General features: G+C 36.4%; 8 protein-coding genes, 2 long non-coding RNA genes and 3 pseudogenes across 13 annotated transcripts; 3 read left to right on the plus strand and 10 right to left on the minus strand.

Annotated features, from left to right (window-relative positions):
- Positions 1 to 11,403: 11,403 nt before the first annotated feature.
- On the plus strand, positions 11,404 to 37,996 carry LOC114536089. 2 transcript variants are annotated; one of them, XM_028557440.1, is made up of 55 exons: positions 11,404 to 12,048; positions 12,511 to 12,743; positions 13,537 to 13,829; positions 14,318 to 14,454; positions 15,212 to 15,391; positions 15,851 to 16,042; positions 16,469 to 16,618; positions 17,351 to 17,551; positions 18,848 to 18,918; positions 19,607 to 19,813; positions 20,398 to 20,522; positions 20,818 to 20,959; positions 21,093 to 21,171; positions 21,380 to 21,463; positions 22,807 to 22,864; positions 23,041 to 23,149; positions 23,735 to 23,822; positions 24,177 to 24,232; positions 24,416 to 24,448; positions 24,785 to 24,850; positions 25,181 to 25,281; positions 25,562 to 25,601; positions 25,685 to 25,763; positions 26,018 to 26,122; positions 26,276 to 26,313; positions 26,819 to 26,897; positions 27,047 to 27,114; positions 27,353 to 27,473; positions 27,581 to 27,687; positions 28,223 to 28,322; positions 28,776 to 28,873; positions 29,028 to 29,141; positions 29,856 to 29,969; positions 30,404 to 30,497; positions 30,629 to 30,703; positions 31,019 to 31,071; positions 31,146 to 31,230; positions 31,544 to 31,678; positions 31,912 to 32,058; positions 32,291 to 32,389; positions 32,737 to 32,852; positions 32,929 to 33,067; positions 33,294 to 33,347; positions 33,648 to 33,728; positions 33,805 to 33,857; positions 33,958 to 34,092; positions 34,665 to 34,740; positions 34,944 to 35,004; positions 35,124 to 35,215; positions 35,564 to 35,611; positions 35,987 to 36,109; positions 36,292 to 36,369; positions 36,870 to 36,918; positions 37,043 to 37,141; positions 37,783 to 37,996. In XM_028557440.1, exons 1-55 carry the CDS (start codon positions 11,569 to 11,571, stop codon positions 37,917 to 37,919), a joined length of 6,177 nt encoding a protein of 2,058 aa, XP_028413241.1. In that variant the 5' UTR covers positions 11,404 to 11,568; the 3' UTR covers positions 37,920 to 37,996. The 2 variants fall into 2 exon arrangements, with proteins under 2 accessions (XP_028413241.1, XP_028413242.1); XM_028557441.1 differs by having other exon boundaries at positions 20,821 to 20,959.
- Positions 37,997 to 38,544: 548 nt separating this feature from the next.
- LOC114536076 (PWWP domain-containing protein 2A-like) lies at positions 38,545 to 43,097 on the minus strand. Of its 2 annotated transcripts, none has more exons than XM_028557429.1 (2): positions 42,638 to 43,097; positions 38,545 to 40,736 (listed from the first exon to the last, which is right to left on the minus strand). In XM_028557429.1, the coding sequence occupies exons 1-2, from the start codon at positions 42,778 to 42,780 to the stop codon at positions 39,629 to 39,631; spliced, it is 1,251 nt and encodes a 416-aa protein (XP_028413230.1). In that variant the 5' UTR covers positions 42,781 to 43,097; the 3' UTR covers positions 38,545 to 39,628. The 2 variants fall into 2 exon arrangements, with proteins under 2 accessions (XP_028413230.1, XP_028413231.1); XM_028557430.1 differs by having other exon boundaries at positions 42,961 to 43,094.
- Positions 43,098 to 43,257: 160 nt separating this feature from the next.
- LOC114536075 (O-phosphoseryl-tRNA(Sec) selenium transferase-like) lies at positions 43,258 to 52,648 on the plus strand. Of its 2 annotated transcripts, XM_028557428.1 has the most exons (13): positions 43,258 to 43,480; positions 44,706 to 44,793; positions 45,286 to 45,352; positions 45,464 to 45,582; positions 46,320 to 46,478; positions 47,024 to 47,177; positions 47,849 to 47,951; positions 48,795 to 48,924; positions 49,190 to 49,281; positions 50,039 to 50,132; positions 50,896 to 50,998; positions 51,164 to 51,327; positions 51,920 to 52,648. In XM_028557428.1, exons 1-13 carry the CDS (start codon positions 43,367 to 43,369, stop codon positions 51,928 to 51,930), a joined length of 1,398 nt encoding a protein of 465 aa, XP_028413229.1. In that variant the 5' UTR covers positions 43,258 to 43,366; the 3' UTR covers positions 51,931 to 52,648. The 2 variants fall into 2 exon arrangements, with proteins under 2 accessions (XP_028413229.1, XP_028413228.1); XM_028557427.1 differs by having other exon boundaries at positions 51,164 to 52,648.
- Positions 52,649 to 56,942: 4,294 nt separating this feature from the next.
- On the minus strand, positions 56,943 to 57,760 carry LOC114536118 (annotated as a pseudogene).
- A 577-nt stretch (positions 57,761 to 58,337) lies between these two features.
- On the minus strand, positions 58,338 to 64,968 carry LOC114536119 (annotated as a pseudogene).
- Positions 64,969 to 68,260: 3,292 nt separating this feature from the next.
- Positions 68,261 to 80,520, minus strand: LOC114536120 (ficolin-2-like). Its single transcript, XM_028557470.1, has 5 exons — positions 80,424 to 80,520; positions 80,075 to 80,298; positions 79,280 to 79,322; positions 78,595 to 78,972; positions 68,261 to 68,560 (listed from the first exon to the last, which is right to left on the minus strand). Exons 1-5 carry the CDS (start codon positions 80,518 to 80,520, stop codon positions 68,304 to 68,306), a joined length of 999 nt encoding a protein of 332 aa, XP_028413271.1. The 3' UTR covers positions 68,261 to 68,303.
- Positions 70,322 to 71,161, minus strand: LOC114536085. The gene is made up of 3 exons (XR_003688396.1): positions 70,891 to 71,161; positions 70,737 to 70,775; positions 70,322 to 70,339 (listed from the first exon to the last, which is right to left on the minus strand). It is a non-coding gene; the product is annotated as an uncharacterized LOC114536085 (long non-coding RNA).
- Positions 80,521 to 86,641: 6,121 nt separating the features above from the next.
- Positions 86,642 to 88,504, minus strand: LOC114536082 (annotated as a pseudogene).
- Positions 88,505 to 88,818: 314 nt separating this feature from the next.
- Positions 88,819 to 90,428, minus strand: LOC114536084. Its single transcript, XR_003688395.1, has 5 exons — positions 90,323 to 90,428; positions 89,891 to 89,962; positions 89,457 to 89,681; positions 89,335 to 89,373; positions 88,819 to 89,215 (listed from the first exon to the last, which is right to left on the minus strand). It is a non-coding gene; the product is annotated as an uncharacterized LOC114536084 (long non-coding RNA).
- A 148-nt stretch (positions 90,429 to 90,576) lies between these two features.
- LOC114536121 lies at positions 90,577 to 92,940 on the minus strand. The gene is made up of 6 exons (XM_028557471.1): positions 92,854 to 92,940; positions 92,006 to 92,093; positions 91,711 to 91,858; positions 91,480 to 91,601; positions 91,035 to 91,243; positions 90,577 to 90,781 (listed from the first exon to the last, which is right to left on the minus strand). Exons 1-6 carry the CDS (start codon positions 92,856 to 92,858, stop codon positions 90,577 to 90,579), a joined length of 777 nt encoding a protein of 258 aa, XP_028413272.1. The 5' UTR covers positions 92,859 to 92,940.
- A 6,060-nt stretch (positions 92,941 to 99,000) lies between these two features.
- Positions 99,001 to 121,881, minus strand: LOC114536122. Its single transcript, XM_028557472.1, has 14 exons — positions 121,857 to 121,881; positions 120,883 to 120,964; positions 120,428 to 120,575; positions 120,195 to 120,316; positions 119,872 to 120,080; positions 119,526 to 119,718; positions 119,281 to 119,375; positions 119,086 to 119,158; positions 118,714 to 118,938; positions 118,560 to 118,598; positions 118,263 to 118,397; positions 100,610 to 100,676; positions 100,126 to 100,524; positions 99,001 to 99,272 (listed from the first exon to the last, which is right to left on the minus strand). Exons 1-14 carry the CDS (start codon positions 121,859 to 121,861, stop codon positions 99,001 to 99,003), a joined length of 2,064 nt encoding a protein of 687 aa, XP_028413273.1. The 5' UTR covers positions 121,862 to 121,881.
- LOC114536083 lies at positions 109,087 to 110,002 on the plus strand. Its single transcript, XM_028557434.1, has 4 exons — positions 109,087 to 109,167; positions 109,273 to 109,341; positions 109,434 to 109,621; positions 109,737 to 110,002. Exons 1-4 carry the CDS (start codon positions 109,136 to 109,138, stop codon positions 109,943 to 109,945), a joined length of 498 nt encoding a protein of 165 aa, XP_028413235.1. The 5' UTR covers positions 109,087 to 109,135; the 3' UTR covers positions 109,946 to 110,002.
- Positions 121,882 to 126,815: 4,934 nt separating the features above from the next.
- On the minus strand, positions 126,816 to 132,286 carry LOC114536081 (fibrinogen gamma chain-like). The gene is made up of 11 exons (XM_028557433.1): positions 132,170 to 132,286; positions 131,731 to 131,939; positions 131,038 to 131,230; positions 130,709 to 130,803; positions 130,308 to 130,380; positions 129,919 to 130,143; positions 129,483 to 129,521; positions 129,211 to 129,345; positions 128,576 to 128,642; positions 128,103 to 128,504; positions 126,816 to 127,275 (listed from the first exon to the last, which is right to left on the minus strand). The coding sequence occupies exons 2-11, from the start codon at positions 131,925 to 131,927 to the stop codon at positions 127,019 to 127,021; spliced, it is 1,683 nt and encodes a 560-aa protein (XP_028413234.1). The 5' UTR covers positions 131,928 to 131,939; positions 132,170 to 132,286; the 3' UTR covers positions 126,816 to 127,018.
- Positions 132,287 to 144,179: the final 11,893 nt, after the last annotated feature.

A 144,179-nucleotide genomic window follows, 5' to 3' on the forward strand; every position in this document is an offset into this window, starting at 1 on the left:
CCCTATTGATGTGTAAAAATTTTTAATTAACGTTTGACTGTTCTCTATATTTAGTTAGTCCACAATGACTTTACGTCCACAACTATAGTTAGTCTACGATGTTTCTCTCGTAAAGATAACTTTTTTAGCTCGAAAAATTGTACTTAGCTGGCTATAATTCGACGAGATTGGTTCTTTTCTAAGTTAATAATCCAACACATGTTCATCAAACCTTCTGTATTCACACATTGAGAGTGATATATTTATTGTTGGTGAAACTAAACTTGACGCTACTTTTCCCACCTCACAAATTGCAATCCCCGGCTACAAAGTTATACGAAAGGACAGAAACAAACATGGGGGCGGCCTTGTTGTCTATTTGCGATCAAACATTATTTCAACCCGTCTGGTCCATCTTGAATCAACATCTGTAGAAACCATTATTATCAAAATCAGCTTAGACAAGAAGTCATATCTGTTAATCGCTGCCTACAGACCACCTGGTCTGTGTAAGTCAGTTTGGTCACCCGAAATTCAAAGAATTTTGGATGCCGTTACGATAGATTTTACTAACATATTACTCGTTGGTGATCTAAACTGTGATCTAATGAACCAAGATAACAATATAGGTTACGATGCCATGGACCTCAAAGATATTTGTGATATTTTTGACATGGACTGTATTATAAATGAACGAACCAGAATAACAAACACGACAAGTACTTTGCTTGATGTCATGCTTACAACATTTCCTCAAAATTTTATGGCATCGGGAACGATTGATACTCAATTAATCGATCATAAACTTATTTATTCTGTCATGAAGACCAAGCTTGCAAGACCAAAGCCAAAAATCATCAAATATCGTAGCTATAAATCTTTTGACGCAGCCAAATTTCGTGACGACATTGTGGCAATTCCCTTTCATATTACTGCAGTTTTTGATGATCCTGACGATGTTAATTGGGCATGGAATAAGCTATTGAATAATGTAATTGAACTTCATGCCCCGTTGAAACAATGCACTATTCGTGGTGATCAAGTACCATTTATGACAAAGGAACTCCGCAAATCAATTATGACACGTAATCGCCTGCATAGAAAATTTCTTAAATCAAAATCAACGGATGACTGGGAAAATTATCGCACTCAAAGAAACCAAACCGTCACGCTACGTCGTCGTTGTATTAAACAATATTTCAAGAATAAGGCTGAAGAGGGGACTAAGAATCCACGGGCATTTTGGTCAACATTTAAACCCTTTCTACATTCAAAAAAATCATATATCCGTACAGATTTCCACCTGAAGGAAAATAATACCGTTGTTACCAATAAGACTGTAATTGCAAATATTTTGAACCAGCACTTTGTTAATGTTGCCGCAGGATTTAATACATTGACTGCTCTGCATCGTGATTTACGACAACACCCAAGTGTGAAAGCTATATATGAACATTCATTTAGCAATTCTACATTCCAATTTAATACCATCAGTCCTAACGAAGTGAATAAAGTTATTAACGATCTTAAACCCTCCAAGGCCCTAGCTCATGATAATGTCCCAGTCAAAATATTAAAGTGTGGTGCTCCAGTGTTGGCGAAACCTTTATCGGGACTGTTAAATTATCTTATTAAAAACAACAGTTTCCCTGTTGCAATGAAATGTTCAGATGTCACTCCTATTCCTAAAAACTCAAAGGCGAATACTAAAGATCAAATACGCCCAATATCAATTCTACCCGTTGTTGGCAAAATTTATGAGAAATGTCTCAACTCTCAGCTATCAGCCCATTTTAAAGATCAAATGAGCAAATATCTTTCCGCTTTTCGCAAACATCACAGCTGTCAGACTGCATTGTTACACCTTATAGAGGATTGGAAACATGAACTGGACAATGGTTCAGTTGTTGGACTTATCGTGCTTGATTTAAGTAAAGCGTTTGATTCTTTGCCTCATGATTTATTAATTGCCAAACTTCGAGCTTATGGCTTTGATGAAGCAAGTCTGCAACTTATGAAATCATATTTGTCTGATCGTTACCAAAGAGTTGAGATTGATGATTGTTACTCAAATTGGGAACAGATCATAAACGGGGTTCCACAAGGATCAATACTGGGACCAATTCTCTTTAACATCTTTATAAACGACTTCTTTTATACCACTAAAAGAGCCAGTCCACATTCTTACGCAGACGATACCCAACTGTATCATTCAAGTAAGGATCCTCATATAGTGGTACATACACTTAATGAAGAGCTCACCAAAGCACATACTTGGTTTTCAAATAATGGTATGAAAGCTAACCCAGATAAATATCATGCAATGATGCTCGGTAATTCATCTAATTATGATAATTTTGAAGTAGACGATTACATTATCCCTGTAGAGGAAAACATCGATCTGCTTGGTATTTACTTAGATAATAAGCTAAAATTTGATAAGCATATATCTAATCTTTGTCGTAAGGTTAGCTCTCAACTTGCTGTTCTAAATCGATTCAAGAACTTAATATCAAGTGATGCTAAAATGAAGATCTACAATGCCTTCATACTCTCGCATCTCAACTATTGCAGCATTGTATGGAATCATTGTGGTGCCCGGAATCAACTAAAACTAGAGAGAATTAACAAGCGTGCTTTACGTTATGTCCTTAACGATAAGACTAGCGATTACGATTCACTGTTAAACGAAAGTAACACTGTTTCACTTAAACATCGTCGCATTCAAGATATGCTTATCTTGGTCTACAAGTCCTTAAATGAAGAAGCTCCTGCTTATGTACAAGAACTGTTGCAGAAGAGAACATACACATCTCTTCGTGGTGAACTTAAATTAAAAATACCTAAAGTTAGAACTACTAAGTACGGTTTAAATTCTTTTAGATACTGTGCACCAAAGTATTGGAATGAGTTATCTGACACTGAAAGAACAGCTATAAACCTAAACTCTTTCAAATCATTGATAAGGAAAAATATATATATGGTTTTAGATTGTCATTACTATAGATATGTATTCTTTTTTAATTTTTATTTGTATATAACTTTTCAATAATTCGGAGATACTAGCATACTTTTTGCTAATATAAATCCGAATTCAAATAAAGTTTCTATCTATCTATCTATCTATCTATCTATCTATCTATCTATCTATCTATCTATCTATCTATCTATATCTATCTATTGAGACGAAACAGTCTTAAAATCAGGAAAAAGGTTGACACAAAACAATAAATTTCATTATAAATTATCATTGTGTAAATTGTGGGGTAGTGTCGCAGCTCCTCGCCAGAATGATTTTCATTGCCTGAACTTCACAATACATTTCTGTTTCAACCAATAGCATAGCTTCGTTCTTTAGAAAGCATAGAAAAGCATTATCTAATTCGACGAAAGCTTCCGAGAACTGGGACAGTCCCATATTGTTTAATAAAGATTAGATGAATAATATATAAGACGGCGCGAAATTTACCTTTATTTTCACCGGCTTCGCCGATAATACGATATTTCAGCGACCTATTGTTGCAGCAGCTGGCGAACTTATTCTCCGGCGAAATTATGTTTACGATAATAACTTTATTCGTACTTTTGGTGAAAATTGGATGTATCATTTCACAGAACTGGTCGCCCAAGGTCTATAGCATCATTAGCACAGATGAGTTATCATAGAATGTTTTTGCAAAGTCTTAAACCAGATATGTTCTTATAGCCTTAAATCACTTTTTCTCTTCGTATTGTCTACTCTTATAGAAGGTTTGACTTTACGCCCAAGTAAAATGATATCAAATCATGGTCAACTCAGGGAATGTTCCAATAGAATGTTACGAACTCTGCCAAAAGCAACCGAAATGTGTTGGATTCAACTACAGAGTCAAGATCAATGTTGTGAACTGTCAACTGACTAACATCACAGGAAAGACAGATCACGTCATAATGAAGGGAGAAGGAGAATGGACACTAATAAAAGGTAAAAAAACTGTGTTAAAATTTCAGATCTGCAAAACTACTGCCTACAACGCTGGTATGGAAACAGCATATAGAAATTAATGAGGTTATTAATTTCTATATTAATTGCTATACTATATACTATACTAATTAATGCTTGTCCTATGTAAAGTTTCCAGCATGTTTGGCGCTCATATACAAACATTAAACCATACAACCATGCTTTGGTTATCATGTCAAATACTTTGACATGGATAACCACGTTGTTTTATTGGTCAAATGCTTGTCCTATGTAAAGTTTCCAGCATGTTTGGCGCTCATATACAAACATTAAACAATATAACCATGCTTTGGTTATGATGTCAAATATTTTTAAATGGATAACCACGCTGTTTTAATGGTCAAATGCTTGTCCAATGTTAAGTTTCCAGCATGTTTGGCGCTCATATACAAAACAATAAACAATATAACCATGCTTTGGTTATGATGTCAAATTTTTTGAAATGGATAACCACGCTGTTTTAATGGTCAAATGCTTGTCCAATGTAAAGTTTCCAGCATGTTTGGCGCTCATATACAAACATTAAACAATATAACCATGTTTTGGTTATGATGTCAAATATTTTGACATGGATAACCACGCTGTTTTAATGGTCAAATGCTTGTCCAATGTAAGTTTTCCAGCATGTTTGGCGCTCATATACAAAACATTAAACAATATAACCATGTTTTGGTTATGATGTCAAATATTTTGAAATGGATAACCACGCTGTTTTAATGGTCAAATGCTTCTCCAATGTAAAGTTTCCAGCATGTTTGGCGCTCATATACAAATATTAAACAATATAACCATGCTTTGGTTATGATGTCAAATTTTTTGAAACGGGATAACCAGGCTGTTTTAATGGTCAAATGCTTGTCCAATGTAAAGTTTCCAGCATGTTTGGCGCTCATATACAAATTATTAAACAATATAACCATGTTTTGGTTATGATGTCAAATATTTTGAAATGGATAACCACGCTGTTTTAATGGTCAAATGCTTGTCCAATGTAAAGTTTCCAGCATGTTTGACGCTCATATACAAACATTAAACACTATAACCATGCTTCGGTTATGATGTCAAATATTTTGAAATGGATAACCACGCTGTTTTAATGGTCAAATGCTTGTCCAATGTAAAGTTTCCAGCATGTTTGACGCTCATATACAAACATTAAACAATATAACCATGCTTGGTTATGCTGTCAAATATTTTGAAATGGATAACCACGCTGTTTTAATGGTCAAATGCTTGTCCAATGTAAAGTTTCCAGCATGTTTGACGCTCATATACAAACATTAAACAATATAACCATGCTTTGGTTATGCTGTCAAATATTTTGAAATGGATAACCACGCTATTTGAATAGTCAAATACTTGTCCAATGTAAAGGTTCCAGCATGTTTGGCGCTCATATACAAACATTAAACAATATAACCATGCTTTTGTTATGATGTCAAATATTTTGACATGGATGATCACGCTGTTTTAATGGTCAAACACTTGTCCTTTGGCCAAACATATATGTACTGAACATAACTAATTTCAATCCATTTGTAAACATAGCGGATTTATCAGGACAGATATCGTTGGCCGGAAATTAGAATACTCATTTCTTTGAATTGGTTATATACGTTGAAGAAGTAAAAGTTACGACAGTAGTCAAAATAAGACTCACTGCATATACTTGTAAGCAAAAAATACAAATATTATTGCTAAAAATATTGCTTGTAAATTTGAGCGAACTTGTCGTAATGTTGAATTTTATGATATTGCCCCCATCTAATACAGATCGCAGCCTTTCAAAATAGAATTCTTTCAACTTCACTCGAAACTGAGAAAAGGAATTACTATATATATAGCCTGCATAAATAGTATATTATTAGGTAAAGCATTCCAAGTATTTAAAATACGCATGAAGTAATAATCTCTAAAGCTATAGACGTTTTTGGAGTATAGTCAGAGTTGTCGTAAATAACGGCCCGAAGACGAGCCTTTACGAGCGCCTTGTAACTCTAGCACTGGGGCCGGTGTATTAAGCTCGTTTAGCTTAAACAAGGTAGATACGTCAAAATTAAATAACACTCTTACGTCTCTCTCGAATGAGTTAACTTGAATATTACGCACTGTCAGCACTGAATATGTAGTTGTAACCAGTATCTTTGTATTAAGGACAAACAATATTTAATTCCCTTGTTGAATAAAACGATAGACTTGCTTTTTATTTTGAACTTATCCGCTGTTTAAGCAAAACGAGCACGATACAACCGGCCCCAGAACGTTAAGTAACAGGATAGATCAGTAGTATATACATATATATAAGGCTATTTTGCGTTTAAAAAAGAGTATTATTAAATCTAAATATTCCAGCTTATAGCTAATAATAGATTATAAATTTACCTGAACAAGTCGTTCACGATAATTTGCCTCCAAATAAACATGAATTAGTTATTTAGTTGCTCAACTGACGTTGAACAGACTGTAGTGATAAATTATTATGGACTGGGCAGCCCACAATTGGCCACAATAGCCAAGATGGTATTTAATAAATGCTATATTATGCTATATATGTAAAGGGACTTAAGAGCAATACCGGACATTTTTAAACAAAGTCACGTTTTCTTCTCTTAAGCTGCATATACACACTTGAAAAAAGAGGCTTCAGGAGCCACCCCCCTACCTCTCCTAAAAAATCGTCATTTATTAAAATTCCCTTTTTATAACCATTAACGAGTACGAAAGTTTTTTATATGCTTGTAGCAACTACGAATGCGAGCAAAGAATTTGTTAAAACTTTCATAAAAAGACAAAACCTCGACGTAAAACTTCGAACTGTCCGAAGTTTGATAATTATAAAAGCCATCATATTAATATCCTAAGAGGGCGTTGTTTAGCTACAAGTCATTTGAGAAAATAAGGCTGTGCAGTATTCGTGTTATTCTTCGTCCAAAATTCTGGACGAAGCAAACAGCAAGGTTTAAGCGGTATCTATATATAATGCGCGGTTCGGAAAAACTGTAGTCGCGCGCATTAAATACCGGTTAAGTCTTTTTGCTTCGTCCAGAATTTTGGACGAAGAATAGCACGAATACTGCAATGCCTTATTTTCTCATTTCCCCCTCCCCGAGAGCAAGAGAAACGAAGATAAGAAACGAAAATAAGGCTCTGCTCGCAGGGTAGTAAAACACACGCCAGATAAACTTTGTAAAGCCTATCTTTATTGGATCAGGAACTGGTCCCTAACCGCTGCTAATCTTGTTGTTGTTGTTGTTGTTGTTGTTGTTGTTAGGGGGCGACGCTCTTTAAAAAAACCCTAAGGATCTATCATTACTTGTTTGATCGGAATTAAACTTGGCACAACTATTCTAAGCAATATTCCGCATCGATTGACGCGGAGTTCGAATTTTTACTTTTGACCGTTGAAGCAAGTTACAAGCAATTCTTGACTATATGTGCAGCAAATAATATATACATATAATTAATATTCAACCTACATATCATTAATATTCAGCCTATATATAAGTAAACGCAAACGATTAGAAATACATTGTCCTCTCTATTGTTGTAAATACAATGCAGTTCTAAAAAACTCGGTCACGCAGTTCCTGGTCCACTATACAGGGTGTATCAAAAAAAATGTCCCAGAATGTTTGCAGAATTGGGTAAATTTTTGTGTTCGTAGAGATAGTTAAGACTTATCTGGTATACCTAGGCCAAGTTTGGTTTTTCATTAACAAAATTAGGTTACCGGGGGGGTGGTTCCTTTCCACTGATATTGAGAGGGCTTGCGCGCGAAAATGTGAAGCTGAAATTGAGATATTATTTAGCTGTTTAAAAGTAGAAAAGCTTTTTAATAAACTGTCAACGTTTCAGGAAAAATAATGCATACTGGGAGCAACGCGCGACCTCTAAAGGTGACAAATATTTCATTGCGCGCAGTGGATTAAATGCATCGTTGATTTTAGCGTGACCGATCTCATGTAAGGCTGGGCAAATGAATAAATTAAAGCGAGAAACTGAACACAAAAACAAAGCGAATTATTCGTGATGTTAATCCTCAGCATGTTCACCATTTCATTCTAAGCAAACTGCTGATTGTCTGAGCATACTAAACACTGAACAGCGAACCATTTGTCTGTCCATTTGCCTAGATTTGCCGGTGGTAGCGTAGGCGATTTGCAAGAAAGAATTTCGAACGAAATGGATAATTTGAGGCAGGACAGACAAATGTGGTTCGCCGTTCAGTGTTTACCATGCTCAGACGAGCCGCAGTTTGCTTAGAAAGAAATGGTGGAAATGTTGAGGATTAACATCACGAATAAAAATCTTGTTATTAAATCGCTTCGTCTTTTTGTTAAGTTTCTCGCTTTAATTTATTCATTTGCACAGCCTTGCATGAGATCGGTCACGCGAAAATCAACGATGCATTTAATCCACTGCGCGCAATGAAATATATGTCACCTTTAGGGGTCGCGCGTTGCTCCCAGTATGCATTATTTCTCCGGAAACTTTGACAGTTTATTAAAAAGCTTTCCTACTTTTAGACAGCTAAATAATATCTCAATTTCAGCTTCACATTTTCGCGCGCAAGCCCTCTTAATATCAGTGGAAAGAAACCACCCCCCCGGTAGCATAATTTTGTTAATGAAAAACCAAACTTGGCCTAGGTATACCAGATAAGTCTTAACTATCTCTAGGAACACAAAAATTTGCCAAATTCTGCAAAATACCCTGAAAAACGAAAATTTTACATTTGGGACATTTTTTTGATACACCCTGTAGTACGATCGTACTTGTTTATATTAAGAAGAGTCAGTCTGAGTTTAACGCTTGATATATTGATATATTCATACAGACGTTGTCGTAAAGGTTGTCATCTACATAAAAATAAATATACGTAAATATCTTTTTCATGATTATACTGCATCCGTTAATTTTATGGGAAACCGAATAATTCATGTATACCGTATCATGCATGGTATATGAGTTATCTCGAGTAGCAAAACCAAAATAGCGAACAGTTTTTTTCAAGAGTGATAAAGAAGAAATCAAAACACATTTTCAAGTCGTGTTCCCAGAGATTAAATAATATTGTTCATGAAAACGGGCTTTTAACTTCAATTTAATATGTAAACATTCAACGAAAGATGGACTAAAATAAAATCAATAGCCGATCTAGATATTTTTTTTATAGATGTAACAGTAATCTCAGTAATATGGTACATACAGAAAGAGTACATTAAACATAAAGATAGTGAACTAAAAAACTTATTGCTTTTTGTTTATTTTAATGAAAGGAACCGCAAGTGACTCCCTTGGTGTGCACAACCAAATGCAGTTCACTACCAAGGATAGCGACAATGATGTTCGAGATAGTTTGAATTGTGCTACAGAGGTTCAAGGAGCTTGGTGGTACAAGCGCTGTTATCATTCCAACCTCAATGGCCTGTACCTGGGTTCAGGTCAGACACATAAGCGTGGGATAAAATGGAACAAGTGGCAGATTTATTCAATGAAAATGACGGAGATAAAAATTCGCCCAAGTCAGTTTTAATACATTCCTACACCACCATTAAAAACAAACATTAACTTGTTGTTTTCGAGAACGATATCAAACTGTAATGATGTAGAAATAAATATATATAACAATGTAATATTATATGGTGTTTGAAAACAAAGTTATTACCTCAAGAGGTCAAGAAGAGAAAAATAATTCAATTACAATTATGAAGGCATTGTAATCTGTAGCTCTCGGTGTCGGTATCGGTTATTGAAATATAACCAGCTGTATGTAACCATGCCGCTTGTAGGCTAGTTCTTACGTATAAAGTCAAACCAACAATACAATAATAATTGTGTTACCACGGGATGTCACTGTTGTGTTGGAATTTAGAAATGACTGAACGCGGCGCCTGTTTAGATAAATACAGTATAGTCCGAACGAGATCATATCAAGTCATAACCGGCCGTTAGGGATTGTCCGGATGGAATGGTACGAACTACGAACCCTGCCAAAAGGAACCGAAATGTGTTGGATTCAACTACATGCAGAGACACTGAGACAAGATCAATGTTGTGAACTGCCAACTGGAAAGAAAGATCACGTTGCAATACACGAAAGAAGGAGAATGGACACCAATGCATGGTGGGTGATAATTACTAATGAAAAAAACTCATAATATCACTTGTGCCATTTGCAATATCGTGAGCTGTCTAATATGCCATAACTTTTATTGTCGCAGCTATATCCAAAATTTGATATGCAAATAAATATAAGAAAAAAGGTAAATAAATGAAACCTTATTTACCGAGAGTAGGAAAACCACAACACAGACGATGAGCGTACACGCCATGGTTGACGATTGATAATAGAGGATGGTATGGTCAAAATTTTAATAAATTGTCTCATTCTCTGACTTCCTAACCCTCCCCACTATATGTGTATAACAGTATGTAGCATTATGGACGTGAAAAATTCGTTTTTTTGCTCTTGTTGTCAGATTATATAATAATAAATATACTATGCTATAAAAGTACAGACCTTGTTTCCGTGTTTATCTGAGCCCCGCCCGGGATACAACTTGTTGGGGGACACAACAGAAACAAGATATCTGCTATAATCGTTAAAAAACTTTCGGCGGGAAAACAGGTTTAAAAATAACCTAAAATTTGGTATATCTTCTATTGCATATTATATTATCTTTTCGTGATCATCTCTCAACGTAATTTCATGCGACATTTGAAGTTTGCTGACTAGACTAACCAGTCTTTTTCGATTAATTTTGATCTAATTAAAGGTCATTTGTAAGCCTAAGGCAGAATTTCCACTTGCAGAGAAATGGTTCGCTTGCGAAATATTTGCACATTTTTTGTCAAATGAAAACAGTCAACCTGAAATGATTTATTAAAATTCGATATAAATATGTAAATATTTCGCTAGCGAACCATTTCTCTACAAAAATCCACACCAAGGCTAAAACGAGCTAAGTAAAGCTGTAGAAAGGGAGAGTGGCGCTTTAGTGCGGGCATGGAAGTCATGAAGTCATATAATATGTCCATAATAATTCCCTATCATTCCATATCCATAATAAACATATATTGTACTATGTTTTTGGTGTATTTAAAAATTGTTACTGTAGCTTACACCCAAGGTTTTTTCATTGTCATAAAACTATGAATATTGTTTGCGGTTTTATCTGTATCTTTCTATTGTATCTTTGCAATATTTTACAGTTTTAAACCCTCTCGACGCTTTACTTCCCCAAAAAAAATATATCTTATTTACCTGAGGAGAAAATATTAAAATGCGCGTAAGACGACGATAGTACAATAGCCCTAATGAACGGCCATTGGGTAATTAATCCTGGGACACCGGTCTGGGATTGCGTAATCACGCACCGTAACTATGGCAACCACGAAGATTCAAACATGGCGGCCAATTTTGTGCATTTTGTACTGTATCTTGCTAATATCTTTATTTTGAAGGCATTTGACTCCTAACATTAAAGGATATATGAGTCCAAAATACACCTTAAGAAACGATTGTGCACCAGCGTTTATAGTGAGACAAAAGACAACAAGGCTTTTAAAAGTTATAAAAGAAAATGTCGTATCTTAAGTCAAAGACACGGCCTAAGAAATACGATAAGGTTTCAATAGAATTTAAGAAAGAGTACGAACGCTTATCTAAAAAGTCGAAAGTCGAATACGAATCCTTGGAAAAGAATGACAAAACGGAATTGCTACTTAGCGAGGGCCTTTCGGTTCAGAAATCTGTTCCGAAGCTAAAGGAATTTGCCCGTGCTAAACAAGGTAAAATAGATTATGTGGACCAAAATGAAAATGTATGTGTGAAAGACGACCAACCGGATACATTGGCTCGTAAGAAACCTCAAGCATCTACGAAAGGCAAGAAGGAGATTAGATTACAGAAGACGGAAGATTTAAAAACAAAACCCCGTCTACACGAGCAAGGAGTCGTGTCGATACGGCCGGATAATCCCGACCTTAAAGTTGTTATGCAGGGTAAGAAAATAGAGAAGAAATCTGAAGATAAAGAAGATGTTCAAACTGACGAAGGGAAGGTAATCACACTAAGCACAGTTGTGCATCAGTATGACACCCAGTAGATTTTGCATATACAGGGAAAAATTAGGAACGATTAAATGAGATGCCCCAGACAATCACACGTTTTATATCTCTCTTGCCAACATAACATACTATGTTATTTACCAGATCCTATAGGGAAATATTTCCCAAGGTCTCAGAAACAGGCCGAGGGACATGTTGAGACCAAGGGAAATATTTCCCGTAACATACTGACTGACTAAACTGGTAAATAATAGATTTATTTTTTTCTTGCGGTCCATTTGATTCATATTTTAGCGTTGGCTCTGTGCTTTTAAATCTTGTGCGGTCCGTACAGCCTCACACGAACTGCTCGCGTAGCTATGCAATTAGATTGCAGTAAACGCCAAAATATGAATTCGGACCGCAAGAAAAAAATATAAATCCTATATATCTCAACACATTAATACACTATTTAGCAAGGAAGCTACCAACTGGATTATGATGAGATGTTGCAGTTTTACAACTCAATGCCACCCTTTGATATTCCAACCACCAACCTTCCTGCAAAGTTTGCTATAACAGGATCTCAGAACACATCCATGCCAGTTTCTCTTGCTCAGAGAAATCCACCAGATGAGAGGGGTCTAAGTTCTGCCACCAGTAAAGGCACTCGATCATTAGTAGATGATGAACCATTTATCTTGCCATGGTAAGGATATTATTTATATCAATTCACCTTAAATTTAAATTTTCAAAAAGTTTAACATTATAAATTATAACCATATCACTTATATTAAGTAGTTTAGGACCTAGATTTCATTTTGTGCAAGTTCTCAGTTTAGACTTATATTTTTTCAACAAACAATGTATGTGATATATTTATGTATAATTATATTTTTGTATTGTAACCGATTACCGTAATTATTCGCCCCAGCCTTCATTGAATTTTTTGCATTTGCGATGAGGCATTTATTAGATGGTTGTATTAATTGCATTTACAATCAACCTCAAACAACTTTTAAGAATAGAAGTTACAGTATATGTCAATTAAATTATAATTATGTACGAAAATTGAACTGTTCACTGTCTTTTATTCATTGGCTAGACTAGTATGTATGTTTGAATGTCACTGATTTTACGACCATTAGTTTTGTAAAGAGCTAAGCAGCTAAGCTTAATGATGTCTAGCTAGGTTACCTAACACTGTCAAAGTTGCTGTACATAGTCACATTTCGCAATTTGTTTTAGTTAATCCAATGTTTTAAAAAAAACCTTTCTGAACACATGAATTTAATTAATAATTAGATTAGGATTCAGGTTAACCCTAATCATCCATAAACCTAATCTTAATCCGTAATCTCAAAGATTAAATTTGCGTAATTACTGAACATGGTTCCATAATTATCATAATTTCCGCGTTGCGTGAAATAGGAGCCTTGCAATTGGTGCAAGCCTTATTAACGCGTACACGTTTGAAAGTTGCGTTTGAATTATTTTTAAAGGTCCTCAGAAAGTAGTTCATCTGGTAGACGATCGTCTTGTCGGACAGCGTCGCGAGGTGATCGGGCGGAAGACCGGAGTGTGGAGGATGAGAAGTACAAACCCGTGTTCAAAGACGTTTTGTCGCGGCTGCAGTCAGGTGGTGAAGGTGAAAAGTTGAGCGTGTCTCAGCTGATTCAAATGAAACTGAAGCAGATTACAAGTGGAAACATTGACACGGTGGATCTGGACAAATCAAGTCACGCTTCTCATTTAGACGTGTCTGATAAGAACGAAGATCTAAAAGTGCATTCTGGTGAGTTAGGTCTCTAAAGTTGAATCGCAAGGTCTATGGATATTTTGTTTATAGATAAGGCTGTAGTACATCTAGTTATATATCACTATTTATTTATTATTATAGCCATATTATAGCTAGCTAATAAGCGCATCCCAGTTAACCCAACTAAAAAGACAATATTTCCCCCAAACATGTTTTCATTGTATCGGTTATAATTGTAGTAATATTGTAAAATACTTTAATATTACACTCTCTGACTGGTCTCAACATATTGAACTACATTACATATACGTTTAAAGATAAATTTAGGCCCTCTTTACATGGAGCAAGTTATCCCGGCTAGGCGAGGTAAAAAGCGCATCACATCAAATGCTTTAACTGATTTGTCTTTCATTATATGCAGTTTTCACCTCGCCTAGCCGGAATAACTCGCTCCATGTAAACAGGCCCTTTAAAGGGAGCAACTAATTTTTTTGCCATTAACTCTAATTAAATTTGTTGTTTAGAAATAGAGACGACAGACAAAGGAGCCCATGGTGGTGTGATCAGCGGTAAATCGTCTGTAATCGCCGATGAAAAAGAAGATTCAGAAATCCCTCGTGAAAATGAGGCAACTGCTGCACGTGAAAAAGGAATAGGCGAGGTATGTTGACGTAAAACGATAATAGCTCAACTAAATTCTTATCGAATGTCGTATAAAAGCTGCCTAAAAATATAATGCAAAAATTAAAGAAAAATATAGAAATATGTTAAGTAAATTGGCTACTGCATACTTATACGTGGTGTACCTACAGGCTAATTTACTTATTTCATGTCACCATGCAAACGTACAAGAATATTAGTAATATATATGTTATTGAAAAGTAGCGAATATTTATGAACTGTGAAATTATGACAAATACGCCTTAGCTCATTTCAATCACAAAGTAAAAAAAATACACCCTGTATATATCTACATCACAATCAACACATCATATACACTCTCTCATAGGTGTTTTGCTCGATACTTATGTGCACACGGCCGTCGTTTTCGAGCGTTTTCAAAATCGTTTTTATCTGGTTCTTCGCTTTGTAAATGGATGGTGTTTAAAATCATTTCGTCATGAAAATGAAAATGAAAATGAAAATGAAAATGAAAATGAAAATGAAAATGAAAATGAAAATGAAAATGAAAACGCTCGAAAACATTACTGTGTGCATATAGTAAGCATATCTAAAACAACCTGATTTTTGCCCGATATATTTTCATTCCATGGATTACGTTTCCTGTGTTTGCCTCATAGAAATAATAGATATTATGATATTATTTATATATTATGTCTACACGTCTATTATTTCTATGGTTTGCATATTTACTTTAAGGCCCAACCAACAGTTCACTTTGAACAATTAATTGTTAGGAGGGCGAAATTGAAGGCGAAACATTAAGCAAGGTACAGGTAAATCTTGAAGATGATTCATTTGTGCCTGAAGAAGCTGGAGAACCTGTGCGTGAAAAAGATGAAACAACGGATGAAGTCGAAGAAAGAAAAAAGACAGCGTCTGGTTTGGCTAAAGAATATCCTCCGCCTACCTTACAGGTTTGGAATTTAATGTGTTTTTAACGAATGGCTCCAGTGTATTTGCGATCAGTTTCGCTTTTTACAGCTACGCTTCACGAGTTGCCGAGTGATAAGCACAACTGATCTCATAATACACTGGATGTTGCAACGACCCATATGCCTATCACAAACGAAGTCAGAATCGGAGAACTTTCGTGCTTCATGCTTCAATTTGTATCAAGTTGTAGATCATAAATCTCGTGGCTAATAGCAACGCCCGTAATTTTGTTTATGGCATTCTTAAATGTTATATGTTGGGTTCTCGTATTTATTATAAGAATTCGTTTTCCGCCCTGGCAAGTCTCCAACTACGATAAAGAAATCCTTTCTTTAAACTTTAGGCTTTTTAACGCAACTGCATTTTCCTTAGGTTTTGATATGTGAAGTTTTAGGGCTATATCGTGTTCAGTTTTAATGCAAGTTTGCCATGCTTTCTAGGATTTGTTGCTTCCACTAAAGGTCACGGCTTCGGATATAGTCAGCATTTCAGGCAAGAAGGCCGAGTTTGTTGAAAGGCCAGGCGTTCAAAGTAAATATATTGTCTCAAGACCTGAGACAGCAGGAAATATTCAGCGTGAAGTCACTTTCCTGTCAACCTGGCAAGACAAAGAAAAAGCCACCTCAGTTAAGGTGGGGCTTTAGTTTTAGGAAAATGCATCTGTTTTGTCGTGCCTGGCTGAACAAGGAGGAATTTTGTTTTAAACGAATCGATATTTTTTTACATTATTCATGCAAAGCTAATCGGAATGCCTCAATTTTTAATACTTCATTAATCCTTCACTGATCATTCATAACTATTCACTCGTTTGCTTCTGTCAAGAAAAAGAGAAAATTGCACTTAAAACTCTCTGAAAAACTGCAAGCAAGAACCGGCTTACAACTGATTTACAACTGATTCACACTTAATAAGAATTAACAGGAAGGGTGACCTACTCCTTTTGCATATGACGTCATGAGTTGTCGATTGTAGAAACATTGACTGTGTGAAACGTCATCTTCCTAATTCCTATCATGCACCAATCGCTTCCTTTCATTTTATTTCATTCGTATCTCAAGGTCGATGAGAAGGCCGGAATCAATATCCATCATTTTTGCTCACAAACGAACAGCGTGGAGTTACCAGCTCACCTCACTCGGATATCCAGAGATATGCACACTGTGGATAAACACAGGGTCGTAGCTCACCGCTATAGACCGAATTCTCAGGTATAATAATATATACAGAGAATGTGTGACAGGTATAATAATATATACAGAGAATATACAGAGAATGTGAAACGCCATTCTAATGTCTTAAATATGAATCCAATGTGAGAATAGTCTCAATCTAACTGACTATTAACTAAACTCATTATTCTTTTCCTTAACTAATCCCCACTATAAATTGCGCCTAAGAGCAACTTCGTTCCCGGTGCCAATTTCCGTGTTTCCCTAAGGTAAACAGGGAACGAGGTTGGGATTTTGTATAGTTTTTATCGCTATGGTTTAAAAAACCGTTTTGGTTCCCATTACCTCTTGGTAACACCGGACACCATTTTGGTTCACATTACCTCTGAACGAACATAAACTAGATCTCTTGAGTCCTGTCTTGTCAGAGAAGCTGTAACCCGCATAAGCTATAGGCTAAATGATTAAACCTTCAACTGACGCTTTACCCAATTGAATTTTAATCCTAAGACCCCAAAGGGAGAATGGCAACAATCTTTGTTCTCTCATTTTAAGGAATTTTTAATTCAAATTTGCTTTGCGCATCGGTTTCCTCAGATGTGGAAACTGCTCAAAATTGTTATTCCAAATTTTCCCGGACATTATCTCTTTCTTGTTCATACGAAATTGATTTCCACTTTAAAATAATCATTTTGATATTTCAAAGATACGCATGATGATGTAAGGAGCCAAAATCTGGAACTGATCAAAAGTTATTTCATTGTTATTTAGGACCCGCTCCCTCGCGCGTTTCCTATATCCGACGCTGTTCCGGGCTGTTGTGAACACATAGAAACAGATGTAGACTGGACGCAGGCTGCTGGTGACTACGAGCTAAAAAGAAAACTATCAGACGTTGCTCGTGGTATCCTAAAGAATGCCGGACGTGATGAAGAAACTTTGGAAAATTTACAGAAAGTTGCCAAAGATCTCGTAAGCAAAGCCGCAGTACTACGTTCACGTACTATCTTTCTTCGTTCACGTACTATCTTTCTTTGTTCACGTACTATCTTTCTTTGTTCACGTACTATCTTTCTTTGTTCACGTACTATCTTTCTTGTTCACGTACTATCTTTCTTTGTTCACGTACTATCTTTCTTTGTTCACGTGCTATCTTTCTTTGTTCACGTACTATCTTTCTTTGTTCACGTGCTATCTTTCTTTGTTCACGTACTATCTTTCTTTGTTCACGTACTATCTTTCTTTGTTCACGTACTATCTTTCTTTGTTCACGTACTATCTTTCTTTGTTCACGTACAATCTTTCTTTGTTCACGTATTATCTTTCTTTGTTCACGTACTATCTTTCTTTGTTCACGTACTATCTTTCTTTGTTCACGTACTATCTTTCTTTGTTCACGTACTATCATCTTTCTTTGTTCACGTACTATCTTTCTTCGTTCACGTACTATCTTTCTTTGTTCACTTACTATCTTTCTTTGTTCACGTGCTATCTTTCTTTGTTCACGTGCTATCTTTCTTTGTTCACGTACAATCTTTCTTTGTTCACGTACAATCTTTCTTTGTTCACGTACTATCTTTCTTTGTTCACGTACTATCTTTCTTCGTTCACGTACTATCTTTCTTCGTTCACGTACAATCTTTCTTTGTTCACGTACTATCTTTCTTTGTTCACGTACTATCTTTTTTTGTTCACGTACAATCTTTCTTTGTTCACGTACAATCTTTCTTTGTTCACGTACTATCTTTCTTCGTTCACGTACTATCTTTCTTCGTTCACGTACAATCTTTCTTGGTTCACGTACAATCTTTCTTTGTTCACGTACTATCTTTCTTTGTTCACGTACTATCTTTCTTCGTTCACGTACTATCTTTTTTTGTTCACGTACTATCTTTCTTTGTTCACGTACTATCTTTCTTCGTTCACGTACAATCTTTCTTTGTTCACGTGCTATCTTTCTTTGTTCACGTGCTATCTTTCTTCGTTCACGTACTATCTTTCTTTGTTCACGTACTATCTTTCTTTGTTCACGTACTATCTTTCTTCGTTCACGTACTATCTTTCTTTGTTCACGTACTATCTTTCTTCGTTCACGTACTATCTTTCTTTGTTCACGTACTATCTTTCTTTGTTCACGTACTATCTTTCTTTGTTCACGTACTATCTTTCTTCGTTCACGTACTATCTTTCTTCGTTTACGTACTATCTTTCTTTCCTCATGTCAGTTCATACTAGTCCCCACATCATAATATTATACTGTTATTATAGTTTTCAGGCATTTCCGATGAACCTTTGACGGTCGAAGGAGTGAAAATCGTCGTTAAAGATGATTCGACAAGGTACTGTAGTGCATTTTATTCAGATTTGTATGCTTTGCATTCCGTGTTTATTTTTATATTTGAAAGCTTCAGCCGTGACTACGACTGTGAAATTCATCTTTTTCGCGCTAAAGTTGATGCTGTTTGCTTACGCCATCCGACGAAACTCTAGGTCGTTGACGTTTTAGCTACGAACTCGTACTAAGAATCTCCTCGACGAGGAGGTTTACACGATGACGTCATGACGTAACCACTTTGTATTTATTATACGAGGCTGAGGCCTAGTTTATACGTCACATTTTGGTCGCGTCGAATGCAATTCAAACAATAGATAATGAGATGATAATGAAGCTTAATGAGGTTTATCATCTCATTATCTATTGTTTGAATTGCATTCGACGCGACCAAAATGCGACGTATAACCTAGGCCTGACAATTCTGAGAGTCGTGTAGACACTACTGAGGCTTTCTTTTTATTTTCAACTTCTACCCTGCACCCGCCGTTACAAAGTTAAGATATGTTCACACGACCCAGTTTTGCCGAACTCAATTCACCTCTGATGGATTTTGACGTGCAATGTATATGTACAAAAATCAACTGCTTTCGCAATAACACACCAATACATGCCATACGTCAGAAGTAAATTGGATCTGACAAAATTGGATCGTGTAAACAGACACATAGACTGACTGAGTGATGTCTTTGAAGGTTTTACTGGACACCGGCACCACCTAAACTTCACCTTTCGCCGTCAACAATTCGTGATCAGATGTTTCCAGCCTATCAAGGCGCACCTGTGCTAAAGGCGAGCACGGAGACTGAGTACGAGACTGTCCAGGGGTCACCAGAGGATTCCGATGAAGACGAGGTCAGCTTTGATAAACTAGACCCTGAAGATGCTGAAGCCAGACAGAGGTGGGTTGATATTAATGATAGCGCAGACGAAAACTTCATCTTGAACGACATACTTGATTCCTGGCAGCTAATAGCTTTTTATATTGTTTGTTTCATATCAGAATTTTTATTTCTTTTTCATTACTGTATACTGTGTACGAAAGAGCGATCGTCCCTCTGCATGGGAGAACTTGTGTTTCTACCTTTGTGTTTGTTCGAATACAACCAAAAAGTGCAATTTTCAATGTACAGCTTATTCCCTTTGAAACTTGCACGAACATGTTCGCATGCACGAATTCACGTCTTCTTAGCTCTCTTGCAAGTAACGTTCTACGTTGCTTAATAGTAATTCCACTGCTCACAAGAATCACAAAGGCGATTATATCAGATGGATTTTTCACAACTATATACCGCTTGTGTCTCAATATTTGTATGTTTCCACTTACGTTTTCCTTAACCATGCAGCATCAAAATTCTTATCTGCTGAGTTCGTCTACAATATTTGACCAATAATCCGTCATTTTGCCCTCGGGTGAGATTCTTCCGTGAGGTGCAATATTGTACCCGATGAATGACGTAACTTGCTGCTATTTTTGTTGTCTTAGAGTTCTCCAACGTACCCATGGTTCTCTCTCAAACATCATGGATGATTTGTCCCGTAAACCAGTGAAATCACTGACTGGGGAGAATCCTCGTGCTTCCCATGTCGATGTCGTGGATAGAGGTAAAGGTAAGTTTTCTGGGAGTCCTCCTGACAATTCTAGTAAAACGAGAGCGGCATAAAATACTGTAAACGGTAATAATTCGTCTTTAATGTCTGCATCGACGCGGAAACGTTTGATATAGTTGGTGCAACATGACGTTTCTACTTGATAACTTGTGCCGGGAACGACAGGATGAAAAGGCAATAGAGGCACCCCTGCACCTCGTTGAATTAAACACAAACATTAAACTCAATATTCAGTAAATATAGGAAAACGGTACAGTTGCGTGTATGAAATATCTGTGATTCCCGTTCTTACCAGCAGAAGGTGTCGATGAAAAATTCTTATCCGTTTTGGATGTTCGTCGTCAAATGGCGAAAATCAAGGATTCTCTGAGGTGCTCTGTTGTGGGAAATACAGAACCTGATGACACGGAGCTGTTCTCGGGGGTAAAAACACAAAGGTTGGTAGGCCTGGCTTTTAACAGCTAAGAAGACTTTGGTTTTTAACTATATACCATTAGGTCGAACTGTGATTTTGTTTTTGTTTACAATCTTCGAAATCTGTGGTTACACAGACGTATTTTTTTTTGGTAGAAGACAACATTCACAACCTGATCTCAGTAATGAACTAAGTTTATGTTTTGACACTGGCTACAACGCTAGTATGCAAGAGGTAAGTTATGGTCGTTGCTGTGCAAAGTAACAATTACATGTTATACAGTATATATATTCTAAATCTCATAGTTTTGTAGTCTCATAGTTTTAATCTTCTCACAGCCTTTTACTTTCACTTTCATTTTGAGTGGCAATTGGATTTCAATGGTTTGGAAGTAATTTACAACAAAAAGACAACCTGACTTGTTTACACATTCTTTGTTTAGCTTGGAGAACAAATGAGTGCACTTGAAGCTATAAAAATGGAGAAGAGAATGCACCATCGAAGCGAGACCCCAATTTCTCCAAAGGTACAGAGTACATACGTAGTAGGTATTATCACAGTTAATAGAATATACATGGTTTGGAGACTAAATACAAGTACAATACAACTCATTAACTATGTTATTGTCCAGGTTTATGCAAAAATGGTTCCTTTCTCGTCACGTGTCTATTGTATTTTAGTCAAATTTACCAATGGCATTCGTCTTGCTAAGCTAATCGACCTTGACTTGAAAAATATGTCAATTAAAAGATTCCTATTTTTTTATCTGTGCAATACAATAAACATGCGAGGGGAAAGGAACAATTCTTGCATAAATCTACCTCAACATAGTGAATGAGTTGTATTGTAGTTCTATGTGGTCTCCAAACCATGTATGTTTTATTAACTGTGATATTATTATGTGCTTGTCTGGCTTGGCAGGTTTCAAATGATCCTCCACTATAGTGTCAACATATAAAGTCAGTAAGGCCTATTTTACACAGCTAAATTTCCTTTCACAAATCTTTTCTCCTGTTGCATGCAAAGAAGTGGACGAGTTGTTAATGTATATTGTTTTCAATGTTTTGTACTTGAGTACACTCACCTTTTTAGCATTCATATTTGTTCTTTGTCGCTTCTTCTAGACTCGTCAATTTAATTGGCATAATAGGGGTTTTAAACGAAGAAAAATAAGTTGCAACTTACTGTATATAAGACGCGACCTCGTCGTATAAACGATACAAAATGGCGTCTTAGATAAGACACTGTCGTCTTATGTAAGACAGGCTGGGCAGGCTGAGTGGACGAGTTGTTAATGTATATTGTTTTCAATGTTTTGTACTTGAGTACACTCACCTTTTTAGCATTCATATTTGTTCTTTGTCGCTTCTTCTAGGCTCGTCAATTTAATTGGCATAATAGGGGTTTTAAACGAGGAAAAATAAGTCGCAACTTACTGCATATAAGACGCGACCTCGTCGTATAAACGATACAAAATGGCGTCTTAGATAAGACACTGTCGTCTTATGTAAGACAGGCTGGGCAGGCTCGTATAAACGAACAGCTCGCGTCTTATGCAAGTTACGACTTATTTTCTCTCGTATAAATAGCCATAATATCACAGTACTACAGGTCCAAACCAAAGCAAGCACAAACATATAAATCTTGTCACTTTGCTCATTCTGTTTCATTTCAACCGACCTACAATATTGTGAAAGAAAGCTCACATAGAGTAGTTCCACATTTTAGGCAGGGAGAGCAATGGTAATGTTAATTTGAGAGAGCTGTATGGAATGGACAATATGTAGTTCTATTGTTGCTGTAATTGTTTTTCCTGCATTTCAAAGTCGCTACAGTGCATTGATCGATATAAAATTTTATCATTTTCAGATTGAAACTTATGGTGAAAAACAGGACTCGTTTGATCTCTCTTCGTCATTAAATGCTGGTAAGTAAAGTACGGAAGGCCCAAACCCTAAATTCGTATGCCAATGTAACTAAGTGCAAAGTTTTTTTACAAAATGTTTGGTGATAGAACTGGTTAAAGAAAAACCTAGGTTGAGAATATGATTCACAACACGAGGTGGATGGCCTGCAACTAAAGTAAATATATTAACTTTTCAGATTCATTTAAAGTTGAGACGGAACAGACAGACAAAATAGATATTGGAACAGAGACGGCGTCTGTTTTTACCTCATCGAGTAAAGCTGTTTTTTCTACGCCAAAACCTGGGTATATGATCATAACAAATATTCAGCTATATTTCGATTAGAATTTTCGTTAAAGCTCAGGGGCCGGTTGTTCAAAAATCGATTAGCTTAACCCTAGGTTAAAGCAAATCTTTACATACATTAAAACAAATCTTTACATTACAAATTGAATATCTTTTTTCATAAGTATTTTTTGGACTGATAGAAGTCATATTTTCTAAAATTTTAAACGAGCAGTGGTTCAGAAACACGTAAACTAAAACACTGGATTAAAATTTAATCCAGGGTTAGCTCTAACCTAGCTTTGAACAACTGTCCCCGGAATGACCAATATAGATAGACTTCAATTGCGCGTATTCCAGTCGTTTATAGAGGTCAATCTTTGACGGCGCCCGCCCACCATCTTTGTTCCTCGAAATCAACGTTGCGATTGACTTCAACCATCTGGAACAAATTGCTAAAATACAAAAGAATAGAGTCGCTTCGCGCGAAAAATATCGCTAGTGGAAAACTGGCTTAGAAAAGATGTGAGGTCACATGAGTAGGGAACAACCATGATAATAAAGGGTTTTTAACAGTACCAAAAATCTGTCTTTCTATTTTTCAGTAAAATTTCTCGCAAGCCTCAGTTGTCCTATGTCAGGCGAGGAAAGAAAGATGTTATGACTGAAAAAGAACGTCTTCGGAGAAAGAAAGTGAGGAGAGTTCTTTGCATGTGGATCTCGTAGATGGCCGGTAGCATATTGGCAGCATCATTTACATACCTATATCTTAGATTTTAATTTAGCACGAACAGTATGTAGCTTATTTGTGAATTGAACAATCCTTTGCTGCCCGCGTCGTTCACACAGTGCTGCTTTAGACCGAAGAAGTTTAACCCCCTGCAGCCGTTGCCCAACCCTGTTGTACCGCAAGTCATTGATGTATATCACTTGAGTCAGGAACAGTTTCTAGCTGTTTCCAGTTTACATGTTTTGTGTGCTCTTCTTTCGCGTAACGTTTTATTTGTTCGCCTGTGTGTTTACAGTATGCCACATGGTTTTCTGTAGATAATGAGGAGAAAAGTGCAGGCGATGTTAAGTGAACCACCTCGGGTTATTAAAAGGTATGAACGCAAGAAAACTCATCAAAGACACGCTCTAAAAACCTACTTGGCCTGGGAAAACATTCATTCCAATGATACTTGTGACGACCAAAAAGCGTCCGAGTAAATTGCTCTGAATGAATTGAAATTTAACGTGCACATTTCCAGCGCAGACGGCTGATGCTTTTTCTCTTTGTTTAATAGATCAAAATCATTGCAATTTTTATCCAATGAAAGGTAAGTTTATGGTTCTATGTGAACAGCAGCGTCGTTTTCAAGATGATTATCAGGTATTGAACAGAAATAAATGTGTATATAAATAAAGTTTTCGAAATATTTTCAAATAAAGATATCGGGTTTGCGGGTGAAGTGAAAATATTTTGTGATTTTTGTATTCAATGTATTTACCGAGAAAGCTTCTAATCCGTTCCAATAGCAAATCATCATTTGTATTTGCAGGACATCTCATTTCTCGGTTTACGTGTTCCTTATCACACTATGCACTAACATACACTGCTTGATTTTAAACTTCAAGAAGTCTTTAGGATAAACAAAGGTTTTACTTTTCTATAGAGGGCTGACTCGTTCACGAAGTCTTCCTTGTTTGTTCGATTATAAAGTTTTGGATAACGAAAACATGTAAGCATAATCTTGATGTCTTATCTCTCTCAGCAAACTATTTTTGCTTCAGGCATGTGTGGGTGATGTTTATCCCAAGTTATCATTCCAGCTGTATTAGAGTTCAGTGAATCTTATCTACTTACGTCATACCAGGCTCGTTCAAGTTAGCTAAATTTCCCCCACTCGTTCAGACTTATATTTTCAGCGGACAACTTACATAAAATTGAGAGCAGTGCGTAAAACGAAAAGTTTTTAAATTTTTATGCGAAGACCGCTGGAAAACTGAGCCCTCTGTACTGAGAGGAGGTTTGCCGAATATGAGCAACGTGTACGTTGACTTGTTTCTAGGACTGGTGATGATTTATTCTTCTGGGTTCAAGATGAGTATTGGTACAAATGGCTTGATGAGGTTTATCCACCAAGTTTGGCGACTCCAGATATTCTCAGAGGTAATTCAACACCTATCACTCATTACTTCATGTTTATGGGTCGCTCTATAGTTTCTGAAAAGATTCCAAGGTGTATCTAGGTAGTGGAGTTTTCCAGATCACGGTGCCACCGATTATTCCATGAAATAGACCTTTCTCAATGCGAAAGGGCTGATGTTACACGACGTTTGATTGGTCCATTAGTTTTTCAGAGCCAATCAAACTCCGTGTAATATCGCGTGACTTCATTATGAGAAAAGTCTTTTAAGTGCTTAAGTGATTTCTTCTGTATTTCGTGTAGACATAAAAAGCAGCTTATCTGACGTTGAAATACCAACCAGGTGCGTTTAATAAATAGCCTAATGTATTTAAGCAAAATTTCGCACTGATCTACATTTCATGGAGTGTTTTTAATTTCTTGTAGTGCCATTTCGCCCAATATTTTGGACGAAGTTGAAGTAATTGAACCACATGTTGATGAGTCAAGCAGACAGCTTTACGAGGTATATTGAGTCTCATATATATTCTTCATGTAGAATGACCGAATGATATCGAATCGATCTTTAAATGCGATTGTTGGAGGTTTTCTTAATCTCTATGGACAGATGATTCCATACAAAATGTTCTAAGGCAATAAAAAATAGAAAATAAGACATACACGTGTTACGTGAATCTTATAAAAATACCAGGCCTGATTACTCACCAACTCAATAATTATGGTCTATCCAATTAATAATCAAGTCTAATTCTTTCCCAGGACCTAAAGAAGGAGGTGGAAAAGATTTCTGATTTGATCGACGAGGCGGAGAAACAAGAAACGCTTGCCTTATATTTAGCAAGACGAGGGGCAATCTACCGAAAGGTTTGTTCTTTCCGCATTCCGACCAAAATCTTTGCATAAAGTTAGAAAAAATGCGATGTGTATCTACTAGGTAATACATATATAGGCTTAAGCTATATACCTAGCTATATAACCTTCCCCACGTCTGATAGTGAATCTTTGTTTCTACCGTAGCTGGGTCATGTTAAGAAAGCCTGGGAAGACCTTGAACGGTGAGTTTACATAACATGCATGCTTGTTTAATATACCATTACGGCGAGCAGGTACAAAAGGAGGACGCTTGTAGAGATTCGTTTGCAGTCACTCATTCTTGACATAATAAACTGACTAGATAGACTTATAAACTTTAAACATATAAATATAAACTTTGCGAGAATGCCTTTCGTAAACTTTTACACCAAAAACGAGGTCATGCAAATTTTTTTGAGATCACAAAATAGTAGGCCATTTTGAGACCCCATGAATACTGTAGCAATGGAAGTGGCATTCAATCAGCAAATTCCCATAAAAAACATCCAATTTAATGGTACTACAACTGGCTGAAAAATATAGCTATGTACGTAAACTTGCCATGCATTTTGCCTCTGCCTTAAATTTTTCGCTATTTGAGAATGATAGAAACATACCCACTATTGCGGTAGTCTAGCAGATAGTAATTGGGATTTCATGTCACTAAGTTTAATAAATTCTTTGTTTCTCATACGCTATGCTTCACAGCTCGATCGAATTAGAACCCCAACTTTTAACCAATCGTTGGCACCGACATCTATTGCATCTTTTGAACAATAACCCAAAGGTGAGATCAATGGTTATGCATGTTCCGTGAACTTTAAAATGTAGTGTCGATCGAAGTTGCAACTTGGGTTTTGCCGACAAACCTAATTACAGGTTCTTGAATTATGTGTTGAAGAAATATTGCTAACGACCTTCGTTTGCGTGTTTTAGAAAGCGTTGGAAGATTTAACTTACATAACGAAGAAAAACAGCAATATCGTGAAAGTATTTTTATCAAAGTGAGTGCTTTGATTTATTTATAGAACGAAAATGAACAAATCTCGGGCTCATGAGCTAATGTGAACATAAGGCAGGGTCATAACCATCCAACCAAAAGAGCACTACACCAATCTCACTTTTCTTATAGTCTTTGGCATTTAGCACTATGCATTGATGATAGGACGTGTTTTTTTTGCTTTACGCGTCAATTGATATACTCATAAAACGCAAGGTATTTGGTATGTCATGTACTTTTAGGGCGGAGATCTACAAGAAACAGGGTGACAGCACAATGGCGATCCTAAATTATTCTCAGGCCATCAAACTGAATCCTGGCGATGCTGACGTCTATTATAACAGAGCGGCGTTGTTTCTAGACGTACGAATAATTCACTCATTCAGTTATTTCCTTCTGCATGGACACACACTGTGTTCATGCAGAACATGATAGCGATTGGGGTTTTTGAATATTTTCATTCCTTGCAGAAAGGAGACGTTGTTCTTGCCTTGGAGGACTATAAGAAAGCATCTGAGCTACAACCCAGCAGAACAGATGCCATGTTTTACATTGGTAAATACAATTTCAACCAAAAGTAAGTTTCCTCCGAAAAGAATTTGGACATGCTTTAACTGCTTGAATTAAACACTGTTTCAAAATGTTTCACTTGGAAACTCAACTATCGAATGCAGGATTTTTTTTTAATTGTAAAATTTTGCTAAAATGTTAAGCATGGTTCAACCGCTTGTTGTACTTGTAAACACTATAAGAAACATGTTTGCACTCTTAAATAGCTACCAATAATCTGTTATCTGTACTGAAATGCGACTGGTCCGATCTCGCCATGTTTACCGTATAAAGGAAAGCCTCTAAGGGGCTGTTTACATGAGCCCGGTTACCCAAGATTCAACGAAGCGTGAGATGATTTTGAGGTATTGAACTGAGCAGATAACATGATCCTGGCAGTCGTATAATCACCACAACAATAGCATGTGCTTGTTTGGTGTCATCATAGATTCGTTGAATCTCGGGTAACCAGGCTCATGTAAACAGCGCCTTAGTTAAACATTTTTAGTTGTGGTTAAAATTCTTAATTTTTAGAATTATGTATAACTTTTTCCGTTTTCAAGTCATTGGCCGGCTGCAGTGAAGTGTTTTACAGCCATGCTAAAGCAAGATCCTTTAGATGCAAAAGCGTACTTGTTCCGGGGAAAGGCCTTTGCAAAACAGGTAAAAGTTCTATTGGTGTTGTATTCATGATGATAATAAATTAAATTAGAGAGATAATTATTGCACTACAAGTTTAGCTATAACAGTTGTTGCAAGTTGTAGAGCTATAAAGTAGCTTCTGCGCATGGTCGCGTGGCAACCAATCTTTGATTGGCTCATGCCCTTCCGGAAATTTCTTAGTCTTCCAATGGGATCTATCCATGAAGGGCGCTTTCTTTTCAGGTGCCAAAATGGTCAAATCGGTGATATTTTGAAACGAAAAAGAATATTTCGTCACGAAAATAGCGTTGAAACTGTATTTTCGGGCTAGGCAGATGTAAATAACGATACACTTGAATCCAAATTCTTGAATCACTCTAAAATTCAAGCAATCTGTCTGCACTAAAATACAACAGCAGGTCCAGTTTTTATCGTATATATAGATAGGAAAGCTTAAAACCTTGTTTATCGCAGGGAATTTTCAAGCCAGCCCTCAAAGACCTTTCGTCAGCTTTACATTTGGACCCAAGAAGTAGCGAGGCTTTCTTTCATCGTGGCTGTTTACTTCGCAAGTAAGCTAAGATGATTTTGCTCCATCGATTGTCTGTTGTTGTTGTTGTCGTTAATGCTGTTGTTGCTGTTGTTGTTGTTGTTGTTGTTGCTGTTGTTGTTGTTTTTGTTGTTGTTGTTGTCTTATCGTAAGTAAACCATATTTCTTGCTGTCAGGATCAACCCTCAAAAGGCTATTCAAGATTTAAGCGTATCGTTGTTATTGGACAGCAGCGTCGATAACGTGAATGCGTTTTTACATCGCGGAATTATTTACACAGACTTAAAACGGTAATAATTATTATTCATCCTCGTAGAAAAAATCATTGTTTACAGATGACTTCCTAAGCTATTTGTACGTCTAAATTATGTAATTGAATTTAGCAATTAGTCGCCGAAGGCGAGCGGTGAATACAAGCCAATTTTCACTTAATTACAAGCTAATTTTCATTTATAATTACTTCTTCAATTTCTCATTCCAAAAAAACACACACAAAAAAGCTATAGTCACCGACCAGTGACTATCACTTCAAAGACAGTAAAACTTGACCAATCAGAATGCAGGAAAATCAATAGTCACCTCGAAATTTATATTAATAGAGAGCTACACTAATAGAACATATGAGTTACATGATTGTTGATTTTTCATTCCTTTTTCACACACTGGACCAAATACCTTGGACGTTTTCAACAATCGCAAATATTTAACCACACAATCTCCATGATATATACACTGTTTTGATTTTATAATCTCGACAATTCAAAAAAATACTCTTATGTCTATAATACCCCGGGTTAAATGCGGTACTTATCATTAACCTAGCTTAATGCAAATAAACTATAACAAAGAACATGCTGTATGTAATTTAATCTTTTTGTGGGTTCGCCAGAGCTGAGAATTTAACAACAATATAAATGATATAATCTTAGTATTAATAATCAATTATCAATAGAATACAAAATCCTCTTTCTATTTCCAATTTATCTCTGTTTATCTTTGTTTAGATGGGACGAAGCCGTTTGTGATTTTGAGTTTGCATTACGACTGGACAAATGCATTGCCTGTGCGCATGTCAATATCGGGCTCATCATGATTACAAAACATGAGAGTTATGGCAGGTAAACTGATTATGATCACTGAACTCAAGAAAGACTGGAACGATTTATCCGTCGCCATTTTGAAGCCGAATCTAAGGCCGCCATAGCACGTCACGGGTCGAAAACACGTCGCCCCATTTTCTCTTGGTGAAAATCTAAATAGAATAAAGTCTGGAGAGTTTCAACCAGTGGCGTAACTGGAACGATAAATTGGGGGGGGGGGTAATATTCATATATCCAGTTCTGCCCTACGCATTTCTTTTGTAAGTGCAATAGCTTAAAATTGCAAGAATTCGACCGTAGGGGATTCCCTTCACCGATCACAATTGAAAAGAAAATCGAGCGAAAAATTTCTCTTCGATTGAAAAACTAGTGGATCGAAAACCGACTGTCTCAAATCACGGGATGTGCAACAATTTTTTTTTGTAATTCCCTTTTTTTATTTCTATTTTCAGAGCAATCAAACGGTTTTCAGCTGCAGTTCGTGTGGATCCCACCTACGTGCGAGGTTATGTTTGTCGCGCTGAGGCTTATGATAAACTTGGCCATGTATGTTTCTTTCTTTCTGATTATGATGTGGTTGGAGTCTCGATCCAACGTATGAGGAAAAGGGGGGGGGGTGGTTAACCTGGGTAGGGGTCCGCATTGCCCGACTCTTATGTTGATTCCATTCTTCGCAGCTGAAAGAAGCCATCGATGATTTCACTAGGGTGATTCACTTAAGACCAGTGGTTGCTGATCACCGCATGTCGAGGGTGAGTGCGCAATGAACTGTCTTTAGTGTGTTGCTTGTTAATGCAGTAGATATTTGTAGTCCATAGAGCTATGGATAGAGAACCATACCTGAGAACCAAACCCACTTTTAAACTGCGAAAAACCACTGGCGGAGTGACGGGTGGGTGGGTAAAAAGGCGCGCAAAACGCCTTCCTAAATTTGGCATTTAACCGTCATTTTTAGTCTGAAACTCCACGTCGAAACGTGGTTTGTTGCTCGCTTGTTTGTGTGACATCAGTTTGATACCAAATTTCAATCAATAAGCTTCACAACAGCTAAATTTTTGTTGTTTTAGGGCAAACTTCTTCTGAAGCAAAACAAATTAGAACTCGCAAGTTTCCACATCAGGTAAACTGACAGTTCTTGTTTCATTCATCAGTGATCGCGACGTATTTATTTTTAATATGCTCTTTTGTTAACAGGCAAGCAGCTGAATTGAGTCAAGGTCTTGGTGGTTCAGCGACACAGCAAGCTATTGTTCACGCCTTTTTGCGTGATTATGACAAGGTACAGAGCAGATGTACAATGAAATGTATACGACTTCAGCACATTTTGTAACAACCAGCATTACTTTGCGTTATTTTCTTCGATTAGATAACCTTAAATGTTTTGTATAAACTAGGCTTTAGAACCCATGCACTTATTCCACCACCTATATGCCTTAGTAAGACGTCTCCAGCGAATCTTTTAAATCTCAAGACGTACCTGTTCAAAGTTCTTACTACATTTACAGACCCCTAATTGTGTATTATACGAATAAACTTTTATTTTCCTAGAGATCAGTCACACAGTAACATAATCTCATTTATTTTCCTTTCAGGCGATAGATATTCTCACGCGAGCAACGAGGATCACTCCCACTACGACGATGCTCATATTACTTGGCAAGACGTGCATGAAAGCCAAGGAGTTTGAGAATGCCATCGCTAGTTTCAAGAGAGCCATTTATAGCCTGGTAAGAACAAAGTTTTTCTAATGTATTCACAGCGAATTGGTCCAGTTCTATCAAGAAGATTTACCAGCGCGATAGAAGGCGATGTTAGAGTTTGGTAGCAGTAAAAACTGTAAAAGGGCTCAACTAAGAGTTCTATAACAATAGACCCTGATCTTTAAATTGATATAATTATTTAGTATTGACTGTATACGTTTGAATTATATTAATCTGAAATTATACTGAAATATTTCTAGACGCCTTGGCATCCGCGTATCCAGATGCCATTAGAAGCAGCCACAGTTTACTTTATGATTGGAACATGCTATACAGAGCTGAACAATCCCACCAGTGCATTGGACGCTTTCAATAATGCCATTAAAGTCAATCCAGATTATGCCGAGGTCAGTAAGAATATAGATTAAAGATTTCCTCTCCACGTGACCTCGTGTACTTGTATATTATTATATCCTCTATCAACCAACTAACTAGCCTTCCTGGAAAATTTACTCACGCGGTTCACGCATATCACAGATGAGAACGGCTTATTTTCAAACGATTTGCCATTTTAAATATTTCTTGCTTCGGAACTAGTAGCTACATCTTATTTAAGCTACGATTTTTCTGTCTTTGCAGGCTTACTACAATCGTGGTCTCACCAAAATGAAGTTAAAACATGCAAAGAGTATTCACGATTTCAATAGAGCTCTGGCTATTAATCCGAAATTATTCCAGGTTTGTTTTTCTCGGCAAGTGCAAACCGCGGTTTGAAGAGCAATGTACGTTCGTGTTATGTATATAACAAAGTTTTGATGTCTCAAAATGTGTCCTCTCTATGGACTCACAAAACAAAGAAATCTGCTATATATGTCTTCTTGCAACACTCATGTCCAAAATGGGAAGATTGTTCTTCAAATGAAAAGGCAATTTCCAAAGCACTTGCAAAAATCCGCCTGAAAATCGCACATATTCTGCAACTTTGCATTTTTGTAATAACTCCATATTGTAAAAATACGCTCTATGTATGGATATTACAACACAGCTAAATCTATGTCAAACACTCCATGATCTTCTTTGTGCAGGCGTTTTTAAGTCGAGCGGCATATTACGGTACAAAAGGACGATTTTCAAAGGGAATCATGAACTGTAATGAGGCCATAAAACTTCAGCCAAGAAGTGTCCGCGCTTACTTGTACAGGTAAATATTCGTATAGACAATAGTCTGATACTATCGGGGTGCCATTTCAACCCATATTCTATTCTTAATGTTTCAGAGGTGCTTTGAAATTTCACATCTCAGCATATAAGCTGGCCGTTCGTGATTTAACCGAAGCCATCGCCATTGATTGTACATGTTTATTGGCTTACTTCAACCGAGCTGTTTGCTATCAAGCTATGAAATACTATCAGAAGGTGAGATAAGAAGAGAATATCTCTTTGGACACTCTAAAAAACTTTACTTAATCGTTAATATTAAATTTGGCTGATGCAAAGTTTTGAAGCCTGGCTCACACCAATCAAAAGCTTATAGAAATCAGAGGAAAGCAACTACAGTGTGAATATACTTCGATATAATATTTCGATAAAATAATTTCAAAATAATTTCAAATAAAATAATTACTTGCATTTCTATTTTCAGGCTTTGATTGACTACAGCACGGTATTGTTAAGTAGTGAGGAACTTGACGTTAAGGTAATGACCATATTTACAGGATTTTATCAACATCCATAATTTTATTAAAGTATTAGATAACCAACTATATTGATAAAGCATACCTACCACACCCTATATACCATGTCCTACAATACCCAACCATATCCTGTCATACCCTATGCCCCCCATACCTTTTCATACCCCACCGTACCCTATCATACCCACCATACCTACCATATCCCATCATACCCTATCCATATAAGAATCCTCACCTACTCTACCGTGGAAAGAAGTGATCTCGGGTTGCGTTGACTATGGATGTGTTTCTCATTGATTTAGGTTTTACAAAACAGGGGTCTTCTTTACCTGGATATAGACGATATGGACAATGCCCTGATGGACTTTTCTCAAGCTGCGAAAGTATGAATAATTTCTTCTTACTGTGTACTTTGTGGATATAATTGACCTAAAATTATAAGTTTATTTATTTACCCAGGTCTCACCGAACAACCCAAAAATTCTCCACACGCTTGGATTGTGTTATCACAAGTAAGACTCGCTTTTGTTGTGTCTTTATAAACTCTGCCATTTGTTTGAACGGACGCCCTTCTTTCCGTATACCCGCTCCCATACATTTTCATATGTTCAGGTTGAATCGTTTACAAGACTCCGTCAAGTCATACACAGAGGCGTTACGGTGTGATCCGTTCTTCAAAGAGGCTTACATTGGACGTGGGAATACTCTGATGGACTACGGTCACAATGTTGCAACCCGTTATGCAAGGTAGGGGCGCTGTATGTTGTCATTTGTTTTTTTCATCTATGTCATAGGAAGTGAGGGAGAGGCAGAAAGAGTAACCTAAGAAGGGACAATATTGGGTTGTAAGGGATAGGGAGAGGACATGAGGACAAGCAGCATGAGCAGTGTGGGGCAGGGAGCAACCTGAGAATGGGGTTGGCGTGGGCGTTGGGGACATTGAGGCAACTTGAGGAGCAGCGACATTTTTAGCCGGGGAAGGGGGTAGGCGGGATAGCGTGGGTGGTGGGGGGAAGAAGGGCAACCTAAGGTGGGCAGCATGGGCAGTGAGGGACAAAGGGAGAAACACAAGGAGAGGTATGTGCAGTTGCGGACTATCGTGGAGAGCTCAAGCGCTAGTGGTGGCAGGCGGGGAGGGGGGGGGGTAGCTTCGACAGACATTTACTAAGGGAAGTATCATTTTGTTGTTATTGGGAGCAAAATATAAGTATTTGTGTCAACATAAATCAGAACAGAGAGCATGGCTTGGTCTTCTCCAACTTGTTTGTTAAAACGCCCGTGACCGCTAACTGAAATTCTTCATCAAAATTCAATTTAAGGTTTGACTACTTAAAGGCATTGCACATCGATCCATTATGTTTGCCAGCTCGAGTAAATCTTGCCTATAATTTACAGGTGAGACACTCGTACTTCTATAATAGAACAATATCGTCCGTAGTTAGTAGTGGAAATTACACTGCGATGGAGGTTTTTTTAGGACCCTCCTCCCTTTTTTTCTTCTGGAGGAAAAGCTTTACAGGGTGTCACAACCCAATGTGCATGCGGGGTTCCAGAATTCGCGTCTTGAACTGATATGAAGATGGTTATATCATGATTAGGTTGAAGGGAAATTCCAGAAGGCGTGGGATCAATTCACTGCTGCACTCAATATTGATAAAAGTAAATATCGAATATATTAGTTGTTCACGTACCTTGCTTTTTTTCTATTTGGTCGAGTGTTTGACTTGCGGATGTCTTATTAAACCTCAAACTAATGATTCGTTGTTTTCATTCCTAAGATTTTCAGGCAGCTTTAGAAGGTCGGGCGATTGTCAATCTTCAAATGGCCAACACGTTCGCTGCCTTTGTTGACATGAACGACTGCTTGAAGGTAACTTAATGAATGAGTACTATAATTATTAAATGATGCAAACCATGCACTCTCCCTCGTGAGGATAACAATAGCTCTGGCCGACAAACTTTATACAGACGATTGTATATCAGCTGTTCCTATCACAAATTTTCGTTTATCACAGATCATATTTTACTGATTTTACCGTCACGTACTACCATGCATCCATCAATACAGTAATAGTTTTACGATTTAATATATAACACACATTCGGAAAAACCATGGCTCAGCGTGGCATTGCAAGCATGCAACTGTCTAAAAAATACAGAACCAAACGTCTCAAATTTTTTTTTGTATATATTATATTTTGTATGTATATTTTTTTAGATTTCAAAGACTGCAGAACTGTTAACTAATAGAGGCGTTGTTCAACAGGTTTGATGAATAGTTTTTACATTTAATTTGTTCTTTCAAAACTTCAAACTTTGGACTTCGCGATATAACGGAAGGGTTTCATAATGCCTTCTATTATGCTGTTAGATGTCGGGCAAATTGTCTATAAGAAAAAGTGTGTGTCACTATGTCAATGAGTGATTTGTGTTTTCTTAAGCATTCGTACAGAGCCAATTTTTAACGTTAACCAGTCTGTACGTAAACAATAATCCATCATCCCTTCTTAGGGTGTAAAATTTAATGATTTGAAAGGACCTCCTTAAATGGATCGGCTGTAAATGATAATTTCAGCTCTCTCATACTTCACTCACACAAATGACGAGCAGGTTATAATTGTTCACATATTTTCTATTCCAGTTCATGGGTGATACGGTAAACGCGATGCGAGATTATCAAGCCGCAATACGTTTGGAACCGTGTTATTCCTTGGCTTATTACAACGCGGCTAATCTCTACTTTAAACAAAGACAGTTTCAACAGGTAGAGTCTTCGCCAGGTTTTAATAATGACACGGGACAACTTCACATTGGAGAACTTAACGTGATCAGGACGGCAGCAGCTGACAATAAAAGAATATAGTAACTTATGAATCAGTTAGATGCCTTTCCTGTCTTTGTGGCATGTTTACTCTGTTCTGAGATATGCACTTGTCTTTTTTCTAGGCTTTATCCTACTATGAAAAGGCGTCGTCGTGGAATCCACAAGATGAAAGCGCCGTACTGAATGCTGCTATTACTAAGGTTGGTCACGTTGTTGTTACCATGTCCTAGGTGGTCTCGCGCTCATATTTTAGCCAATCAACGATCAACACGGTTGTTTCATCCATTTTGAAATTTAATCTATTACATCTTTTGTTACTCTTTATGAAACTATTCGAAATTTTGTGATTATGTTTAGTTATAAGAACAATAGCTCTCACAACAATTCAATTTGAAACCGAAAAAAGTATATCGCAAGAGATATCAAGTTGTTTCAACCGAGAAATTTATTTTGTATGATAACTAGCTCCAGTCCTTTCTCGCCATATTTGACAGCTGAGACCGGTTGTTCGAAAGGCGTTTAGCTTAAACGGTCTCTTATTAGGGGCAAATATTTCAAAAATAATTTAATTAACATCAAGCTCCTGTATCAAGCCCTTATGTGTATGGACTTTTTCCCTGGCGTCCTGGAAGACTAATAAAGGCGTATATATCAATGCTTTGCTATCTGTCTCTAAACGCTTACTTATACTTATTATTAGGTTTTACTAAAGCAGTTCGATTCAGCACTATGTGATTTCCAAAAAGCAAGTGAGTAGTAGACTTCAGCTGTTATACCATTAGATAAACATCTGATGCCTTGCAAAATGTATGCGGTACCTGTAATGGAAATGGAATCGTTGATAACATATAAACTGTTCATATTTTGTTTTAGTTGAATTAAGTCCATACTCAGCTCACATTTTTCTCAATCGTGGCAATCTGTATGCCTCACTTGGTCGGTATGAACAAGCAGAAAATGATTACACTCATGGTATGATTTTATGTATACATCTATAGCTTTATAAACAGGCTTTGACATATCTACAGAAAAATTACAATATAAATTTATATTTCTGATTTAAAAGTTTATTCACTTTAATTACTTTTTTATTGACTTTTTTTCCCATTTTGCCTAAACTTGTTTTTGGTTGCATATTTTAAATATGTCAAGGCATTTTAAAAAACTTCGAAATACATTATGTTATTAAATGATGGGATTCATTAGCCTTAAGTTACCAGTTTTCTTTTGTTTAAGTTTGACGTCATGTCCGATTTGACTTCATCTCCGGTAACTTTAAAGGCTAATAAATCCAGCAAGATGTATTGCAAAGTTTTTTAAAATACCTTAAACTTTTGATATATCCAAAATCCGCAACTATAGTATAGGCACTTTAAGCCAATTAGAAACTGAATTGGAGGGCCAGTGCCAGTTCTTTTCTATTGCATGTGATGATTTGTGAACCTGAGATGGGATAGCATGTGAACATTTGCCGACAAAAGCAATAAAAAGGGACTGGCACTGGTCATTGATTCGGCGTTAAATTGAAATTGTCATGAAATATCGTGGCGAATAACCGTCAATTGTCGTTCCAATCTAAATAGAGTTCACCTGTTTGCATTATCTCTCTGCAGCGTTAGAGCTCAGACCAGGTGATGCGCTGACCTACAAACGGCGTGCTGACGTGAGAGGAAAATTGTCCAGGCGAGAGGAAGCCATTGAAGATTACAAAATGGCGATCGTTATTCAAACTAGTGCAAAGCAAAGATAACCTTAATTTTAACCACTAAGATTTTTCTAAGAGTTGAACGACGTTTTTTAAAGCAAATTGTTAATATATATATATTGTGTATAGTATTTATTCATGTAATTTTAATATGTGCAGATTATAAATTATATGGTAGAGGTTTGATTTTGCGATAGCGTTTGGTCGTGACTTGAAGTTACAATCGTATTATAGTTGATGCGGATATTTTGAACCATGTAGTCGACAGGACGAGAAACCTTTTCTTTCCACCATTTTTAGGTAAATAGGTGTTTATAGGTAAATAGGTATCGAAAGATTACTAATGACAATTTTTTATAATATAAATTTTTTATAGCTACTTTGTCTTTGCAAATTACAACTTGGGTACTTCTAAAAACCGATTTCTAAACATATCCCCCGCAGTCATCAACCTTGATCTTTATGTTTTAGAACGGAAATCGAAGAAAAACGTGTTAGCTGAGCTCTATGCAGAAGAAAAATTACAATTGCCAACGCGCAAATTTTCCGTCCCCGTGTGGATATTTTGACAACAAGATGAATTCTCTCACGATATAATAAGTATAACCATTTATAGCCCAGATAGCTACATGGGCCTCAGTCGCTGAAACACGTAAATCCGTTTGCTGAATTTATCATTTTAATAGTCATAAATAACTACAACACAATTTACAATGAATGATATTTAAGGTTTAACAGGCAGGTATTGTAATTCTCCATTTCATATTTTATTTAAATCGGGTAATTTGTTGTACCCGCTTATTAAAAAATTTCAACTTCGCCTCAGAGGCGGTCACTCTATCGCATATGTAGGAACATACACAGATTTGACAACTATTCTACTTTATAATAATTCACAGCTTACGAAAACCCGCATGGCTAGTTACTACAAGGAATTGGCTGGTTAGCTAAGGCATGTTTCAGACGTCTAACTTTTTACGTTCCGAATCGAATGCAAACGAACTTAAAAACTTAGCGCATTAAATTAGGTTCCGGCACATTTTTTAGGAGAAACAATAACTACATCATGCTACACGCAAAATTCAAGATGCTTTTTTGAATCTATTTCAAGGTCATTCTCGAAGCTGGAACGACATACAAATGACTTAGTAATGGTACCTCAGAAACCTGATGAATTTGAAAGATGAATGTTTTATTCTCGGTGATGTCTTCTAGTGCTCTAGTATAAAGAACAGAAAAAGAAAAAAAAACGAGGTAAAACATGGTTTCCGTTTTGTCGTAATTGTCATGAACAAGTCTTTTCACCGATGGGAAATAGCCCGGATGTAGATTTTTCTTTATCTCTGTATTGAAATAATCAAATTGGCACACACATATAATGATATATGTATGTAGAAATATTCTATAACATCAGCCACCTTGACATCTTATACGACAATCACGAGTAAATGGAAACCAAGTTTAGGTAAACGACAAGGGTGGATGATTGTGTGGAACAGCACTACATCACTCGTGTATAACTACCGCTGTAACATAGACAATTAGGTTATTCGAAGTTGTGAATGACGAAGTGAAAAGCATGCAAAATAAAGCCAAACTTGTCTCACCTGTGTAAATCCTACCAAAAACTCTCTAAACCTTAACATTTTAATTTTTCTCTATGGAGTGAAATGAGGCCATTTCAACGGATATTGTCCTTCAAACACATACAACATACGAAGGCAAACCTTGTCTCTCCTGAGAAAAATTCCAAGTTAAACCGGTTGAACCTGTCCGTCAACAGACATAACCTGTAAGTCCTGTTGTGCCTCGCGTACGGCGCGTCTGTAAGCTCCGTGTTTCTGTTTCTTGAAGAGCTGTTTGAAATTCTCCTGAAATGTCACTAGGAAACTACACGATATTTCCGAGGTTGTTGTGGAACCGTACCAAGCCACCTTAACAAAGCCAGCTTCGCTCTCAGAGGCGTGACATAGAATACCCAGAATACGCCCCGGCCACCAGGGGTGACCGTGGACCTTACCCCATACAACATCTCCCACTCTCATCTCCTGGTTATGATTGCGGGGTTGCACCCCTCTATTAGCATAAGCCTTGTTGCCGTTGAAATGCTTGCCCCTAGAGTTCTCCTCTATCGTGTTTATACTCGGGGGTGTGCTGGGCCGCTTTGTGTAAACCTCGATCAGCGATTCCCCGTTTGGTAAAGAAAAGTACTCTTCATTCTGTTCGTTTGATCTACTCGGGATTTCCGATTCTTCAGTTTGATTTGACCGCTTTTTGCCTTTGAATCGAGTGTTGTGTTTATGAGTAGTTTTGTCTTGTGATGTTTCAGAGTTCTCATTTGATTTCACATCATTCTGTCCATTTAAATTGCCGTTCTTTTCCGAAAGAAGCGCTACGTAACTATTTGCAGATCCGGCTGTACGTCTGAGTTTCAATACGGGAAAGAGTGGAGATAAATTGGGTGCTAAAGATAATTTTGAGTCTATTGAATCTTCATCGTTTTTCGTCATCTTCGGCGAGGTCATTGAATTCGCACTTGTCCTTTTTCGTTTCACCGCCTTCAAAAGCGTCATTTGGGGTGATTTTAGAGGTTCTGAGGTTGGACTTGGGCTTTCCTCTCTTTTAGCCGCCTGTCGTTTTCGGGGAGTTAAAGTTTTGACCAAACCTCGGATTTTGTTCACGGGTGTGATGATTTCATCTGCGTCACGTTGATCTTGCGAAAGCATTCTTGAGCTGCGGGTGCTAACCCGAGATGCAGGCATCGGCAGTTCGTCTGACTCGCAGGTTACCGCCCGAGCTGCTGTCAGGCACAGGTTTGAGGGGCTGTCATCATCGTTGTTGATGGCTTTGGATACTGTGGCTCTGTATAAGTGAGAAATTATTAGAGTGGAATCTAGGTAGTGATGAGAGGGCAAGCAAGGATTTTGGGGAACAGGCAAGGATGTTGAGGAAGAGGCAAAGATGTTTGGGTACATGCAGGGATGATGTTGTGGAAAAAGGCAAGGCCAAGGATGCTGGCCGGGGGACAGCAAGGATGTTGGGGGACATGCAAAATGAAAAGTGGATGAGAATCCAAATGGAGAGGGATGGAGAAAGGGAATGGGGAAGAGTAAAAAGGCCTAAAAGGATCATGTATATCCTAGCTTTACTTTACTGCAGTAAAATTTACTAAAAAGCAAGAAACATACTGTATCATAACAATATAATGAATGAAGTTTATTATGAAACATTCTGATAAAACAGACATCTTGTAAACTCTAAAAGATGCAATTATTCAATTGGTGATAATTCAACACTATTATTTCACAATCATTCTTGACAATGGCAACTGCCAATTGCATGTTAAATGAAAGATGTTGACTAGAAAGTCATATATGAAAAGGACCCCATATAATTGACGATCTAAACTGGCAAAAATTGTCAGTCGTTCATACTTTGTATCAGAGCTGGTGCTACACTGATTGCAACCATAATTTTTCACAGCCTATATTATATTCCTTAATTTGGATTCCTTACATTTCTGAGTTTTAGAATATAGAATCAATTTTGATCTGTTAGTAGATATGCTACATATAGTCTTCTTATTTATTGTTAATCCATTTGAAGGCAATTTTTGTCTATAGCCATTACTTTGTTATTTATCTGAAATATTTCAGAGTAAATATCAACTATTGTTAGTGATTATTAATGTTAAAAGAAAGTAAAAACAACATAATTTACTTTCCATGTAGAATTATGTAATCCCCTTTGGAACATCAGGGCTGACAAGTATTCATTAATTGTGTAGCAACTTATTTGCAGGAATTCATAAATATCTCTGAATTGAAATATGATACAGCATACTGCAAAGCTATGATCATAAGGGTTTGCTTTATTTTAATTACTAGATTTTGTATTGTGTAACATTTAACATAATGTAATGATCATTGGCTTGAGTATAATTATAGAAAGGTATAGTCATGTCTAGAAAAGATATAAAGCATTATTTTGTACATCAGTTTCATAGCTAAATAAACTAGCCTTATTTCAATCCATCGACCAGCCAGTGCCATTTATATATAGATACAAGCATGATGCATGTATAAGCCAATACATTAATTCTGTCATGGCAATTTTATTTATAGGCTTTACCTAATCTACTAATGATAGATCATCCCATTTAATAACAAACATGCAAGTGTATACAACTGTCTTATACACAGTCATGCATGCAGCTGTTGGGAAATTTCATATTAATCACATAATGTATCAGCATTGTAAGATATACAGATAGTCATATGATATTTTGGTCTAGCTGTAATAAAAATATCAATGTATATTTTAGAAAGACAACATCTGAAAGTAAATAGGCTGAACTAAAAGAATAAAATGCCATGTTCATGCTGAAAATATCTGTATGACCATAAACATTGATGTGTGGCAAGCCATTACACAATATTTCATGATGTTGAATCAAATTGATTTGAATGAATTGTAAATTATTTTAATAGAATGTATGGGGTACTCTAGATGCAAGAAAAACCTGACACATAGTTGTAGTAGAGTGAACCTAATAAAATATGTTGTCTGGCATTGTTCACTAATGGTCAGCACAAGCTAGCCACATGCTTCCTACTCATATCTAAAATATTGACAAGCTTTGAATTTGTAAAAAAAGAGCCAGTCTTTTACAGGCTTCTCGGGCTAGCTATGTGTTGTGGTATATCACTACCTGACAACTTGAAGAGCACAGACATGGTTCAATAATCATGTACCATTATTACCTGGTCACAGTGTGGCTTGTTTCATGTAAGAGAACACCCCTGAATGTCTTTCCTTCTTCTTTGTATGAAACCAAAATACAGGTAGGAAATGCCTGTTCAACTAACACAGAGATCTCCTTTCCTCTTTCAACCTCTTTGGTCATGACTGGACACACTGTAGTTCTCTTCTTGAGATACACTAGACCACACTTTAAGTTGTCTTATTTATAATAATTGATCCTTCTAATATATTCAAATATCCACTAATTATATATGCCATATAAATAGAAAGCAATGGGCCTTTGGCAAGGTGGTTTAGCTATAAATTTCAAACAGGAACTCACAGAAGTTCAGCCCCTTCACACAAAGCAAAACAAGGGCGATCACAGCGTTTCCTGGCAATCAAAAATGACTTTTACTCTGTTAAACACAGTTCTACACAACAGCCAACACTAAACACCAGTTCTTGCTTTTGTGCTCCATCTGGCCACAGCACGCATGACAACGAAACTCTTTCTTTTAAAACGTGATAATTTTTAATTTAAATAAATTACCGAACATCTATAAACTACATAAAGAGGATCGCTAGTTATTTCGAAGTTAAAACTTCCGAAAAACCTGTTAAAACAGAATTACGTTTTTCTAGATCATCGATCGATGTGCAAATTCTCCCTACAGTGAGACAACAAAGCTTGGTCAATTGAAATTAAGTTTTAGGTAGCTTCTCAAAATGCGTTCAAGTTTTTGAAGATGAATGCCGAAAATTACAAATTGTGCGAAAAGCTTATTCCTCGTAGTTATGTCCGGCAAGGGGAGAACGCGAAAAAAAGCCAGGAAAAGAAGATTAGGACATTACTTGAACATGTAAGTTTTACGTATATATTGGCCATGTGGTGATTCATGCAGACAGTTTGTTCAGTATATAAAAGCGATTATGTCCATCCATATTTAAAAGGTAAAAATTTGCATAGCTGTTTAAGTATATCTTCATATTAGGAAACCGTAGAGCTAGTCATTTGTAATTAGATTGGATGCATCTCATAGACATATTTTCATTCAAATAGTGGACCTCCAAAGCTAATGAATGGGATCAGAGCATTAGGGAACTCAGTGGGAAGGTTGTGTATTTGGGAAGTTTGCTCTGTGGAATAACCATTCACAAACAAACCTGCAGGGCATCACCTGGTTGACAGAAATTAAAAGCTTAGATTCACTTGATTTTTGGTTGGGTATTTTTTATTAAATCAAGCAAGCAAGTTTTCTCATGATTTCACAGGACATCTTTTTTAAAATGATGAATTTGAATATATCAGTAGCATTGATAAGCCCTAGAAACTTCTCTGTATTATATACAACATAATATGCTCATTAATCCATCATAAATTCACTAGATCACAATTATGTTTCCAACTTCAAAAACGTTTGCTAAAATTCTAAATTATCATTATGCATGCAATCATTTGTTGGAATGTGTAAGCCTAAGGTGCCGCAAATCAAACCAACTAGAACACTAAGAGCAGGCAACTATCTAGAAGTATTAAATGTCTGCATACAATTTGAAAATATGAACTAGTGTGTATTTTTATTGTACACATATAACAACATTTGCTACATATCAAGGGACACAATCATGCACATCTTTACAAAAAGATGAGAGATTTTTAACACCTATAGTTTTACAATGTGATACTGATTTTCTAACTTGCAAAATAACATGAATGGATTCACTAGGATGTCTAGGGGGGACAACCCCCCACCCCCCCCCCCTAACCTAGTCCAGAGTGCAATTGGGTGTTAGTTTTGGGGATTATCTACGATAATGAGTGCCCAATTATAATTGTACTTAAAAATTTAGAGTCAATTTCATGCAGTTAGAGTTAACTTATCATCCCTTCCCCCATAAAATTTAGTCCCTGTGAAATATCTTGATAATTATATACTCACTAAGATGTTTATTTCCAGAGCCTTATAGAAGGTTGGGGTCCTCAGGAAAAAACCAATTTGAAAGAGACATGGCCCCAGGGCAAATTACCTCTTCCACCCATCCCTATTTCATTTTGTTCATGTTTCATCCTGATTTATTGCATAGCATAAGCTGCCAGAAGATGGATGGGATGAGTTGACCATTGATCTTCTGTTGAAAGAATTATCAATTATGGACAGCAACAATTTTCAAGGTTATTTTAAGATTTGTGTAACATTTAATCAATATACTGTTAATATATACTGTAGTTGACATGCAGATTATGTATGATCTTGAGTTGAGGCAATAATTGACACATTCATAGTCTGATTGGGAAGAAATGGTTCATCATGGACTCTACCCCACAATTGTCCATTATTGCCCACCCCCCATGGCCTAACTGCTTCAGACTATCCCGATATTTTTCTGGCCAAAGCTATATAATTATAATAAAGCAGTCTATTTTTGGACTAAGTTATTTCTCCAGCTCTGTCAACAGGTCAGGAATGATTGAGGAAACTTAATCAGGGACGCTGGAAGGATCACATTGTTAGTTGGGCAAAAACGAGATTTGAGGGCACTTATAGAGTGAAAATTAATAAAAACAAATGAAAATCCCCTCGTTGAACTTAATTCATCACGAATTACAAATCCTAGTTTGCCAAGAGAATTACTAATTTGCAAATGTATCTTTAAAAACAACCAGGTAATGTTGGTGCTGGTGAAAGAGAAGGACGAGTAGCAAGTAGTTTGGTGTCACGAAGACATTACGGGTACGACTCTTTCATAATTTATAAGACTTGATAAAGTGCTGATATAGCGCCATACAGGTTGAAAATATGTTATGAGTTATGATTAATTTTATGATCTTTCGTTTCCCTCAGTTTTAGTCATGGCGTGGGTCGTTCTGGTGACATCACCGCTGTTCAACCTAAGGCTGCAGGCTCATCTTTGATACTAAAATTGACTTCTGCGATGGCATTGGACGTTATTAAGTTGACAGGTACTCGTGCATATATTTATTTGACTACCTACAACAGTGGAAACAAAAAACGCATTTGTTCCAGTTCTGAAGCCACTGTGAAATTTGATGCCAAAATGGGCGAACGTCTTTGAGTGAATACTAGGACGCTTTCCTTTAAGTGACCAAACTGGTCAAAACGGTCATGTTATACATCGAAATAGAGTATTTCGTTAAGAATACAGTGATGAAAGTGCATTTTCCGAGCTAGGCAGATGTAAAAAACGATAAAATTGAATGCAGATTTCTTGAAACACTCTAAGATATCAGTAATCTATCTGTACTGAAATTTAAAAGGACTGGTTTGGCCAATTTTACTCTATAAAGGAAAGCACCCTTAGTTGACATAACTAGCTATAGCGATTCTGTAATTTGAAAGTAATTTGAAAGTGAAAGTGCCTGTTGAAATTTACACAAAATGGAATATGAATAATTTTGTCGTGAAGTTATCTTTGTCGATAATTTTGAAGTTTTTCTCTTTGGCACAAACAATGTATTACACTTTCTTTTGCATGTTGAGAATTTTTGGTTCACAGTTTATTGCTGTCGAAATCTCCCTTGTCGATATTTAACAGTCGCGCTTTATAATTTCAACGCGAGGAATTTTTCGGCGATGTTAAAAACTTGGGCGCCATATGTAGCTATTTCAAGCTGGATTAAAGCCGAATTGGAAAACAATGACGGTCATGCACTTTCTATCGTTTAATGATCGTTTTTAGGTGTCCGAAGCGCTACGTCATGTTTGGTTTTACCGGTAGCAACGGGTATGAGTATTGTGATGACGTTGTTGGCACTTCGTCCCATGAGACCAGGAGCGAAATACGTGCTGTGGCCAAGGATTGATCAAAAATCGTGTTTTAAGTCCATCGTTACCGCTGGTAGGTCATTTCGTGTGTGTTAATACTGTAAAAGTCACAAGGATATTTTTGCTGTAATATTCGCGGTTCTCTTCTTTCAAAAGATCTGATCGGGGAGATAAGTAACCGCGGTGTTACTTACACACACTTACACAGGGCACTTACACACTAAGTATTTATAACTATACACTCGTTTGGATCTTTTAAGAGAAGAACATCGCACCGGCAGCATAAATCTATAGTAAATTTCTTGGTTAGTGGTTACAGTACCTAAGTCGTTTCAGGAAAGTCCTGGGGCCGGTTGTATCAAGCCCGTTTAGCCCGTTAAACGGCGAAAAAGTCAAAATTAAATAACACTTTTACAACTCTCTTGAATGAGTGAACTTGAATATTATGCACTGAATATGTAGTTGTGAACAGTATCTTTGTATTAAACAAACAAACATTTAGTTTGCTTGTTGAATAAAACGACATAGTTGCTTTCAATTTTGAAATTAACCACCGTTTAAGCTAAACGGGCTTGACACAACCGGCTCCAGATGTTTTATATATTTCTATTACTTCAGGATTCACTCCAGTAGTAATTGAGAACGTTTTGGAAGGGGATGAACTACGGACGAATGTTTTGGAGATAGAAAATCAAATCGAGGAATTGGGTGCTGAAAATATTGTTTGCATTATGACAACCACAAGTTGCTTCGCTCCCAGAGTGCCTGACAGGTGAGAACAAGATTTTCTATTATTTTTATTTAGGTTGTTTCAACCTGCTCGGTACTTGATGTACGTAGCTATAGTAGCTATTCATTCAAATGGCAGGATTTATTGTCATTCTCGTAATGCTTACTGTATGTTGTTATGAATTGTTTCGCGCTAACACAGTTGCAAATTCCCTATACGTAAAATTTCCCTATACGTATACAGAATTCGTGAGAGACCCTTGTAAAATAGAGTCGGTTCCTCAATAGTAAAAATATGTAGTAGGTTAAACTAGGTTAGTGGGTAGGAAATATGAATTTGGGCTACCAAACCATAGCAGTGCCAGAAAATTAGATATAATTAATTAATTTCAGTTACTGAGTTGCTTTCTTAATGGGACTGAAATATTTCCGAATGAAATTTGAAAAGATTCTACGAAGTATTTTTCCGTTGCATAAATGAAGTTTAAGATTTTGGCCACTTCAAGTCTCCATTACTTATTTTGTTATAATGAACAGCCAGATGATGTCGTTATTCGTGAGACGATTTCCAAAAAAAAATATATTAAAACCAGCCTAAACACTACATGCGCCTGCATCATAATCCAATTTTGTCCGAGTGCGAAGTATAGAAAATATAATCACTATTTTTTCTCAATTAAATCATCCTAACCGCGTATTGGGTCTTTCCTGTAGACTGGAGGATGTTGCTAAGATATGCGAGGGCAAGAATATTCCTCATATTGTGAATAATGCTTATGGGGTCCAATCGACAAAGTGCATGCACCTAATACAAGAGGTCGGTGTTGTGTGTTTGTTTTCGATCTTCATCAAGCCAGATTAAAAAATTACACTCGGCCATCTTCACTGCATGATTGGGCTGCTAAACTATAGCTGAGATCGCTCCCGTGTTTTATACAAGGGAAAACATCTCCAAATACCCTCTCATAGTATAATAATGTTGTGAGAGCGATCGGTTAAGTAATGGCTTAGGGTTGGTGGTGATAAAATATAGGTAGTTAAGGTTTAGAGTCCCGTTTTCTTTTGATAGTTTTGAACAAGTAATAAGTTACGAATGCTCTGATGTGTACGAGCTCCTATTTGAACATCCGTAACTAATTCACTCGTTCACATCTATCAAAAGAAGAAAATCTCACATAAAATCGCAGCAAAAATGGCAAGTGAAAACTGTGTTTAACTATTTTGTTATTGACCTGGGGCCGGTTGTTCGAAAGGCGTTTAGCTTAAACGGTGGATAAGTTAAAAATAGAAAACCAAATTATCTATTTATTGAACAACTGAGTTGAAGTATTTCGATGTAAATAGTTCAATTGTCAATGGAAGTACATATTAAATGCGTAAGATGCAGGTTCAGTCATTCACAAGATCTATGAGAGTATTTTAAACTTTGGCTTATCCACCGTTTAAGCTAAACGCCTTTCGAACAACCGGCCCCTGTATGAATGGTCAATCAAAATTTATATTATTATTTTAGTGTTAAGTACGATTTACTTACCTGAAATGTAGTTAAGAGTTTTACAAGCGACCATGCATGCGTTATATACGTGTCATAATACCGCCTATAGGGTAATATCATGATACAAATATGTCGGAATATTTAGGTTTTTTCTTCTTTTTAAAGGCAGCAAGGGTGGGTCGTGTCGATGCCTTCATTCAAAGTTTAGACAAAAATTTCATGGTCCCTGTTGGTGGCGCTATCGTTGCTGGTTTTCAGGAGGCTTTTATCGATGAAATCGGGAAAACCTATCCGGGTGAGTTGAAGAGAATCAGTAATTCACCACATTTGCAAAAAAACAGCGAGGTTGCATTCTAATACCCTCTAGGACTTTAAATATTCAATTTACTTATTATTAGAAGTTCGCATCGTAGATTTTGCGGGATCGTTACATGAAAAATAATTAAATTTTGACTATTAACGATGAAATGATGGTAGACGTTAGGGCCGTTTTCCACTTGGTGGTATTTTGCGGTATATTCATTGGTGATAAACTAATTCAGTGTATCCATTTCGTTTAGGTCGGGCCTCCGCGTCACCGTGTTTAGATCTTTTCATAACATTATTAAGCCTTGGTTCAAAAGGATATAAGAAACTGATGTCGGAAAGAAAGGTAAGCTTGATTCGACCCTGCTCGTTTTTTTCCATCTATCAAAAGACGAAAATCGCGCCGAAAAACGGGTCTGCACACGAGCGTCGTTTTCAAAATAGTTTTTGCCAAGGAAAATGTTCTCAATATGTTTAATGATCTTCAACCTCTATTGTAAATTAATGGTGTTTGAAACCGTTTTTGCAACGAAAATAAAAACTCTCAAAAACATAGCCATCCAGGTTATCTCGAGCTCATATTTCCAATATAGCAATTTCAATATAACAATTTCATATAGCCAATCAGCGCTGTGAAGCGTTTTTGGAATAGAAATCCATTCTTCAGTATTTAATCATTACGAATAACAAAAATATACTGATATCTTTGGTTATTTTCTACGAAACTACTCGAAATTTTGTGATTATATTTCGTTATAAGAACTATTCTCTTACAAAAATTTGAAACCGAAATAAAGTATAATATATTGCAAGACAATATTAGGTTGTTTTAACAGAGAAATCGACTTTTATTTGACAACTAGTCCCAGTTTTTTCCCGCTATTTCAGATCACCCGGTTAGTAACCACACCATGCGTTGGTTATTTGGTGTAATTTACCACAGTTTGAATTTCTCATGTTTCTAAAGTTTTGCGAATCATGATGTCATTGATAGGTTCCTTAGTGGTAAATTTTGTTCCGCGTGCCGCGTATTCCCTCTGAGGTCCTGGTTCGAGATAGTAAAGCATAAAATCAACAGTAACGTGGTAACCCTCACTTTTAAGGACGTCTACAACTACTTGGCCGAAGGTCTTAAGAAATTAGCTGAAAAGCACGGGCAGAAGTTACTGAACACAAAACACAACCCTATATCATTAGGTAGGTGTTTTATGGTTACTGCTGCATAATATGTGGAAACAAGAGTGTTCTTAAATTCTTCTCAGTAAAAACAGTACCTAGGAGTAAACATGAACCAATCAAATGCGATATCGGATTAACCAATCACGACTGCTTTGAGGAACAGGAACCAATCAAATGCGATAACAGATTAACCAATCACAAGCGCAACATTAGTTAACCAAAGATAACGGTGGTGGTAGTGGCAGTGAAATCTGAACCCCCGTAAGGTCTTATGCGCTGAATCGAATGCAAATGATTTTAAAGATTTTAAAGATTTTAAAAACGTTTTTGATGGCAAGATCGCCAGAGCAAATATAGACGCATTTAGGCCAAATGCACGGTTTGTCAGATGAGTGAATTAGTTAATCCTTTGGTGCGAAAAATCATTATTGTAATAAGCATAAAAACAATTAACCTCTGAACTAAATTTTGATTTCATTTAGCGTTTAATGATCATTTTTAACCTGATCGTAAATGTTAGTTCAACTTAATTGAATTTCAAGTCCGTCTTCCCACCCAAAATTAAATGTAACATATCAAAATCTAAGTTAGAACTTTCTACATTAATTGAGGTTTATCCTATTTCGACAGCTTTTTTCATTCTCACGTTACACGAGACCAAAGGAGAAAGTTTTTTTGGGTTCCTGGGTTATATGCCCTATTGTTTGTATAAATTAACCGAAAATTTTGTTCTTTTTTACCATTATGCTTTATCACCGTTTATATTTCTTTCCACATTCAGCAATGTCACTCCAGGAAGTCGAAGGAGGTCTTCGTGCTACGGGTGATGACGGTATGACTCAGCTGGGGTCAATGTTATTTACAAGATGTGTTTCCGGTGCAAGGTAGATATTTTTCATGCTATCTCACCGCCGTAAATTGCAACCACGCGCTTAAATTAATTGTGTCAATAAGTTACCACTTGACTTGAGCCTATATGCTGGAGGCTTACGGGTTATTTTATTGCAACAAGAAGTTTTTTATATATATTTTGATCTCTTTTAAACAAGGGTTGTTCCTCCAAACGCGACGAAGGACATCAATGGTTTCAAATTTAACGGGTGGGGCGCACACACGAATAACTACCCATGCGCGTACATGACAGCTGCGGCTGCCCTGGGCATGAGTAAAGATGACGTGGACACATTCCTAAAGAGACTCGAGAAATGTTTGTGTAAGTATTTAAACCAAATTAATCCCCCTCTACCGATTGCGGAGACGAAGGAAGACGAGAGGAATGGCTTGCCAGAAAATTAGGATGGTTTTTGTACCGACAAATGGTATTGCTGTGGAATCCTAAACCCGCCTTTTTTACTGGCGTAAACACCGGCCAATATAGTAAATTATATGATGTGATGTGATGGACTAAGCTATCGAGGTCATAAGGTCCGTTTAAGGCCCTGTTACACGGTGCGAATTTGCCTGCAACTTGCAATGCAATGCTACTTTTAAGAGATGCAACCTTGGCAACTACGAAACTTTTGTGCTTATTTTGCACTCCGTTGGAGGATGTTTCTTATACTTACATTCTAATGACTCTTTACTATAATTTACATCTTTTAGCAGTAGAATTGCAATCATTTAACAGTAGAATAGTGCCCACATAGAATCGCACGTCTGGCACGTGTTAACGGCCCCACAGAACGTCGTCACCTTGCTCACGTCATTTGGTCCTCGCATCGATGAAAATTACCGCATATCGTTCGTTTCGTGTGCGAATGATATGTTCCAATTTTTTTTATATATTTTTATGTTTTGTTAATCAGCGCTTTATTAAAGTCGTACGAAGTCAAAAGATGTGATTTTTGAAGACATCAGAGGCTATCCACGGGTTAGTGCTAATTGAAATCGCTCTAAAATTGCCCTAGCTTGGCATAATCTAGATTAAACCTTGCTATCATTAAGGTGTAGTGTTTGTGTTTATTAATTGTGTCGCAACCACGCGTGAAGCCCGTTTTCCATAACGAGCAGATAAAAAGTAGAAAGCCATTCTACTTTTTCGTAGCGAATAAGGTGGCATAGTGAAAAACACAGGCCAAAAAACATCACTATCCAGTGGATAGCGTTACCACAACACAGTCTTCGTACAACCATGTTGTCCCAGAAATATATTTGGTCATGAAGGCTTGAATTTCCACAATCTGCTATGACGTAAAGACCTTTATGACGTGAGCAATGTCGAGGACAATTATATAGCCCTTGATAAAAACGCCTCTCGGCAACTAGTATCTGCTAGTAATGAAGAAGAAAGCTCTTCCTGGTAATCGTTTATGGATTGCGGCACCGGGAACTAGGCTCAAAGCCAGTGTTCTATCGTAGAATAGGATTGTTATATGTACAATAGTTACCCGTTTGAAAGATGAAATGAATTGCCGTGACAAAATCCTGTAGAGGATGATAGAGTACGAAAAAAACGACATTAAAACCAAAGGCCCGTCCAAATGGTACATGCATATCTCTTGGAAAAGTGCGTATTGCAAATTTCAAACCTCTATTTTTTAATATTTTGATATATGTAATTACATACATTTTATATTGTGCTAAATGAAATGCATTTAGCCGCAAATACTGTAAAGAATTGAAATTCCCAACTATGACACCGTTTCGTTAATGCATTTAATTTCTACTTTATACTAAATACCGATTCCACGGAATACATGGGTGCACTATGTTTCAACAAGTTCACTAATTCCCTATTTCCTATCATTAGAATCGGTGTTTTTGAAATATAGATTAGTGTCTGTAAACAGGTAAATCTCAATGAGAGTGCTTTTCATTCGGAAATCGATAAAAGCTTGGCATTGAGAATGAAAACTTTATGTTAGAAATAGCGATGCACTTGAATTAGCCATTTCCCAATTGAGAAGGGTATTGGGTCTAGTCGCGAAGCAACTATGGATTGTTTGGAGGGACAGGAAATATAAGACTGAAATCATTTGTCCCTCCAAACAGTCCATAGATGCTTTGCGGTTCGCGACCAGACCCAGTTATCTGCTCGATTGGGAAATGGCTAATACGAATAGTTATATAACTTGAAAGTTGAATTAAAAAGATTGTCTTAAAGTCTGTTTTTGTTATGAGCAGAAATGTGAAACACTGAATGTGCCGTTTTTGGCAATTTAGGCATATCAAAAGATTCTATTTAATGTTGGAATTTAAGATTTAAGACCGAAAATGCTAGAATAATTCCCGATAATTTTCCAAAATAGCAGGTGTTTTTGTAACTTTACCTTTTTGCCAGAGGCTTGAAACTCTTAGCTACGTTGAATAGAAATATGAAATATCCAAGTATATTTCAGCTCGAAACACGAAATCTAATCATTTTCACCACGCACAGGCAAATATACATATGCAGGCATGCTTGGCACTAGTTGTCATTCCAGTTGTTTTAGAGTTCACTGGGAACAGTGCTGGGAACAACCGCATAACCGACTATATGTGGGCGACAATATGAATTTAGAAATAAATGCCTCAATGCATGACAGCCATGCATTTGAGGAGTCCCAAACTTTAATTATTAGTTTACCAGAAAGGGAAAAGAAAGGTATAGGCAGTGACATGCGTCAATTATTCCGGGCCAAATTTTGAATTCAAGGAAACGAATTTAATCAGTCTGTAGACTTTCTTCGTCTTTGAGATGTAAATGAATATTAAATGTTAAAATGTAGATTTATTAAATTAAAATTACTTGTCTGTTATATGTGAAATTAAGCGTTTCCATAGCATTCGTCTTGGCAGACAAGACGTGTCGTCTTGTAAGATTATATTTATAGAAAAATGATTTTAAACAAGAACGAGGTTGATTTAATAAAACTCAATTTCGTATTAATGTCTTATTATTGTATAAATTTCCCTCGTTTAAATTATACCCAGAGCCAAACACTGGCAGCACAACCGTGAATATTTATAGCCAACTTACTAAATCGTAGCCATACCAGAAGCTGACAAAGGTCTGTCCATCGTGACTATAACGTCTTGATCGGTATTACGAGATTTTGGCGCCGAAAGAATTCGAGGCTTTTTGATAGCAGTTAACGGCGGTGTACTGGGACCCTCTTCTTCCTCGGGTAAGCTGTCTAAAGCTTGTATTATTGGTCTGGGCTTTCTGCTGCAAGTATTTTCGCTTGCCTTCGGGCTTGAAGTATGTTGAGGTTGCGTGGATTTTTCCAAAGTCGCTGTCTTCTTGTGTCCACTGTGTTTTATCGGATTAGGGAATTGGCTTGATGTATTTTCATTCTCCTGTTGTGTTTTCACCGAACTGCGAACTGGTTCTACGGGCTCTGCTCGCTTTGAAGCCCCGGGATCTTTTTCGTTGTCATAACTCTCGCGTTTTGTTCTTTGCGTGCCACTCGCCGTTTTAAAGTTATCGTTTTGAGATGAAATTGCAGGCAAGCTAGTTCGGCGCTCCTTCGTTACCCTGGCAACGCCGTTGTCTTTAGGAACAATTTTAGGAAGCCGCAAGACTTTTTCCAATTTATTCCCGCTGTCGCTGACTCCGAGGTCAAAACTGGCAGATTTCGGTGGAACTTTCGGCGAACTTCTCTTTTCCTGACGAAAAGCGACGCTGCCGGCGGTCTTCGGTGGAATCTGGAGCACGGATCGGTCATTTCTCTTAATCATTCTTCGTCTCTTGTAGTGATTTATAAATTCGCGATTGGTTTTCGCCACGAGTTGAATCGCTTGCAAATCTCGTCGCTCGTTCACGATTCCTCGCTGTTCCATTCGCATCGCGTCCAATTTCGCACTGATTTCCCTCTCCTCTCGCTTGATTTCAGCCAACCAAACGCGGTATTCTTTCACGAGTTGGTTTAACTCGTTTTCGTACTTAAATCTGACGTATTCATTGGAACTGTACATTCGTCCGACTATAGACTTCGACTGGATTATCAAGGATTCGGCGTAAAACGGGTCGTTGAGAGGCGAACGGGTATTTTTCGCGCCAATGTTGTTTTTCAAAGCGGTTAACATTTCCTCAAAGCTTGCCATTATGGCGCCGGTATTGAAGTGGTTCGGGATTTGATCGGCTGGTCAGATGCGACGCCAATTTGAGGACTGGGAAGTTTCATGACAACGTTTCGTATTTATTTGCGAGCAGTCAAATTAATTAATTGTGTTATAACGTCTTGTTTGCTTTGCGCTAAGCCCGCATACCAGCTCGTGTCAACACAACGATATTCACATTAAGTGCTTGGCAAACTAAAATGTTTACACGGCGTTTTGTTTGTTCACGTCCCAGCGAAATGACTCTGCAAGCGCACATGCAAATAAACAAACGGTTTAATCTAAAATCAACTGGTTGCTTTTAGTAGTTGAATTTTTGGGGGCGTTTTTTAACCTTGAATGTTTCATTAATTTTCAATGCGTTAATTTTATTCGTGCCCAGGCTACCAACACAACGACCGAGCAGTAATATAGGCAATGGTGACATCATCACTTACCTGGTATATAGTTTAAGCCTCGTACAAACAATACTAATCCTATATCAGCTTGGGTAATTCACACAAGTCAACGATTAAAACAAATATGCATGTTCAGGTACTTGGCGAAAACGTTTAGTAGCGGAAATCACTCCTGATGGTAACTATGCATTGACTAAGCGTATGGGCTGTTTGCCATAAAGTGGTTTACTTTGTATTTAATTTAGGTTAACTGTTGTAGAATTTTAGTCAAGTATAGAAACAATTTTAGAACTAAATAGCAGCGTGTTGCACTGATCTGGAATCCTGCTATAACTGACATTTCTATAAATTTTGGAAAAAAATTGCCATGACGTTGTTTGGTTTCCAATCATTTGTGATAAAACACTTAGATTGCAATAGACCTTTTTCATAATGACGTCAAACGCGGAAAGTCTGATGTTGCACGAAGTTTGATTGGCTCGATAGTTTTGTGGAGCCAATCAAATTTCGTGTAACATCATACTTTCCACGTTTGACGTCATTATAAGAAAGGTCTATTTAACAAGCAATCCAAAGCCCGTCCTTTAATTGATCATGTGAATAATTATTCTAAAATTCCACTACGATCTAACGGCCATGGCTATAGAGTATATAGGCTATAGACTTTATAAAGTCTCGTTTACGGCATCACACTCAATCTCTTCGCACAGCAACGGCTAAACTTATAGTACCAGTACAAATTTTATCTCTATTCATAGTCGGACAGAGAAGACCAGAGGAATCAATCGATAAATCAAAATTTATTTAAACACAGTAAAATTATCAGTTTATAAAGATGGTGCATATAACTAAATGATGCTGACTATAGGTAACTATAGGTTATATAGGTATTATAGGTATAACTATAGGTATAACTAAGTATAGGTTTTACTTTGAAATAATACGAAATTGATAATCAACTATTTAATAATAGTTAACGAGAACGCCATAATTATATATTATATATATATATATATATATATATATATATATATATATATATATATATATATATATATATATATATATCAATTCTTTAAAACTGTTGATTAAAACCATATATTTGAACAACCATTGTGTTCAGCACTACAAGAGCTAGTGATGGTGTACAACTGATGTGGTAATGCACTCGCGGTACAACAGCTTTACTTATAAGTAATAACGCTATTTTGAGAATGCACCCAGAAAAACGTCTTTTTGAAACATACTATTGTAAGAATAAATACATTTACTCATTTCAATACTAAAAGTTCATTTTACCCGGGCTCATGAGAACAGCCCCTTAGTGATAGTGCTCAAATTTGAGCTTTTATGCAAAGCAGTAAAATAAATAAGTTATTATACCGGGTTTTCATGCATTGTTCTGTTTACGATTCAAAAACACTACAAACGTAACGTTCTTGGAAGCCAATATGTTTTTCTCTCTTAAAGCTGGCCTTAATCTTAAAACTGGTTTGGACGAATTTTCATCTCCGTCTTTTTCAGTGAATAATCGTGCCAATAACTCCATACTATCCCAGTGCCATGCATGCATCACACCCGCATCTAGGTGCAGGCCATTGAGGTTGGAAGAATTACAGTCCTTGTACCACCAAGCTCCCCTCCATGTCTCAACACAATCACCACTCCAAACGTCATTGTCGCTATCCTTGGTTGAGAACTGCATTTGATTATGGATAGTAAGAGTGTCACCTGCGTCACCTTTTAAGAATATATAATAAAACACCTCAATGAAAAACAGTAAAAAATAGCTAAGTTTTTTTCAGTTCGCCATTTAATTCTGATATATGACGATGATTATGTATGCTTATAAATAGTGTAGATTTTTAGTTTTTAAAACATTCATTATCCACATAATTTACACTGAGAATCTATAGATCTTCCTTTACCTGAATAACTGCCAATATGCAATCTGTATTTGTCTGATTCATCAGCCACACTAAACTTTCCATATTTAGCGTAACGTTTAGCGCCCTTGAAATCCATCAAATCAACTCTTAGAAATTTTTGGCCAGATTTGGACAAACGATGTATTTTATCAGGACCCAGCCGGAACTCGCCGTTAAGATCACCAAAGCCTGCTTTATAGTCTGACCATCCAAGGTAGAAATATTGACTTCCCTCTTCTCGTCTTTGAAACACGGTCCAGCCTCCACCGTCGATGCTCATATTACATCTGACTTGGAACGATGAAAACTGATGTTGTTGGCAATTGAAACTATTTGACTGTTCCAGTCTTTAGAGAGAGTTAAATTTGCATGTATATGAATAGAAAATTCTTATGCACACTGAGCAGCAGTGTACTTCAACATATTCTATAAACGTAAGAGGGTGCACATTCATACATTCATGATATAAACAATCGGTTTACGAAGGAATCAGTAAAAAATCGTAAGATAGTTGGAATAAAAAGAACCGTCTAAGTTGTTACATAATTATTTTTACTGCAGAAAAAACACACCAAATCTTCAACATTATCCAACAAATGCATCCATAGATTCAATCGTTGATTTCATTTAAATGATTTTTACGTTTTACGTGCGTGTACGAATGTACAAAAAACGCGACAGCGGAGAGCAGCGCTTATTTGACGCTATGACGCCGTTCGTTAGAAATGACTGTTCCACACATGCATGGGCTGTTAGGGATTAAAAGGCTGTGAATTAGTTTTAAATAAATAATAACGTATGATAATGTTTGTGTAAGAGACTAAGGGGAGGAAGTGAGATAATTTTGATTTCAATTGTCATTCCTTGAGAATACCTGAAGTGTCATTTTTGCTCTTCTCGTCCTCGTTTCTTTCCTGAAAGAGAATGATTTTAGCAACTCTTCACTCGATCCAATTTTGTTTTATCCAATTAACCTCTGACGTATGGAATATAGTGGGTAATTAATAAAGGAGTACTGCGTTAGCTTCAGTGCTTTGCTGCTCATATACAAGACAATTAACAGACTATAAAAAAATCCATCACAAAGGGAATTGCATCTAACAAAATTGGATTTGTGTGAACAGCCCTTTGGAAATAATTGCATGAAGTACTCTGGAGTACGAATGACGAGTAAAACATGAAAGTTTAGCTAAACGTTCGTCGTCTGGATGAGCTTTTTTTGCTGCCCAAATTAAAGGTATAATTGTACGACTTTTCCCGGCGCAATATATTCTCTCCACACAAACTCTTTATAAACAATAACTTTGCAAATCTAAAATTTCTTTTACATACCGCTTTATTATCGTTCATTAGTATCCATTCCCCTTCTTCCGTTGTTTCAACGTGATTTCCCTTTCCAGTGATGTTAGTCAGTTGGCAGTTCACAACATTGATCTTGTCTCTGTAGTTGAATCCAACACATTTCGGTTCTTTTTGGCAGAGCTCGTAACATTCTTTCGGTAGAGTTCTTAAGTTGACGGTATGATTTGATATGATTTCTTCTTGAGGTAAAGACGGACCTCCTAAAAGTAGCAAAAATTGTTAAAGAAAGGAAATTTTCAAAGGAAAAAGTTCTCGACCACTACGAACCCGATTTTTTTTAACTAAGAAAAAGCAACCGAGGTAGTGCCTTTTCTAATAGTAATAAAAATCGCGGATGAACATTTCTGTGAAGAGATACGTGCAATTTTGATTATCAGTACGATCAAGTTTATTTTTTTAAACATGATTTCACGAGGTCGTCAACTAGCTGTGCTTTCTTCGACAAGCAGTCGCTGAAATGACGCTTACATCCAATCAACAAAGCAGGTTAAGCAGGTTATAAGTCAGCAGATCTGGGCGTAATTATGGTAGTTATGAATATATTTATACTCTATTCATTTTAATGAGCAAGCGCATGTGTGCAGTAATAATTTCTGGTTTGATGTCCTGCGGTAAAAGAAAAAAAAGACAAAATCACGAACGAGTAGCAGGAGAAGGCCGCAACATTTTTTTCTTCTGAACGCTGTAGCGCCCGCTGTGCATTACTGCAGTACACATGACGTGCGGAAAAATTTATTTTTGTTGCTTTTATATCAACGACTAGACGTTGAATATTTTATTATTTTTATTGCGATGTCATACTCTTGTTGAATAATGCACTTATCGACTAATGCACTTTTGACATTAAACCCGCCGCAAACAAGAGCTATCAGCTGTGCTAACGATTTCGCGAGGCGGTTAGCTCAGCCCGAAAACCATGAGTTAACAGCCACACGAGGTCTTTAGCTCAGTTAATAGCTCTCGTGTGCGGCGGGTTTAAACCGTACCTGTTGTAACGTACAAAAAATATCTGAATCAAAAATATGGGACAAACCATTTTGATTTTAAATCCTCCTTCTCAACCGCCTTTCTCTTTAGTCCTCATAATAGTCTCACTACACCACGTACTCCTACACTTTCAATAAAATAAAAATGAAGCTAATATATTATTTCTCTCTTGCGATAAAGTAATCATAACTCATAAATACTTAATTGAGTAATAAAGCTTATAGCTGTTGGTAAAATATAGATGATAAAAATAGTTTAGTTTGTAAAAAGCGAAGCGGAAAGTTATTTTGATTAGGTTGAGACGGACAAAAAGCGTTCCTTTCCGCGAGGGATTTGCCAGTGGCTGTTATTGCGAGTCCTGCCTATGACGTTTCTCAAAATTAGGCTCGCAGGTATATTTCATTACTTCATGACAGCGAGAACAAGTTCCGTGCATTATTTTTGATTCATTGATATGGACACAAGCAAATGAATTCTTACGTGTTTAAGCGCTGTCAAATCTTGCCCAATACGTATGCGTTTTCGAACAGCGCTGGCTAAATAAATACCCCACGAGTCTGTTAGCTCAGCAAGTTTAATCTCTCGTGTGCGGATAGTTTTCGTGAGGAATTGGTCTGGAGAGGCAAGGTTCTCTCGTGTGCGGGCGGGCTGAACTAACTGCCTCGCGAGGTCGTTAGCTCAGCTGATAGCTCTCGTGTGCGATGGGCTTTACTAGCATTTTAGACGCATATAAGCACAATCCACTGGCGAACCCTGTTATGCATGACATGTCGACCATTGGAAAAACACCATTATCGTGCTTGTTTATGAACTATGCACATCATCAAATAACTTTCCAAGTTAGAAAGCGCCGTTTTAAACCCCTCTTAGTTTAATTAGACTGAGTAAAACGTCGTCCTGAATGGATAATCGGTACTTCTATGCATTAGCTTTTTTGGTAATTATGATGTTAATAAATAGAGAGGTTAAGATACCCCGGTTCCGGTGTACGGGTACGGATAGACTTATTTTGTTCAATGAATTTCCATCAGTGTTTCTCTCTTTTACGGGTATCTTAACCTTTCTATTATCATAATAAATCTAATAAAACATTAATGAACTCAAGCAAGTAACGTTTTTGACAACACGTACGTTAACCGGAAGTAAAGTTTTTGTTTTTCACCAATCACAATCCTTGACCCAGTTTTTTGACATTGCTCATGCCGTGTTGTCTAAAACTTCACGTAAGCTCGACAAACGTTTATTTATTTGGCAAACGCTTTACACTGGTCGTAATCCGTCAAGACCAGTGTCTTAAAATGCCTAGTGATGTCACAAAAACGGCCTACATTCATGGATTATACCGCTTTCCTAATTCTTATATGGAATCGCAGGCTTCTATCAAAATAGCTGTCATTTTAAGAGCGGGCTAAATATCAAATCACTCAGTACATGATAGTATCAAATACGTCAATACGAGAATATTGCATAATGAAAACATTGAATTGTTGAAGTGCAGTTGTTGATAAGAACAAGTAAACTGCATTTTCCTTTTTTCTAACAAGCAATGCCAATGAGCCTAACGTCGATAACGCTGAATAAGATCGTGTGATTTATAAATAACTTCTTATTAATCGAGCGCGAGGTGTTTACCGTGAAATATCGGTTCGAAGTCTTTTTGAACAGACCGAACTCGAAGGGCGTAGTTTGTACAAAAAGATTGAGGCGTTTCTATACCCTCACGTGGTATACAAATTGAACAATCAAAACGTCAGTTTACAAAAAATGAATATTAAATATATTTATTGAAGGCTCAGACATTAAAAATCTCTACCGTCAAAACTACAAAATTTCATATGTTTCGATAGTAACCCGATACCCTAGCTTTTAACGGTGTCCAGGATTATTTGTACTCGGCTTAACCCTCCTGGTTAACGATCAGGTCACTATATCACACACTTAATGTATGCTCCCGAGGGAAATAATGAGTTTTGTTTTCCCGAGAGGCTTAATCAATCCCGGTTAAACGAGCTTATGTAAGCAGCTCCTTAGATTTCGTAGATGACTGAATGCATGGTAACATTAATTTTTTGACTGTGAGAACGAAGACCTCCGACTTGTTTTTCAACCACATGTTTTGATGGTTCATGTACTACAAAACTGTATTTTAGTCAAAAGTTTCAAACCTATTCATTTGGTTGGGGTACTGTCTTTCGTTAAAAGACTACTTTTAATACCTCAAAATTATTTTACAATTCTTTGAATATCAGATAACCGAGTTAATGTAAACATGTCTGAATTTTTGCATCCTTAGTAACTATTACTTACTTAGGTCTGTTATTATACCGTTATTATACCAATAATAGAGTATTTTTTGCGACTAGAATGATAGTAAACAATCACAAATTTATTTGCGTGCATTATTCTGTTTACAATTAAAAAATGTTCTTGGCTGATGTTTATATCACTGCTAAAGCTCGTCCTTTTTTTAGAACTGGCTTGGACGAATTTTCATCTCTGTCTTTTTCATAGAATAATAGTGCCAATAGAACCATCTTATTCCTCTGCCATCATTCTGACCTGCACCCAGATACAGGCCATTTAGGTTGGAACGATGACAGTTGTTGTACCACCAAGCTCCTTCGAAGCTCGTAGCACAATTATCACTCCTTGCATCATTGTCGCTATTCTTGGTCGAGAACTGCATTTGATTGTGATAAGCCAGAGAATCACCTGCGTCACCTTTTAAAAAATACAATAAACTCCTCAATAGAAAAAAATTTAAACCAAAAGTTAATATTATTTTTTTAAATTTTCCATGATGAAATGCAAAGTAGGGTAGTAGCGGTGAAGATATTGCCGTTAAATCGCATCGACGTACGTTCAATTCGACGAGGCAAACCAAAATTGCCTGCCTTTTCTTCAATTTTACCAGTTTGGTTTACTCCATCTCTAAATGGCTAATCTGCACGGTATCGATTGGATTGCGTTCATTCACCGTATGAAAACCTGCTGTATTTGTCAGTCTGGGGAACTCTAAATCATCTTGAAGGTCTGTAATTTTATCAACCGCTCGGTCAATTTTCTGACCATGCTGTTTTTAGTGGTCAAAGCGTTTTGTCAAATTGCTAGACATATTCATATGAAATAGAGAATCTTTTTAAGCCATTCTTAGTTATCCTTCGTTTCATTAACAAATATAAAGTTCAACTTTAACAAATCGTAATGACAAAATAAGTAATAATCATGCATTGTGCCCCAAAAGAACCACAGAGACTTATTTATCTTATGGTATAAAAAGCAAGTTAATTAATTTTTATGAATCGCTTGATTACCTGCTCGTTTTTTGGTCACGAAAATAATTAAAACGAATTATTAAAAATTAATATGGTCAATGCAAAAACTAGTGGTGGTGTTATTAGCTGTGAAAACCAGCGTACAACCATGAAATAATTATGATGTTTAAAATCTTCCTATGCGTTATATAAACTGCGTGATTTATAGTTCTTAAATGACTTGATATAAACAAATATTTTTGTTGAAATTAGCGTGATTCGTGTAATCGCTGCATACCTGCTATTATGTACGATTAAATGAAAATGTAAAAATCTATCCCAGGGTTTGATTTACCTGAATAACTGCCAATATTCAATTTGTATTTGTTTGATTCATCAGTCACACTAAACGTTCCATATTTAGCGTAACGTTCAGCGCCATTGAAATCCATCAAATCAACTCTTAAAACATTTTGGCCAGATTTCCACAAACGATGTATTTTATCAAGGCCCAACCAGAACTAGCCGTTAAGATCACCAAAGCCTGCTTTATAGTCTGACCATCCAAGGTAGAAATCTTGACTTCCATCTTGTCTTCTTTGGAACACGGTCCAACCACCCCCGTCTGTGCTCATATCACATCTGACTTGGAACGATCCCTGGTTGTCAGGATTGATGGTATAAACACCGTCTTTTCTCACTCCTAATACGTACAGATGGGCGCAGCTTCTGGCTAAAGAATTGTAAAATATCAAAGAATAAGATCGATGTGAGATATCCTCCTTAAAACTGGGGTTATTGGCAATTGACTGTTCCAGTCTTTAGAGAGAGTTAAATTAGCATGTATATGAATAGAAAATCCTTAGGCAAACTGAGCATCAGTGTACTTCAGCATATTCTATAAACGTAAGAGGGTTCGCATTCATACATTCATGATATAAACAATAGGTTTACGAAGGAATCAGTAGAAAATCGTAAGAGAGTTGGAATAAAAAGAACTTCTAAGTTACTATAAAACTGTTTTTATTGCTGAAAAAATCACCAAATCTTCAACATTATCGAACCCAATGCATTCATAGATTCAATCGTTGATTTCATTAAAATGATTTTTAAGTTTAACGTGCGTGTACGAATGTAGAAAGAACGCGACAGCGGAAAGCAGCGCTTATTTGACGCTATGACGTCGTTCGTTAGACATGACTGTTCCACACATGCATGGGCTGTTAGGAATTAAAAGGCTGTGAATTAGTTTTAAATAAATAATAACGTATGATAATGCATGCATAAGAGACTAAGGGGAGGAGGTGAGAAAGTTTTACTTCAATTGTCCTTCCTTGAGAATACCTGAAGTGTCATTTTTGCTCTTTTCGTCCTCGTTTCTTTCCTGAAAGAGAATGATTTTAGGGTCTGTTCACACGATCCAATTTTGTTGTATCCAATTAACCTTTTACGTATGCAATATAGTGGGTAATTGATAAAGCAGAACTGCGTTAGCTTCAGTGCTTTGCTGCCCATATACAAGACAATTAACAGACTATAAAAACATCCATCAGAAGGGAATATGATCCAACAAAATTCGATTTGTGTGAAGAGGCCTTTGGAAATGATGGCATGAACTGCGCTGGAGTACGTATGACGAGTAAAACATGAAAGTTTAGCTAAACGTTCGTTCTGGATGAGTTTTTTTTGCTGCCTAAAAGTTAAGGGTTTAATTTTACGACTTATCCGCTATATATTCTCTGCACACAAGCTCTTTATAAACAGTAACTTTGCCAATACATACCGCTTTATTATCGTTCATTAGTATCCATTCCCCTTCTTCCGTTGTTTCAAAGTGATTTCCCTTTCCAGTGATGTTAGTCAGTTGGCAGTTCACAACATTCATCTTGTCTCTGTAGTTGAATCCAACACATTTCGGTTCCTTTTGGCAGAGTTCGTAACACTCTATCGGGAGAATTCCGTAGTTGACGGTATGATTTGATATGATTTCTTCTGGACGTAAAGACGGACCTCCTAAAAGTAGCAAAAATGGTAAGGAAAAGGAAATATTCAAAGGAAAAAGTTCTCCAACACTTGGAACCCGATTCGTTTTAACTAGGAAAAAGCAACCGAGATATTACCGTTTCTAATAGTAATAAAAATCTCGGAAGAACATTTCTGTGAAGAGATACGTGAAATTTTGATTATCAGTAAGATCAAGCTTATTTCTTTAAACATGATTTCACGAGGTCGTCAACTAGCTGTACTTTCTTCGACAAGCAGTCGCTGAAATGACGCTTACATGCAATCAACAAAGCAGGTTATAAGTCAGCAGGTCTGGGCGTAATTATGCTAGTTATGAATATTTTATACTCTATTCATTTAATGAGCAAGCGCATGTGTGCAGTAAAATTTTCTGTTTTGATGTCTTGCGGGAAAAGAAACAAAATACAAAATCACGCACGAGTAGCAGGAGAAGGCTGCAACATTTTTTTCTTCTGAACGCTGTAGCGTCCGCTGTGCATTACTGCAGTACACATGACGTGCGGAAAATTTTATTCTGTTACTTTTATATATCAACGACTAGACGTTGAATATTTTATCATTTTTAATGGATGTCATACTCGTTGTTGAATAATGCACTTATCGACTAATGCACTTTTGACATTAAGCCCGCCGCAAACAAGAGCTATCAGCTGTGCTAACGATTTTGCGAGGCAGTTAGCTCAGCCCGAAAAACATGAGCTAACAGCCACAGAAAGTCTTTAGCCTGGGACAAACCATTTTGATCTTAAATCCTCCTTCTCAACCGCCTTTCTCTGTAGTCCACATAATAGTCTCACTACACCACGTACTCCTACACTTTCAATAATATAAAAAACTAAACTAATATATTATTTCTTTCTTGCGTTAAAGTGATCGTAACTCATAAATACTTAATTGAGTAGTTAAAGCGTATAGTTGTTGGCAAAATATATATGATAAAAATAGTTTAGTTTCTCAAAAGCGAAGCCGAAAGTTATTTTGACTAGGTTGAAAAGGACAAAAAAATTTTTTTCCGTGAGGGATTTGGCTGATTCTTATTGTGAGTGCTGCCTATGACGTTTCTCGAAATTAGGCTCGCAGGTATATTTCATTACTTCATGACAACCAAGAACAAGTTCCGTGCATTATTTTTCATTCATCAATATGGACACAAACAAATGATTTCTTATGTGTTTAAGCGCTATGAAATCTTGCGCAATACGTATGCGTTTTCGAACAGCGCTGGCTGATAGCAATCAGGCAAACTCTTAAAAGCCCGCCGCACACGAGAGCTATCAACTGAGCTAAATAAATACCTCACGAGGCTGTTAGCTCAGCAAGTTTTTCTCGTGTGCGGGGTTTTAAATCTCTTTTAGTTGAATTAGACTGAGTAAAACGTCGTTCTGAATGGATAATCTGTACTTCTACGCATTAGCTTTTTGGTAATTATGATGGTAATAATTATCATAATAGATATAATAAAACATTAATGAACTCAAGGAAGTAACGTTTTTGACAACACGCACGTTGACCGGAAGTAAAGTTTTTGTTTCTCACCAATCACAATCCTTGACCCAGTCTTTTGATATTGCTCATGCCGTTCGTGTTGTCTAAAACTTCACGCAAGCTCGAGAAACGTCAGGACCAGTGTCTTAAAATACCCAGCGATGTCACAAAAACGGGCTACATTCATGGAGTATACCGCTTTCGTAATTCCTATGTGGAATCACAGGCTCGTATCAAAAATGGCTGCCATTTAAGGAGTGGGCTAAATATGAAATCACTCAGTGCATGATAATATCAAATGCGTCAATACGAAAATTCTGCATAGTGAAAACATTGAATTGTTCAACAAAATGCAGTTGTTGCTAAGAGCAAGTAAACTGCATTTTCCTTTTGTCTAACAAGCAATGCCAATGAGCCTAACGTCGATAACGCTGAATAAGATCGTGTGATTTATAAATAACTCCTTATTGATCGAGCGCGAGGTCTTTACCTAGAAATATCGGTTCGAAGTCTTTTTGAACAGACCAAGCTCGAAGGGCGTAGTTTGTACAAAAAGATTGAGGCGATTCTATACCCTCACGTGGTATACAAAATGATCAATCAAAACGTCAGTTTACAAAAAATGAATATCAAATTTATTTATTGAGGGCTCAGACATTAAAAATCTCTACCGTCACAACTGCAAAATTTTACCTGTTTTGATACATCCTCGTCCCTGCCCTGGGGACGAAGATTGTTTCGATAGTATCCCGGTACCCTAGCTGTTAACGGTGTCCAGGATTATTTGTACTCGGCTTAACCCTCCTGGTTAATGATGAGGTCACTATAAATATTGCTTATTATTCTAAATACGATAGAAACTCCCGTTTATACGTGAACTTAATGTCACTAGTAAAAAAATGTTATTACCACAGCTATAATATTAGCATAATGAAAAGCTTAAAAACTATCTATAATATTTATTGTTTTACAAAGATTCCTCGCGGGAGTGAATCGTCTCGCTATGGTCTATGATTATAATATTCATCAATTGATCTTTTGAAATACGTTGCTGAGGGCCTGTTTATATGTGTCCGGTTAGCGAAGCGTAAGATGATTTTAAGGTATTGAAATAAGTCTATATTAAATCAAACAAGCTTTTTTGAATCTCGGTTAAACGGGCTTATGTAAGCAGCCCCTTAGATTTCGTAGATGCCTGCATGGTAATATTTTTGACTGTGAGAAGAAAGACCTCCGACTTGTTTTTCAAGCACATCTTTTGAAGGTTCAGCTACTACAAAACTTTATTTTAGTCAAAAGTTTCAAACGTATTCATTTGGTTAAGTTTTATGATCCCGGATATACGAGTTAAAAGCAGGCGTGAAATGACTTTGAGGTATTGAAATAAGTAAATAACATGATCTCTGGCAGTCACTTAAACTTCCCGAAATTAGAATGTTACTGCTTTTATAAGCACTACTTACTCAAAGTTAGCACAAGTAAACAGGTCTGAATTTTTGCATCCTTATTCCTTAGTAACTATCACTGGCTTAGTTCTGTTATTATACCGTTATTATACCAATTGAGTATTTTTTGCGACTAGAATGATAGTAAACGATCACAAATTTATTTGCATGCATTTTTCTGTTCACAATTATAGAAAAATCAACACACTTTATGTTCTTGGTAGTAAATATGTTTATGATGTCCCTGCTAAAGCTCGTCCTTTTCTTAGAACTGGTTTGGACGAATTTTCATCTCTGTCTTTTTCCTGGGATAAGAGTGCCAACTCTTCCATCTTATTCCGCTGTTACTGGTCTGACCTGCACCCAGGTACAAGCCATTGAGGTTAGAATAATAACAGCTGTGGTGCCACCAAGCTCCTTTGAATCTCGTAGCACAATTCTCATAACTTCGAGCATCATTGTCGCTATCCTTGGTAGTGAACTGCATTTGATTGTGATAAGCAAGGGAATCACCTGCGTCACCTTTTAAGAAATACAATAAAACTCCTCAATAGAAAAAAGAATCAAAAGGTAATATTACTTTTTTAAATTTTGCATGATGAAATGCAAAGTAGGCAGTAGCGGTTGAGTCATTGCCGTTAAATATCATCGACGTAGGTTGAATTCGACGAGGCAAACCAAAATTGCCTGCATGCATTTCCTGCAATTTTACCAGTTTGGTTTACTCCATCTCTAAACCGCTAATCTGCACGGTATCGATTGGATTGCGTTCATTCACGCGTATGAAAACCTGCTTCATTTGTCAATCGGGGGAACTCTAAATCATCTTGAAGGTCTGTAATTTTATCAACCGCTCGGTAAATTTTCTGGCCATGTTTTTTTTGGTGGTTAAAGCGTTTTGTCAAATTGCTAGACATATTTATATGAAATAGAGAATTTTTTTAAGCCATTCTTAGTTATCCTTCGTTTCATTAACAAATAATTATAAAGTTCAACTTTTTCAAATCGTAATGACAAAATGTGTAATAATCTTGCACTGTGCCCCAAAAGTAGCACAGAGACTTATCCATCTTATGGTATAGAATGCAAGATAATTGATTTTTATGAATCGCTTGATTACCTGCACGAAAATAATTAAAATGAATTATTAAAAAAAATTAAAATGCATAAAAATTAATATGCTCAATGCAAAAACTAGTGGTGGTGTTATATTAGCTGTGAAAACCAGAGTACAACTATGAAATATGTTTAAAATCTTCCTACATGCGTTATATAAACTGCGTGGTTTATATTTTTTACCCAACTTGACATAAACAAATATTTTTGTTGAAATTAAATTGTCGCTGCGTACCTTTTGGTATATACGAATACCGCAAGTTTCGAAAAGTTACAATCTAACCCAGGGTTTAATTTACCTGAGTAACTGCCAATATTCAATCTGTATTTGTCTGATTCATCAGCAACACTAAACGTTCCATATTTAGCGTGACGTTCAGCGCCATTGAAATCCATCAAATCAACTCTTAGAACATTTTGGCCAGATTTGGATAAACGACGTATTTTATCAAGGCCCAACCAGAACTCGCCGTAATGATCACCAAAGCCTGCTTTATAGTCTGACCATTTAAGGTAGAAATCTTTACTTCCATCTTGTCTTCTTTGAAACACGGTCCAGCCTCCTCTGTCTGTGTTCATATCACAATAGACTCGGAACGATCCCAGACCATCAGGATTTATTGTATAAACACCATCCTGTCTCATGCCACATTTATAATAATGGGCAACTGGCTGCGTGAGTTTGAATACAAGCTTCTAGAGAATTAATTAACAGTATGCCAATATAATATATTTTTATCTATGGGAACGACGGAAAGGAACATATAAAATTTAGTATAAGTCGAACCTTTAATTCCAAGAATCTGATTCAATGCGACCAAATGATCCGTAAGATTCGCAACGGCGGCGTTAAGTTGGTTAAGCTAAGAATGAAACCTGATAACTCAATTGTGAATAACGAAAAATACGAACTAAAACTTTATAATGGATAGGATTGCTGTTTCAGATAAGGTCTTAACGACTAGGCCGTAATTTCGGAGTATATATTGATCAAGTATTAAAATTATGGAATTAAAAATATAAAAATTGATCCTACGAGTTATAATTGCACCTTTTTCTCTTCCGCAATGACATTCCAGCTTTTCCTTGATCGTAGATAAAGTTTTTGATTGTCCTTTCGGAACGTTAAGATTCCTGGAGCCGCTGGATTTTATTGATGGTTGCATTGTCAGGAACAACTACAATCTAAGAAAAAAATTGAAAGAAAATGTGACATCAAAAATTCTTTCATTAATGGAAAATAAGTGCATGGTGACATCAATAAGTAAATTAGCTTGTAGGTACACCACGTAAGTATTTATTACTGTAATGCTTTTCTTATTGCACTGATGAAGGCCTGGGTTAACGGACCGAAAACTTTGCATAATAAATACTTGCGTAGTGTACCTACAAGCTAATTTACTTACATTTTTGTGATTGTTTTATAACCACATTTTTTGCCCAGGGTAGAGCATTTGCATGATAATCGTTTCAATAACCAGAGTGAAAAAAACCTTTATTAAGACCTTTTCTATAAGTCCTATGCACAGGAAGGCTTTACAAAACTTCACTGAATAATAGTTCTTATATATATATTACTTACTCCATCGTAAATATGCGGCTTGGCTGTAGAGCAACGTCCCTAAAAGGAAGTAAACAATAATTATAATAAAAGAGAAGGTCAACATTGAGTACTTTAAGTCTAACGAGAAGATTACTGTGCGGTTTTTAAACACGACAAAAGAAGTCGGGCTTACTCTCTCAGGAACAACGTTTTGACTAACCAACTTGTACCAGACTTCGTCTCCGTTCGCTTCAGAAACTTTATAATCCATGCATTTGTTCCAAACTTTCTTTGGAGAAGATATCCTTACCCAGAACCATGAATAAACATTTTTTACCACATTAGCGCCGGGTCTTGCCTTACAGTCGGTGCCGCAGAGATCTTTTGTGCTTTCTGGTGGACTAAAACAACTGCAGCACTAATATGGGAATCGAAACTATCCTTATTCCATTTAAAACGAGATCGCTTGTCGTATAAAATCAATCTATGCCAGTGGATTGTTGTTGTCCAGTTAATTTCAGCTGTTTTTTAGGTCTAAGAGTCTTGACTGACAAGACTTAAATTGACCTACCACTCCTTTGTCACAGCCAATAAATGCTGTTGAATTGTGACGGATCCCAGACGTATCACCAACCACACTGTAGCTAGTAAAACAGAAAAACAAAAAATAATTTAATCGAACGACTGATACCAAATCCTGACTGCATAAACCATTCCACCTATTAAAAGCGACTAACTACACCAACCATTCAAAACTTATAAATAGATAATACAATGAAAATTAAAGCAAACTGGCTGGTTGCACGCTTAGTAGTTCATATTTAAGATATTTATAAGATATCGTTAATACGCTTTGGCGATAGCGTTTAGTAGATTATTTACCTGAACGACCCGGACGAGTCTGTTTGAATTAGAAATTTTTGGTGAAAGGCAAAACCTTGAGGACATTGTTTTTGAAGCACTCGTTCATCATCGCCTTGAATTAAAAAAACGAAAAACGTAATCAATTTTAAACTAAGCTAGACTACAATATAGTATAGCAATATAGCAATTACAATATAGCACTATAATACTGTACATTTGATAATATCTTGCTCGTTTCTATTTCCCACGGAAACATTAAAGCATTAAAACGAACCATGCATTAAAACGTCTATAGCATGCAGTTAAGAAACTTTGACTCAAAAACCAACCCATCCGATTTTCAGAAAAGAATGTTGATGTGTTCCAAATTGCGAGCAACGGAATTTTGTTGTTACAATTTTCTCAGTCCGGAGATCTTTGACATAAGCGATGTCACCAATGCCTGGTGATGACGCATCACACCCCCCCCTGATTAACAATCATGATATTCTTGAGAGGACGTATATTTCGCAGTCTGTAGGACCTGAAAATCAAAAAGAATGATGATTTAAAGGGAAAAAGGAAACAACATGCACTGCACGCATTCAAGGAGGTGTTACACCATGCAACAACTCCTGAGGCATCTAAAGTTGTTTCGAACATGCACTCTTTAAAAATTAACATTCCTCGAAATTATAATTGCATTCCAAGTTGCGAAGAAGTTGCATAGTGTAACAGCGCATTTAGAATGCAAGATAAAAATATGTGAAGGAGATCTTATATATAGAATGCCAGATTTTAAACATAAGATATATTTTTGACGCTTTTTTCTTGCTAGAATAGTGACCAAAAATAATAGGGAAACTGATGTTAGATTTTCGACAGAAAATACGTTACTGCTCTTATTACCAGTGAGCATTTGTCTTGGCTAAGTTCTCTGTTGTTGATATTTGTATTCTGAAATCAAGAACTTGAGCGTCACCGAGATCACTGGACCACTGAGATTCACCAAATGGGTCAACTGTTGTGTTTTTGGATGGAACTTTCAATGTTACAGAACTGTTGAGTTTACCAATCAGCGCAAATCCTCCTCCATCTGTTGTCATGTCACAATAAACCTGCGGTAAAAATTAGCAATTAAGAGGAGACTGAAGAGGCTTGAAAATAATTGATTTTATTTTTTTTCTTGCGGTCCGAATTCATATTTTAGCCTTTCCTGCAATCTGATTCGCTACGCGAGCGGTCCGTATAGAATATAAATTCGGACAGCAAGAAAAATATAAATCTATTATTTACCAGTTTAGTCGGTCCGTATATTTCCTATACGGACCTCCAATCTGGTAAATAACATATATAACATTCCAGGTGTTTCAAAGATGACTAATTTACCAACCCTTTTAGGAGCGCCTTGATTCAAATTTATCCAATAAAAACCATCGCGAGACTCGAAATTCTTATTCAGAATGTCCGTGCAGTTATAGCCGGGGTTGAAATATTCTCCTGATGGACTGGAACCTAGAATGAAAATAAATGTTCTCTGTGGCTGATCAAAAAAGACACGGCACAAAAGAGAGATTATTTGAGAGGATATTCCCGAACTTTTATAATACTTTACACTCGAAACGTTACCGTCCGTTGTTTTCCAGGCATAAACTTCATTTTGTTCGACGCAAATTAGCAGTTTATCATTGTTAGAACGATCTTTGATCAATTTTAACAAACCACGTTCTTTCTTGCTACACGAGCCAGGATCATAACCTGTTTGAATGTCCACAATCTGTCAAGATACATCAACAAATTCATTTTAATTTAGCTTGAACGATACTAGAGATAATCTATAATGAGGCGATAATAATTAATCATTGGACGAGGTCGAGCAAAATATCGTGATTTCTCGGCGGCGAGCAGATCCAAATATTCTCCGAGCCACCGACAAATCACGAATTTTGCGAGAACGGAGTTCAATAATTGTTTTATCATTCACTTATCTTTTGGTATTGTCCACGTTTTTTTCAAGTAAGCAATAGAACTCATTTTCCAAAAGTCCAGCAAAGCGAGTCGCTATTGCTGTTTACAAAATTGAAGCCAATGCGCATGTTCAGAGTATTATTTGGAGTTGAGGAACGTTTTTAACAAATGCTCATTCTCAGAGTATTATTTGCACGGTTAACTGCAGGTAAATTAACCAATGAAATTGAGAATACGATAAAGTGAATCATAACAAGAATTAACATTGAAATCATCCGACCTTAATTTCAGGAGAGACAAATGAGTTCCACGTGATCAGGACATTGATTACCAGCAGTTTGAAGCGAAACATGTTCAGCGCGTTAAAACAGAGAGTTGTTTGCCTATGTGAAATACATGACTGGAAAGAAATATGATGATCGAGGCTTACTAACTTATTAAAATCGGTCCCGTTTATTAGCCTGGATCTCGTATTTATGGAATGATTGAAATGTCTGACTCTGAAGGTTCGCGGGTATAGCTGAGATTAGACGCAATATTACCATAAGCTTTAGAATATATATTTTTTGCGCCCGACTCAATATTAGAAGAGTGGCAAGAGCCTTCGTTTTTTCAACTCTGTGCAAGAGCCACAAGATACATAACGCTGTACAGGATTTCGCAATGCACTTGGAATTGTCGCTTTGTTTTGTTTATATGAGTAGGACAGATCATGTATTATATTTTTCGACACTCCGCCATTGCACAATCATAATGGCATTTCTGAAATAAACCCTATCTAAAGGCTATCTTATATTTCCGGCTGAAATTATGGCTATATGACTCAAAACTAATAATATACTGTATCATGCAAATTCGCGGGAACGGGAAATTGGAATGAAAAATGCATATCGAATACGGATTCAATGGCCGAGTTGGGACTTAGAGTCAACTAAGTGGGGCTGTTGGAGAATGCATACTTATCGTTCTTATAACTGGTCTAGCAGTTGCAAGTTGATTTAAGTGCGAAAAGTAAATACATATACTTAATGAAAGTTGGAAACGTTTCAACCTGCTTTTTATGCTTTGTATAAGCACGAACAGCATTTTTATAGATTAATTTTTGACGTTTTATGACCAGATTTTACCGTATATCTGAATAAAGCAAGAACGCTCTAGAACAAACCTTTTGCGTTATATAAATACACAGATGTTCTTTGTTGTACAGAAAACCCTAACACTGCAACGCTGTATAGCAGTTTTTAATTTCCATGCCATGTTAATATCAGTAATATATAATCTTACCTGATATCAAACTAAAGAATGACAATTAAGTTTCCAGATAAAAATGAACGCGATCAGCTAAGCGACTCGTATGCGAACTAAACGATTGTTTGAAGCCGATTAAATTGATTCTTGATGTTTACGAATCGATCTCTGCATGACTCGCGATATAAAGTTTCGTTAAATTGCATTTCAATTCATGGTTTGGAGTGATGACATGCAGTAGACTCATGAACAGTTTAATTGGAATGTTTCTAAAAACCGTTCTGTAAAGCAATCTCATCAGTATTTACATCCATACATTTTTTTTTTTTTATATAAACATATTATATAAAAAAAAAATTAGACTCATGAACAGTTTAATTGGGATGTTTCTAAAAACCGTTCTGTAAAGCAATCTCATCAGTATTTACATCCATACATTTTGCTATACAGTAAAAACGATAATCAAGTATAAACACAAGTAACATACGAGATCGATTGCATGCTGCTGTACCTAGCGAGTTTGCTTTATTCAAATTTAAACTGTCTTAGAAACGTTGCTTCTTTATACGCACCTTATCGCAGCTTGCCTTTAACTTATTCCCCGTTTCTGCTGAGAGTACTTGCTGTTTTGAACTGCGTTAGTATAAGAAAGTGAAATTTTGGATCGTACATTCAGTGGTAGAATATAATACGTTTTCTCTGATTTTCTACATTTTTTGAGCTAATTTATTCTCGAGATTCTCGAGAAGGTATATCCACACAGCGATTTTCGGGTTTCGTTCGTGAATTAGACGTTGCGTGGCATGCCACAAATGGGGTTATAGTGCAAACTATATATGGATTGAAACTTTTAAACTAACCTTGTTTGTCAGATTTGTGACGGGAAAGTAAGACAAACTATTTCAACGTGCTTAATTGCAATCCGCTGAAAATTTTTGCAATTTCAAACGTGTAACATATCATATGCAATATTTATTAATTAGTATAAATAAACTTATACATTAATTAATTAAATAAAAAGCGTACCATTAATGAATGAATTCCGGCATTGGAGCATATTTTACATAAATCACAGAATAACCAATCGGGGATAAATTACCTTACTATAATTTGGATTCAAAAAACAAGTTGTTCAACTGTTTCGTGCAAACGTCCGATATGTCTTCAACATTAATTACTGCTTTATATCCTAATTGCATTAATTATATAGTCTAACAATATTAATTAGTTCGGGCATTGGGGCATATTTTTGACGGACTAAAATCGCATAATAACCAACCGAAAATAACTTTATTTTGTTATGTTCATTAGGATGCAGAAAAAATCTTCAAACTTATGTTCATGCCAGTAAGTATAATTATGTCAAAACTGGCTCTTAAGTTCAAAACTGGCTTGGACGAATTTTCATCTTCGTTTTTTTCATTGAAAAATAGTGCCAACTTGACCAACACAACCAGAGTTTATTCCGGTCCGTCAGTCTGACCTGCACCCAGGTACAGGCCATTGAGGTTGGAAGAATAACAGGTCTTGTACCACTAAGCTCCTTCGTACTTCGTAGCACAATTATCACTATCAATATCATTGTCACTATCCTTGGTAGTGAACTGCATCTGGCTCTGATAAGCGAGGGAGTCGCCTGCGAGTCGTTTAATTAACAAATGAAGTTCAACATCGTTACTGACAAAAGGTGGAATAACTTTCAGGTGTAATTACCTTGTTAAATTTGAAAAATTCAATCATGTATTTTTTGTGCCCTGAAAATACCACACAGGCGCTCAGTTGTTTTTGCCTACATGGTTCTTGCAACCTGACAGTTTTATCAAAACAACAATTAAAACGAAAACCAGGCATAAATATGGTAAAATCAAAACTTGGCCGGTTGTATCAAACTCTTTAAATGCATTTGCATAGTTAAATCCTAGTTAACCCAGAAATACACGACTCTGGTTGGTCAATTCTCTCTTCAACTACTGTTAAAAACTATAGTCTTTTACACAACTGGCCCCTAGTGCTGGTGTTATTAGCTATAAAAAGGCGCATGTTGATGAAATATGGTATAATTTTGAACTTTCATAATTATGTGTATGGTAAATAACACACCAAGCAGGGTGTGTTTTACCTGAATAACTGAATTAATGTCATAGTTAAGACTTAGTAAACTAAATAAATGTTAACAATGATGCAATAGCAAGAATTGACATTGAAATCATCTGACCTTAATTTCAGGTGAAACAAATGAGATCCGTGAGATTAGGCCTGCGATTGTCAGCAGTTTAAAGCAAACTGACATGTTCAGGGCGCTAAAACAGAAAGTTGTTAGCGTAGTGAAAAACGATAAGAAGAAAATATTATTAAATGATAATCCGGACTTACAAAAATCGTATACGTATTAATCTGGGTCTCAAGAGCTATTTATGAAATGAGGAATACGAACTTTGAAGTCAGGCTTACATCTTATATCTATGCTGGTATCTTTAATATATCTTTGCAGCTTTTTCGAATTAAGGCACAGAACTACCATAAACAGATTTTTGCATCCTATACCCAATATCAAGGCCGTATATTTTCCACTGCGTGGAATATGTAATTTCCCTTCTTTTTTTCAAAAACACGCTTTTCGACCAATCAGCATGCGTGTACTATAAATGTTATATTATGATATTACATAGTGTAAATTACTGAGCGCTAAGCATACAGCAAAACTATTTTTTCACTGAAACTCTGCTAAAAAGCCCCAATCTTAGATTTTAGTCTAGAAAACAATTCGTCTAAACCACACATGCATCCTATAGTGACAATTTTGAATGAAAAAAAAAGATGTGAAACCGATTGATTATAGACAAACGGACATCATTGTAACGTTTTATTAACTGCGAAACTAAATCAATTGACTTCGCCGTTCCCAGCTCATTTTAAATTTTGCTTCTAACTGTTGCACAGAACTAAATCCGGGTCAAAATATTTTCTTTCACTCAAATATCAATGCACGAAAGAAACGTTTCATCGTGTCTCAATTATGGTGCAAAAATCTTAGGACAAATTTTCATCTCCGCTTTTTTCAACGAGTAGTACTGCCACTCCCTCCATAATATTCCGGTTTTGTTTTTTTCACCTGCACCCAGGTACAGGCCATTGAGGTTGGCACGCTGACAACCTTTGTACCACCAAGCTCCTTTGCGCCTTGTGGCGCAATTTTTATTCTCCCAAACATCATTGTCCCTATCCTTGGTAGTGAACTGCATTTCATTGTGATAAGCAAGAGAATCGCCTGCGTCACCTTTTATGAAAATAAACAAAAATTTATATGATCAGTTCAATCTTTTTTCCCAATTGACTTTTTTGGAAAGAAGACTAGATATCTAATATCTTGTCTTAAGTATCTTGCGAGAACATTGCATGTTTTAGCAAAGCTCTGAAAACAGGTTAAAATTTTAGGGAAATAATAGGTATACACTCTGAAAGTCGTATACATAACGTGAAGAGTAAACAAGACGTTGGCGGTAAGAACATGCATAGCTCAAAGCGTGACATTTAAAAAAAATTAATATTTATCTTGGACAAGCTTTCAAATAAAACACTCGGGTGTTCTCGCCTTAGACAGGCAAGTGAGATGGCTGTGGGGAAGTGTGACACACCAGATAAACCCGTGGCGTCCAAACATTAGGCAGGTAGAAAAAGGAAATGACGATGTAATGGAGCGACAGAATAAAGAAAGAGTTTTTAGAAACAAAACATTCGTCAAATGATTGTTCAACGCAGAAAAAAACTTCAGTACAGCCACCTTTTAATTTACGCGTGGCTATGTTTCAACTGCGGAAAATCTTAAGGAGTGATTTACCTGAATAATTGCCAATATTCAATCTGTATTTGTCTGATTCATCAGCCACACTAAACGTCCCATATTTAGCGTAACGTTCAGTGCCATTGAAATCCATCAAATCAACTCTTAGAACATTTTGGGCAGATTTGGACAAACGATGTATTTTGTCAAGGCCCAACCAGAACTCGCCACTCAAATTACCAAAGCCTTTTTCATAGTCTGACCATCCAAAGTAGAAATTTTGACTTCCATCTTGTCTTCTTTGAAACACGGTCCAGCCTCCCCCGTCCATGCTCATATTACACAAGACTTGGAACGATCCCAGGCCATCAGGATGAATGGTATAAACACCATCTTTCCTCGCCCCCAGATTATAATGCTGGGCGCAGCTGGTAGCTATAAATATTAAAGAAAAATATAGTGGAATATTTAAAGATAACAATTACTTTTAAATATCACTTCATTCATCTTGTTCATACGTGGTTACATGGAACAGAAACCAGTGCCAGCCAACAATTTCTGAAAATATGGTTATATGACCTAGCGAAGTCCGAATAATAACGTCTTAAACAATAATCACGCGTTCATATTTTGATTTTATTGTCAGTATATGTTCCTTACAGTCAGTTTATACAGGTTGCGAAAATGGCTTTTTGTGTTTGAATTCATCTCTATGAATCTATCAATTGATGCTGCGGCATACCTGAATCCACATTTTTTCGCCTCTCTTCCTTATCATTCTTCGCCTGATAAAAATGATTTCAGAAATGTTTAGATGAAGTATACGCAAAATGAGTACGCATGACAAGAACTAACCGACGTGTGGGCTTCAAGTGCATCAGCTGAGTTGTGATTTTGTTACCAAATGTTTTCAGATTCTCCTAATTATTATTATTATCCAAGACCACTACCGCTCAAATGGTTGACCTATTCTGCTCGTGATTGGTTAATCTGATAAAATTCTCGTTTGATTTGTTTTGTTTAGGTTACTGGAAAAGTAGCGGTGGTAGTAGCATAATCGTAACCTCGCTATTTGCTCTGTGGCTACGGTATGGGCCGAATGTGCAATAATGGCCTGATTTATATAATATACTATAGGGAAAAATTATCTGAATGAACGAAAATCGGATATAGCGTTATCCACCGGAATATATATATATAGTGATCTTTTTGGCGGTTTAAAACATGCCTGAAAAGCAATAAAATTACCGATTTGGAGCCAACAGTTATGAAAGAGATCTCCCAACTTAAGAATACTAAGGTTTAATCTAGGTTATGCCGAAAAACGGCAAATCTAAGGGCGATAGCATTTTATTTATTCAGCTATGGATCACTCGTTATAAACAGTTCGCCTATTAACTTTTGTTTATCAGCCGCGACTGTGAATGACGTATTGTACAGCGCCATATTGTGAGCAGGTCGATTAGTAATCGTTTAATCTCCTTCTGGTTTGACCAATAATTTTGCAGCTGTAAAAATTTTATTCACACATACATACCGCTTCAACATCTTCCATTAGTATCCATTCTCCTTTCGACGTCGCGTGATCTCTTTTTCCAGTGATGTTGGTCAGCTGACAGTTCAGGACGTCTTTCGTGATTCTGTAGTTGAATCCAACACATTTCGGTTCGTTTTTGCAGAACTTGTGACATTCTATCACGACAGCCCCAGATTTAATAGTATGACTTGATACGATTTTATCTGAAGGTAAATGGGAACTTTCTAAAAGTAGACAATATAACATTGGGAATGATTAAAGAAATACAAGATCTCAAACAGCGCGATTTTGAATGACGCCATTAAAACAAGTCGAAATCCTTTAAAATGTTTACATATGGACGTCTTACCTCTTCTAATGATGTTATAAATCTTGGGAGAACAGTTTTGTGAAATGATACACGCAATTTTAACAACCAGTAAGGTTAAAGTTGTTATCTTAAACATGATCGAAAAAGGTCGCCAACTGTGCTTTCTTCGAGAGCGGCAGGCCTAAAATAACTCTTTATCCAAAGAACAGATGATAACAAGTGGGGCTAAGTGCAGGGGTTGTAACGTTAAAAAGCAAAATTAAGCTAATAACAATTAGGCACAATTAACCTTTTTTATCATGAATCACTAATGCAATCTCGATTGTGATTGGCTAAAAACCAACAGATGATTCTCAATGTCTTGCCACCTACGCGACATTGAAAATAATCCGTAGGTGACGTAATTTTTTACCGCTAGTTTGTTGTCAATAATGGGACAGGCTTCCTCTCTAAAAAGTAAATACATGATAAAACAATTATTGAATTCGGCTTTCGCATAATATCGAGTATTATCAAGCCTCAGCTTGCGTTATCCGCCTCAGCTTCGCTTCGGCGAATAACGCAAACTTCGGCTTGATAATTCTCGATAACACACTCAACCTCACCAATAATTGTTAATTTTTTTGAAAACTTTAGTATATGCATATACATATAAGCGCTGTGTTTTAATTGGCATCTTTACGTCGAAGAATAAGAAGTTGCTTCACGGTTTAAGGGGGAAAATGGGTAATTAAGCCCTAAAGTTGTTATGCTAATTACGATATATTGAGTTTTTTTACTTCATAACCTAGCTGTTAGTGTCCCGTTGAATATATATTCACTGAAGTCACATTAGACATTATAGCAAAACAGTGACTTTAAATAAAAGCCAAAAATAGCTCAAAAAAACTCTTGCAAATACTCTTGTGAATGCACAGATGCATCTTATGAAAATATTAAATAAAGATGTCTGAGTTAATTTGAATATTTGAATCGTATAGCAAAAAATTTGTAACAGGTTAAGTGTCATATATACATTTATAAATTTCCGTTTCATGCATACAAAAAGGCCTTCCTTCTTTTTTATTTTGTTAACATACGTACACTGGACCTGAGTTACTGTTCGCCAACATCGTTAGACCAGACTTTGAGCAAATTTTTAAGATTAATTAGCAGCTTGTGGAAATGATCCAATGTGAGTAAATTGAGCACAGAAACGTTTCAAAACGGCTTCCCCATTAATCCGCAGAATGTCGGGAAATCGTTGCCAAATTCAATTTTTTCAATAATTTTATAAGTTGTTTTTTTCCACTCAATATATTTCACAGTAGAATTTAAAGAAGCATTATGTATGGATGAAATGCAAATTATCGGCACACAAACGACTGGCATTAAATTTAATTGGAAAATTGGAATAATTATGCTCATCCTTCTTTATTGACTTTAAATCGAGCTTAGTCGACTTCTCAATTCTGCAAGATTTAGTTCAGCTAGCTCAGTATTCTGCTGATGTAGGTCAGTACACAGTTGTTTCCCTTGTTTATAAATGTAGTGACTGATACATGAAGTGCATGTACATAAGTGACTAACAATAACGCAGGTATAGGCCAGCGGGCTCGACAGAGCACATGGGACACGAGCGAGAGAACTTGGGACGATGACATTATTTTATGTGTTCAATCATTATTATTGTGCAAGAGTTTTTCTCTATAAATAAAAAGCGTTCTTTGTACACAACAATAAAGTTACTTAGTTACCGACCTGCTCAACAAGTGATAATGTCAGCATCAAGATGGCGGAGGCAATAGTTTGGCAATTACCTTGTGACTAAAACATTCTTGCTTCTGCAATTTATAAATAAGTTTTTGATGCCAGCGCGATTCGTCGCAATGATTTTACCAAACTTTAGCTCTCAAATGAAAAGTTTTGCGTTGAGGTTTTCACATAAATGATATTTTAAAGTTCAAATTTAAAGATTTTAAAGAATTAAATTATTTTGACGTAGAGAGTAGAATCACTTAAACTTTCTTAAACCCAGCTGTTAGAACGACGTATAATCATCACTTAAGTCGTGATTAGCCATTAGCAAGACATTGACTAATTGAATGATGATAAAAGGAAGAAAATCCAAATAAACAAACAAATGTAATGCTCATGCATCCTTGAGTCTCGAGCGTTCAAATTATCAGGCATATTTGGGCTGCCGGCTACCTATGATGATACCGAAATTATTTAGCGACAAGTCAATTGTCACACAGACATATACATACAATTTGGGTTTATCCCTTTTTTCTTAACACTGAGTTGAATGGAAACTAGTTTGTAACGCATAGGGAATTTCCAATGTATATATTTAACGGTTACACTCCGTTAGAGACTGTTGTGAGTGTTTTGTTGACAAATAAACGCACGCGCTGACCATACAATGAACGAGAAACTTCAATATTGAAATTAATCGTGGCCAAATTCAATTTTTTTGATAACTTTAAGTTGTTTTTTCCACTCAATATATTTCACAGTAAAAGTTAAAGAAACATTATGTATGGATGAAATGCAAATTATCGGCACACAAGCGACTGGCATTAAATTTAATTGGGAAATTGGAATAATTATGCTCATCCTTCTTTATTGACTTTAAATCGATCTTAGTCGACTTCTCAATTCTGCAAGATTTAGTTCAGCTAGCTCAGTATTCTGTTGATGTAGGTCAGTACACAGTTGTTTCACGTGTTTATAAATGTAGTGACTGTTACATGAAGTTCGCATAAGTGATCAACAATAACAAAGGAATAGGTCAGCAGGGCTCGACAGAGCACATGGGACACGAGCGAGAGAACTAGGGAGTTGGGACGTTGACAATATTTTGTGTTTATATTATTGTACAAGAGTTTTTCTCTATAAATAAAAAGCGTTCTTGGTATACAACAATAAAGTTACTTAGTTACCGACCTGCTCAACAAGTGACAATGTCAGCATCAAGATGGCGGAGGCAATAGTTTGGCAATTACCTTGTGGCTAAAACATTGTTGCTTCTGCAATTATAAATAACTACGGTGGTTCGAGCAACCTTCTTTTATTAAATTGTTTGACTTGATTACACTTCTTACTTGAGTATTTATAACTACCCTAAAGATTCGAGAATTAGCCAATGCAACATTATATATAGCAAGAAATGCCGGTTAATTCTTCCCAATACAATAATCATTAAGGTAATCAATGTTGCTCTTGCAAGTATTGGTTGGTTCCACCGTGTAGGGAATAATAATCAAGCTTTGCCTCTCAAAATCGTCAGGCTGGCTACGCCACTGAGTATACATTCATTTGACAAATGACTTTGTTCGCCTTATTAACAGTGCCCGATCTACAAAGTTAGAACATCAGTTGTAAATTGTGCTGGTATTGAAACGTTTTTCGGCCGTACGATATTTGTCATTTTTGTGAATACCACGTTCACTTTGATTCATTGCCTGTTCGAACTAAAGTAATTTACTGCTAATTTAGCATTATAGTGCTTGGTCGGGGACACCGCGGAAATTGGTATAGGCTTAGCCGCAATTCTCGATACTTAGACTTCAAACTTGGTGAGGAAAAAGATTTATAAATATTCAAGAAAATATGTCTTGCACAAAAGATTTGAAGCTTGCTCACGGTAAAAACGAATCGTCTGAATTAATAACCTTGTGTATACTTTAAGCCTCAAAATGGCCATTTCACAGCGGTCAGATGTGTATGATGAGCTGTCAAAAGATTGCAGAATGCGTATTCAGAAGAAAAATTGAACTTTTTTAAGATATTCAAAAGGTTTCTCTTTGATAGGGCGATACAGAAATGCACAATTGTGAACCAGCGATTAGATTTTCGGGTTGAAACGTCTTAAACACCAATTTCTGCGGTGTCTTGGTCGGGTCAATTGGTAAAAAGACAATGTTTGAATAAAGAATCTTTATTTGAGGTTCTTCCAACATCTTCCTTCTCATTGAAAACAACATTCACTTACCAAGAACTGGCGCTTCATTTGCAAAGTGTTTTGCCTCAAATCCCACGACATGAATGACAAACATCAGGAAACATACGAGAACATTCTTTCAACCATCTGCATGGCATGTGCCTTACAATTCACTATAAAGTCTTAAAGACATGCAAGCAATGCTTTTTTTTGTTTCTTGTGTATTGCCTATATACGTTAAAAAATAGAGCAACCCTATATTAGCGCTTACGTTCAACAAAATTGTTTTGTGAAATGAAAGCGAGGGGGTATGATCTTATAGTTTCACAACGTTCAAATTAGGAAAAGAAAGGATTCGCAAGCAGGTTCCTGAGGCAGATGTCAAGAAATTAATATGTGTGAAATAATTTCTTCACGCTGTGAGATTTTTATACGAGAAGGATTCTTTTAATGCACGTACGTTAATTTCTTGACATCTTTCAGGTGTCAAACGAATATTTGCTGTGATCTCTTTTCTCTGCATCTTACACGGAAGACCGATTTAGCTGATGCTTAAAAGCTTTTTAATAAAAAAGTGCCTCTCGATAACTAAGTTTAGCCGCCTCTGAGACTGCGTTCACACGGTACCGGATTCGCTCGTCACGACATTTTCGTTTGCCGATATAAAGCAACGATTTAAAATGTTTTTAATTTGAGAGATTTGTATGATTTATTCAGATCTCGGACATTAAAGATCTCCACTGTCTTTTATTAACTTCGCAATTTAACCCGTGTTCCGATGGCAATCCGCGTGAATGGAACTGAGAGTGAACTACAAGTACATTGCAGAAAACATGTAAACTACAATTCAAAATGAAGACGTTGCCTGGTTGCTCTATGTCATGTTTCTTAAATTATTATTCTTTAGCTACGACATTGGAGGTCCAGATAGAAAAATATTTTTTGCGGAAGGAACATATTTTACAATCAAGCCGACTAAAACGGTATATGACTTTTATGTACATTATAATTATATATTATGTACATTAATATCCCATACATTATAATGACTTTTTTATCAAAAGAAACGATCAGACCTTTTATATTTATGAAGACAGTCTTAGCAACGGTGGTTACACAAAGAACGAAAAAAACCTTATTCGTTTTATTTACTATATAGAATATATCTTCAGTAAAATAAAGAAGTTAAAAGTTGAAAAAAAATTGTAGGAAAGAAAAGCAAATAGTATCGCTCGAGCGTAAGATAAAGATTTCGCCGGCACCGTGATCAGATATCGTAAAATCCCGCCCCTCGCTACAGCCAATGAGATTGCAGGAAAGGCTATATAGTATTCCGCCCGCTGGAGATTTGCCAAAAAAATTACACTCTGTAGTATATAGTTAATTTTTCATTGGGGCTGCGAAAATGAAGCAAAACCCATCAGCGCAAAAAAATATTTTGTGAAATGAGAAGAAAGGATTCGCAAGCAGGTTCCTATTTTCTTGTTTAATGATTGGATAAGAAAATCACGACATTGGTATATGTAATATATGGTGTAGTTTCAGACCCATTTTAATACGGATAAATATACATATAACAACGACAATCAACTACCAGATTAAAAGTTTCTGAAATAGCGGGGTTAGCGGCCAAATTGTGTTTTGTGCCCTGACTTGATTCAGATTAACCTCGCATGACGTTTCGAAAACGTACACTCCCGATCTCTTACGTTGACTGATCACATTATGCGGGAAGTTTTGTGATGAAAATAAATAAGATATATGAGAATAATGAGATGTTTCTGAAGCCTTTGTGAATGGCAGTGCACGGTTCTGGACTGCTGCTGTCCAACATATTATTGCACGCTATAATTTATTTATTAATTACCATCACTTAAAGGTAGGGCGCAGTCTGGTGGTAATGTTAGCAAACGCTTTGTTTACATTTACAATCCGTATGCATTTCCTAAAATATCAAAAACTTTCAGAATATTTGACACGCTTTTAGTTCGGTATACTTTTAAATGAATATGAGAGAGAGTTTATTACAAAACATGAGAAATTTGAGCAATTTTGAAACAAGTACTCATTGTCATGAGCAGAACCGAGGCGCAGAAGCGACTTTAAAGTCTGTTTTCCACTTCAACCGTATCGTAGCGTAACGTAATGACTTAAACAATGAGATACGCAACGTTTCGCTACGATACGGTTGAGGTGGAAAACAGACCTGACCCGCCTTTAATATTAATTAAATAATCATTTAAAATACTGCGATATTAATAATTTCGGAATTAAATCACATAATAACCAACTTTAAACTTCAAAAAACATTCTCAAACTCACGTTTTTGGCGATTAAAGTGTTTTTATCTTAAAACTGGCTTATGGACGAATTTTCATCTCCGCCTTTTTAAATGAATACCAACTTTTCCAATCGTACCAGTTTAATCCAGTGAGACTAGACCGACCTGCGCCCAGGTACAGGCCATTGAGGTTGGAATGGTGACAGTTGTTGTACCACCAAGCTCCTTTCCTGTCCGTCGCGCAATTACCACTCCAAACATCATTGTCACTATCCTTGGTAGAGAACTGCATTTGATTGTGATAAGCAAGAGAATCACCTGCGTCACCTTTTAAGAATATGATAAAAAATTCCTAATGAGTAACATTTAAAAACAGAAACTTTTAAAATTTTCTATATAACGCTCATTAAATTCTAATTGGGCCCTTCTGGAAAGTAATCCGTCTTTGCTATTTATAGACCTCGTTCTAAAATCGTAATAGCGAATCTGCATCTTAGGTAAATAAGACTACGATGAAAGGTTGAAATGGATGAAAAAAATCTTTACTGAGGATCTCATTAAAATTTTGTAGGCAAAACTTTGTTGTGAAATGCAGAATATTTCAAATATGAGTCAACTATAGGTCCTCCGGCAGGAATCGAACCTAGGCTTTTGCGATGCCGGTGCAATGCTCTTGCCACTCATTTTTCCATCAACTGTTCCTGGCTTGAATTTGAAGTGTGTATAATACCACTCGAAATTAAGACCCTTTAAACCACTAGAATATTCCTGCATCGAGTGAAGTGCCAAAACTCATTATTTATTTCAAATATGAAATGCAGAATATTTCAAACCATTCTTATTTATGAGTTTTCTTCGTTTACTCATCAAATGAAGTTCATAAGCTGGGGATACTTGAATAAAAGTTCCAAAATCCTGCAATACCCGCGAACATCGTCTGCTCAGGTATGCTATTAACTCATACTCAATTCCTGCTGAACCTAGCTGCCTTCTCTGCACCTTCCAGTTTCGTCAAACCGCCTAAATCGATTCGATTATCTTCTAGCAGTTTGAATTGGCGTGCTTATGCCACCGTTCCACCTCATCGTTAATGACGAAAGGTGCTAAAACCTTGCATGCTCGCGTGTTTTCGTCTTGGTGTTATTACGGTTCCTATGTATAGTATTTAGTTTATTATAAACCAATACTTGATAGTTTTGTTGGCTGAGTACATGCTGGTATACAGAATAAGTTTCAAAGGAGAATCTATATTATTTTTACCAAGAGTGTGGTTTACCCGAATAACTGCCAATATTCAATCTGTATTTGTCTGATTCATCAGCCACACTAAATGTTCCATATTTAGCGTAAGCCTCGGCACTATTGAAATCCATCAAATCAACTCTTAGAACATTTTGGCCAGATTTAGACAAACGATGTATTTTATCCAGGCCCAACCAGAATTCGCCGTTAAGATCACCAAAGCCTGCTTTATAGTCTGACCATGCAAGGTAGAAATCTTGATTTCAATCTTGTCTTCTTTGAAACACAGTCCAGCCACCTCCATCTTCATTCATATCACAATAGACTCGGAACGATCCCAGGCCATCAGGATTGATCGTATAAACACCATCATGTCTCATTCCGCATTTATAATAATGGGCGCAACTGGCTGCATGAGTTTGAATACAAGCGTCTAGAGAAACATAAATTAGCACTCTATGAACCCAGTGTATAATGATTTAAAAGTATACATATTCCATTTAATGATTATTTTACGGCACCTTTAGCTTCGAAACTCCGAGTCAGGTCATCCAAACGAGCCGTAAGTTTTGCGAAGGCGGAGTTAAGTAACTTAAGCTATGAAAGACAAAATGACAATGGCCATGTTACACGGGCAATTTTTCTTGCAACTTGCAATGCAATCCTACTTTTAAGAGATGTAAATTAGTGCGGAGTATTCAAAATGTAAGTGTAAGAAACGAACATGGAGTGTAATAAACATAAAAGTTTCGTAGTTGCCAAATTTACATATCTCAAAAGTAGAATTGTATTAAAAGGGTTTTGACAAAAAATTAAGCCCCGAGAAATCGCGATAAAAATACAAAAATGCTATCATGCACGCTTAATAATAAACAAATAATAATGCGATATTGCTCGAAGAATTAGGGATTAACAGTACTCACCCCGGTGGCTCGTACAATTTTGGCCAAATTTCTAAACATCACTCTTACTATATTAATCCCGATTTGTACTCGCCATCGCATGATTACTTATATAAATTTTGAGGCTTTGATGATAGGTTAGCCAGCTATATAACACGGGACTGTGCAAAAAGGGAAAGTAAAAGCAAAAGAAAAGCGAGAAATTTTGGACTAAAAATACTAAGATTGGATTAGATAAGGTTTAATTAGATAAGGTTTGAAATTATTATTGATTAGTAGTTACAAGCTTGAATAGGAAAGGTGAAAAAATGATATTATACAGATGGCTCCAAAATGTAGTAACTGCCTTTTTCTCTTCTGCAATTGCATTCCATCTTTCATTTGATCTTACATAAAGTTTTTGATTGTCCTTTCGAAATTTTAATATTCCTTGGACTGCTGGAATTTTACCAACTGTCTTATTATCAGGAACAACTATAATCTGGGATAGAAATGGAAATTCAAAAATTCTTTTATTAATGCTAGAAAAATAGTATACAATAGATAGCACAACAACAATTGATAGGAATGATTCAAATATTATATTATGTTATTACTTACTCCATCAGTCAAAAGCGGCTCGTTTCTGGAACAACGACCCTAAAAGAAAGTAATACATGATCACTTGGGAGGCCCGGCCGCATTCTACCACGGACAAGAAAGCAAAGTTCGTGCTAACTTACCCTCTTGGGGACAACGTTTTGACCAAATAACTTGTACCAGACCTCGTCTCCGTTCGCTTCGGAAACTTTAAATTCCATGCATTTGTTCCAAACTTTCTTTGGAGAAGATGTCCTCACCCAGAACCATGAATAAACATTCTTTACCACATTTGCGCCAGGTTTTGCCTTACAATCGGTGCCACAGAGATCGTCTGTGCTATCTGGTAGACTAAAACAACTGCAGCACTAAAATTGAGACACCTTGGATTAAATTATTTGTGCATACATGGACTAAACACTTTATCATAACTAGAAGTCACGGTTTATACGCCTACAAGCCATCAAAGCCAGTTTGAAGCCTTGTTTAAAAATGCTAACGTATCCACAATATAATGCATGGTTTAGAGAATTTATAGTCTACAAAGTCTGGAATGACAACAGTTCTGTTGACGTACCACTCCTTTGTCACAGCCGATAAATGCGGTTGTATTGCGACTGATTCCAGATGTTTCGCTAACACACTGTAGCTGTAATGTACAGAAATGGTCAAAAAATTATTTGTTGTTGATTTCGTGCATCATGTGATTTCAACTTTTGTAAACATCTCCACTGCACAATCTATTCTATTCTATGAAGACACTGAAAACCGTTGTTGACTATAAAACAAAGCCTTCATAGCAAGTTTTTTTAAAAGCAATATATCCGGAATACATCATTCTGTTTAATTTGAAAGGTTTTAGAACCGTTGAGTAAGTTAAGGTGCAATTTCCCTTTTGGCAGGGTATAGTTTTTAGAAATGATTCCAAATCAGCATGCCTTTTTGCCCCCTTGACCCATATAAAAATAAGATACAGTTAGTGCATCTAAATGTCGTTGCTAAGTTATACCTGAAAGATCCCGACGAGTCAGTTTGAATGGGAAACTTTCGATGAAAAGCAAAACCTTGAGGACATTGTTTTTCGAAGCATTCGTTCATCATTGCCTGAAAATAAATGGAAATTAATGTATTAGATTTGTGTATTTCAGGAACTAAGCAAATGAAAAATTCTCGTTTCTTTTAATATCAAAAGCAATGAAATATACCAACAAACGGTTCGTCGAACTATCAGTAAAATTCTAAACAGGACAATGAACAACAACGTTAAATACCAACCCATCCAATTTTCAGAAAAAAGTGTTGATGTAGTCCAAACTGTGAGCAGCGAAATTTTGTCGTGACAATTTTCTCAGTCCGGAGATCTTTGACATAAGCGATATCACCAATGCCTGGTGATGTTGCTCCACAACCCCCCTGATTAACAATCATGATATTTTTAAGAGGACGGGTATTTCGCAGTCTGTAGGACCTGCCAAGATAAGGAATAATTTTTAGGAAGATGTTTTGGTTTAGAAAGATATTTTGAGTGCATAAATATTCAGTTACTGGAATATTGAAGACTCAAGCGATGGAATAATTTGATCTCAGATTGACTCATTGACAGAAGGTGTTTAGGAAGGTGTTTTCTTGATGTACCGTGGTGGTATGTGACTCAAAGCAGTTTGGAGACTGATATTAGATTTTCAACAGACAATAATTTTAATTCATTAATTTATTATTACCAGTGAGCATTTGCTTTAGCTAGGTTTTCTGTTGTGGATATTTGTATTCTGAAATCAAGAACTTGAGCGTCACCGAGATCACTCGACCACTGAGATTCACCAAATGGAACAACTGTTGTGTTTTTAGACGGAACTTTCCATGTTACAGAACTGTTGAGTTTACCAACAAGCGCAAATCCCCCTCCATCTGTTGTCATGTCACAATAGACCTGCGGTAAAAATGAGCAATTAAGAATGGGCAGGAAATAGCACTGCTTGATCTAGGGCGTAACTAGAACGATGATTGAGGGGGGGGGAGTATTTATATATCCATTTCTGCCCGTCGGATTTCTATTATCATTTGTCAGCTATTCCACTTACAAAAGAAATTCATCGGGCAAAACCAGCTGAATATATCAAAACTCGGGATCGATTTATAAAGAGGACCAATAATAAATTTACCAACCCTCTTGGGAGCACCTCGATTCAAATTTATCCAATAAAATCCATTTAGAGACTCAAAATTCTTATTCAGAATATCCGTGCAGTCGTAGCCGAGGTTAAAATATTCGCCAGAGGGACTGGAACCTAGAATGGAAATGATTGTTCATTTAGCGGTTCGAAAAACTGCACAAAATGGTCGGGAATCGACAAAGAATTCTGGAACTTTCAGAACACGTTACACTCGAAACGTTACCGTCCGTTGTTTTCCAGGCATAAACTCCATTTCGTTCAGCGCAAATTAACAGTTTATCATTATTTGAACGATCTTTGATCAATTTTAACAAACCACGTTCCTTCTTGGTACACGAGCCAGGATCATAACCTGTTTGAATGTCCACAATCTGTCAAGATACATCAAAAATTTGATTTTGATTTCGCTTGGATGATTCGAGAGAAACAACTTTGTTTAATGAATTAAATTGAAAGAAACAATGATGAAATTACAAATAAAAACTAATAAAATCATTATAACCTCGAGATTATCTGACCTTTTTTTCAGGAGAGACAAATGAGATCCATGTGATCATGATCAGAACATTAATTACCAGCAGTTCAAAACGAAGCATGTTTATTGCGCTATACGAGAAAGTTGTTTTTGTACGGTAAACAACAAGCAAACAACAAGCAAACAATACTGAAAAAAGTACTGAATACTTAGCTATATTGGTTTACCAGTTTTGATTTGAAAATCAGTACAAAAATTACTCCAGTTTCAAGTAGTGTTATGTCTTATCTTTACCATACACCAAATGGCAATCCACTGTTTACTATATAGATAGTCAAACCTTAGAGCCGAGGTCACTCGGGTCAGGACATGCTAAAGCGTTCATATCAAAAATACTTGGTTTCTTATAACATTAGGTTTTCACAATGAAATGAAAGAATTTATAGCATGGTTTTAAATCTTTTAATGATTTTAAATCTTTTAATGCACAACACAACACAATATGCGTTATGATTTCTCATCTGGGGCTGGGCACATATTGATATAGACGATTGTGATAAACACACTCAAATACCAAATATTTATGTTATTAATATGTGTTGAATTAATTACGAAGCAAGTTCTGTGTTATATTTATGGCTGAAACAGTTGTCGTTAAATAAACAAAACTATGCTATACAACGCACAATTTATTTTTCTGAAACGTTTTGTTAGTAATGGGATTGCAACGGAGATTTTCGACGATGAAAAACAAAAAACGCTCTAAAGCAATTACAAGTCCATTTCGACTGCGTCATATAAATATCACAAACATTCGGTACGCATGCATTAATTCGCTGTCTTAGCCGTCGTAGTCTTTTCCGTGAAAATCAAAGTAGAATGTAAACTTACCTCATATCACATTCAACGACGTTAATTCCCACAAAACGCTTCTGAAATAAATGCGGCTAACTAAACTGTTTCCGACCTTACCAGTGAGTAATAAAAGATCTAAAAAATAATTAAAAATCTATGACATTCTGAAAAAATTACATTCCGATCTGTCATCTCGATATAATGTTTCATTTATTTAATTGCACCATTACCAAAAACTTCGATCATCATTATTCATGCCATTAGATAAATACAGATAGTTTAATATTTCGTAAAACTCCGGTTACAAAGACTAAATTACGTGCCGAGAATAAGCTAAAGTAGCACGAATGCCCAATATTCCAATTCTTTTAAATTTTTAATTAAATATCTTTGAGTAAATCTGAAGTATGAGGTTAAATCAATTAAGATTTGTAGCACTTCACTCGACTTTTACAGGGTGAGCTTCTACAGGGTGTCCTAAAAAAAGTCCCCTCTATATTGAAATAAAGCCTTTGTTATAATGTGATTGCCTTGATATTATATATGATAACCCCAATTGAAAGTAAGACGCTTCATTTGAATGCCTCGACCTAATAACTACGCTGTTTACACACGACTGCGTTGATCATGCATTAAAATTCCAACAAAAGCTTCATTTCAATAGGGGAGACTTTTTTGGGAGAAACCCATTATATTTCAAATTTACGCCCGCAAATTAAATCATTTCTAAATCCAAGTGCCATTAACAATGAATAGGCGCAGTCAACCATTGCTCGTGCCACTTTGGAATTTCGAAGCCGAGTCTAAGGCCTAGATTATACGTCGCATTTTCGTCGCGTCGAATGCAATTCATACAATCGATAATGAGATGATAAACCTCATTAAGCTTCATTGCTATCTCATCTCATGTATTTGTTTGAATTGAATTAATTGCATTCGACGCGACCAAAAAGAGACGTATAACCTAGGCCTAAAACACTAACGAGGATTTGAAATAGCTTATCACCCATCATTAGAAGATATTCATATTATTGAGGCTGTGTGAGTAGGGATTTAGGGTTTTCAATCAAGCGAATGCGCGTGAATGACCGAATGGAAGGAAATAGAGTTGTTCGAACTAGATTTAGTATTCGTTCGCCATCGTGTGAGTGAAGGGTGGCTTTTAGCAGCAGGAAGAGGAGATTTCGAGATCTTCAAAGCGTGCCAGAAAACTACGATATAGAACGTGATAAATTCCTTTCCACAAACAACGCGCTTTAAAATCGTTGGGGAGTTCGCATATTTGAAGACTGGCAAAGTGGGCGAGAAAATGAAGCATGCAGTCGTGTGTGAGAACAATCCTTTGGCGTTAAATCTGGAGAATTTGTAAATTTGGACACAAACTTGTGTTCAATGACGGTAGGAACATGAATTTAAAGTGATTCATTTATACTATGATCATATTTTGTTGCTTCAAGTCACCGAAGTGTGATTGAATGCTTTTGTAGCTTGAAATTTTTTTTAAAATACAGCTTACTGCATGCGTTTAGAATTAATTCTAAACAAAGCAATTAACTATATTTGTATAATCATTTATTTAACCCACTATTTTTCGGTTGTTTACTTGAAAGTCTTCAAGTAATTGACAGCTGACCTTGACGAAATTAAGTTAGACCGGGTGACATCCTCGTTCCAAGTAGTGTGACCATATATTAATATTTTATAAGCAAGTCCCCTCCTCGAATAAATTTTGTATAATTATTAAAATCAAGTGGGTCTGATTTATGTACATCCGACCGAATCACCGAATATAGCATAAAACTGCCAAAATCTGGCCACCCTGGTCCCCTTGCTTTTCGCACATGGAGCCCGGCCATGGGGACGACAATGACCGGGTGATTGGCCGAAATGCTACGAATAATAATCTCAATGATGTATGATGAAAGCTTATTACTGTGGGCCCAAATATTTCAGTAACACAGCACTTAACGTACTATTGAGTGGTTTATAGATTTCAATAAATCTCACTACAATCTACCGGCGATAAAGTCTCGTTTACATCACACGCATTCTTAGTTATCCTTCGTTTCATTTCATTTTGCTGCAGGGCCTCTTTTAAGGATATGTAACTGGGTGGGACATTTTCCCCAAGGGACCTGAAATAACGTAAAAAGGGGACCTGAAAAAATCTATTAAAGTCCATAAAATTTCAGTTACTAATTTAAAAATAGGTTTCGCTACACTATAGGGCAAGAGAGCCTGAGGTTGAGATTCTGCGAAAGGAATACTGGAATACGGATTAATTAATATGTTGTCCAATATTAACTTTGGGAGTTATTTTCACACCAAAAATATGAAAAGGGACTTTCTACTGGGGGGGAAAAATTGCCGACTGGGGGGGGAAGTAAGGGGGGCTGGGGGGGCAATTTCCCCCCAGTCTATATGTTAAAAGAGGCCCTGTTTTGCTGCCTAACTTAAAGGTTTAATTTTACGACTTTTCCTCTATATGTTCTCTCCACACCAGCTCTTTATAAACAGTAACTTTGCAAATCTAAAATTTCTTCCGTTGTTTCAACGTCATTTCTTTTTCCAGAGATGTTTGCCAGTTGGCAGTTCACAACATTGAACTTGCCCCTGTAGTTGAATCCAACACATCTAATTTCGGTTCCTTTTGGGAGAGCTCGTAACATTCTATCGGGGGAATTTTTTTATTGACGGTATGATTTGATATGATTACTTCTGGAGGTAAAGACGGGCCTCCTAAAAGTAGCAAAAATGGTTAGGGAAAGGAAATTTTCAAAGAAAAAAGTTCTCCAACACTAGGAACCCGATTCGTTTTAACTAAGAAAAAGCAACCGAGGTAATACCTTTTCTAAAAGTAATAAAAATCCCCGAAGAACATTTCTGTGAAGATATACGTGCAATTTTGATTATCAGTAAGATCAAGATTATTTCTTTAAATATGATTTCACAAGGTCGTCAACTGTGCTTACTTCGACAAGCAGTCGCTGAAATGACGCTTACATGCAATCAACAAAGCAGGTTATAAGTCAGCAGATCTTGGCGTAATTATGCCAGTTATGAATATATTATTTTATACTCTATTGATTGTAATGAGCATGCGCATTTGTGCAGTAATAATTTCTGGTTTAATATCTTGCGGGAAAAGAAAAAAAAGACAAAATCACGCACGAGTAGCAGGAGAAGGCCGCAACATTTTTGTCTTCTGAACGCTGGAGCGTCCGCTGTGCATTACTGCAGTACACATGACGTGCGGAAAATTTTATTCTGTTACTTTTATATAACAACGACTAGACATTGAATATTTTATCATTTTTATTGCGATGTCATACTCTTGTTGAATAATGCACTTATCGATTAATGCACTTTTGACATTAAACCCGCCGCAAACAAGAGCTATCAGCTGTGCTAACGATTTCGCGAGGCAGTTAGCTCAGCCCGAAAACCATGAGCTAACAGCCACACGAGATCTTTAGCTCAGCTGTGTGCGGCGGGTTTAAACCGTACCTTTTGTAACGTACATGAAAATATCTATTATAAAATGATCTTAAATCCTCCTTCTCAACCGCCTTTTTTTGTAGTCCACATAATATAGTCTCACTACACCACGTACCCGCGCACTCTCAATAATATAAAAAACGAAGCTAATATATTATTTCTCTCTTGCGTGAAAGTGGTCGTAACTCATAAATACTTAATTGAATAGTTAAAGCGCATAGTTGTTGGTAAAATATATATGATAAAAAAAGTTTAGTTTCTCAAAAGCGAAGCCGAAAGTTATTTTGACTAGGTTGAAAAGGACAAAAAACCTTCCTTTCCGTGAGGGATTTGACTGATTGTTATTGCGAGTGCTGCCTATTACGTTTCTCAAAATTAGGCTCGCAGGTATATTTCATTACTTCATGACAACCGAGAACAAGTTCCGTGCATTATCTTTCACTCATCGATATGACACAAGCAAATGATTTCTTACGTGTTTAAGCGTGTCAAATCTTGCGCAATACGTATGCGTTTTCGAACAGCGCTGGCTAAATAAATACCCCACGAGTCTGTTAGCTCAGCAAGTTTAATCTCTCGTGTGCGATAGTTTTTGTGAGGAATTCGTCTGGAGAGGCAAGGTTCTCTCGTGTGCGGGCGGGCTGAACTAACTGCCTCGCGAGGTCGTTAGCTCAGCTGATAGCTCTCGTGTGCGATGGGCTTTACTAGCATTTTAGACGCATATAAGCGCAATCCACTGGCGAACCCTGTTATGCATGACATGTCGACCATTGGAAAAACACCATTATCGTGCTTGTTTATGAACCATGCACATCATCAAATAACTTTCCAAGTTAGAAAGCGCCGTTTTAAACCCGTCTTAGTTTAATTAGACTGAGTAAAACGTCGTCCTGAATGGATAATCGGTACTTCTATGCATTAGCTTTTTGGTAATTATGATGTTAATAAATAGAGAGGTTAAGATACCCCGGTTCCGGTGTACGGGTACGGATAGCCTTATTTTGTTCAATGAATTTCCATCAGTGTTTCTCTCTTTTACGGGTATCTTAACCTCTTTATTATCATAATAAATCTAATAAAACATTAATGAACTCAAGCAAGTAACGTTTTTGACAACACGTACGTTGACCGGAAGTAAAGTTTTTGTTTTTCACCAATCACAATCCTTGACCCAGTCTTTTGACATTGCTCATGCCGTTCGTGTTGTCTAAAACTTCACGTAAGCTCGACAAACGTTTATTTATTAGGCAAACGCTTTACACTGGTCGTAATCCGTCAAGACCAGTGTCTTAAAATGCCTAGTGATGTTACAAAAACGGCCTACATTCATGGATTATACCTCTTTCCTAATTCTTATATGGAATCGCAGGCTTGTATCAAAATAGCTGTCATTTTAAGAGGGGGCTAAATATCAAATCACTCAGTGCATGATAGTATGAAATGCGTCAATACGAGAATTCTGCATAGTGAAAACATTGAATTGTTTAACAAAATGCAGTTGTTGATAAGAACAAGTAAACTGCATTTCCCTTTTTTCTAACAAGCAATGCCAATGAGCCTAACGTCGATAACGCTGAATAAGATCGTGTGATTTATAAATAACTTCTTATTAATCGAGCGCGAGGTCTTTACCGAGAAATATCGGTTCGAAGTCTTTTTGAACAGACCGAGCTCGAAAAGCGTAGTTTGTACAAAAAGATTGAAGCGGTTCTATACCCCCACGTGGTATGCAAATCGATCAATCAAAACGTAAGTTTACAAATAATGAATATTCAATATATTTATTGAGGGCTCAGAGGGTTAATGATGAGGTCACTATAATTATTGCTTATTATTCTAAATACGATAGAATCTTCCGTTTATACGTGAACTTAATGTCACTAGTAAAAAATGTTATGAATCGTCTCGCTATGGTCTATGATCATAATATTCATCAATTGATGTTTTGAAATACGTTACTGAGGGCCTGTTTACATGTGTCCGGTTAGCGAAGCGTAAAATGATTTTAAGGTATTGGAATAAGTCTATATTAAATCAAACAAGAGCAAGCTATTGTCAAGATGATTCATCACAGGATTATGTGATATGTATACTTATTTCAATACCTCAAAATCATCACTCGCTTCTTTCAATCCCGGTTAAAAGAGCTTATGTAAGCAGCCCCTTAGATTTCGTAGATGCCAGCATGGTAACATTCTTGATTGTGAGAAGAAAGACCTCCGACTTGTTTTTCAACCACATCTTTTGATGGTTCATGTACTACAAAACTGTATTTTAGTCAAAAGTTTCAAACCTATTCATTTGGTTAGGGTTTTATGATCCCGGACACTTGAGATTAAAGCAGGCGTGAAATGACTTTGAGGTATTGAAATAACTCAAATAAGTAAATAACATGATCTCTGGCAGTCACCTAAACTTCCCGAAATTAGGATGTTATTGCTTTTATAAAGACTACTTACTCAAAGTTAACACAAGTAAACAGGTCTGAATTTTTGCATCCTTACTCCTTAGTAACTATCACTGACTTAGGTCTGTTATTATACTGTTATTATACCAATTGAGTATTTTTTGCAAATAGAATGATAGTAAACAATCACAAATTGATTTGCATGCTTATTCTGTTTACAATTAGAAAAATCAACACACTCGATGTTCTTGCCAGTAAAACTGTTGATGATGTCCCTGCTAAAGCTCGTCCTTTTCTTGGAACTGGTTTGGACGAATTTTCATCTCTGTCTTTTTCATAGAATAAGAGTGCCACATGCTCCATCTTAGTCCGCTGTAACTAGTCTGACCTGCACCCAGGTACAGGCCATTGAGGTTGGAATCATGACATTTCTCGTACCACCAACCACCTTTGTAGGACATAGCACAATTACCACTTGAAGCATCATTGTCACTATCCTTGGTTGAGAACTGCATCTGGTTGTGAACAGCCAGCGAATCACCTGCATTGCCTATTAAGAAATACAATAAAACTCCTCAATGGAAAAAAAATTAAACGAAAAGATAACATTATTTTTAAATTTTGCATGATGAAATGCAAAGTAGGGTAGTAGCGGTGAAGACATTGCCGTTAAATCGCATCGACGTATGGTCAATTCCACGAGGCAAACCAAAATTGCCTGCCTTTCCTGCAATTTTACCAGTTTGGTTTACTCTATCTCTATACGGCTAATCTGCACGGTATCGATTGGATTGCGTTCATTCACCGTATGAAAACCTGCTGCATTTGTCAATCGGGGGAGCTCTAAATCATATGAAATAGGAAATAGGGAATCTTTTTAGGCCATTCTTAGTTATCCTTCGTTTCATTAACAAATATAAAGTTCAACTTTAACAAATCGTAATGACAAAATGTGTAATAATCTTGCATTGTGCCCCAAAAGTACCACAGAGACTTATATTGATCTTATCGTATAGAATGCAAGATAATTAATTCTTATGAATTGCTTGATTACCTCCTCGTTTTTTGGTCACGAAAATAATAAAAAGAATTATTAAAAATAATTAAAATGCATATAAATTAATATGGTCAACGCAAAAACTAGTGGTGGTGTTATTATTTATTAGCTGTGAAAAACAGCGTACAACCTTGAAATATGATGTTTAAAATCTTCCTATGCGTTATATAAACTGCGTGTTATATAAAGCAGGCTTTGGTGATCTTAACAGCGAGTAGAACACTTAACTTCATATAAACAAGTATTTTTGTTGAATTCAGCGAGATTTGTGCAATGGCTGCGCACCTAGGTACTGGTATCTACGAATAAGTCAAAAAGTCAAAATCTACCCCAGGCTTTGATTTACCTGCATAACTGCCAATATTCAATCTGTATTTGTCTGATTCATCAGCCACACTAAACGTTCCATATTTAGCGTAACGTTCAGCGCCATTGAAATCCATCAAATCAACTCTTAGAATATTTTGACCAGATTTGGACAAACGATGTATTTTATCAAGGCCCAACCAGAACTCGCTGTTAAGATCACCAAAGCCTGCTTTATAGCCTGACCATTCATGGTGGAAATCTTGACTTCCATCTTGTCTTCTTTGGAACACGGTCCAGCCTCCTCTGTCTCTGTTCATATCACAATAGACTCGGAACGATCCCAGGCCATCAGGATTGATGGTATAAACACCATCTTGTTTTATTCCGCATTTATAATAATGGGCGCAACTGGCTGCACGAGTTTGAATACAAGCTTCTAAAGGATAATAAAAAAGCACTCTATCAACCCAGTGTAATGATTTGCGACGCACATATTCTATTTAATTATCATTTTACGGAACCTTTGTCTTCGAGATTCCGAGTCAGGTTATCCAAACGAGCCGTAAGTTTCGCAAAGGCGGAGTTAAGCTATAAACGACAAAAACTTAATGATTAAAGCTGATAGTACACTGGCCAAAGGAGGATCAACAAAAAATATTTTATATAGCGTAGCATGTAATCTAATCTGTATTTGCTCGTATTTGAGAGCGTTTTAACTGTTTTGAGCAGTTTATTTTGACCGTGTTTATTTTGACAGTTTATTTTGAAGGTGATTTTTTAGGTCGGTCCAGTGGTGATTTGAAAGCAAACTAAACAACAATCTACTAATAGCTATATTACTGACAAGTTGTTTTCATTCTCTTCTTTTATTTGTCTATTTGAATAATGTAACGGTTTCTTAAAAAATGTGTATTAATTATATAGAACCCATCCTTGTAAATAAGTTTACTCGGTAATTGCTCTGAAGATGTTGTGAACAAGCGTCATTGAAAGTCATTCACTGGGCTTTTAAATCAACGCTTGAGGAAATAAGAAAAGCCGAAGAGGTAAACAAAAATTGTGCCAACGTACATCGCCCCAGAATTGTGTCAATGTACAATGTACTCGCCCCCGCCGGCTCGTCCAATTTTGGCCAAATTTCTAAACATTATTCGTTCCATAGATAGGTAGCCCAAAAGTGTTTTCGTTCTCGTGGCGCTCGCACTTGTATGTGAGTCTACTCAGTCTATTATTATGTTAAGGTTGGAAAGTTTCTTTACTAAAATATACTACAACGTTTTCTACAACCTGAATATCTTGCAAATTTATCACGAAAATAATACAAAAATTGTATCTTATTATAAATATGAGAGCCCAACATATAACATTTAAGAAAGCCATCAAAACAATTTAAAGTTTAAAAGTAAATATATTTGTAACGTTTCGTCTTTAACCTATGACATCTTCAGGCAAGTGATATAAAATTACATGAGATTTGAATATATATAATCTATTTACATATGTAAATTAATGACGGATAGGAAGGTATAAGATAGTACATGACAAAACCGCACAGACGAAGGGACAGAAACACAATACAAAAACTATGAAAACACGTTACAGAAGATTGTGGGATTGAACTGCTCTGGATGTTCTCTGTCCCTTCGTCTGTGCGGTTTTGTCATGTACTATCTTATACCTTCCTATCCGTCATTAATTTACATAATTTATGTAAATAGATTATATATATTCAAATCTCATGTAATTTTATATCACTTGTCTGAAGATGTCTTAGGTTAAAGACGAAACGTTACAAATATATTTACTTTTAAACTTTAAATTGTTTTGATGGCTTTCTTAAATGTTATATGTTGGGCTCTCATATTTATAATAAGACTCCGTTTTCCGCCTGGCAAATCTCTAGCTACGAAAATTGTATCTGTTTAAATCCCGGTAAATTAAGGATGTTGAAGAAGCCAACGTTAATTTTAAGGATGCTGAAGAAGCAAATGTTTCGCGAGATTTTGGCAAAATTTTATCGAAACTATCCTGGGGTCACCTGCCCTGTACCTGTGTCATCATGTTTTTTAATTGAAAATAAAAAATTAGCTCGTAGGCACACCACGTTGGTAAATAATACTGCAAAGCTTTCGGTCCGTTAACCCGGGCCTTCATTGATATTGCACTGAGGAAGGTCCGGTGTCACGCGAAATTTATTACTTGTGAAAAGTGTCGCGGTTCTGGGCATGCGCAAATGCGCGCATAAATTACATTCTGTTCATAAATTTCGCAACTTGGGTTAACGGACCGAAGCTTTGCAGTATTAAATACTTACGTGGTGTACCTAAAAGCTAATTTACTTATTTGATGTCACCATGCAAACGTGCAAGATAACAAGAATATAACTTACCGATGTTTAAACCGATTTGTAATTTGCAAGATATTCAGGTCGTAGCAAACATTGTAGTATATTTTAGTCCAGGACCGCGGAGCGTTTTTCGTATTATTGGGGCTCGGAACCGCGCGCCTGCTAGGAGAGTCTGGGAAATTTTGAAATATACATAGATCTCTGAAATGGCCCTCTGAAATAGTAGATACTTTGTAAAGTTTCCAGCATGTTGGGCGCTCATAATTATACAAAAATGCATTAAACAATATAACCATGCTTTGGTTATGATGTCAAATATTTTGATATGGATAACCACGCTGTTATAATGGATATGGATATGGCCGGAAAACGGTATACTCGACCATGGTCGAATACGCCGGAAAAATGCAACATTCGACCATGGTCGAATATGCCAGAAAATGGTATGATTAGTATATTCGACCATGGTCGAATATACCAGAAAATGTAACCATGCTTTGGTTATGATGTCAAATATTTTGACAAGAATAACCACGTTGTTTTAATGGTCAAATACTTTTCCTTTGTTTGTCTCTGTTTTTTTTTTATTTTAGCCACACATATGTACTAAACACAACTAATTTCAATCCATTTGTAAACATGGCGGATTTATTACGAGAGATATCGTTGGAAATTAGAATACTCATTTCTTTGAATTGGTTAGTAATTTAAGATACACTGCATATACTTGTAAGCAAAAAATACAAATTGCTAAAAATATTGCTTGTAAATTTGAGCGAACTAAAAAACATTCGAAATTAAAGACGAATTAAGGAAAATTATTGGTGGAGCCACTCTGCACCGCGGTCCCTGTTAGCAAAAAAAACTTGCCAATCTTGTCATAATAAAGGCTGCTTTCCACTTACACGTTTATTATACGCACGTACACGTACGGAAAACTACACGTATACTTTTAAATTTTTATTATTTAACATCTAGGTCAAATAATGCATGCATATTATATAATACCCCATTAAATTTAGAGCGTTTAATTGGTTGATGACGATCACGTGATATTGAATAGAAAGTCCCATTTCCCAAGAGTGCAATGGAAAGCGTTCCTTTGCACTCTCCAGAGTGCAATTGTACTATACATTTTATTCCATTGCACTCTTAATGCTTTCAGTAAATACCATCCATCAAAATGCTTCTCGCACATATGGTTGTTGATCCATACAGTGTGTTTTTTAATAAATTATATTTTTAAAACGAGACAGTCTATTTTGGTATTATATAAAACAAATAATGAATGTTTTCATTCGTGAAATGGTAAAAATATTTTCACTTGGTGAAAGATGGAATGTTCCATTTAACTCGGCTATCGCCTCGTTGAATGGAACATTCCATCGTTCACCTCGTGAAAATATTTTTACCATTGCACTCATAAACATTCATTATTTGTATACTAAAATATGCAGAAAACTAAGTTCTTTCGATTTATTCAATTAGTTTTTTTAAAGGTGACATGTAAAAGGATTTAGACTTTTATGTGCGTGTACCTGCGTTTGAAATTAAAACGCGCAACTTGAAAACAGCCCTAATACGGTAGACCGTGTAGACTCGCGTACACGAGCGAGCGCCCCGAGAACGCCGGAAAACATTTCTAGGCTACCTATGTTCGTACACCCGTTTCGCCAGAATTCTCCTAGTATATTGTCTAAAAGATTGGTCGCAGGCGGCAGTCTTTATAGTAGGCAGGTTACTAACCCCGACCAATCCAGAGAATTGATTCTCTTGTACCAGTCCTAATGGTGCTGGCCGAGAAGATAACAATATGGCGAAAGCTCTAGGAGTGAGGAAAATTTCTCGCTTTAATTTGACCGTTGACTGATCGAGTAAATATAATTTTCTATATATTTTATAAAATTCCATGAATGATATACGTCTGAAGATAATTTAAGATCAAAATATGGGTCGCAAACGAAATATAAAGCGACGTTTACCGGCTATGGAAGTTGTATCGTTTGGTGGTAGTTCGTCGACTTCTCAATCGACCTCAAAAAGACGAGTTACGCTTACAACTCCATGTTTACTTGAGACGGATCATGGAAATGAGACTCCAGAGATAATTTTGCCATTGGAGGACACACTAGACGACCATGACGTTGGAAACGAAGCTGACGATGAAGAGGACGAGGATGAGGCTGATGATCACGATGCGCATGCTGACGAAAATATCAGTCAATATCGCAAAAAGAAACAGCGAGCAGCTAAGGGCTGGGAGAATGTCCGTGATGAAATATTACGGGCAGTAATTGAGTCTGAATGGTTACCAGATGGTTGTTTATGTACAAACTGCAGAACAGCACCTGCAGTGTTTCGTTGCATGTCTTGGCTGTGGAGCAGGTGTTTTTTACTGTGGTTCATGTGTGTCTGCTGTACATAATAATTACAATGTTTTTCATGTTGTCGAGGAATGGAAGGCAAGTTGACTTTCAGTATTTCATTTATTAAGAACTTTGGTGTTGAAGTTAATGTCTGTTGTTGTTATGTTGGGTCACAGTTCACAAAGGATTTTCTTTTTTGCTATTTTAATATCATCCAACATGGTGCAATTCTTATTGTAGTTTTAAATCCTCTGGGAATAGCTGCACACTGCCTATGTGAAGTGCACTGGGCCATTAATTATGTCTGTATCAATTATAAATTTTAATAACCCAAGAAATTGTCTTGCAATTCTCTAAAATGCTCTCCCACTGTCCTGGTCTCCAGTGTTTCTCGCATGCTGACATGACATAGTTAATAAGGCAATTGCTGGTTAACAGTAGCTATGGGGACTAAATTAATGATAGTACATAATATTTTGGCAAGAAACAGAACATATGCTACCCCAATGTTGTGGTGTATGTAATTATAGAACTATACAGTAAAAGGTCTATTGTATACTTGTGCACCATCCAACACTCAAATGCATTTTGTTAATTGAATGGTTTCTATAAATTTATCAGGATGGAATGTTTCTACCTATCACAATGGTTGGCACTGTGTTAAATCCTCGTCCTTTACACTCATGCCAAATGTTGGAGACAAAAAACATTACCGTAATAAGTGAACATGGTAAGGCAAATGTGCGAGCAAGAATACTGGTATTTGTTAACAGTATTTATGTTGTAGGATGTGAAGTTTGCTTATCAATTGTCACGCAATGCATGTCGACATTAGGCCCCCATAAGTTTGAATAACCAATAGGTCTACACCTTTGCCATTGTTTTGCCAGGAAAGAGTATTTGGTGTAACTAAGGTGTAACTAATTATATCTTTGTGTTAAATGTATCAAAATTATGTGGAGAACAATATACTATTTATTCAAATTGAAATCCAAGAACACCACATTTATATGCTACGTGGCTGCATGTAAACTTGAGGCATGCATTCATGATACCTAATTGTATCAGGAATGACATTTGGTTATATATTTATTTTTTCTAAAAAAAGAGATGGGAGATTAGCTGTACACAGTTGCCACATGATTTTTTATGACAGTCACATTCAGTATAACCCTAATTAAATATCAACAAAGCAAGTCTAGTAAATTAGCAATATACTTAAATATTGTTATGTATGAAAATCTTCTTTGGTAATCCTTAAGTATTAATACAAACAGAATGTGATAACAATGATTTATAATTGTTTTAGGATTAAGCTTACAAACTCCATATTTACTAAAACCTATTGTTATAAATGAAGTTTATCTGAATGTGCAGATGCATATCTAAAGTGGCTACACTGTGCTGATGAGCTCCAATTAGAGCGAAACAGCTTTTAACTTGTTGATCAATGCAAAATATGGCCTAATGGCTAGATAAGATAAGATAAGATAATGAACTATTCATTGGCAGCTATATAAATATGCAGTATTTTGTTTCACATATAAACATTATACACGTGATGTATAGTTGCCATTGTCCCTGTTTTTAATATATTGGTCTTGTTATAAAGGCTTATTTCTTAACACAATAGATGTCACAATAAGTATTTTTTGAAGGAACTCAACATCAGATTGGTGTAGTTGCATGCAAGTGTGAACCATTTTCTGTGACCCTCGCAAGATTGCGACTTTGGCCAACCAGCTCTAAACAACCATCATATGCATTGACCTTTGAGCTTCTGGATTGGATGGAGGCAATGTTGTTGGAGTGTCAAGTGTCTTTAAATGACTTTTGCAAGGCATTAAATCATAAACTACCTGCCTATGTTGTTGTAAGTGAAATAATTGCATATTGTGTACCTATGTAGACATCATGATCAATTTTATAATTAAGACACTATAGTTCGCAAAGTTCATTACGAACAGTTTGCTGGCTGCATGCATATCACAAAGATATTAACAATAGGGAATTATAACAAAATCTCGTTTATCTAGAGGAAGAACATATATGCCTTTATCATTGATTGTTTTGAAGAATACAGGTAAAAAACATACTGTACATGTGCATCTACATGCGGAATTACGGACGACTTTTTATATCTGCAGTCAAAGTCTGAGTCAGATTTGGTAGAAAAAGTCATCTGCATGGTTTCCTTTTTCTTTTCTAGCATGGATAAATTTTCGCTTTGTTTTTAGATATTTCAAACATAGATTACGTACCTTACAAAGTGTTTGCGAGGAAAGGGATTATGGCAATGTTTGTCCTGCATGTCCTTCCGTGAGTGTTGAAGTTTTTGAAGAACTTTTCAGTGTTTTACGCTACTGTCAAACTTAAACAACTTTCCCTTTTAATAAATTAAGGACGAAGGTGTGCTTATAGAGTCGTTCGATGCTTTGTTTGGTCTTCCACGAAAAAAAAGTGCTGGTTGCAGTGTCAGAGAGCCGTTGCACGGTTGCCATATTTTTAAAAGCCAAGACGTTGTGGACAAATTCATTGCGGATTATTCCAAGACGAAGCAGCAAACTATCAAAAAGGTTTGCATCTTATGAGCAAAGTCCGCCTAACCCTAACCCTAACCTTCGACATAAATATAAAATATGCTTTATAATTATTTTAAGGATTGCAGTGATTTTAAAGCTGGTAATGTATTACGTTCGACTAGTCAATATAAGGCATTAGATGAAACAGCAGTGTTTGGCAGTGCTTGTAGACATGGTTTCCCGAAGCATTTTCTCAACCTAAAGCATGGGGAAAGGTTTGTGGAAAATATTACCATTATGCGGATTTATTATGCCAAATATTGTTTGCATGTCATGCAACGCCAACGGAACTTCATGTGACTACTGTAGACTCATTGTAATATATAAGATCACTTACTTACTGTGTGAACTTCCAACATTAATTAGTTCTATTGTCGCCCAATTCATTGTTCCAACTCTGGACATTTTTCTGTTTATCAATTACATGTTAAATAACTACTTTAGAATTGGATATGCAGTATGGCTTTTAAAAAATATTGCAAGTGAAAATGAAGGAAAGAACATTGAAATAAAAATCATGTATGACATTGCTTGTTTACTTCAGAAGCACTTGAAGGTAAATCGTCTGAAACTATGCAACCATAGTTTATCTTAATACGGTAAGTTACGTATTTTTTTTTTTACTAATGTATCGATTTAGGCATCAGCTGAAGATGATTTGCTTCAGAGAATAACACTGGCGGTACCTGCATTTCATATATATGGACACAAAGGTTCTTGTCAGGTACATCCATATATATGAACTCCTAATTCTGCGTCATGGCTTATTGGAGCGCTTCACTATATATAGAAACATTTATATAGTCGACAAAACACTCGACTCAATATTATATGCATCTACTGCATGAATAATGTGGAAGTATGTGTGCTTAATGTGTTCATTTAATATCGTCATTTTTATATAGCTTCAATTCAGTCCGAGGCGAGTCAGTGGTTTTGGTTTGACGGATGGAGAGCAACTAGAGCGTTTGTGGTCATATCTTCGCCGGTTTGGTAAAATGACGAAAGAAATGCGACCATCTCATAGAGTAGATGTGTTAAGTGATGCCATTCTTCATTATGCTCAACACTGCAAAGACACCCTGGGTAATCATAGATTTAATGAATGAACTTAGCGAATATAACTTGTTGCATCGATGTTTTTCTCATTTACTGCAAGCCAGCAGCTTCGATTCAGCACCATTAAAAGTAGATGCATATTATTATACAGTATCTTACACTTTTACAAACTTTTACAGTTCCAAAGTTGATTAAAAATTGGAAAAAGGCAAACGATTGCCTGGCAGCAAGTAGTGAAAGCATTCGTCAACTAGCTACTAATTCGCCTGGTATGTTTGACCTTTTACGAAAGTATCAATTGAAAGCTCATAAAACATATTCCAATGCGAAGAACTTTCCTAATTATTATTCACAATTTTAATTCTATTCTGTTTGTTTGGATATGTATATAGTTACTTTGACTGACTCTTTGATTGAACAATTTGCTGAAGCTGAACGTCAACTTGTATGTGGTAATCAAGGTACGATATTGCATTTTAGGGTGTTCTTTTGATTGCCATTTTAAACTATCAAATATGTATGTATAGGACGAACATGCACTTCATGACTTGTAGTATAATTTTGAAATTAATCAATGTATGCACGGATATGAGCCTGCACTTAGCTACCTATAATAAATGGGAAAATTATATGTATATAGGAACAAGAGAAATAGCTACGGAGAGTGCTACCTTGACATGGACGTCAATTTATATGGATAAATTGAAAATTTTTTATTCGCTAAGGTACTGTACCTTATGTTGTACTACTTTAAGTATAGGTTAGTTCCGATAGTTTCTCAAATAATCTTTGATTTCATTACCTTTTGTTAAATCGACATTTATTTATAGAAACAACTTATGTGCTGAAGGTTCAATAAATGATGAGCAAATACCAGATATTGTAAAAAAGATTTCAAGGTAAAGTGTATTCCTCAAAGAGTCCAAACATTTCTTATTTGTCTGCATTATAGTTGAATTATGCATGCGAGCTGGCTTCTCGATAATTTCAGATTGGATAAAGACTTACGCGCCCTTGAAACAGAGAATAATGTCGTTGTTCGCTGGACACCGAATGATGCCTCATACCAAGAAGCATTACAGGAACAACTCGTTTCCAAATGCCATCAATTTTTGGAAAACGTTAAGCCTGTTTCGCAGGAACGTCTTTTTTTGCTAAAACTGAAAGAAAAATATTCTGGTATGGTTTTTAATGCGTATCTAGGAGTGCTGAAAAGTCGTTTTAATGTTTCTAGCATAGGCAATCACTACGATTTTAAATGCGTGTTTTATTGAGTCTTAATTGCAATTTATAGATGGTCATGCTTTGTCTAAGAAACTTGCAAAGCAAGTAAAAAATTGTGATAAAAAGTTAAAGGAAATGCTTGTCCAGTATCACAGCACACGCGACTCTTTATCGGACGAAAACAAACGAGGTTTTAAAGAAGTTCAAATTAGTGATCTGATGGTTGCGGTAGAAGGATTCCAACCACTTGACGAACGTGACAGTGATTCTGCGGTCTAGATACCATACACAGTTCGGCGCCAAGCAATAGACATGCAACATCTTGTACGGCGGAGCAAAGAGGAAGAGCAAGAAATGATGCGAGTATTTTTCTATTACCAAAACCAAGAGAAATATGTGGCGGCTACAATTAACCAACTCTCCGTGGATAGTTTGGTCTCTAGTTACCAAATGGGTTCAATTTCATTGTTGAAATCAAAGCAAAAGATTCTCCAATACCGACTTCTATCAATGCACTCTTTACTGAAAAGTTATATCACTTTGCCATCAATTGAATTTAGTCAATCGCTTTCAACTATAGAAAACAGTCAAGTCGAAGATTACAATGACTCAAGCGCATCCAACTCCGACTTTTCAACAGATGATTCTGGACATGAGTAAAGAAAACGTAGTGTAAGAGGATCAATATCCATCTCAATTATGGCTACTCGATATAGTTTAAGTAATCACCACACAAAGACATTCGCGACCCAGGGTTACATTATCTTTGTGTGGTGATTAATTTCATTAAACAAACCAGAGTAGCCATAATTACGATAAGTTATGTTCCTTGTTGCCGTGAACGTATTAACCTTAAGAGTTAATATTTTTAAAAACCTCGAGAGTCAATATTTTTAAACGAATGTTATGGGCAAGGGCTTGGGAATCGGGAGCTGGTTCTAAACTTTGAAAGTGATCACAAAACGTTTCCATTTTAAAATGAAAGCATATCTTTTTTACACAGATAACACCGCATGCCCTTCTGAAAGATTTCAGCCTAATTTCACTGAATATAGTAAAAAATGGTACAGGATTCGCGTATCCCACTTTACAGAGGCCTTAGAACTCTTTTCGAGAAGCCAGCTTGCGATATTAGTGTAATATTATTTTATAATTTTATATTTGAAGGTAGAAATGTTATATAAAAATATTACATATGTTTCTCCGTGGATCATCTCTTAAGTTATAGCATATTAAAAAGTAATTTTCTTAACTGTGGTCATGGATCTCATTTTAATATTGATTATTAAAATTATTAATATTGATATTATATTTATTATCTGCCACTTAATATTGATGGTGTCAGTAAAAATAAGATGTATAATTCGATTAAGCCAAAGTACATATATCTATATATATATATTTACCTTTAAACATCTTTATCGCATGTTGCGTATATATATATAGTATAACAACTACTGAGATTAGAATTACATTCCAACCTCGCTAGTATAACAACTACTGAGATTAGAATTACATTCCAACCTCGCTAGTATAACAACTACTCAGATTAGAATTACATTCCAACCTCGCTAGTATAACAACTATTGAGATTAGAATTACATTCCAACCTCGCTAGTATAACAACTACTCAGATTAGAATTACATTACAACCTCGCTAGTATAAAAACTACTCAGATTAGAATTACATTCCAACCTTGCTAGTATGACAACTACTGAGATTAGAATTACATTCCAACCTCGCTAGTATAAAAACTACTCGGATTAGAAGAATTACATTCCAACCTCACTAGTATAACAACTAGTGAGATTAGAATTACATTCCAACCTTGCTAGTATAACAACTACTGAGATTAGAATTACATTTCAACCTCGCTAGTATAAAAACTACTCAGATTAGAATTACATTCCAACCTCGCTAGTAAAACAACTAGTGAGATTAGAATTACATTCCAACCTTGCTAGTATAACAACTACTGAGATTAGAATTACATTACATAGAGGTTGGAATGTAATTCTAATCTGAGTAGTTGTTATACTAGTGAGGTTGGAATGTAATTCTAATCTCAGTAGTTGTTATACTAGCGAGGTTGGAATGTAATTCTAATCTGAGTAGTTTTTATACTAGCGAGGTTGGAATGTAATTCCAATCTGAGTAGTTTTTATACTAGCGAGGTTGGAATGTAATTCTAATCTCAGTAGTTGTTATACTAGCGAGGTTGGAATGGAATTCTAATGTCAGTAGTTGTTATACTAGCGAGGTTGGAATGTAATTCTAATCTCAGTAGTTGTTATACTAGCGAGGTTGGAATGTAATTCTAATCTCAGTAGTTGTTATACTAGCGAGGTTGGAATGTAATTCCAATCTGAGTAGTTTTTATACTAGCGAGGTTGGAATGTAATTCTAATCTCAGCAGTTGTTATACTAGCGAAGTTGGAATGTAATTCTAATCTGAGTAGTTGTTATACTAGCGAGGTTGGAATGTAATTCTAATCTCAGTAGTTGTTATACTAGCGAGGTTGGAATGGAATTCTAATGTCAGTAGTTGTTATACTAGCGAGGTTGGAATGTAATTCTAATCTCAGTAGTTGTTATACTAGTGAGGTTGGAATGTAATTCTAATCTCAGTAGTTGTTATACTAGCGAGGTTGGAATGTAATTCTAATCTGAGTAGTTTTTATACTAGCGAGGTTGGAATGTAATTCCAATCTGAGTAGTTTTTATACTAGCGAGGTTGGAATGAAATTCTAATCTCAGTAGTTGTTATACTAGCGAGATTGGAATGTAATTCTAATCTCAGTAGTTGTTATACTAGCGAGGTTGGAATGTAATTCCAATCTGAGTAGTTTTTATACTAGCGAGGTTGGAATGTAATTCTAATCTCAGCAGTTGTTATACTAGCGAAGTTGGAATGTAATTCTAATCTGAGTAGTTGTTATACTAGCGAGGTTGGAATGTAATTCTAATCTCAGTAGTTGTTTTACTAGCGAGGTTGGAATGGAATTCTAATCTCAGTAGTTGTTATACTAGCGAGGTTGGAATGAAATTCTAATCTCAGTAGTTGTTATACTAGCGAGATTGGATTGTAATTCTAATCTCAGTAGTTGTTATACTAGTGAGGTTGGAATGTAATTCTAATCTCAGTAGTTGTTATACTAGCGAGGCTGGAATGTAATGCTAATGTCAATAGCTGTTTATTAGATAGAAATTGTTAATGGTATATATTTTCTTTCATATTAAAAATGTTCACTTTTTTTTAATATTGCTATTTCAGTTACATGGGTTATCTTTAGAAGCATGTTTTGCAAGGAGTGTTGGAATATTCTCAGTCCATGCAAAAACAAGCTCTTCTGCAATGTGTCGATTCATTCCCTCTACTTCCATGACAAACTTGACAAATGCCTTTAATGGGAAAACGTTTGAGTCACTTTTTGGGAAAAATTCAGCATATGAATTAAATTAAGTACTAAATTTGAAAAATGTCTACCTCAGGTAAAAGGACGTTGTGACAATAATCCATTCGGCTTGTATACTCGTCAGTCCATTCCCGTTCAGGAGAAAGAAACAATCCATTGATGATATCGTGGAAATCATCTAACTACAAGTGCATGATAATTAGAAAGACAGTTAAGGAGTTGTGGACTTTTGGAATTGCGTAGAAAATCTTTAAAAGAATTTTAAGAACATTACCAATTCCTCGGATAAAGGGTGCTGTATTCCCGATATCAGACGTTCGAAGATTGGTTGTCTTTCTCGTCTTGAGTATTTTGTCCAAAGAATGTGCCGAATACTCGCAATTTCTTCAGCGACAACCTTTCGCAAATGATTCTAAATTTCGACAAAGTTCAATGGAAATAAAGTTACATTACTCTGAATGAAATAATCATATCAAGCTTTATTGTTAAAAGCAGGAATACACACAGACCTCAACTTTTGGAAGGACAGCAAGCATGTCGCCAAGTTTGTGGTACTGTCGTTTTTCGCTCCTAAAATATATTAAGGAAAAAGAAATAGCAAGAATAAAAATAAATGTATATGACATGTCTGATCACAGGCGGACAAGATGGACTGTGCTTACCCCAATATATCCTTTGGTGAAAATTTTGAACAGCCGCAAAACCATTTCCGTGGTAACTCTTGGTCATTGATGTCATCTACGCCAGCACATTGACGATGAAGCCACTTATTATTGCATTTAACAGCATCACATGCTATCCACTGCACAGACCTTCTTTGAACTCCGCAAGTAGAATTATGTGCCTGGGGAACCTGACATGATCTTGCACCGCACACCTCTTCCTGTGCAGTTTTTAATTTTATCCTTCTGCCATGTCTGGAAATTCCAAATCCCACCAAGCCACCTATACCTTCTTCAATTTCAGACACAGGTTGTATATTGGAAAACGCTCTTATAATGTATTTTCCTTCAACAATATCGCTGAATACATCACCAGCAACATCATCTAAATACATGAATTTAAATGACTTTAGAAAATCTAATCTGTACTGGCACTCGAAAGTTCTAAGGAAAATATCTAAGTATCGAGTGCTCGATGTTTATGACAGAACAAATATAAATTGATTTAACTATGTATTAGAACAGCACATTTTCACTGTACACTGAACGTCATTTTAAATAACCACACACCTAAAACTTTAGTTACATATATCTTTCGACTGAAACCACCACTTCTAACACAATCCTCTTCCGTTTGAAATCCAGGTACAATCATCCCTTCTGCGACAGTTCTTTTGTTATTATCAATTACGTTGACTTTACTCCAGAACGGATAAACTATTATCAAGAACGGAAAAAGTAAAGGTGCCGTTCCCAATAAACAGAATAGAGCAATTACGTTTATACACAGACATACTTTATTGTAACAGTTTCTATTAAACCATGAACAATGAGAAAATATAAATTTTGACCAAAAATATTTAACCAGATTTTAATAGGAATATTTTCTTTCATGCTGAAAAAAGGTTATCACATGAAAAGATAAAAACTTACTCTGATACTGTATTTGCGCTATTGTGCCAGGTTTTCTATATCGTCCTTGCTTAGAATGAGCATCAGTCGTAGTTGAAGAAGAACTTGTCGCGGAGGTTAGAGAAGTTGAGAGAGGAGGATCGGAAGATGAATCTAGCACAGAAGAAACTGGAAATATCGTTCGGGACGACGAAGACGAAGACGTATTTATTACAGACGTCGTTGAAGTCATAGTAGACGAAGAAGAGAAAATGTTGGAATTTTCATCAATTCTGCAGAGAGTGCTAGCCCACGTGGCTGGAATAGTCGAAGTAGCGGGTGAGGAAAGAGAGAAAGATGTAACGCAGTCTGGTTGAGAAGCAACTGAAAATATCGGTTGGAATGAATACATATTTGCATTAACTATCTGCGTAGTTGTAGCCATTGTGGAAAAAGACAAAGATGAAGTCAATGAAGTAGACGATTCAGCAAAGGAAGGAAGATTGGAAACTGGTAACTGAACCAAAGAGGAGGAAGTATAAACAGGACCAGATAAAGGGAGAGGGGAAACAGAACTTAAAGGTACAATAGAAGATGGCAAGGTAAAAGAGGGTAAACAAGTAACAACATTTGTAGTAGAACAAGTTAAAGATAGTGGAGTAGAAGTAGAAACAATGGACGGAGAAGAACAGATGGAATTCAAATTGGCTTCTTCAACACAGCCAGATTCAACCGCAACAGATCCAATAGCAGATGAAGTTACTTCTTTAATTCTAACTTTTATGTTGTCACCACATGCAATTATTCTCCTTAACTGGTCAACACCATACCCACTTGGCTTTCGGAATGGTATATTTGTTGGGAGACCATCAATTGTAAATTCACTCTTACGCTTGTATGGAAAGGGACCATTTTTTCCAGAAGCTTCATCTACAAATTGAATGACATGGTATGTTTATATAGATATATACAAAATTAATTTAAATAAATTAATTGTAAAGCCAACCATCGACCATTAATAAAGTTTTATTATATTGTCAAATGTCAATTGTGACAAAAAATAGAAGGTAATTGATTATTCAATTTAAACATTTATAAGTTCATACGATATTTGATATTGAATAAACTCTGAACTTCTTTCCTCAATGATTCCTCTTCTGAAAATTTCCTAGTGTTCTCTTGGTTTCCTTAATTAAATAATTGTTTTAGACAAGATGAAGTATGAATTTAATAATTTACAATTAAAAAAGACCTATATATTGACAAGCCATATTAGAAATAACAGAACTTTGTTGCAAACATAATATATATTTACCATTAAAAAGTGAGAAGTGGATTTGGTGCAACAATTCAGGACTTATTTTGTTTTGGATTGAGCTTGACTCCACAAGATAAAATTTGTCTTTTCGAAAGCCAATCACCAATGTGTGGCAATCATACTCCTCTAATTTCTTGCACTAATAAAGCATAAGCATTTTTTTATAAACTCAAATTTGATTGATTTGCATATATTATAATTGCATGCCGATAAAAGAAGCCCAATTAGACCTATATATATATATATATATATATATATATATATAAATAATGCACATGCATGTTAGGATGTTAGGGCACAGGTTAGCTAGGGAAATGTTTGCTGTATGTTGAACTTCTTTTCTTCAAAAATGCCACTGCTGATGTTAGAAAGATGCATGCAAATTTAGTCAGAGATATATACTCACTGTTTGCTCCCTAAGTTTTGTAAAAATACTGGATATTTTCTTGCACTTTTGCTGTTCGGTGAGCTGTTCTGGATTGTTTTCTTCCTCTCTTGCCATATCAACATATTTTAATTTATCATCCTGGCTCAGCTCTTTAAACTTGATAGATGCCACCTTGTTAAAAGTTGTGATGCTCTCTTGTAAGTGGCTTAATTTTACCTTCTACATGCAAAAATTGATAATTAATGTTAAATCATTAATGTTACACATTCTGTTCAGTTAAATTTATAAATATAACACAGTATAATATTATATATATATATATAATTATATATAATATATAAATAAATATATATATATATATATATATATATATATATATTATATATATATATATATGTATATATATTTATTGCTAGAAACAACATATCTATACAAACCATCTGTGGCTGCATATTCTTTTTGAAAAATATTCCAACCACTTATTGTGCGGTCCTTGCGGGGAATAGTTCTTGCTGTGCTAATCATGGCAGTATTGACACTAACTGTGCTTGCTGCTGGTTCTCTGCTGGTTGCATTAACCTTCCTTTTATGCACCTGCTTTGTTATCCAGTTCTGTGACAAATGAGAATTAATATATATGTTGTATATAAATAATATAATATTTTAATGATGAAACAATTAAATACAACTATATTATTTTAAAACAGGCTAGTACTCTACAAATTATGTATGGGAAACATTACTTTCTTATGATATATAACTTAATTCATCTTTACCACACTTAATTAAGTAGCTATTCATCCTGTTAAATAAGTCTAGTGTTTAATATTAGTACATTTATGCAAATACAATGTAGCCTGTCATGAATAAAAAATTAATTATTCATAAGTGCAATAATATAAATGATATTATAATGCTTTTTTATTTTACAAATAGAAATATGCACTGAACATGGTTGACTGACCTTTACTTGCTTTTCACTTAAACCAGTCTCGGCAGAAGCGGCAGAAATTTGGCTAAAGAAATTCCTTCCCACACCAACCATACCATTGTTGAAATAAGCAAGCAAAGTTGCCTTTTGGTTTTCAGTAAAAGACATTATTGAGAACGATCGAGTAAGACTGAGTTAAATCTTTCTATAATTGGTTATCAGATAGGTACTTTTTGAAGTACTTTAATCGCAATTTAGCCACGCGCGTTTTAAAGCTCGCACAAATTCAAGAGAACGGGGGCGAAGAGAATTTATTCATCGATAAAAATATTACAAATTGTTGCAAAAATTATAAAAATCGTAATAGTTATACGATGCTATCGCAGACATATATTGAACAGGGGGATAAAGCACAGTAATATTTTAAAGGGTAATGTTTGTGTACAACCTAATGATCTCTAAATTTTATTGAAAAGTTTTAAAAATGTATTTAAAATATCAATGAACGCACGTGTTACTAAGAATGAATCAATGTTTACATGTGCATTAAAATGTTATGACGCACTTCCTATAAGCAGCCATGTTTCGTAGGCAGATTGGTCGGGGTTAGTAACCTGCCTACTATAAAGACTGCCGCCTGCAACCAATCTTTTAGACAATAAACTAGGAGAATTCTGGCGAACCGCCTGGTTCGTATACTACAGTTTTAATGCCGAATTGTACTCGCCATCACATGATTACCCAAACAAATTTTAACGCTATGAGAATCAGGTTGCTAATTGAAGATAGGTTAGCAAGCCATAATGATATAATCTTAAACAAAAGACAGGACCTAAAAGGGAGAGTAAAAGCACAAAAGAAGTGGGAACTTTAGGCTGAAAAATATTCGATTTGAGATAAACGATGAATGATTAGGACAAGCTTGTATAGGGACGGTAAAAAATGATATAATAGAGATGGCTCCTAAATAATTATAATACGGTAGCTACCTTTTTCTCTTCTGCAATTGCATTCCATCTTTCATTTGATCTTACATAAAGTTTTTGATTGTCCTTTCGAAATTTTAATATTCCTGGGACTGCTGGAATTTTACCAACAGTCTTATTATCAGGAACAACTATAATCTAAGACAAAAATGGAAAATTCAAAAATTCTTTCATAAGTAGAAATGAGATTTTATACGGTAGAAAGCACAACATCAATTGATAGTAATGATTTAAAAATGAAATCGGAATGCACCAGAGCATGGAATTAATACCAGCATAATGGTGTTATTATATACTTACTCCATCATTTAAAAGTGGTTCGTTTGTGGAACAACGACCCTAAGTGAGGAAGTAGTAGATAATCACAGGAGAGATAAAACACACTCTAATGCCAATGAATATATAAGTCAATTATCTCTACCAGAGGCAGGGAAGCAAATTCACACTGACTTACTCTCTTAGGGACAACGTTTTGACCAACCAACTTGTACCAGACCTCGTCTCCGTTCGCTTCAGAAACTTTATAATCCATGCATTTGTCCCAAACTTTTTTTGGAGAAGAAGTCCTCGCCCAGAACCACGAATAAACCTTTTTTACCACATTTGCGCCAGGTTTTGCCTTACAATCGGTGCCACAGAGAGCTTCTGTGCTATCTGGTGGACTAAAACAACTGCAGCACTAAAATTCAGAATGATTCTTTAGATTCAGTTCAATATAGGCACATAAGGACACAAAACTTTATCCACAACTAGAAGTCTAAAATTATACGCCTATGCAAAGTTCGAAGTCTACAAAGTCTGGAATGCAAAAGTTCTATTGACCTACCACTCCTTTATCACAGCCGATAAATACAGTTGAATTGTGACTGATTCCAGATGTTTCGCTCACCACACTGTAGCTGTAATAATTATACAGAAATCACTTAATATTTTAAAACAATCCCACTATCTATCTCTGTTTTGTTGACACTTTCCTCATGCGATTTCTGCTGTACATCAAAGCCTCGATGCTTCGTTATACCTGAAAGATCCTGACGAGTCAGTTTGGATAGGATAAACGGGGTGGAAAGCAAAACCTTGGGGACATGGTTTTTCGAAGCATTCGTTCATCATTGCCTTAAAATCAATGAAGAATGTATTAAATGGCATACTTCAGGAATTAATATAAAAAAGATGCATTGCTAGTCCCATTTACGCTGAAATGTTTCAAAAACTGTAAACAGGAAACCGTAAACAGTAAACCAAATAACAACTTAAAATACCAACCCATCCGATTTTTAGAAGAAAATGACGATGTGTTCCAAACTGCGAACAACGGAATTTTGTCGCGACAATTTTCTCAGTCCGGAGATCTTTAACATAAGCGATGTCACCAATGCCTGGTGATGTTGCTCCACAACCCCCCTGATTAACAACCATGATATTTTTTAGAGGACGAATATTTCGTAGTCTGTAGGACCTGCAAAGATAAGCAACGATTTTAAAAAGCACAACAACGTTGAGAGGCATTGTTCTTGGATTAACACCATATTTCCAATTAAGGGATGGGACAAGATGGTCGTAGGTTGAGGAAGTTTGATCTTAGATTTTCAATGAGCATTTTCAATAATACCAGTGAGCATTTGGCTTAGCTAAGTTGCCCGTTGTTGATATTTGTATTCTGAAATCAAGAACTGGAGCGTCACCGAGATCACTGGACCACTGAGATTCACCAAATGGATCAACTGTTGTGTTTTGGGATGGAACTTTCCATGTTACAGAACTGTTGAGTTTGCCAATCAGCGCAAATCCTCCTCCATCTGTGTTCATGTCACAATAAACCTGCGGTAAAGAAAACAATTAAGAATCGGCAAGAGCAAGCACTGCTTGGCGAGAATTTATAAAAAAAAACTCAGGGATCGCAATACAAATACGTCCAATGACAAATTCACCAACCCTCTTGGGAGCACCTTTATTCAAATTTATCCAATAAAATCCATCTCGAGACTCAAAATTCTTATTCAGAATATCCGTACAGTCGTAGCCAGGGTTGAAATATTCGCCAGAGGGACTGGAACCTAGAGTCGAAATAGTTGTTCATTTGTGCGGTTCGAAAAACTAAACAAATCGTCGGGAATTCACAGACTGAAATTGTGGAACTTTAAAACACATTACACATAGAACATTACCGTCCGTTGTTTTCCAGGTATAAACTCCATTTTCTTTCTTGCAAATTAACAGTTTATCATTGTTTGAACGATCTTTGATCAATTTTAACAAACCACGTTCCTTCTTGCCACACGAGCCAGGATCATAACCTGTTTGAATGTCCACAATCTGTCAAGATACATCAACAAATTTGTTTTTTGGACAATCCGGGAAAAACAATTTGTTTAACGATTGAGAAAGGATCTCTGATTGGAATATTAATTTATTACAAGCTTATAGCTATTAGTCTTTAGCCTTCATCAGGTAGAATACAAATGTTAAAAGGACGCTAACAATGAAATATGAAACTACATTATGATGTACTAACTATGAAACAGATATATAATATTCTCAAGAAAATAGTTTGTAAAAACTCTGTTTAGTAAGGTATATCAAAAGAAACAATGATGAAGAATTAACATCGAGAATATCTGACCTTTTTTTCAAGAGAGACAAATGAGATCCATGAGATCAGGACATTGATTACCAGCAGTTTCAAACGAAGCATGTTTATTGCGCTAGATTGTTTTCGTAGTGAAAAAATATTAATACTTTGCTATAGGTTCACAAGTATTGATATAAAAATCAGTACAAGCAATATTCCTAATCCCAGTGGCGTTATGTCTTAGAAATGGCTCACTCCCGATCTTAGTATATCGATATTAACATCTAAATGGCAATCCACTGTTTGCTATAAATGTAGTCGAACCTTAGAGCCGAGGTGACTCATGTCCGGACATGCTGAAACATGCATACAAGACTTCATTAAACACTTTAAATAGATTTAAAAATGTTTCTCATAACATTAGGTTTTCATAATGAATTTATAGTTTAATGGCGGCTAGTTTTAATGCACAAAAAACACAATATGCGTTTTTATTTCCCATCTGGGCACATGCGTATAGATATATAGACGATTGTAATGAATACACTCAGATATTACTAAATATTCATGTTATTAATATGTGTTGATTTATCTGCGATTGTTTAAACCTTATAAGTGATAACATGCATAAACGAAACAAGTCGGTCTTATAATTATGGCTGAAACGGATGTCGTTAAATCAGCAAAACTATACTAAATAACGAATTTAGACGAATAAATGAGACGAGTTTCTGAAATATCAACACGGTCAAGAACGGAACAAGGCTAAAAGAAAACAAACCAAATATCTAACTGAATTTTATCGTAATAATTACGATACGTTTTTTAGAATTACCCGACCCATCACACGTATAAATTTATCAGTCCATTCCTATTCATATTTAGACGGGTTTTTACCAACTTTCTTGTCTAACATGAGTTTCCCGTCTCTATAGTATGAATTCGGCTAGTCATTATTCATTATAGGTATTTGCAGCTGTTTTAATTCCTAAGTCCGTGAAAATCAAAGCAGTATCTAAACTTACCTCATATCACATTCAACCACGATAAATTCACACAGAACTTTTCAAATAGACGCGTATACGCGGTTATCTAAACTGTGTCCGAACTAGCCACTGGGTGATAAAAGATCTGAAATAGAATTCAACTAATTTGACATTCTGAAAAATTACACTTTCGATTTAATCATTTAATTAATTGACATCACTTTTTTTAAAAATTTTATTCGCCTATTTATTAATAACAAATTTTCATCATTATATATACATGTTTATATTTAGGGCTATAGGGGCCTACTTAGTTAAACCATACATAGATCTATTACATTACAGCTAAGGATAAAGCTATTACATTAATTACAGCTATTACAAATAAAAGTAAGTGCGTGACAGTGCTTCAAGTGAAGTGCGTTATAATAAAGTTTTTTTGGCATAATATTGAGAGCAAATAGTATGATGCTAATATTTATTAATATTCATTTTACATGTAGATTATCCCCGAGCGGGCGCGGAGCGCCTGCGAGGGTACTAATTCCGCTCGGAGATTAGGAATTACACCCGGAAGCCGGTAGAACATATATATGAATCCAAAGTTGTCTAAATTCTGTGTCATGGACGGTCGACGTTGGGTGGTTTTGTAAGTTATGCACATGGGCGAGTAATCAACGAACGTTCTGATTGGCTGAGACAGAAAGTTTGTATTTCAATGAGAACGTCAGCAATTTAATTGTCATTTCGTAAACATTTTTGTAAAAGCGTTTCATAAACTTTGTGCAAAGAAAGTAAAAGGAGAAGAAACAAGATACAGTGTATGAAGCATGGCAGATAGCAAAGATGAACATGGATAAAGTCAAGACAAAGCCGTGTAAGAGGAATAATTCATAATCTGCAAGCTTATAAATGTTTTCAAAGACAAAGGTACGTGTTTACTTTGTTTATTTCGTATTTGTTTCGCGGTAAGAATGTGCCGTATTTGTATACTTTTCAGCTTTGTATGCCGTTTATTTGTTAAATTTTCAGCTTTTTATGCAAACGCATAAACCTGTGAAAGGCTATTACACCTTTGCTTTAACTTCAAAAAGTGTTTTTGAAAGTGTAATTTGAATTTTGGTATCAAAAATACACACTATATTTATAAAGTATGAAACTTTTAGCCGCCGGCGTCGACTGCAATTACAGAATAAAATAACATTTGAAATTTTTTCTTTGTCTGTGAAGATTTTGTACTGTTTTAATCGTTTGAAACTTTGATTTTAAACCGTTACTTAATTGCTGGCAAGGTATAATGCCGCAAAATTAAACGGGCAATGTTTACACTAGCTTTATGATTAATTTTGTATTGAATGATGGAAACATTTGCTAATATTATATCTCAACTGTAAATCACCCAATCAGAAAGCTCGATTTGTACCACGTGATTAGTAAATTAATCATGGAGTTCCATCGAATGTTTTCACATTATGCTATAAAAGTCGAATACCCCGCTGCAGCGGGCGAAGCCCTCGGGATATAATTTTATCTTCCCTTGGGGGTAATATTTCGTCGAATTCCCCTCGCTCCAGGTCTATAAATGATAATAATATACTCCGTAAAATATAACTAGAAATACATGCATGCAGCAACCCCTCGCTATTTCAACCAAGTACACAATTTCCTGAGCTAACCTGACCTAAACTTTGTGAAATGACATTATTAATGACATTATATTATTAAATGACACAAAAACTCAATTCAGTCTTATTATATTTTAACGAGTATTTTCAATACAAAAATAATCATAAAGCTAGTGTAAACATTACCTGTCCAACTTTGCTGCATTATACCATGGGCATGGCACAGTGATGGCAGCAATTAAGTAATGGTTTGAAATCGAAGTTTCGAAGATTAAAACAGGACAAAATCTTCAGAGACAAATAAAAAATCCGGCTCAAATGTTATTTTATTCTGTAATGCAGTCGACAGCTAAAAGTTTTATATACTTTAATATAGTGTGTATTTGTGATATCAAAATTCAAATTACACTTTCAAAAACACTTTTTGACGTTAAAGCAAAGGTGTAATAGCCTTTCACAGGTTTATGCGTTTGTACAAAAAGCCGAAAATTATACAAAGCTGAAAATTAAAAAATTAAACGGCATACATGATATATGCAAAGCTGAAAATTATACAAATACAGCTCATCGTTAACGCGAAACAAATACGAAATAAAATAATAAAGTATGCAAGTACCCTTTGAAAACATTTATAAGCTTGCATTATTCCTCTTACACGGCTTTGTCTTAACTGTATCCACGTTCATCTTTGCTATCTGTCATGCTTCATGTATCTTGTTTGTTCTCGTTATATTTTTCCCAAAATTTTTGAAACGTTTTTACAAAAAGGTTTACAAAATGACAGTTAAATTGCTGACGTTCTCATTGAAATTCAAACTTTCTGTCTTAGCCAATCGAAACGTTTGTTGATTACCAGTCGTTACTCGCGCATGCGTATAACTTGCAAAACCACCCAACGTCGACCGTCCATGACATAGAATTTGGACAACTTTGGATTCCGCTATGTTCTCCCGGGTTCCGGGTGTAATTCCTAATCTCCCAACGGAATTAGTACCCACGCATCCACTCCGCGCCCGCTCGGAAATAAGACTGATTTAAGTTTTGTGTCATTTCATAATATAAGTTTAGGTCAGGTTAACTCAGGAAATTGTGTACTTGGTTTGAAATAGCGAGGGTTGCTGCATGCATGTATTTCTAGTAGATGGTAATGATAGTGTTTTTCATTGGTAAAAAACTTTTCAGATATTTGTATTTAATTTTTTTTGAAAGTATATAATATTATATAGTAAGATACAATATTTTTAAAATTTGGGTCAAGATTATTCCAGATATCAACTCCCTCGCTAGCGAGTGAATGTTTAACATAGTTTGTTCTTTGATAAGACTTATGACGTTTCATAGAATTTCTCGTGTTTATGAATTTCCCTATTTGAGGTATAGTAGTTTGCAAAAAATCTGAGTAAGTTCTTTAAGTGATGATGCCTGAACATAAACAAACTGGTAAGATAATCATTAGGTTTGTTTAAGTTCAATATATTCATGCAGGTGCTGAAATGTATTTTCAGTATGATCCAAGTGAGTGCTAAATGTCATTAAACGTAACGTACAGTCTTCTTTTGAATATTTACAAGTTTTTGAGTTCGGTTTTTGTATGTATTTCCCCAAAGCAATTAAGTTACCATATATTCGATATGGATAAACCAATGCATGGTGGATTAATTTTATGGTATTTTGGTTTGTATAATGGCGCAGTTTTGTTATTATTCCTCATGACTTTATATATTTTTTTATTATTGTATCTATATTATCCTTCCAGGTTAAACACTCATCAATGACGAAACATAAAAATGTAGTGCTTCTGACTTGTGAAATAGTTTGATTATCAATGGAGATGTTTAATTCATGTTTTTTTTATTTGGATGCATGCATATCACAAATTTCGTTAATCATTCAATATTTACCTCTTTAAATATAGGTACAGTGAGAATAAGCGAAAAAATTAATTTATATTTATAGCGTTCGAGGTATTATTTATTAGAAGTATAGACGCATGCATGTAGCTAGTACATATTTTGTGATCATGTTTAGGTATAAGAACTATAGCTCTGACATATAATGGTAACTGAAATAAAGTAAGCCTGTCGCCAGGCAAGAAGAAACCACGTGATTGATTTTGACCAATCGCGTGAGTAGATTTAGGCCAATGCACGAAGATTGTATATTAATTAAGGATTAAGGTGGTCTATACAAAAAAAAATTATTTTATTCTGAAGAATATAAAAATCTTTTCATGCCATATTGCAAGCCAAGTTACTCTGAGTGAAAAAAGACTTGTAGGAATCTTCAATCACCATAGTTACCCAGACCAGACACACCAAGTGATGGAAAATAGACGATTTACACGAAACTAGGTTTTAACTCTAGATCGATCTTAGACTGAATTAACGGAATACAAAACTTTTAGTTCACCTCCGTGCCACATGTCTTTAAAGTCAACCATGAAAATTAAATTAATCAAGCTGTATTACTTTTTGAATTGTAAGGGGAATGAAAATGTTGCACGAAACTAAGGGGAATCAAAATTTTAGCTTGCCAGGAAAAGCGACGAAAAAAGTTTTACATATATTCATAAATTATAGAGAACAATACAATAGAACAATGAAACGATAGAATAAGCCAATGGATCCCTTTTGTTTCCTCGGGGTGAAACCCTAACTAATTAACAAACTTTTCGTTTAACTCTCGCCTTCTTTATATATTTTTTGGGAAAAAATATTCAGGATCGAATGGTGAGACATTTAAGTTTGCATCCCTTGAAATTTTAAAAACAGATTAAATCACGATTTTTTTATAAGACCACCTTAGAGCACTCTGTGAGTGCGTTATCGGGCTTTACATGCAAGATTTACAGTACTGCCGTGGTGTTGTTGCTAAATAAATTTCCCCCACGTGGTACAAATCCACCAATCAGAACGTAAGTTTACAAAAAATGTATATTAAATATATTTATTGAGGGCTCAAACATTAAGAATCTCTCCCGTCATAACGAAAAAATATCACCTGTTTGGATAGTAACCCGGTATCATGTTAACGGTGTCCACAGGATGATTTTTTACTATGTTACTTTATGTGACTATATAGGCTATTATTCTAAATACGATAGAATCTTCTAAGTAATGTTATAATCACAGCTATCATATTAGCATAATAAAAGGTTAAAAACTATCTATAATATTTATTGTTTTTCAAAGAAACCTCCCGGGAGTGAATCGTCTCGCTATAGCCTATAATCATAATATTCATCAATTAATGTTTTGAAATACGTTACTGAGCCTGAGGGGCTGTTTACGTGTGTCCGGTTAGCGAAGCAAAGGATGATTTTGAGGTATTGGAATAAGTCTTTATTAAATCAAACAAGCGCAATCTATTGTCAAGTGATCATGTGATAATGTATACTTATTTCAATACCTCAAAATCATCACTTGCTTCTTTGAATCCCGGTTAACCGAGCTTAGAATGATAGTAAACAATCACAAATTTGTTAATTTGCATGCATAATTCCGTTTACAATTAAAAAAATCAACACACTGTATGTTCTTGGCATGTTTATATCCCTGCTAAAGCTCGTCCTTTTCCTTAGAACTGGTTTGGACGAATTTTCATCTCTGTCTTTTTCAAAGAATATCTGTGCCACCTGTACCAGTTTATTCCCCTGCCATCACTCTGACCTGCAGCCTGGTACAGGCCATTGAGGTGGCAATCTTTACACGTCCTGTACCACCAACCCGCATTCCATCTCATAGCACAATTAATACTATGTACATCATTGTCACTATCCTTGGTCGAGAACTGCATTTGATTGTGATAATCAAGAGAATCACCTGCGGTACCTTCTAAGAAATACAATAAAACTCCTCAATGGAAAAATTCAAACCAAAAGGTAATATTATTTTTTTAAATTTTGCATGATGAAATGAAAAGTAGGGTAGTAGCGGTGAAGACATTGCCGTTAAATCGCATCGACGTAGGTTCAATTCGACGAGGCAAACCAAAATTGCCTGCCTTTCCTGCAATTTTACCAGTTTGGTTTACTCGATCTCTAAACGGCGAATCTACACGGTATCGATTGCGTTCATCTTGAAAGTCTGTAATTTTATCAACAGCTCGGTCAATTGCTGTTTTTAATTGTCAAAGCGTTTTGTGAAATTGCTAGACATATTCATATGAAATAGGGAATCTTTTTAAGCCATTCTTAGTTATCCTTCGTTTCATTAACAAATATAAAGTTCAAATCAAACTTTAACAAATCGTAATGACAAAATGTGTAATAGTCTCGCATTGTGCCCCAGAAGTACCACAGAGACTTATTGATCTTATTGTATAGAATGCAAGATAATTAATTTTTACCTCCTCGTTTTTTGCTCACGAAAATAATTAAAACGAAATATTAAAAATAATCAAAATGCATAAAAATTAATATGGTCAATGCAAAAACTAGTGGTGGTGTTATTAGCTGTGAAAACCAGCGTACAACCATGAAATATGATGTTTAAAATCTTCCTATGCGTTATGTAAACTGCGTGATTTATAGTTCTTACATGACTTCATATAAACAAATATTTTTGTTGAATTTAGCGAGATTTGAGCAATGGCTGCGCACCTAGGTGCTAATATGTACAATAAGTCAAAAAGTCAAAATCTATCTAAGGGTTTGATTTACCTGTATAACTGCCAATATTCAATCTGTATTTGTCTGATTCATCAGCCACACTAAACGTTCCATATTTAGCGTAACGTTTAGCACCATTGAAATCCATTAAATCAACCCTTAAAACAGTTTGGCCAGACTTGGACAAACGATGTATTTTATCAAGGCCCAACCAGAACTCGCCTTTAAGATCACCAAAACCTGCTTTATAGTCTGACCATCCAAGGAAGAAATCTTGACTTCCATCTTGTCTTCTTTGGAACACAGTCCACCCACCCCCGTCTGACTTCATATCACAATAGACTGGGAACGATCCCAAACCATCAGGATTGATCGTATAAACACCGTCTTGTCTCATTCCGCATTTATAATAATGGGCGCAACAGACGTTTGGAATACAAGCTTCTAGGGAATCTGAAAAAGGTACTTTGTGATCCTCGTGTAGATATTTAATTATTATAACCTACATACTATGATTATAAAACCTTTAATTTGGAGATTCCGAGTTAGGTTATCCAAACGAGCCGTAAGTTTCGCAAAGGCGGAGTTAAGCTATAAACGACAAAAAGCCAATGTTATTGATTTGTATAACTGCAAAGGTGATTTTTATTTTTTTATCAAAGTGAAGGCAATTTTGAGAAGACACAGTACCCTATAACCCTAAAAGCACGAAAGAAGCGGCAAGCCTTTTCCTCTTGTAATGGATATATATAGGTGATAGCAATTAACGTCCATTATGCCTGCCAAATTACGCTTGCTAATTAATAATTGACGCTTGCTAATTAATAATTTCCGCTTGCTACTTGTGTCATTTATAAGCTTTTAAAAAAGGGTGAATATAAATTTAAAGGTTTCAAAACGTTTTCGATCATGACATTGTTACTGCCTGCGTCTGCGTGCATAACTATTAAATGCATTGCGATTAAAACATTGAAATATTTTGCTTGCTTTTTGCTTTAAACTAGTAAATAGTTTATTTTAAAACAGGTCTAAGATTAACTATGGGTTTAAGATTACAAGGATTTAGATCATGGTTTAAAATATGACCATGAATGATTAGGTCCAGTTTGTGTATAGGAATGGCAAAAATATAGAGATTGCTCCCAAATAGTATAACTACCTTTTTCTCTTCTGCAATTGCATTCCATCTTTCATTTGATCGTACATAAAGTTTTTGATTGTCCTTTCGAAATTCCAATATTCCTGAGATTCCTGGAATTTTACTAACACTGCTATTATCAGGAACAACTATTATCTGAGAAAAAAATGGAAAAATAGAAAACGAAAAAACGTATCTTATGCAAAATACTTTGACATAGTTGATAGCAATGATTTAGAACGAAGTTGGAATGGATCAAGACGTGGGGTTTTTACTATGATATTCTTACTTACACCATCATTTAAAAGTGGCTCGTTCGTAGAACAACGACCCTGTGGGGAAGAAAAGTATAATTTAAAGGATCACAATTAAGCATGTTCTAAAAGGTTATATATATATATATATATATAATTATATATATATATATATATAACCTTTGTGCACTCTTGATTTGCTATAACAACCTTTCTAAATTTTGATATATATATATATATATATATATATGTATATATATATATATATATATATATATATATTATATATATATATTATATATAATATATATAATTTATATCGTCTAATAACAATTAGCATACAAATAGATTATTTTGAACATGTAAGTACACGGATAGAGTTCATGTTTGTATGTGTAAGAACTGACAGGTGCCTGGTTTATTGGGTTCCCAAGAAAGTCGTCGGTTTTGAAAGAGAATAAATGACCGGACTTACTCTCTTAGGGACAACGTTTTGACCAACCAACTTGTACCAGACCTCGTCTCCGTTAGCTTCAGAAACTTTATAATCCATACATTTGTTCCAAACTTTCTTTGGAGAAGATGATCTCACCCAGAACCATGAATAAACATTTTTTATCAAAGTTGCGCCAGGTTTCGCCTTACAATCGGTGCCACAGAGATCTTCTGTGCTATCTGGTGGACTAAAACAGCTGCAGCACTAAAATATTGTTATATGTTAGCAAAGGGCACAGGCCTGTCTTCGCTTGCATGCACCTGTTGGCTCCGGCTCAACGGTTTAAAAACTTATGCTAAATATGTGGTTGATCAAGGAAGTTTTACACAGTCTGGAACAGTGAAACCACAATAGTTCCATTGACCTACCACTCCTTTGTCGCAACCGATAAATGCAGTTGAATTATGACTGATTCCAGATATCTTGCTAACCACACTGTAACTGGTAATGAAAAAACACAAATGTACTGATGTGATACGATATGATACGATACGAAACGATACGATACGATACGATACGACACGACACGACACGACACGACAGGAAACGACACGACACGACACGATAAGACACGATAAGAGACGATAAGAGACGATAAGAGACGATAAGATAAGATAAGATAAGATAAGATAAGATAAGATGAGATGAGATAAGATAAGATAAGATGAGATGAGATGAGATGAGATGAGATGAGATGAGATGAGATGAGATGAGATGAGATGAGATGAGATGAGATGAGATGCTATTTGTATATGGCATCTTGTTATACCTGAAAGATCCTGACGAGTCAGTTCGTATGGGATATATGGGATGATAAGCAAAGCCTTTGGGACACTGTTTTTCAAAGCATTCGTTCATCATTGCCTTGAAATGGATGGAAAATGTTTTTAGCATATTTTAAAGACTAAACAGCGTTTAGCACTCGTTTTTTTCAACAATAAAGCATTTTATTGCTTTTAGTGGTAAAAACTTTACTCTTAAAAACTTTAATCTTATAAAAACATTTTAATGTTTATTGTGAAAATCATGTTTATAAAATTAATGATGCGTCCAACAATCATGAAACTGTAAACAGAACAGTTAAAAGCAAGAACTTACCCATCCAGATTTAAGAATAAAATGGCGATATATTCCAAACTGTGAGCAACGGAATTTTGTTGCAACAATTTTCTCAGTCCGAAGATCTTTGACATAAGCGATGTCACCAATGCCTGGTGATGTTGGTCCACAACCTCTCTGATTAACAATCATGATATTTTTAAGAGGACGAATATTTTGCAGTCTGTAGGACCTTCAAAGATAAGAAAACATTTTAAAGGCCCACACAGACCGGACGCGATTTGGCAACGCGGTGCGATTTTTCAAAGTTTTTCATTTTTCCAAAGCAAATAAATTTTGAACTATCATTATATTCTTGTAGATTACCTAACAATAATATATTTTGACTGCTCTGGCGTCCATATATAGATTCTAATTTTTGCTTCCAGAAATTAATTTATGTGCTCCTAAAAACTGAAAATTCGCATCGCGTTGCCGCACCGCGTCTGGTCTGTGTGGGCCTTAAGGAAGAATAAATTTTACCATGCGAAGAAAATATGAGAAACTGTTCGTAGATTAATATTTGATTCGGGAGTATTTGAATGCATAGATGTTGAGCTACAGGAATATTAACTCAGGCGATGGGCCAAGCTGGGCTTAGCCAGATTTTTCATGAAGGTGATTTCTTGATCAACTGAATTTTGATATTTGATCGTAAATTTTCAGCAGACAATAAATTTTAATTCGTATTACCAGTGAGCATTTGTCTTAGCCAAGTTTTCCGTTGTCGATATTTGTATTCTGAAATCAAGAACTGGAGCGTCACCAAGATCACTGGACCACTGAGATTCACCAAATGGATCAACTGTTGTGTTTTTAGATGGAACTTTCCATGTTACAGAACTGTTGAGTTTACCAATCAACGCAAATCCCCCTCCATCTGTTGTCATGTCACAATAAACCTGCGGTAAAAATAAGCAATTAAGAATGGGCAGAAAATAGCACTGCTTGATCTAGGGCGTAACTGCAACGATAATTCAGGGGGGGGGGATATTTATATATTCAATTCTGCCCGTCGGACTTCTAATGTAAACTATTCCACTTACAAAAGAAATGCATCGGCTAGAACCAGCTGAATATATCAAAACTCCGGGATCGAATTATAAAAAGGACCAATAATAAATTTACCAACCCTCTTGGGGGCACCTCGATTCAAATTTATCCAATAAAATCCATCTCGAGACTCAAAATTCTTATTCAGAATATCGGTGCAGTCGTAGCCGGGGTTGAAAAATTCGCCAGAGGGACTGGAACCTACAATCGTCCACAAAATATATTGAGACTTTTCAAATTATGCCCCCCTTCCCCCTATTTCAATGTTGTGGGACATGTACTAACGCTAACGAAGTGTGAATTTGCCCTAAAATGACGCGGGCATGTGTAGCCATTGATTCCCAATACGTTACTTTAAGGTTGAACAGGTTATATTAGAAACAACATTGAAATAGGGGGAGGGGTTGTTTTTGTCTCAGATATTATGTGGACGATTGTCTGAATTTGGATGATATTTGAGCAGAGGTTTTTTATGATTAAAGACGAATATTTTACGGAACAGGACTTATGTTAATCGATAGCTTTTGATTAATGTATATTGACTACAATTTGCTTAGCTTTACGATCGAGCGCCTTTGCAAGTTTTATTCCCTACTTCAGGCTAAGAAATAATAAGAAATGTTATGTACACGACTTACTTTCGCCACTCCCTGTCTTTTCACATCCTTTCTCGGCATTATTTGCAGTAAGATATTCGCAATTTATAGCATGTAAATTTTTGTTATTGTCGCATTTAAAGCATAGTTCTAGAACCGGAAGTGGCAGTTCGTAAAACAATCAGCCGCATTTATTCATGGGGTACCTGTTTTAACGTTAGCACGAAATTCAAATTTTAACGATATTTCTGTGAGTAAAAGGTAAATTAGAAATGGATGATTTTCAATCAAATCAACTTATTAATCCCCGCTGTGGTCGTCGTACATATCTTGTGACTTATTCTCAAGCTGATCTGTGCAAATTTCCTACCCGCCAGAGTTTCGGTCAGATGATTGCGGAACATTTTAACACCGGTCGGGGAAAGGCAAAAGTAACTCACTGGGCCTGTTGTCTTGAGAGTCATGAAGACGGCGGGCTACACTACCATGTATCTTTGAAGCTGACTGCTCCGAAGAAGTGGTTAAAGGTTAAGAACGCCATAACCAAAAAGCATAACGTAACCCTTAATTTCTCGGCCAACCACGACTACTATATTGCTGCGTACAAGTACGTGTGTAAAGCGGATGATAACGTTTTCCACAGCGATGGTCATCCTGATTTGAGCGACGTTGGATCCCCCAAAACGAAGAGTTCAACGAAAGCATATAGAGAGTCCAGAAAAAGAGCTCGTGATTCAGAAGCGAACGAGACTGCTAACACAGCACATCAGAAGAAACCAAAGAAGTTGTCGAATTTGGATGTTTCCGATTACATGGTTAAGAAGAACATAAAGAGAGACACGGAACTTTTCGCTGCGGCTAAGAAAAGAAAGGACGAGGGTCAGGCAGATTTAGCTAATTTCGTGCTCACTAAGTCGTCGAAGGTTCTAAGCGAACTAATTGAGAAAACGTGGAAAATGGAAACGGCTAGCGTTACTCTGGATCGCGAGAATAAATCTAGAATGGATATCCTTCGAGAGAAAGCTGCTGATGATTGTGCCCCAGGTTGTGACAAGACGTGGTTAGAATGCGCTATAGAAACGCTACGAAATAACAAGCTACATCCCTTCGTCTATGCAGCTGCGATACGCGATCTCCTCTCTAACGGACGGGGAAAATTCAGAAATCTCATGATTATTGGTCCGGCAGACTGTGGGAAAACGTTCTTATTTAAGCCATTACCTCTCATCTATAATGCATTTTGCAATCCTGCCAACGACAAGTATGCATGGGTGGGGGCTGATTCAGCCGAAGTCATACTCTTGCAGGATTTTCGATGGCGTTCTGAAATGATACCGTGGAATGATTTATTGTTGTTGTTGGAGGGAGAGATTGTGAAGTTACCAGCACCCAAGAACCAGTTCGCCGCCGATGTCACCATAGAGAAAGACACGCCAATCTTCGCAACAAGCAAGAATCGAGTTACCTACTCAGGAAAATTCAACTCGACAGATTCGCGTGAGGACGAAATGATGGCCGTCCGATGGAAAATAATAGAGTTCACTCACCAAATCCCAGAACAAGTGCAAATACGTATCCGTCCGTGTGCTCGATGCTTCGCTGAGTTAGCCTTGTTGGGTGATGAGATTTGAACTTTTCAAATTGCAAAAAAACCTACATTTTATATTATTGCGTTCCTAACCCTAAATGTATTATATTTATAAAAGCACACGTATTTAAATAAAGCCATGATAAACGCGTAACCGCACGCGTTACCACAAGTGTTACCATTTTGGTATATAGCCCATTACTACGGACAACGCGTTACCACGCGTTACCGATTTTTTTATTAGAAACATATACACTAAATTTATAATAAAAAAAATGGTAACGCGTTGCAAGCTATGTTAAATATAATAAACAAGGCCACTGATGCAGTATTTCGTTTGGTAACGCGTTAGGTAACCCGTTGGTTACGTGTGTAAAAATGGTAACGCGTTGACTTATACTCCTTAACTTAAGATTTTCTTCCATAAGGGTAATTGCAAAGTCATATTCCTATAAGACATGATAATTATATGACGCTAGTATTTTGTCCGCTGGCCTTTCGTTTTGATAATCAAGCCAATTCTTTTGTCAATTGACTCAATTGTTCTGTCAATGACATCTGTGGGAAATTTTTCCATTGTTTCCTTTACTCGTTCTGAGAATGTCTTAAAGTTCTCATACTGTATGTGTTTCTCAATAGCGTCTGAATTAAGCTTAGACTTAACCAGGTTGAAAATGTTCTCAATAGGATTAATATCTGGACTTCGTGGTGGAATGCTAAATTTTCGGGCTCCTACAACATGCATAGCATCGTTGGCCTTCTTGCTATTCTGCGATGGGTCCCCATCCTGCAGAAACAATTTTCCCTTAGAGTGTGAGCACGAAGAAAACACACGTGGAAAATTCTCACGAATAAAGTCGGCAAAACTTTGTCCATTCAACTTCCCGTTGTATTGCTCACAAAGAACAAAGCCCTTTCCATACGCAATTGCTGCTATGAAATACTTTCCCCCCAGTTCCTTCGTGGCTTCCTTTTGCAGTGCACTTATATTTCAGGCCTTCATTTGGTCTCCGCCAGGCCATGGTTTTCGGGGCTCGCGCTTGGTCAGAGGGATTATACTTATGAGTAAAGCTAACCCCATCAAGATAAAAACAAATGTCACGTTTCCAAAAATCTGCACTCAACTTACGCCTAACCTTCCTTGCAAAAGCCATTCTTAACTTCAAATCTTTTCGTGACAGCAGTCCTTTTTTCCTTGCGTGCCTGTACCTCAACCCATCTTCGTGCAATACCCGTCTAACAGTCTCATCAGACACACGGGACCCGATTCCTGCTGATAAGCGCAAGTGCCTACTTGTGAAGTGCCCAACAGAATCTCGTAACACCTCCACTTGTCTTAAAATTGATCGTTTATCTCTTGCGCTAAGTTTAGGAGGACGCCCAGGGTTGTTTTTCCTTTTGTCTACCGTTGTACTACCGATAGGCTTTGCAGCATGTCTGTATATGCTTGCCTTTGAGTATTGCTTATATTTATCTAGAAGTTTTTTTCCTTTTACTCCCAAATCCTGGTAAAGATATCGTAGGTGGAGCGAAACATCAAGTGGTATTTTACTCAATTTTTTGGCCTAAAACGCAGTAAGCAAGTCGTTTTTCAAGATAACGCTTCAGAGCCAACACTATTGCTGCTAATGACGTAAAGCACTGGCCAACAATATTCTTGCAATTGATTAGCCTATTATTTTCACCTTGTTAGAATGGTTTGCAAATCTTACAACAATCAGACAGCTGGTTCGTACACATGTCTTTAAATATACTAGCCTATTGCTCTTCAAAGCCCATCACTTACATATCATGAGCTCACAGGAGCCCAAGCTTATTTTACTTAAGGGCCTTAGCGCCTACGCACATAATGCATTTACATCTTAAAACCCAACTTATATACCCCCCCCCCGGAATTCGACGTCATTAAACTCCTCTCGGAGACTGATTGGAGACTGATTAATATAATTGAGGGTAACATTAATTACCAGTTACAAATGCTCAACTTTTATGGCAATATCTTAAAAGATTGATAAAAATATATGGAGACCACTAAGTAACATTGACCCCCCCCTTCTTCCCCCCCCGGATCACGTAATCACTAATGTTCCTTCACAAATTTGAAGAGCTAGAGTGTCAAGGTACAGTCACAACAGCTGATAGTGACAGTTCTATGTCACATTCTACATGATGTTTATATAATTTGTGCAGCTCTTATAGCTAAGTTTTAGCCAATTTTAAGACTGTCTGAATTTGGATGATATTTGAGCAGAGGTTTTTTATGATTAAAGACGAATATTTTACGGAACAGGACTTATGTTAATCGATAGCTTTTGAATAATGTATATTGACTACAATTTGCTTAGCTTTACGATCGAGCGCCTTTGCAAGTTTTATTCCCTACTTCAGGCTAAGAAATAATAAGAAATGTTATGTACACGACTTACTTTCGCCACTCCCTGTCTTTTCACATCCTTTCTCGGCATTATTTGCAGTAAGATATTCGCAATTTATAGCATGTAAATTTTTGTTATTGTCGCATTTAAAGCATAGTTCTAGAACCGGAAGTGGCAGTTCGTAAAACAATCAGCCGCATTTATTCATGGGGTACCTGTTTTAACGTTAGCACGAAATTCAAATTTTAACGATATTTCTGTGAGTAAAAGGTAAATTAGAAATGGATGATTTTCAATCAAATCAACTTATTAATCCCCGCTGTGGTCGTCGTACATATCTTGTGACTTATTCTCAAGCTGATCTGTGCAAATTTCCTACCCGCCAGAGTTTCGGTCAGATGATTGCGGAACATTTTAACACCGGTCGGGGAAAGGCAAAAGTAACTCACTGGGCCTGTTGTCTTGAGAGTCATGAAGACGGCGGGCTACACTACCATGTATCTTTGAAGCTGACTGCTCCGAAGAAGTGGTTAAAGGTTAAGAACGCCATAACCAAAAAGCATAACGTAACCCTTAATTTCTCGGCCAACCACGACTACTATATTGCTGCGTACAAGTACGTGTGTAAAGCGGATGATAACGTTTTCCACAGCGATGGTCATCCTGATTTGAGCGACGTTGGATCCCCCAAAACGAAGAGTTCAACGAAAGCATATAGAGAGTCCAGAAAAAGAGCTCGTGATTCAGAAGCGAACGAGACTGCTAACACAGCACATCAGAAGAAACCAAAGAAGTTGTCGAATTTGGATGTTTCCGATTACATGGTTAAGAAGAACATAAAGAGAGACACGGAACTTTTCGCTGCGGCTAAGAAAAGAAAGGACGAGGGTCAGGCAGATTTAGCTAATTTCGTGCTCACTAAGTCGTCGAAGGTTCTAAGCGAACTAATTGAGAAAACGTGGAAAATGGAAACGGCTAGCGTTACTCTGGATCGCGAGAATAAATCTAGAATGGATATCCTTCGAGAGAAAGCTGCTGATGATTGTGCCCCAGGTTGTGACAAGACGTGGTTAGAATGCGCTATAGAAACGCTACGAAATAACAAGCTACATCCCTTCGTCTATGCAGCTGCGATACGCGATCTCCTCTCTAACGGACGGGGAAAATTCAGAAATCTCATGATTATTGGTCCGGCAGACTGTGGGAAAACGTTCTTATTTAAGCCATTACCTCTCATCTATAATGCATTTTGCAATCCTGCCAACGACAAGTATGCATGGGTGGGGGCTGATTCAGCCGAAGTCATACTCTTGCAGGATTTTCGATGGCGTTCTGAAATGATACCGTGGAATGATTTATTGTTGTTGTTGGAGGGAGAGATTGTGAAGTTACCAGCACCCAAGAACCAGTTCGCCGCCGATGTCACCATAGAGAAAGACACGCCAATCTTCGCAACAAGCAAGAATCGAGTTACCTACTCAGGAAAATTCAACTCGACAGATTCGCGTGAGGACGAAATGATGGCCGTCCGATGGAAAATAATAGAGTTCACTCACCAAATCCCAGAACAAGTGCAAATACGTATCCGTCCGTGTGCTCGATGCTTCGCTGAGTTAGCCTTGTTGGGTGATGAGATTTGAACTTTTCAAATTGCAAAAAAACCTACATTTTATATTATTGCGTTCCTAACCCTAAATGTATTATATTTATAAAAGCACACGTATTTAAATAAAGCCATGATAAACGCGTAACCGCACGCGTTACCACAAGTGTTACCATTTTGGTATATAGCCCATTACTACGGACAACGCGTTACCACGCGTTACCGATTTTTTTATTAGAAACATATACACTAAATTTATAATAAAAAAATGGTAACGCGTTGCAAGCTATGTTAAATATAATAAACAAGGCCACTGATGCAGTATTTCGTTTGGTAACGCGTTAGGTAACCCGTTGGTTACGTGTGTAAAAATGGTAACGCGTTGACTTATACTCCTTAACTTAAGATTTTCTTCCATAAGGGTAATTGCAAAGTCATATTCCTATAAGACATGATAATTATATGACGCTAGTATTTTGTCCGCTGGCCTTTCGTTTTGATAATCAAGCCAATTCTTTTGTCAATTGACTCAATTGTTCTGTCAATGACATCTGTGGGAAATTTTTCCATTGTTTCCTTTACTCGTTCTGAGAATGTCTTAAAGTTCTCATACTGTATGTGTTTCTCAATAGCGTCTGAATTAAGCTTAGACTTAACCAGGTTGAAAATGTTCTCAATAGGATTAATATCTGGACTTCGTGGTGGAATGCTAAATTTTCGGGCTCCTACAACATGCATAGCATCGTTGGCCTTCTTGCTATTCTGCGATGGGTCCCCATCCTGCAGAAACAATTTTCCCTTAGAGTGTGAGCACGAAGAAAACACACGTGGAAAATTCTCACGAATAAAGTCGGCAAAACTTTGTCCATTCAACTTCCCGTTGTATTGCTCACAAAGAACAAAGGCCCTTTCCATACGCAATTGCTGCTATGAAATGCGCTACTTTCCCCCCAGTTCCTTCGTGGCTTCCTTTTGCAGTGCACTTATATTTCAGGCCTTCATTTGGTCTCCGCCAGGCCATGGTTTTCGGGGCTCGCGCTTGGTCAGAGGGATTATACTTATGAGTAAAGCTAACCCCATCAAGATAAAAACAAATGTCACGTTTCCAAAAATCTGCACTCAACTTACGCCTAACCTTCCTTGCAAAAGCCATTCTTAACTTCAAATCTTTTCGTGACAGCAGTCCTTTTTTCCTTGCGTGCCTGTACCTCAACCCATCTTCGTGCAATACCCGTCTAACAGTCTCATCAGACACACGGGACCCGATTCCTGCTGATAAGCGCAAGTGCCTACTTGTGAAGTGCCCAACAGAATCTCGTAACACCTCCACTTGTCTTAAAATTGATCGTTTATCTCTTGCGCTAAGTTTAGGAGGACGCCCAGGGTTGTTTTTCCTTTTGTCTACCGTTGTACTACCGATAGGCTTTGCAGCATGTCTGTATATGCTTGCCTTTGAGTATTGCTTATATTTATCTAGAAGTTTTTTTCCTTTTACTCCCAAATCCTGGTAAAGATATCGTAGGTGGAGCGAAACATCAAGTGGTATTTTACTCAATTTTTTGGCCTAAAACGCAGTAAGCAAGTCGTTTTTCAAGATAACGCTTCAGAGCCAACACTATTGCTGCTAATGACGTAAAGCACTGGCCAACAATATTCTTGCAATTGATTAGCCTATTATTTTCACCTTGTTAGAATGGTTTGCAAATCTTACAACAATCAGACAGCTGGTTCGTACACATGTCTTTAAATATACTAGCCTATTGCTCTTCAAAGCCCATCACTTACATATCATGAGCTCACAGGAGCCCAAGCTTATTTTACTTAAGGGCCTTAGCGCCTACGCACATAATGCATTTACATCTTAAAACCCAACTTATATACCCCCCCCCCGGAATTCGACGTCATTAAACTCCTCTCGGAGACTGATTGGAGACTGATTAATATAATTGAGGGTAACATTAATTACCAGTTACAAATGCTCAACTTTTATGGCAATATCTTAAAAGATTGATAAAAATATATGGAGACCACTAAGTAACATTGACCCCCCCCTTCTTCCCCCCCCGGATCACGTAATCACTAATGTTCCTTCACAAATTTGAAGAGCTAGAGTGTCAAGGTACAGTCACAACAGCTGATAGTGACAGTTCTATGTCACATTCTACATGATGTTTATAATTTGTCTGAATTTGGATGATATTTGAGCAGAGGTTTTTTATGATTAAAGACGAATATTTTACGGAACAGGACTTATGTTAATCGATAGCTTTTGATTAATGTATATTGACTACAATTTGCTTAGCTTTACGATCGAGCGCCTTTGCAAGTTTTATTCCCTACTTCAGGCTAAGAAATAATAAGAAATGTTATGTACACGACTTACTTTCGCCACTCCCTGTCTTTTCACATCCTTTCTCGGCATTATTTGCAGTAAGATATTCGCAATTTATAGCATGTAAATTTTTGTTATTGTCGCATTTAAAGCATAGTTCTAGAACCGGAAGTGGCAGTTCGTAAAACAATCAGCCGCATTTATTCATGGGGTACCTGTTTTAACGTTAGCACGAAATTCAAATTTTAACGATATTTCTGTGAGTAAAAGGTAAATTAGAAATGGATGATTTTCAATCAAATCAACTTATTAATCCCCGCTGTGGTCGTCGTACATATCTTGTGACTTATTCTCAAGCTGATCTGTGCAAATTTCCTACCCGCCAGAGTTTCGGTCAGATGATTGCGGAACATTTTAACACCGGTCGGGGAAAGGCAAAAGTAACTCACTGGGCCTGTTGTCTTGAGAGTCATGAAGACGGCGGGCTACACTACCATGTATCTTTGAAGCTGACTGCTCCGAAGAAGTGGTTAAAGGTTAAGAACGCCATAACCAAAAAGCATAACGTAACCCTTAATTTCTCGGCCAACCACGACTACTATATTGCTGCGTACAAGTACGTGTGTAAAGCGGATGATAACGTTTTCCACAGCGATGGTCATCCTGATTTGAGCGACGTTGGATCCCCCAAAACGAAGAGTTCAACGAAAGCATATAGAGAGTCCAGAAAAAGAGCTCGTGATTCAGAAGCGAACGAGACTGCTAACACAGCACATCAGAAGAAACCAAAGAAGTTGTCGAATTTGGATGTTTCCGATTACATGGTTAAGAAGAACATAAAGAGAGACACGGAACTTTTCGCTGCGGCTAAGAAAAGAAAGGACGAGGGTCAGGCAGATTTAGCTAATTTCGTGCTCACTAAGTCGTCGAAGGTTCTAAGCGAACTAATTGAGAAAACGTGGAAAATGGAAACGGCTAGCGTTACTCTGGATCGCGAGAATAAATCTAGAATGGATATCCTTCGAGAGAAAGCTGCTGATGATTGTGCCCCAGGTTGTGACAAGACGTGGTTAGAATGCGCTATAGAAACGCTACGAAATAACAAGCTACATCCCTTCGTCTATGCAGCTGCGATACGCGATCTCCTCTCTAACGGACGGGGAAAATTCAGAAATCTCATGATTATTGGTCCGGCAGACTGTGGGAAAACGTTCTTATTTAAGCCATTACCTCTCATCTATAATGCATTTTGCAATCCTGCCAACGACAAGTATGCATGGGTGGGGGCTGATTCAGCCGAAGTCATACTCTTGCAGGATTTTCGATGGCGTTCTGAAATGATACCGTGGAATGATTTATTGTTGTTGTTGGAGGGAGAGATTGTGAAGTTACCAGCACCCAAGAACCAGTTCGCCGCCGATGTCACCATAGAGAAAGACACGCCAATCTTCGCAACAAGCAAGAATCGAGTTACCTACTCAGGAAAATTCAACTCGACAGATTCGCGTGAGGACGAAATGATGGCCGTCCGATGGAAAATAATAGAGTTCACTCACCAAATCCCAGAACAAGTGCAAATACGTATCCGTCCGTGTGCTCGATGCTTCGCTGAGTTAGCCTTGTTGGGTGATGAGATTTGAACTTTTCAAATTGCAAAAAAACCTACATTTTATTATTGCGTTCCTAACCCTAAATGTATTATATTTATAAAAGCACACGTATTTAAATAAAGCCATGATAAACGCGTAACCGCACGCGTTACCACAAGTGTTACCATTTTGGTATATAGCCCATTACTACGGACAACGCGTTACCACGCGTTACCGATTTTTTTATTAGAAACATATACACTAAATTTATAATAAAAAAATGGTAACGCGTTGCAAGCTATGTTAAATATAATAAACAAGGCCACTGATGCAGTATTTCGTTTGGTAACGCGTTAGGTAACCCGTTGGTTACGTGTGTAAAAATGGTAACGCGTTGACTTATACTCCTTAACTTAAGATTTTCTTCCATAAGGGTAATTGCAAAGTCATATTCCTATAAGACATGATAATTATATGACGCTAGTATTTTGTCCGCTGGCCTTTCGTTTTGATAATCAAGCCAATTCTTTTGTCAATTGACTCAATTGTTCTGTCAATGACATCTGTGGGAAATTTTTCCATTGTTTCCTTTACTCGTTCTGAGAATGTCTTAAAGTTCTCATACTGTATGTGTTTCTCAATAGCGTCTGAATTAAGCTTAGACTTAACCAGGTTGAAAATGTTCTCAATAGGATTAATATCTGGACTTCGTGGTGGAATGCTAAATTTTCGGGCTCCTACAACATGCATAGCATCGTTGGCCTTCTTGCTATTCTGCGATGGGTCCCCATCCTGCAGAAACAATTTTCCCTTAGAGTGTGAGCACGAAGAAAACACACGTGGAAAATTCTCACGAATAAAGTCGGCAAAACTTTGTCCATTCAACTTCCCGTTGTATTGCTCACAAAGAACAAAGCCCTTTCCATACGCAATTGCTGCTATGAAATGCGCTACTTTCCCCCCAGTTCCTTCGTGGCTTCCTTTTGCAGTGCACTTATATTTCAGGCCTTCATTTGGTCTCCGCCAGGCCATGGTTTTCGGGGCTCGCGCTTGGTCAGAGGGATTATACTTATGAGTAAAGCTAACCCCATCAAGATAAAAACAAATGTCACGTTTCCAAAAATCTGCACTCAACTTACGCCTAACCTTCCTTGCAAAAGCCATTCTTAACTTCAAATCTTTTCGTGACAGCAGTCCTTTTTTCCTTGCGTGCCTGTACCTCAACCCATCTTCGTGCAATACCCGTCTAACAGTCTCATCAGACACACGGGACCCGATTCCTGCTGATAAGCGCAAGTGCCTACTTGTGAAGTGCCCAACAGAATCTCGTAACACCTCCACTTGTCTTAAAATTGATCGTTTATCTCTTGCGCTAAGTTTAGGAGGACGCCCAGGGTTGTTTTTCCTTTTGTCTACCGTTGTACTACCGATAGGCTTTGCAGCATGTCTGTATATGCTTGCCTTTGAGTATTGCTTATATTTATCTAGAAGTTTTTTTCCTTTTACTCCCAAATCCTGGTAAAGATATCGTAGGTGGAGCGAAACATCAAGTGGTATTTTACTCAATTTTTTGGCCTAAAACGCAGTAAGCAAGTCGTTTTTCAAGATAACGCTTCAGAGCCAACACTATTGCTGCTAATGACGTAAAGCACTGGCCAACAATATTCTTGCAATTGATTAGCCTATTATTTTCACCTTGTTAGAATGGTTTGCAAATCTTACAACAATCAGACAGCTGGTTCGTACACATGTCTTTAAATATACTAGCCTATTGCTCTTCAAAGCCCATCACTTACATATCATGAGCTCACAGGAGCCCAAGCTTATTTTACTTAAGGGCCTTAGCGCCTACGCACATAATGCATTTACATCTTAAAACCCAACTTATATACCCCCCCCCCGGAATTCGACGTCATTAAACTCCTCTCGGAGACTGATTGGAGACTGATTAATATAATTGAGGGTAACATTAATTACCAGTTACAAATGCTCAACTTTTATGGCAA

This window comes from Dendronephthya gigantea, unplaced genomic scaffold (assembly GCF_004324835.1).
Source record: "Dendronephthya gigantea isolate DGI-Jeju-01 unplaced genomic scaffold, DenGig_1.0 000130F, whole genome shotgun sequence".
NCBI classification, from domain to species: domain Eukaryota; kingdom Metazoa; phylum Cnidaria; class Anthozoa; order Malacalcyonacea; family Nephtheidae; genus Dendronephthya; species Dendronephthya gigantea.

What these genes read in the sequence shown, in the direction of transcription:
- LOC114536089 (XM_028557440.1), top strand. Translation starts at nt 11,569, where the DNA reads ATGTCGTATCTTAAGTCAAAGACACGGCCTAAGAAATACGATAAGGTT. An exon ending in CAAGCAGACAGCTTTACGAG is followed by an intron (nt 25,764 to 26,017) that starts GTATATTGAGTC and finishes ATTCTTTCCCAG; the next exon opens with GACCTAAAGAAGGAGGTGGA. An exon ending in GTCCGCGCTTACTTGTACAG is followed by an intron (nt 32,853 to 32,928) that starts GTAAATATTCGT and finishes TTAATGTTTCAG; the next exon opens with AGGTGCTTTGAAATTTCACA.
- LOC114536076 (XM_028557429.1), bottom strand. Translation starts at nt 42,780, where the DNA reads ATGACCAAAGAGGTTGAAAGAGGAAAGGAGATCTCTGTGTTAGTTGAA. An exon ending in ACAAGCCACACTGTGACCAG is followed by an intron (nt 40,737 to 42,637) that starts GTAATAATGGTA and finishes TCACTTATACAG; the next exon opens with AGCCACAGTATCCAAAGCCA.
- LOC114536075 (XM_028557427.1), top strand. Translation starts at nt 43,367, where the DNA reads ATGAATGCCGAAAATTACAAATTGTGCGAAAAGCTTATTCCTCGTAGT. An exon ending in GTGTCACGAAGACATTACGG is followed by an intron (nt 45,353 to 45,463) that starts GTACGACTCTTT and finishes CGTTTCCCTCAG; the next exon opens with TTTTAGTCATGGCGTGGGTC. An exon ending in ACACAACCCTATATCATTAG is followed by an intron (nt 50,133 to 50,895) that starts GTAGGTGTTTTA and finishes TTCCACATTCAG; the next exon opens with CAATGTCACTCCAGGAAGTC.
- LOC114536120 (XM_028557470.1), bottom strand. Translation starts at nt 80,520, where the DNA reads ATGTTTAAGATAACAACTTTAACCTTACTGGTTGTTAAAATTGCGTGT. An exon ending in TAATGGAAGATGTTGAAGCG is followed by an intron (nt 79,323 to 80,074) that starts GTATGTATGTGT and finishes CATTTTTATCAG; the next exon opens with GCGAAGAATGATAAGGAAGA. An exon ending in GAATATTGGCAATTATTCAG is followed by an intron (nt 68,561 to 78,594) that starts GTAAATCACTCC and finishes ATTTCTTAAAAG; the next exon opens with GTGACGCAGGTGATTCCCTT.
- LOC114536121 (XM_028557471.1), bottom strand. An exon ending in ATCGAGGTGCTCCCAAGAGG is followed by an intron (nt 91,244 to 91,479) that starts GTTGGTAAATTT and finishes TTTTTACCGCAG; the next exon opens with GTCTATTGTGACATGACAAC. An exon ending in GCTAAAGCAAATGCTCACTG is followed by an intron (nt 90,782 to 91,034) that starts GTAATAATAAAT and finishes TTATCTTGGCAG; the next exon opens with GTCCTACAGACTGCGAAATA.
- LOC114536083 (XM_028557434.1), top strand. Translation starts at nt 109,136, where the DNA reads ATGGATAAATTGAAAATTTTTTATTCGCTAAG. An exon ending in AAAATTTTTTATTCGCTAAG is followed by an intron (nt 109,168 to 109,272) that starts GTACTGTACCTT and finishes ATTTATTTATAG; the next exon opens with AAACAACTTATGTGCTGAAG. An exon ending in ATTGTAAAAAAGATTTCAAG is followed by an intron (nt 109,342 to 109,433) that starts GTAAAGTGTATT and finishes CGATAATTTCAG; the next exon opens with ATTGGATAAAGACTTACGCG.
- LOC114536122 (XM_028557472.1), bottom strand. An exon ending in TACCTGGAAAACAACGGACG is followed by an intron (nt 120,317 to 120,427) that starts GTAATGTTCTAT and finishes TTTCGACTCTAG; the next exon opens with GTTCCAGTCCCTCTGGCGAA. An exon ending in GAATATTGGCAGTTATGCAG is followed by an intron (nt 99,273 to 100,125) that starts GTAAATCAAAGC and finishes ATTTCTTAATAG; the next exon opens with GCAATGCAGGTGATTCGCTG.
- LOC114536081 (XM_028557433.1), bottom strand. Translation starts at nt 131,927, where the DNA reads ATGACAACAGATGGAGGGGGATTTGCGTTGATTGGTAAACTCAACAGT. An exon ending in GCTAAGACAAATGCTCACTG is followed by an intron (nt 131,231 to 131,730) that starts GTAATACGAATT and finishes TTATCTTTGAAG; the next exon opens with GTCCTACAGACTGCAAAATA. An exon ending in GACTCGTCAGGATCTTTCAG is followed by an intron (nt 130,381 to 130,708) that starts GTATAACAAGAT and finishes TTTCATTACCAG; the next exon opens with TTACAGTGTGGTTAGCAAGA.